The 134,842-nt window shown below is 42.4% G+C and overlaps 1 protein-coding gene across 8 annotated transcripts; it reads right to left on the reverse strand.

Moving 5' to 3' along the window:
• Positions 1-207: 207 nt before the first annotated feature.
• Positions 208-100,109, reverse strand: IKZF2 (IKAROS family zinc finger 2). Of its 8 annotated transcripts, none has more exons than XM_083399967.1 (8): positions 99,837-100,109; positions 96,963-97,011; positions 96,348-96,452; positions 45,714-45,983; positions 36,308-36,475; positions 18,809-18,946; positions 10,775-10,918; positions 208-4,944 (listed from the first exon to the last, which is right to left on the reverse strand). In XM_083399967.1, the coding sequence occupies exons 2-8, from the start codon at positions 96,994-96,996 to the stop codon at positions 4,220-4,222; spliced, it is 1,584 nt and encodes a 527-aa protein (XP_083256093.1). In that variant the 5' UTR covers positions 96,997-97,011; positions 99,837-100,109; the 3' UTR covers positions 208-4,219. The 8 variants fall into 8 exon arrangements, with proteins under 8 accessions (XP_083256093.1, XP_083256094.1, XP_083256095.1 ...); XM_083399968.1 differs by lacking the exon at positions 99,837-100,109 and adding an exon at positions 98,716-98,735; XM_083399969.1 differs by lacking the exon at positions 99,837-100,109 and adding an exon at positions 98,507-98,704 and having other exon boundaries at positions 45,792-45,983.
• Positions 100,110-134,842: the final 34,733 nt, after the last annotated feature.

Consider the following 134,842-nt stretch of genomic DNA (forward strand, 5'->3'; position numbering starts at 1 on the left):
ATATAAGGTCAATGGACTCACAGTTCTGTGGCTAAATCAGCACTGACACAGAGCCAAAGAGAACAAACAGGGAGGTTATAAGGACATATGTAATGCAGAGGTAGGATTCCTGCACCCAGCTCTCTCCAGACCATAGCATTGCTCTTCTGACAGATCTTACATAAAACAAAAGTCTTCTGATATTGCTAAGCCAGGAAGACCAATGTCAAATATACTGTTTTTTCTTCAGCAAATAATTTTGCTTATTGAAAACAGATCAGTACAGAAAGCGATGCCTCTTTACTTCCATCTCTAACGTTAATCAGCAGGAATGACACTTCCCCACCTGCCTCATATAGCCCAGTTTGACAGAGGAGTTCCTGGCAACATATGCCCCAATCCAGGACCTCACACCCTGTCCTTCTGAAACCCTTCAAGGATGCTGATGGACACATTTCTATGGGAAACAAAAAGCATGCTAGAGCTGCCCACCCCCAAAGACCTATTTTGTGATTGGACTTCTTGCTCTCTGAGTTCTTCCAACAATTGTGGAAGTGCACATCATGCGGTGCAATGCAATGGTGGGGCTGATTCGGTGCAGACACAACTTTACTTTCAATAGTCATCTTTGTGAACAGCTTTTTGACAGCTGCCTTCAGGAGCTTTTTAGTGGTATCACTTCGGGGGGGTGGGGGAAATAGTCGTTCAGAATGTGCCCCGCACGACTGAGAGCAAGAAGGAAGAGTGTTAGTGGCAGATAGTCCTTCCTGAGCTCTGCCTGTACCATGATTGCAAATTACAAGGACAAAGGGAGATTATAAAACCATTCGGTTGAAAAAGACAGGGATTGAAATCCAAAGAGGCAACTGAGTGTGTCTCAAGTGTGCACCCGTTGTTTTGTTTTTTCTGAGCGGCGTTTTTTTAGAATATTGCCAACCTGCTTTAGGTCATACAGCATGCTGGCAACCGGGAAGAGTGGAAACAGAAGGAACTGGTTGCTTTTTCCTTGTGAAAAGCCTTTTGCCTGATTGCCAAGCTGCTTGTTGGGTTAAGAATAGTTCAAAGAGCAATTTGGGTGTGGGTGTGTGGATCTATTGTAAAAGTAGATCAGTAAAAAATGAAAATTTGTTTACACCATCACAATATGAAAATAGTAACCTCTTAATTAATTTAAACTCTCATTTAAAACATGCTTAAGGGAGCAATCATAAGTCAAAGTGAGCTGTCAGTCAATAAAAGAGCACCTGGATAATTCAGGGCTTTTACATAGTAATTTTTCATCCTGGAATAAAAGATTAAGTAAAAATTAAGAGGCCAACTATACAAATGTGGTCAGAACTCACCATTTTGCCCTAAGATTTCCTGCCAGGAAACCCTTACATCACATCAATATTACTTCTTGCATTTTAGACGAGTTTATTAATGAAACTTTTAGTAGCTTCTGAATAACAACTGCAGAATACTCTACCCTTGAAACATAGATTGAACCAGCCAAACATGTTTCCTGGAGGAAATCTTAAATCACGCAGTTCCTTTCTGCTATAGCTGCAGACCTGGAAAGGTAAGCAAAGCAACACGACCAAGCCGTCCTACCAGAGAGGCATAGATGATGAGCACATATACTGACAAGAGTCACCCTTTTGGTTTTACTGTAGTCAGATGGCGCATAAACATGTCTAAAAACACATTTCTAAGATCCATAACTACTTCCACTTGCAACCACCATAAGGGACATTTTGGGTTTGAATCAATGCTGCCGTGGAGCCACATACAGCAGACTAAGAGGACAGTTGCCCATCCTCCTTGTACTGAGAGAGGATTCATTCTTCAGATACTTTTAAAAACTGAATGAGTTGACTACCTTGTGTTTATTCTAATAGGCTGAAGAAAAAATATAAAAACAAAAAACTATAAATAGTCTGCTCAAGATTTAAGAAACAACCTTAAAACCTTATCTAATTCAATTGCATGCACCACTTTTAACTACTCTCTTCGTTTAACAAGAAGATGTGCAAACATCTCAACCCAAAGGTTGGGAAAACAACTAAGGATGTAAAAAAAAAAGTGAGGTAGCCACTGTTGTTTTTTTTAAAGCAAAACAGTATCTCTAAGCAAAAAAACCCACAAACCTATTAAAAATAAAAGTTCAGAATCTAGCTCACCTAAGTACAGTCAACGGAGGGCTCATTTACACAACCTCAAGATTTGTAATTTCTTAATTTAGTTTAATTTCTCATTTGCTAATGATCAGGGAATTAACTAGAAACTGAAGTGAGTTGCTAGTCAAGAAATTAATCTCCAGATAAATTGGGGTTCTTGACATAGTTCTATTTTAGCTTGAAATGAATGGTCATTTAAACAATATGAGGGCAGTATCTCTCATTTGCAAATGTGAGCAGAATTTACAACTGGCTGTGAACTCCCAAGTACACAGCAACAAGATGGGAAACGTTTGTGTGTGTGAGAGAGAGACACACTAGAGAGGGAGAGAGAAGAGGGAATTAAGATTGCTTCACACACGATTGTTTTCCTGTATGTTGTAAGAATTCCATTTATCCTTACATATACTGTCATTCATGAAACAAGTATCTATTTTATTATGGCTAGATAGATGGAAACCACACACCATGGGTTTCATATGTCTACTTGTGGCAAAATAGACATTTGTGAATTTTTTACAAAACATGGAAGTGCCCCCCAACCCAAAATTTGTGTAGAAAAAATGCCGTGTGTGAAGCAGTTCTAATATTCTCTGGAAATCTTTGCATATGTAAACTAGAACTGTTGACTGAAACATGAATCAACCGCCACTGCAGTAAGATCAGGTTGGAGGGGCGGGGCTGCTTCCCAGACACCCTGTCCCTGCAGTTGCTGGGACATACCAGGAGTGGGAGGGGGGAGGCAATGGTGGAGCCAATCAGGTTCTCCTGCTGGTGCGTTTGCACCACACTGAGCTTGCCGCCACAACAGCAACAGCAGTGGCAGGAGGTCAGATAAGCAGTGGCACCCCACCAACTGCCACACAGCATTCAGAATGACAGAAGCACCCCCAATCCATGATGCTCTGCTAACTTTAAGTCTAATTTTAGATGGCTGTTGAGTAATTAACACTGCGGAGAATAAAATGAAAAATAGAAACATTTCATCTTTAAAATACATTTCTGATTAGTATGCCCAAGACTGTTAAGCAGCAGAATCTGTTACATAAAACTTGACATTTGCACCTCTAAAACTGCATTCCTAAGCACACTTACTAGGAAGGAAACTCCTGCTGAACTCAGTGGAGCTTACTTCTGAGTAAACATGCATAGATCTCCACTAGGATTTGAAAATATATTTCATTGTACACAGGGCCCAACTAATTAAGTGCCTGGATGAAGCTGGGAAATTAATATTTATGACACAAGAACATCTCAGTAATTCTCTTGCCCTTTGTTTTAAAAGTGCATGTGAGGATGACTAAAATAATATTGTAGGACTTCCAAGTGTCCTGCAGGATGTCTCGTCATAAATATAAAATCAAGCTTCTATTTTATTGTTTCAGTATTAAACCTAAGCATTTCATTTATATTCAAGAAAAGCAACACAGAACCCCAAGGAAAGTAGTTCACTGTAGGAAGTAATGTCTGAGTGAATAATGGTATTTGCTTGTGCTCCTAAATCTAAAGAATTTGGGTTAGCTTTATACTAAACCTCCCCACACCCATGATGGACAATTTTGCAAAATAATATTCCACTCCCAATTCTCAACCCCCAAAATGTATCTACATATTTGAAAGGGCTTTCCTCTGAAATGTGTTTACCTGAAATTGTTTGCCAAAAGCTGACAATTTGCTAAGACGTTAGATCACCTAGTAGAGTTCAGCAGTACCCAAGGTATTACAAAACGTACAGAGAAAAAAACCTGACAGAAATGGACTGCCTTTCGATTTCCACTGAAACAGTTAACACCAGTTTTCAGAGCAAAAGCAACAATAACAACAGAACTACTCTAGTCCCTTGCCTTCCTTATTTCCTTCCTTTCTTCCTTACCACTGGTACCAAGTGAGACTGGGTCCAGTAAGGTTAACAACAAAAATAAAGTTTGTTTTTTTTTAAAAAAGCAACAAAAATAACAACAACAACAACAAAAGGTGTGTCAACGTCTGAGGAAAAGTGGAATTGTAAGTGCAGTATTTCTTCATGTGCAGTGTCTGCGGGTCCCGCCCCCCACCTCAGAGTCCCCTTTGGAAGAGAAGGCCTAGTGGAACGTGTGCTCTCCTCGAACAATGTGTGAGGAGAACTCATAGCGGTCCTGGCTCCGGTAGCCACAAATGTTGCATTCTAATGGGTCCCGATAGCCATGACACCCCATGTGGATGGTGTACATGACATGGTCTAGGAAAAGAACTCGGCAGTGCTCACACTTAAAGGCCCTTATCTGCTCTCCTTCTCCGTTGAAAACTTTGTAGATATCCTTTAAAGAGCCCTTAGATGCTTTCGTGACATCCAAAGCCTTGGAGTCCTCCTTCATGTAAGCCGGGCTTTGCTTCCTTTTGGGATTTAAGGCAGGGTTTTCCTGGTAGGACTGGTGGTCTTCGTGGCTGCTCTCTGAGTCAGAGGAATCCAGGCAACTATTGCTGGGAGAAGCCTCTCTTTCCTGGGGCTGACTCTTTGGTCTGATGAGGGAGATGGGGCCATCCATGTTGTTTTCATTGCTGTCAGTAGTTTCTCTGCTCATTGGTCTTTCTATCCTGTTAGGGTTGTAGACCTGAGCATAAGCTGAACTTATGACGGGGGCTACATCAGCAATTGTGCTTGGCGTGTGCTGCATCAGGGGGTGAAGTGCCTCGGCCCCAAGGTAAGAAATGGCGTTGTTGATCGCTTGGTCCATCATGTGAGTCTGCATCAGCTCAGTATCTCTCTCATAGGGCAAGTTCGTGTCAAAATGTATATCAGGGTAACCATATCTTATGAGCTTCTCACCTACATGAGAAGAACAACAATAGAGAAACAATAAGGAAACAATCTGTTATTAAACATGAAAATGCAGAGATGTTTTGTGCATCCACTTTGTAAAATGTGGCCTCCATAAGAACATTTTTGGTCACTTACAGCACAATCCTGTGCTCAGAAGGAAGTCCTACTGTGTTCAATGGGGCTTATTGTCGGGTTAAGTATGCACATGATTGGCAGCTGAGGCAGGACTCTGAACTAAATTAAATTTATTACATTCTTAAATTTATTAAATTAAATTTATTACACTAAATTAGCAAGAGTGGAATCAAAGTGAAAAAGGAATGGGGAAAATCATCTTATGGATTTTCAGTTTGACACTCTGGCCTGAAGGTTTTCAATCTTTTTGAGTCCACAGCTCCCTTGACCAACTACATTCTTTCTCTGGCACTGCAATGCAGTGGAGCGATGGGACTGTGTGTTTAGGCCCATTTCCAAGGTCACTCTTGGCCTCTCTCATGATAAGAGTGAATTTCTGTAGCAGGGAGCCTTTTGCACATGACTAAGAACCCTGATATTTTAGGGGTTCTCAGCTTCATAGGAAGTATCAATGGACACGAAAGGATTCCTGCTGCATAAGTCCATTCTCATTACAGGAGGGGCTGGGAGATCTACATGGCCTTGGGAATGGTGCTGAATGCATGACCTGGCTGACCCCGTATTGCTTCCTCCCCTTGCTAATGTCTGAATACAGTTTCTGTGGTTTAGAGCTTGTAACTTCAGTCCATAACCAATATAAAGGTTCCACAAAGTGGTTAATGCAAGTCAGGTAATGCACTTCAGTATACTTTGCTCAAAATGTGGATAGGATCAATGTGAGCTAATTCTCACTTCACATTTATATTTCTATGCCTCTTGCCAAACCTGAAGGAAACATACACACGTAAAATACACCATGTATATCTTTAAAATACTCCTAAATAGTGAATGGGAATGCTGGTCCTCTAGCAATGGCAGTTTTGCTCCCCCCCCCCGCCTTTAGCTGGGATGGGGACACACGGAGGGCAATGCAACTACCCCAAGGCAGGGGACATCCAGCAGGAGACATCTGACCAACCTGGGGCAAGGATTGAAGGTCTGCAAGGGCTAGCACTAGAAAGGCCAGTGTGAAGATGCAGATGTTTTCTTTTTAATGTTCAGGCAAGAATACACACCAAAAATGCCTACCTCTTTATTATAATAAATGAAGACCAAGCGACAAACCCTTGCCCTCACCTCCAATATATGAAACTAATATGGATTATAGAAGAAAATGATGACTTTTCTTTCCCTCAAAAATGCCCCTGAACCTATTTGTCTGCACTTTGGCAGGCTTAACATACTCTGGAGAGGTTCCTGTGCCTGAAACCTTTATTCACTTTGGCCAAAAGAGGGAACAGTTATTATAGTCATTTTCCGATTCACCATTACAGTGAAGGGGGAACCCTTTCTGCACATCAGCTTGGAACCTGATACAGACTGAAGCAGGGAGAGCAAAGAGCAACTCAGAAATATATTGGATTAAAAAAAAGAAGACCTCACAAATACAGATACAAGCTGAATCTTGGGTGTCATACACACCCCTACCAAATAATGTTTTGTATCTTCATTCCAGTAGAGATTGCGGAAGGATTGTAACAATGCTCTGAAGTGCCACTGGGAACATGACAAGGGACACATGAATGTTTCCAGTTTGGAATCCGTACTGAAGTACAAGATGTATGGGTAAAATCAGCCTTCAGTCTCTGAAGCAGCTTAAGATAAGCAGGGCCCTGGCAAGTTATAGGATCCACCTACATTTCAGAATAAACTATCATATGAAAACAGCATGCCCATTATGTACGCAAAGGTGTTAAGAGAATTTATTGAAATAATTTTGTTTTCTCAGAAACGTAAGAGATAATGAGCAAGAAATGTGTGCTTAACACATCATCTTGTCCCCCTCCCCCTTTAAATTATGATTCATGATAATGACCTGGGATTATCAACTTTTGAAACAAGCCCTGGCATCTCAGATTGTAACATGGGTAAGATTCTGTGTGCCAAAGTGGTCAGGGTACCAATATGATTCAGAAGCAGTCATTAATAAATTGATGGCTGCTAATCACACACCTCATAAAAACCACAAAATTATTCAAGAAAATAAGTTTTTTTTAAAAACTATGTTATATGCATAAAAGGTAAACTATTTTTTAGTTCATAAATCCAAGCAAGCTCATCAGTCTGAAGAGCATTATTCACTGCAGGTTTTCAAAACCTGATATGTTGCCTAGTTGAGGAATTTTCACTATGATTAAAATGATATACTTTTCTATCGTTTACTGCCATAATAACTGCTCCATTAGCTAAAGTAACTAGCTACTGAGATCCAATTAGCCACATCATATTATGCCATCTGGAAAACCCTGTCCTTCTTCCCATCCCCTTGCTTCCAAGGTGAAGTTGCGCCCATAAATTCACACTGGTGCCCTTCAACAAAGGTAATGTTCCCAAGTGTTTTTAGTCAGAAACATGCTGCCATAGAGGAGCTGCTAAAATGCTATCACAGAAGGATTTTTTTTTATAATAGCTATCACTGTACAGTTGTAATTCTCTAACTGAATGACCCCTGTACAATGGAAAAAGGTAAAAATATTGTATTAGTATGTTGCTAAAACTGACTATTTTTAATACAGCATCAGAAGAAATTTACATGCACACTGTTCCTTGTCTTGTGAAGGTTTTAGGGCTAAACTTATATTATGAAGGTGGGGGAGCAGACATTAGTTTCACTCAGTTTCACTCTGTGACATGAATACTGATTACCAGGTCTTGTTTAGTCTGTTTCAACTTTTTCCTACATTGGAAGCATGACACTTTCCTTCCTTTCTTCTGAAATTTCAACCGTAACACTGAGATTGCTCAGCTCAGAATACCACCTGCAGGTTTCACCGGAGAGTAAAAGGTCAGTCTGCTGACTAGAAGGGCCCGTGCTTCTAGCTGTCTCTGTGCCAGAGTGTGACACCTTTCTCTGAAATTCCAGATCTATTGTATCATCTGCTAGTTGGTGCCCATTGTGCTGGGGTTGGGGGTGGCTGGCTAACCAATCTGAAATCAAATTTCACCTAAGCTGTATGCACCTAGGAGATAAAAGCAAGAAAGGTAACTGTCTCTCAGCTTCATTGCCCCACTTGTTAAAAAGAAATAATGCACCTTTTTTCATGGGTTCTGAACATTAATGTGTTGTTAAGGACTGGTCATGTTGTGCAGATGCCTGATGATCATTTTCCAAAGCAACTACTCTATTCCGAACTTAAAAATGGAAAGTGTAATGCTGGTGGTCAACAAAAGAGGTTTAAAGACTGTCTCAAGGCAAATCTAAAAAAAAATGTAGTATAAACACTGACAACTGGGAAACACTGGCCTGCGAGGGCTCCAGTTGGAGAACAGCCTTTACCAAAGGTGTCATGGGCTTTGAAGACACTTAAACTCAGGACGCAAAGGAGAAACATCCTAAGAGGAAGGCACGCTGGGCAAATCCACACCATGATTAACTCCCGCCCGGAAACCAAGGTCCCCACTGTGGGAGGATGTGTGGATCCAGAATTGGCCTTCATAGTCACTTACGGACTCATTGTTAAAACCGTGTTTATGGAAGACAATCTTACTCGGCTATGAGTGATCGCCAAAGAAGAAGAGAGTATAAATGAATCCTGAAAGACACTTGGCCCTTCTCATAATTACCATGATGCCATTTCGGAATTTGCACACATTTTTTTAAAAAAGAACTAGGCACACTGTTTTACACATGATTATCTATTATGAACCAAATTGTCTACTCCACTGAACATGAAACGAACTTTGACTTGGGTCACTTCCTCTCCATCTACACCAAGTGTTACTGGCTGACCTACAACTCTTGGCGCCTCAATTCCTCAGCCACAAAACAGCCATAATTATGATTTACATTTCACAAGGATAAGGTAAAAACTGTTACTCATACTGAACCTCACACGTAGTTCTTATGCTACCTTGATGGCATGGGAACTTCAGTAGTGCTAATCTGTTGTCTGCCATCAAAACAATATGCAAAGTACAGGGTCACTTTAATCCTTTGGAAAATGTGAGGAGCAGGAGGAGGAGGAATCCCAATATGGATTCTGCCCTCATGGTTCTGGGTTTCTCACATTATGGAACAAATGGTACTGGAAGGAACAGCGTTGCTATGGCTCACATGCCAGGACAGCATAAGCACCCAATGACAGGGTAGGCAAAATGACTACATAAATGCAAGACTAGAGTTTGAACCACGTAACTCAGTCAACAGAACAAATCTTTAAAGACAAGTAAGACAGAGGGATACAAGTGAAGTTCACCTCACAGCCTTTTCTAGTTGAAAATTCTCCTCCCACTGCTCACAAGGCCATCTATTACCAATTGTCCTGTGGGAAGGACTCCCGTCTCCTCTGAACCCACACAGCTAGAGAACTGGGGCTGTGAACATCTAGTGGGGGAAATTCTTTTATACCTCTATTTATTCAGAGCGTGCAATGAGGCTTCATGCAAAAACTGTTAAGTGTGTGATTTTCCCAACATTTACTTGAAGTGCAACGAATATATTCCCCCCAGGAGCTTAAGAGAATCAGGGCACAGGCACAACAACAATTTTTATAAAAATCATATATGCTAACTTGCATATATAGATGTAAGTTCAGCTCTCTGAACAAAGTAAGATGGTGGGTGACTAGGCCTGTAAAGCAAAGTAGCTTCTTCTTAAAAAGTAAAACAAAACAAAATGGGGGGGGGGGACCAGTGGGCTACCCCTAGCAATGCCCCTGCACTCCTAGTCTTTCCCCACTATCTATCCCACTCAGTCCATCCAGCTGGGTTTCTTACCTATTCCCTAACATCTTATATCCTTTCATGTGGCCATATACAAAGACCAGCCATGTCAGTCATCCAGAGGAGTAGCTGGTGTGGTGTTGCCTCCCACAGGGTGGAAGAGTGGGGAGGTCAGCTGCCCTGCCCCCAAACCACTGTGGTAAGCAGCAATGACATGGCTGTCTGGAGGCCAGTGGCAGCTCTGGCCCACTCTGCCGGCCACTCCTGACCATCGATTGTGTCCCTGGAAACTCGAAGATTCTGCTGCACCCACCGTTCTAGGTCTTTTTAATAACAGAAACAAAATGTGTGCGCGCGCACAATTGATTGAGCAGCCTATCCGATATCGCTGATAGCTCTGGAAATATATGAGAAAATGTCATTCTACACTAAGAAGAGGCCAGTTGTAGTTCAGACAGAACTAAAGAAACAGCACTCTTTTAACAGTGTGTATCAGGACGGTGTTGTACCACATAACACTGTTAGGGAAACACTACTAGAAATGGAATATGGGTTTTTAAAATTTTGCCTTTAAGAAACTGCTATCACAGAGTAAGCAAATATCCTCTGTGGAGCTCTTAAGCAATCTGGTATATGTTTTTGTCCCCAGATTATATATATATATATATATATATATATGCTTTCGTAGATTTTCACGGGTACAGGAATGCAGGTTTTGGTGTCCTCGGGTGTCTTCCCGTGTAAAAGTTGGGGTGTCTAGGCGACGTTTATATATGAGAATCTTTGGCTTTCAGCAGTTCCTGGGTTCTATACTGCAGGTCATACTGCATGGCTCTGGCCCCATGGCCTATGCCCTCTCTAGTCCTCAGCCCCCCCCCCCCCCCGGTATGTCTCATTCTGATTGTGCCATCCCTACATTAGAACATTTAAGAGCTTAGGATATAACAATGAACTACCCCCTTTTTTGCTACAAACAACAACATGCTCATCTGACGCTTACCCACAAACTTCTGTGGGGTGGAGCTTTTACGCTTTCCCATGTTGCTTGTCAGCTTCTCTATAACAGCAGGTCTCTCAAAAGGCACCAGAGTAACATTGTTGTCCATCCCAGGATCTTGCTCCTTACCATCTTCCATAGTAGATACTACATAAAACCAAAAAGCCAAATCAGATAGAGCTACCTACACTTCCAGGAGAAATTAAGTAAATAAAAGTGGTCAACATTTTTGAGTCAATGTGTGCCCATAAAAGCACTAGAAAGTTTGGGGGAGTCATTTAATGATGCTCTTGGCCTTTGGTTCTAATAACCTTCTGGGCAAGGGCTCTTTGCAACTGAAGGTGGCTGTGGAGCATGAAGAAACAACTCCACTATTGGGGAAAGGAGATCTGGGATTGGTGAGCTAGGTTAAAAGCTATGGATATGTGAATTGCCTCTACAAGCCACTACATTAGGAGTAGTCAACATGGTGTGCACTCCAAACGTTCCTGAACTCCAGCATGCGGTGGTCAAGGATTGTGGGTGTTGAAGTCCAGCAACATCAGACTGACACCATGTTTATGCACTACATAAATAACATGCCACATGTTTTCCGAAATCCCCCCAATTTATTAATTCTGGTTATGAATCAAAGAAATGATGCTTAAGGTTAAGCAGTGCACATACTAATCACACACAATGAGAAACTGCCATTTTAAAATACTTTTGTATTTATTATCTGAAACGAAGCCAATAAAAAATATTTCTGTCTGTTTGCTATTGCTTATTTATAAAATGGTTCCACGTCCCGCAGCATGTAGCACAGCTCCAAAATGGTTCTATGGTTCCTCTACCCAGTAGTGAGTGGAGCTGACAACCCCAGACTGCCTGAGTATTGAAGGGCCTGGAAAGGTGAAAAATATGAAGCCTAGATGGAGTAATCTAAACAAAGGCATAGTGGGAGAGGGACTGGATATAGTAGGTGGGGGTAGGCCAAGGAAGAAAGAGTGAGGAAGTGAAGGTGTGTAACCTTTTCTTCAGACAGAAAAGAAGGAAGAAGAAAAACATCCCAGGTTTATAGCCCTGCTCTCACAACATATCCAGGGTGAGTGGATGGATGCAGGAGTGAGAGGGACACGATCACATTGGCTGGATCCATCTCTCCCCATCTATGCGCATTCTGTAAATTGCATGCATGGAGTAGACATATGTTCAACTGTACACTGACTCCCTCTTCCTGATGGAAACCTAGACAAGCAAGTTCCCAGTTGCCAGGAGAGATCCCTTGTGTGCAGCTGTATATACAAAGATATCCATCGATCCTTCTTCTGCACATGCTCTCTCAGGCTGGATATGCTGACCATAAGGCCATCAGCATTAAATACTCATATTTCCTGAAAAAGTGATTATGTCAAGAACTTTGAGAAGTATATTTCTTTGCAAAGCAAAACAGCCTAGCCTGCATTACAGAGGTGAAAGCAGGGGCATTTGTGCATTTCTACCAGCCTTTCTGACTGACACCAAGGGTCACTCCCTGAACCAGGACCCTTGAAGAAAACTCCTCTTTGCCTGCTGCATACAGGATTCCTTTATCCTGACATAGTGAGCCCCGTCTTCTGAAGCAAGGGGCTGTTAGCAAACTGGCTACCAAGACAACATGGCGACAGCCCTTCAAGAACCCCACAAAATGGCAGGGGGAGGGAGCACACCACGAAGCTACTGAGATAAGCACACCATTTACATTTAGGTTAACTAAAAGGGCACCCTTTTTAGACAGTTAATATGTTTGGTGTAATGCACAAGAGCGGAGAACAATATACCACAGTGGCCAGCCTCACCTCTGAGTCACGTGCAGACACTAGAAAGCTGACAGTCAGAACAAAACCTGTATGTCTCACGATTTGTCCTGGCATAGGGTCTGTTTTGACAGTTTCCTGAATTGTGTGTAGGTTGGAAGTGGGTCTTACCACCACCACAATTCTGTCCTCCTGGCTTAGTGAATTCAGACTGAACATAGGACATAGGGCTGCACTAAATGCAAATTATTGCAACACTTTCATACTGACTATTCTATAAGATCCAGACAAGATAGTTCAAAGTATGAAACTAGCAAAAATGACTAGAGGAACAAAGCTAAAGACTACAATTGAAAATGCAGAATTCATTCGTCTTTCCCCATGTATTTGGCTAATAATTCTTCCAAATGAAGTCACCACCACCAGAACAACAAAACAGTCCCCTTTACAATGACATTACTACCTTGGAGAAAAAGTTTTATCCAGAAGTTTTATCCATTTACTGGCTCCCTAAAACCATCTGAACTACTTTCAATTTCATATTGCTCTGTTACTTCCAACAGAATATAAGATATAAGATATCCCTGCACAATACGTAACCCATCAAGCTGAGCTTGTCACCAGCCACATTTTGTGGCTTGCCAGATGTTTGCAAGTTTCTGCAGCTCTAGGCCTGCAACAAGCACAGGTGGCTTAGGAAGCCCCTGAAGAGCTGCCAAACAGGGCTGGGCTGCATTCAACTTAGTAGGGCACACATTCATAAAATCCAGGAGTTTAGCCATGCAACTTGCAGCTCCCCAAAATCAGTCCTCTTTAGATGCCCTGCCTCTGATCAGATACTCATAGTATAGTATTCTTTATAAAGGAATAGTTATGATATTTATCTATACAGATGAAGGGTGGAGCAATGGCACTGAATTTTTTTCTCTTAGGCAGAAAAGCAGCTCAACTGTTTAAGCCATTTCAGTCCTCCTGAATTCCAGAGGCTATGGAAGTAAAATAGGAACACTTAGGCTTGAATGACTTGGGAACTTTTTTGTGTGTAAGTGTTTATGAAGCTGGTATAAAGCTATGTTGCTATACGCCCACCCCCCACCCATTGCTTTTGTTCTGTTTGCACTTCTCACAACAACTTGGCACAGAAGAAAAACAGGTTTCCAGGAAAACACTCTGATAAATCACTCTAATTTATATGTCATCCAGAAGCTTTCTTATTTAGTGAAGATTGCGTCTGAGAGAAGCCCCCAACCTTTTCTCTGTGTTCCTTCCTTTTCTGTTCACCTCTAGATAGGCAGAGCTAGTCTTCTCGAGGTGAAAGCAGGCCTTTAGCCTACCAGAAACTCCTGCAGAAGACTCTATACTTCCTCCTTTGCTGCTCTTCTCAGGACTGGAGCTTCCCTCCTCCAAATACACCTGTGTGACGTTGCCTCTCCCTCTCATCCTTCAAATGTCTCATCAAAACCCCTACTTCCTATTGAGACGGCTAAAACTAAGTATGCATATTATTTCCCCAGCTTATCCAACCATTAAAAATGTCCACTTTGCCTCCTTCCCCAACGCCCTAATCCCTCTTTCGTCCCCGTTTTCAGTACCAGCTGGGAAAAGGTAACAACACACTTTGCCACATCTGGGGTTTTAAAAAATGAAATACTAGGCTGCGTGTACATGTGCAGTTTTCACTGGGATCAGAGCTGGGGAGGGAAGAACGAACCTCCCCTCCCTGCATGCTGCAGTTTTGCTAAAACCCATCATTTCCACCCGACTACCCATGGCATTTAATTTTTAATGCCCCAGATGTAGTTGCTAATCAGGTTATCCAAGTACAGTAACATCTTGTTTGGACTATTTTCTCTTCTGAGGACCTTTGTAAATTTTCACCATGTAGAGCTGGAGAAAGGAGCAGCAAGAGAGAGGGAGGCTCAGTTGTAGCACAACAAGCTCTCTGCATTGGTGACACTTCTTCTTGAACTGGGTCTGACGTTGGCTTGGGACTGGCTGTGGAGAAGGATTTGCAGGGAATACTACTTTTGATTAGTTCCTATTATTCATTGCCTACTAATGGCTTTTCATGAACCCCCCAACTCCCACAATTAAAAGGGGAAACTGACAAAAGAGCAGGAATTCAGAAGAGAGCTATAAAAAATTTGAGCCAGGCTTAGCTATGAAACCCAGAAACTATTAATACCACTGAACACCTGTAACTGGTCCAACCCATGTCTGATATTAGAGGGGGGAGAGATTTGATCTTCCACGTTAAACTTTAGAAGTACCTTTTGCTTATGAATACAGGTAGATCACATTTTACACTGATTTCACTGACGTGAGCACAGCTTTATGCTGGAAATTTAGAATAAAAAATAAAAGGGTCAGGAGAACCCACAAAAGAGTGTGTTCTTTCTCTTCCTCTTCCTGGTAAAAGATTCTTGGGGGTGGGAGGGAAATCTCTGGCTCATGGAAACTGTCCAACTGACAATCCATTCCGTTTATCTATTTGTGGGTTGGCTGCCAAGGAACGCCAAATGTTAGAACCTCATTTATTTTGTAAACTTTCTTTTTTTAAATTGCACAGTATGCTCTTGCTGAGACACACAAAGATCGCTCATTTGCCACAGGAGTCCAACTGCCAGTAGAGAAATAAATGGAAGGTTGGAAAGCTCAAATAACAACAATAAAAACCAGAATTCATATTTACTTTCAATATGACTGAGATATGCAGATGATTAAAGTCTGCATCCTTGTTTCCCTCTGGTGGTGTGGGGTTTAAGTCAAGATGAATTTTAACAGGGAGAAATGTAAAGTATTGCACTTGGGCAAAAAAAAATGAGAGGCACAAATACAAGATGGGTGACACCTGGCTTGAGAGCAGTACATGTGAAAAGGATCTAGGAGTCTTGGTTGACCACAAACTTGACATGAGCCAACAGTGTGACGCGGCAGCTAAAAAAGCCAATGCAATTCTGGGCTGCATCAATAGGAGTATAGCATCTAGATCAAGGGAAGTAATAGTGCCACTGTATTCTGCTCTGGTCAGACCTCACCTGGACTACTGTGTCCAGTTCTGGGCACCACAGTTCAAGAAGGACACTGACAAACTGGAACGTGTCCAGAGGAGGGCAACCAAAAAGGTCAAAGGCCTGGAAACAATGCCTTATGAGGAACGGCTAAGGGAGCTGGGCATGTTTAGCCTGGAGGAGGAGGTTAAGGGGTGATATGATAGCCATGTTCAAATATATAAAAGGATGTCACATAGAGGAGGGAGAAAGGTTGTTTTCTGCTGCTCCAGAGAAGCGGACACGGAGCAATGGATCCAAACTACAAGAAAGAAGATTCCACCTAAACATTAGGAAGAACTTCCTGACAGTAAGAGCTGTTCGATAGTGGAATTTGCTGCCAAGGAGTGTGGTGGAGTCTCCTTTGGAGGTCTTTAAGCAGAGGCTTGACAACCATATGTCAGGAGTGCTCTGATGGTGTTTCCTGCTTGGCAGGGGGTTGGACTCAATGGCCCTTGTGGTCTCTTCCAACTCTATGATTCTATGATTCTATGAAAACCAACTCAAAGTTTCTAAGCAATTGTTATGAATTTGTACAGCCTGTGCCTATGCATTCTTAAAAATAAGGCCCGCTATGTTCAACAGGTCTTATTCCCAATGAAGTAAGAGTGCAGAGGTTTTCAGCATTAGGTTTTTAATTTAAATCAACATTTTTACAATGCTCATTTTTACAATGGACATGCAATCAAGCAATGTGTGATGCACATATGTTTGAGGATGCTAGTACATAGCACAACAAGATAATAAAACACAACCAAAGAAAACCACAATGATAGTGACTGAGTCTGTAGTGCTCTGAGCAGCCCTCTTCATAATGTGAGACACAGAGGTTCACTGCTACACTATTTCTTCCCCTGCCCAGGTGTAACCGCAGTCACAGAATATTGAAACAAGACTTTAAATTCAGGATTTAAGTTAGGCATGCCAGCCAATAATTTCTGGGGCCAGAGTGCATTGACTGATGTACCAACACAATGGCCCAAAGCACATGTCTCTTGAGCACATTTCCCCAGGCGAATGCATTAAAAGGGGGCGGGGGGGTGACATGAGGGCTTCTTCAAATAAGAACTAATCATTTTCAATGCTACAAAAACCTAAAATTAACCCTTGAAAATAACTAATAAACTGCCCTGAGGCTGGAGAGGTGGAGAAGTTTCATGGGCACTATCCAATAGCAGCACACGAAAGGTGGACCAGAAACATACATAAACTAACTTCCAGATTTTCCTGCTTTGGGGGCTTTCCAGAGGAATCATAGACTGAATCATTACAAGCCTCCATAAATAAAGCAGTTTGACTAGAAACCATAGAAGAGGAAACATGACTGTGTACTGCAGGAAATTACCATTATTATATGACCTCTGAGTCTCTGAAAAGCTATCATCCAGGTACAACCAGCTCTCACACATCAAAGACTAGAGAGAAGGTCTCTCAGGGCAGATGTGTGATTTCCAGCAGTGCTAAGAGTCTCAGCAACTCTTTTTAGACAAAAATAAAACAAACGAAGAACAAAATCAGACATTCCACAAATATTCAGAGGGCCCCCAGAATCCAGTGAAGCAGTGATGGTGGGTTGTGAATTCTGGCTCCAGAAATCTCTATGGGCAGCACAACAAGCTTATTAATCAAAACTGAAATTGCACTAAAGCCTAGTTGATTTCATTTAACTGTGATAGCCACAGTTCCTGACAGACTTATGGTTCCTGTTCTCTTCATAGTTCTAGAGAAAAAGTTGTTGTGAAGGGGTGACTTTTTCCCATTCTTGTGTTGCCTGATTCAAATTCATTGAAATCCTATTCATTGAAGTGGAATTGATGGAGTGGCTACTGTTGCCCCAAAGCACTGGCTACTGTGGCTCAATTCACACTTAACATTAAACCATGGCTTGGCAATTGGGAGCATTTGTAATGGGCACCTGCGCTTCCCACTCTCTTCCCTCTTGCATGTCTCCTTCACTTGGGTTTGTTGGGGTCTTTCTTTTTGCTGACTAGTTTGCCATGATGCCCATATTGGAAGAATATTAGAACCTTGCCTCCAAGCCACAACTTGAAACCCTAATTTGAAATGTGTTTTCAACCATGGTTTGGAAGAAAGGGGCTAATCACAGTTTGCGGTTTTGGACATCACAGCAAACCATACTTAGCAGAAGACAGTCAGCAGGTCAAGGGGGAAAGGAACTTGCACAGAAGCAGGGAAAAGAGAGCATGTGATCCCTTGTGTGCATTCCCTTTTGCAAAGCCACAGTTTTGTATTATGTCTGAATGGAGTTAGTGGGTGCAGTAGATTTTCTGTCCATGGCTCATTGATCTGAGTCTTCGGAAATGTCCTGCAGAGCCAGAGGGCTCAAAGGAGTTCAGATACACAGGAATTCCAAAAGAAAGATGCCCAAACCATCAGAGTGATCAGGTCTAACGGATTACTAGCACAGGGTACAAACTTACAGCAAAGGTCCAACCCCTCACTCCTCACCCCTGCTCATAGCATTCCATGGGACAGACTTCCATCAGCAGCCCAGGCCTGTTCATCACTATCCAGATCAGCCTCCTATTATGCTTTATGTTCTGCATTGGCACAGCGGGCAGTGCTCACAGTATTAAAAGTTTTGGTGGGGCAACATTTACTAAGATGACACTGATGTAATGGATGGAAATTTGTTCTCAGTATCCAAAAAGCAAGATTAACTATTGTGTAGTTTAACATCTGAAGACACACAGATGACTTGTTACATGCCTCAAAATGTCCCATTCTTTTTATCAATTTGCAGTTGCCCTGGTCTGGCCTTATGTGCACTGTCATGTACAGAGATTCTGTCTGCATTGGCTGCCCAGACATTTCACTTAAATTACATGGAGCAGCTCCATGTGCTTCCTCAGAGATGATGTGTGCCTATGGCTAGTAGCTTGACCAGGATAAATTCATTTATATCGTCCCCTTTGACCTTGTTGGGGTATTCCCCACCCCCAATTGCAGCTAGCTTTCCTTTTCATAGCTACTTACTGCACTAAATTAACAATAAACATAATTCACAACAAGTCTTGGTAATGCTATTTTTTTTAGGCTTGAGTTTATATTTAATGTTTGGATCATCGTGGGTCTATTTAAGTACATGTTCCCAATTCCTTCACTTTTGTGGATTGCTAGGAATAGCACAAAAAGGGGGGAAAGGGAGATGAGTGCTGTCAAAAGTACTCAGGACTGAGGCTTCCACTCACCATGGTGACTCATGACTTGCCCAGCAGCCTCTATACTGACATTCTGAAGGTAGTTGTGACAGCGTTCCTTGTGCTCCTCCAAAGAGCTGCGTTGCTTGTAACTCCGTCCGCAGTAGTTACACTTGTGAGGTTTACCCACTGTGGAAAGAAGAGAGGCTTCATGTTAAATCAGTGTTGCCAGGGCACCTTGCAGTGACAAAAATAGAATAGGAAAACGCCTACAAAAGTTATTCCACCCTCTAACCTTTGCTCATTTCCCTTTTCTCTACCTCACTTCATCACTACCCTACCAGTCATTCACCCACACCATGAATATACAGCAATGAAATGTTACATAAATGTGTAGTACCCACAAAGGCCAACACAGTGTGGTTTAAATACATTTACTTGTAGCCACACATAATTTTTCCTTTGCATCGAAATAACAATGAGGGAAAGATTACAAGACACGTCACAGGGGCTTGAGGAAACTCTTATGACTATACTCTTTTTAAAAGCAGGGCTATGGGATAATATCAGAACATCCTTATGTTTCTAATGGTTTTGCAAAACAAAATGGAGACAGGGACGAGATCCAAGAGCTGTTGATGAAGTGCAACATCAGAAGTTGTTGCATTGCATCTGTACAACTATCAGTTATTACATTGGTGTGGCAGCTTTGAGGGGTGTCTATGTCCTTATGAAAGGGAAGAGAAGCATGTCATTATCTCTATGCCAGTGGCGGAGAGTCTCCAGGCTACGAGACTAATTAGGCCTCTGAATTTGGTCCAGGAGACCATTTTGGGCAAGCCACACTCCCATGCCAGTAACCTGAAGTCATATGAAATCAGATATGGAGATCTCCCACCTAAAGCATGGGAGAAGGACGGTGGGCTGGATGCGACCCTCAGCTTCTCCCCTGATCACACCTCCCATTCATATCCTGAGTGTTTCTGCCTGGCTGGAACGTGTCCCTGAGCTCTGATAATGCCTCCTGCCTGCCTGGAGGGAGGACAGAGAGGGGTGCACGAAATGTGTGTTTACAGTCATTGCTTTGCCCTCTGGACCTGCCCATCATTGGCACCTGCCTCTCAGAAGGGAAGCGTCTGCACCCTTGCCCTCGGGAAGCTATTTGTGTTACAAGCTTTTGTAGTTCTTGCGAATGTTTCTTGGTAAGGAAGAAGCATTCTTTCTCATTCATTCTTAATTTTGGAGGGAGGAGGGCACTGGATGGATGCAGCAGAAATAATATTTCCATTTATGCTAGATAATCACCCTGAAACAGGAAAGCACAAAATGGAATTCACCAAGAACAAATTGGCTTATAAACTGAAGTAAGGAAAACAATGCTTTGTGCTGCTTAAACTCTGAAAGATAAAGAATCTTAGAAAGTACATTCAAGTCCAAGGTCATCACTCGAGAGAAGTGGCAAGAGAGGAAGCCTAGATGGAACTACCTTCGTACTTCTTTTGACATTTTGACATAGAATTCTATGATTCTATGATTCTATGACATTATATTTCAAAGACAAAGTACAAATAAGCTTCCTCTCTCCCTTTTTCCCAAGTCCCGTGGGAGGGGGAGAGGCATCCCTCCCCCTCGCATGAAACTCCAGGTGGGCGGGGGGGGGGGGGTGCTTGATCCCACTCCTATGGAATGTGCAACATGGGCCTAAAAATGCCTTTTAGTTTGGAATGCATTACTTCTGACAAAGCAATCTTTACCAATATATAGAGAAAGGAGTGATTTTTGTAATATGACGTACAGTCTAATCAGTCTAACTTTTAAATTTGATTTATGGACATGGAGGGGGAACCCAGAAGTTCATGCAAATACCTTCAGTTAACGACTGAATTCGTTTCTACTGGTCTGGAAAAAGCTCACTGCCAGATGTAAACTTTATTCAGAACCAACAAAAAGGCTAGAGTGAAATGCCCTCCAGATTACTAGACCATTGGAACTAGACAAATGTTTAACATCTTAATTGTGTACATATACCATCCCCATTCTCAAACTGAGGGCAATTGCTTGAGCATTAATAATAATAATAATAATAATAATAATAATAGTAATAGTAATAATAATAATAATAATAATTTTATTATTTATATGCTGCCCATCTGACTGGGTTGCCCCAGCCCCTCTGGGTGATTTCCAGCAAAATATAAACACATAATAAAGCATCAGACATTAAAAACTTCACTGTTGTCATTTATGCTGCAATAGCTTGTTCTGTATGGCTTCAGAAACACATGTTACTAACTGAAACATTATTGTTCCCATAAAAACTTACACAAGTTTACTAAAATGTTTAATGTTGCAGTGGATGCAGTTGTACTTCAATTGCCTGCAAATCAAAACATAATCTGCAACGTTTTGTTCTGCCACCAGCTGAGGATTTATCTTTGTCAGCAAGCTTTTAATTCTACGGCTGTTTTACAATGACATCAATTTATATCTACTCAGAAGTAAGCCCCATTGAGTTCAACAGTTCTTTCTTCCAGGTAAGTGTTTATAGTACTGTTATTTAGTACATATTTAACTCTGCTCTTTTGGTTCCCTTTTCTGCTTTTAGTTTGATTGTGTGTTTATCTTTTATTTTTGATTTTTAAACATATTTGGATTGCTTTTAATGTTTTATGGACTAGGTCTTGTGAAGGGATCAAATTAGGGAAGCTTATGCATGCAGGCACGTGTGTGTGTGTGTGTGTGTGTGTGTGTGTACTCACACACACTTTTTTAAAAAAGGGCATCTTCAAATTTTCTCCCAAAGGCAGAACAGGAATAAAGATACAGATTTACTAGGGACAGGCACCAGAAATTAGGTACCCTCCCCAGTAAATAGAATGTCTGGGTTTCCGATTTTGATGTCTGTCTTCATCAGACTTTTGTAGAAGTGTCCTTTGCCATTTGAATTACTTTTACTGTTGCATCACAAAACAACAGACACTTAACAATGCCTATAAGATCAGAGGAAAGAGAAGATCAGAACTCAGACTGTGGATTGTTTGTTTTTATGCTTGAAAAGGCTAGAAATCCTAAAAGATATCCTGCCAGTGTGAAGGAACTGTTAGAAGAATTGCTTAGTGAATTTCAGCTTTCAGCGGTGCTTTTGAAAAGTACCTTCCCTTCCTTTGGAGCCAATTCCTGGGGGGAAAGGTTCCTTCACCCCCCCCATAAAATATTCGAGGGCCCCCCTCCAATGTTGATGAACATTGCCATTCAAATGGTGTGGGTGCACCGTGGCAATTATGCAGAGCTGCAGCTGGGGGTGGGGTCTAGCCAGGGCTTCTGCCCCGGGTGAAGCCTCCAGGGGGGCGCCATTGAGGCCCCCAGCCTCCCAGCATGCCTGGGTTTGGGCCAGAGAGAAAGATGAAAAAGTGAAGCTCAGCTGCAAACCCCTGAAGCTGAAGCAGGCCCAACTCCACAGTCACCCAACAAACATACTGTGATTGGTAAATTTAATTATGATCTACTACAACAGCCTGTGGGAAGAGAAGATGGAGAATCATTTAGTCTGGTGATCCAAAATGCTTGCGCTTATGGTACGATCAGAAGAGTGTGACACTCCTATACTTTTTCTGGCATTAGGATGAATGGCTGAAACAGATTCTTTTTAAGCAAATGAAACTTTTCATATTGACTGGCATGTAGCCATTGAATTATTCAGTTTAATTATTGCCTTTAGTTCTGGTGTGTAGCACGTGATATAGGTAAAATACTTATATGAAATTAGTATCAAAACTTACAAATCAATATTCAAATATTGTGAGCCTTAAATATTATACTTAAAATGTTTGAATTAAAACAGCCATTTGTTTGGGTGTATCTAAGTTAACAAACCGTAATTGACTCTGGATGGACGTGTAAGGAAATGGTTGCATATGAAATGAATAGACTCAAGCAGATGTTTGTTATACCTCTTTTCAACTCAAAAGCAGCTCCAATACCACATCCTGAACTGCTCAGAGTGAACTTTAGTTTAGGTGTGAAACTCTGGCCTTCTGTAAGGTTTGCAGGTGCTATGTTATCACCACCATCTTTCTAGGTGACAAGTACAAATTTGCAAACGTATATGTTAGCAGAAAAGCTTAGCAAGCAAGATGGCTATATCTGCTTGTCAAAAAGACAAAGATAAACTGATTTTATTCACCATACTTCCCTCTCCACACTAGCTGCCATGCTCAAGGGAAAAAGGAAAACCATCACTATGTTATCATAGATTTCCACCCAAAATCCAGAATACATTTTATTGTATTGTATCTTTGAAGTGGAAGTTTCCAGTTTTTATTGTTGCTGGGGAGGTAAATCTGAAAAACTCACACTTAACATACTCAAGGTTTAACAGGCAGTTTGATACCAAGCAGGCAAACTTAGGGAGGTATAATGATATATATAATTAACATTTAGAGTAGGGTGCACTCAACAGGGAACTAAAGTCAGTCGTAGCTCCATGGCGAGTATTTGCGTATGATAAACATAATAGCAAACACATCCTTGCCATGTTCACAATTTATGTTTTCGTGTATAAGCTTGAAGCACCTTAAACATACACTTAATTAAATGCAAATGTTGGGTTCTAGAACTTCTGGTCTTTTTTTTTCTTTTGAAGTTAAAAATAGTTTACTTACAAACTCTTCAAAGGTCAGATTCATTTGCTTTTCCACACATCAGTCAGAAAAGTTTCACAGGCTGCAAAACCCACCTTAGTTATAAAGTGGTGAAAGTTCCAAATAGGAATTTAAGAGTGGCTGATGAGAGCCATGCGGTTGAGCTGGAGCAACCAACTCAAACCTCTTCACTGGGGTTATGATAACAAGCATGATTACCCAAAGTAAGGGGAAGTGACATAGCTAAGTCTGGCAGAACAGCTTTCTCTGTGGTATTAGACCTCTCATATGCTAATTAGACTTAAGCATGCTAGGTATATGAGAGTGCTTATCCCACTGTCTGCGTGATGGACCTGTTGCCAGGTGGCAGCTTTTGAACAGTAACAAGAAGGGAGGGCAACACATCACTCTTGAACCCATCTTTTCTCTGTGATCAGAACACAGGAACTTGTCCATTCGCTCTTGCTTATCCTTTGCCAGTAACCATTCTAGAACATCTGATCCTTATAATAAAACCTGACAAAAAACAACCCAATTAACTAAGAAGTTGAAAACAATGATTCAGAATAGGTGGGGATGTCTGCTTGCCCAGTCATGGGGTCGGTGGCTGTTGCAGCCCATTGTGGTGGGCTCTAATCCCTGGGGAGCAAGGCTAGGAGGCCAGCAGTTGGGGAATTCCCAAGCCAGCCGTTGGATTGGCGAAATTTTCCGCCATCTGTTTATTTGAATGGTGGCCAATCTGGCCAGACTGAGTGTGCGTGGCTTGACAATGGACTGAGGTGGAGCAGGCTTCACTCTGGTGTAAAGGCTGGCTGTGGCTAACCCCAAGGACCGCAGTTGGACAAAGAACATCCCTCCCTTCCCACTCTATTCAGAAATGCTGTGGGTTTTGTATGCTAACTTTTTCCTTCCTAGATACTGTGTTTATTGGCTTTGTTGTGGTTCTATAACGGTTGCCATTTTCAGAGCTGGGAAGGAATTTGAGTGCAAACAGATTGGCCCTGCTTGGGGGGTTTGCCTTCCTCATAGGAAAAGTCACAGCTTTGGCAGATAAGGCATTGGGTGGAATCCCTTCCCCACCTCAGAACAATGTGATAACAGGGTACCCGAAGTCTCCATCCAAAGGCCAAGGCATCTGTCCTCCAACCGGGGGGCTGAGAGGGATATACTGTACACCCAATGCCTAAGCCAAATCTAACCTACATCTGGAATCAATAAAGTTGTAGCCTATTTTAAAATCCCAGAACGTTGTCCTGTCCAGTTTGTCCACCTTCATAGGTTTGGCTGTGCTGTCTGCAACAGCACTCGCTATGCAGCAAGGTCAAACTTAGAAAACTCATTTTGGCTAAAATAGTATGATATCTTGGAAGATCTGAACATAATTCCTGTGACAAAACTATGTGAGCTTAGGCAAGTCATTGCTCCTCTATCTGCTAAAGGGGTGTTTTCTTCTTACGGTTCACATCTATGTGATGAAGATAAATTTGTTTAGGTTTGTGAAATTTCTCAGATGATGGTGAATGTTCTGTGAGTCTCAATATTGAAATACACTTTGGTCTTTCCTAAGAATGAAGAGACTCCAAACCCTTGATCATTTTTAGAACAATTAGATGCATGAAAGATCCTGTGGGAGGGAAGAGAGGTTTCTTTGTTACTTGATTCTTTTTTGTTTGTTTGTTTGTTTGTTTGTTTGTTTGCATTAGCGTATCATGACTAAGAAACTTGCTGAAGTTACTCAGTTTTCATTTGCACTGACACTGACCATTCCTAACTGGAGATTTACAGAACACACAAGCAACAAAGGGATGGAATCCTCAGTTAGCATCAGGAATGCTGTCAGAGAAATCAGTTCTCTTTTCTAGATATTTTATATATATCAGCTAGCATATTTTTGCTGCTGTACATTTTGTAAATGAGACTGATTAATAGGACTCTCTCCCACCAGCCAAAATTGTGTAGTTAGTTTCACAGCTAAACACAAAATGGCTGCTGTCACAAGCTTTAATTATCTGTGACTTTCACTAGAACAGGGTATCCCAAACTTGGGTCTCCAGCGGTTTTTGGACAACAACTCCCATCATCTCTAGCAGCTAACAGGACCAGTGGCCTGGGATGGTGGAAAATGTACTCCAAACACAACTGGAGACCCAAGTTTGGGAAACCCTGCTCTAGAACTTTGCTTCATGCACCCATTCACAGGATATTTGGTTCTTACTTATACCTAGTATAGTGAATCTAGTTGGCCTGGCAAAACACCCCAGAATGGGATACCTCATTTTTCATAGGTATCAAGAAAGAACCTAGCAAAAATATAGACAAATAACTTCTTTCTTTATATGGACCCTCCCTTTAAGCTTGATTTGTGAATTAAAACTATTTTTAGTAGAGATAACTTCCAATTGACGTAAGAAATCTGGAGTGGGTCAAGTAAACCCAGATGAGTACTGAGGTCTGCATCAGACATCCCACTGCCAAGGTCAAAAACATTTCTCATACATCTGAAATCAAACAGTTATGCAAACATGGCACAAATTAGAACACTTCTAATTGCAGGATCTTAAAAATGTCTTGCAGGGAGTGGGGAGAAACATATATTGGTATAGTGAAGAACCTTTGGTTGTTTGACAACCAGTTTACAACATGAAATGCAGCAATTCCTGTTCAACATAGTACTGTTCCCAATCCTTCTGGAGAATTTCCTGCCATTCCTTAAAAGATCACAGGTTTGTCTGTGTTGTTTCCATAATTATATACAGTTGTGAAACCCAAAGGCAGAAGGAACTCAGACAGTAAAACCATACAAAGCAAATGGAGAGGGGGAAAATGCAGGTGTGATGAAAACCAGACCAAAGGACACAAAGTATCATGAACGAAAGGATTAGACAGAGGAATTTTAAGACAACAAGAATAGAAGAACGAAGCATTCACGGCTGTTATAGTTACAGTTGAACTATATCCTCAGTTCAACTCAACCCATTTCTTTCAAACCAAAGGTCAGTGGTCTCTGCATGGAAAAAATTTACATTCTCTGAATGTAACTTGTAAGTTGGCTATTAAATAATGTAATGAATAATGTAATGAATGTAATGAAAATAATGTGATGAATGTAAGTTGGCTGTAAATAATCAGCTGGATCTAACTAACATTCGTGAATATGCAGGAGCAGAGGGAACATCAACAAACAAGAAAAGCAGCTATTCTACCTTCAAAAAAGGCTCCTGAAGGACTGAGCAGAAACTACAGGCAAATGTAGTTTCAAATAGGGTGCTCACATATTGTGTTTTACAGCTGCCAGAGGACCTTCTTCCCTGAAGGAGTCCAGTTTAAAGAAAAGATCGGAAGTTGCCCATCTACAGTTAGCACCTAGACAGCTGAGTGAGCAGATACGCACATCACCTGGTCAGTCTTTTCCTCTATGGTGAAATGTACTGCATTTCTATTTAGATTATAGTGACTGAATCTAAATTTCCATATCTTCACACATGTGCAAATCTTACTCCTCTTTTTGACCATTTTGTTTTTAGGTGATTCTGCACAACCAAATAGGCTTGGAAAATGATTAACAAATGAATGAATAATAATGAGAAAAAATAAGTGGACTCTGAGCAGAGCTGGTATCTGGGTGGCCATCCTTGGGCAATGGCCAAGGTTCCAGCACTTGGAGCCCCCTCTTCACTGCCATCACCACTCACCTCACCACAGGGGGGTGGGTGAATGAAGGAATAACGGGTGATGAGGAGCAGCCTCCACTCCTCACCTGTCTTCTCCTTCAGACCCCCATCTTCTTTACCACTGTCTGGAAATCAAAAGTGCTGCATAATGGGGGGCAACAGAGAAGGGGGGGTAAAAAATGTGGACCTGGCACTGAATTTGAGGTTCTCAAAGCCCTTTGTATATGTAATTCCATCTATCTCCCAGCATGGAATTGCAGAAGATGAATAGGCCTGCCTATACACACACACACACAGGTGCTTTTGATTACATCAGCTCTTTAACTTATGTCAGTGTAAAGTTTTTCTCTTAACATCAAAGAACATATGGGCAATTTGCCAAGGGCTTGAGGGCCACAACCTGAAAATAAATCTTCATTTATCTGCAGCAGCCTGCCAAAATGTTTGCTTGAACTTGTATTTTCCTTGAGAGTATAAAACCGTCTTCTTGGTTCTAGACATATGCAACAAGAATGTACTAAATGTGGAAAGTAAGGATGTTACTGAACAAGTCTGAGAAAGCTGCTATAATGAAAGAACTTAAGAGCAAAGGACCATTAGGTTTTATAGCTGTGTAAAAGCAATGTGAGCAGGAGGTCAAGAGTGTTGCTTCATCCTTGAACATAACATGCAGAAAGAGTCTCTGCTGGATTGGGCCAGAGGTCTACCTAATCCCTTTCCAAGAGTGGTCAGCCAGATGCTTCCACATGAGGAGCATAAAGGCAACATCCTTCTTTTGTTGTCTGGCCTCCACAAGTGGCAGTCTGATGGGCCTCCAAACTTAGAGAGTGGGTGCATTTACATCTTATAGCAGGCTTCCTCAGCCTCTGCCCTCCAGATGTTTGTGGCCGGGCCGACAACTCCCATGATCCCTAGCTAGCAGGACCAGTGGTCAGGGATGGTGGGAACTGTGGTCTCAAAACATCTGGAGGGCTGAGGTTGAGGAAGCCTGTCTAATAGCAAAGTCTCTACCATTCCACCCAATATCAGTTCAAGTTTTCCTGTGCTCCCACACACGTAGCCAAGGCACACTACCCACCCATAAATAATCAACCGATTTGGGCTAATCCTGAGGTTTCCAATGGCAGGAAAAACCTTAAGGAAAAAATTCCAGCGGGAGAGGACACCTTTCCAAGACAGCTCAATAATAATAACTCAAAGACAAGAAATGGTGAGCGACTGACACAATGTGTTCAGGCATTCATCTCAAGATATGAAGTGATGAGTGTGCATGCAAAGCCTGCCGCCAACACCCACAGGAAGGCTGGCTGCTCGTCAGATCTTTGTGTGATTAGCGCAAAGGTCTGCAGTGGACTTTAGAGCATATTCAATAGAACACATTTAGGAACTCTTTTTATGATCAGAAACTCTGATAAGTCATGTTTCCATGCACAAGGCGGTTTCTTAAACTTAACCAGGCATTTTCACTAATCATTCAAAGATCTGAAGAGCAGGTAGTTCACCCAAGGACTGGTGGCTCAAGGCCTGCATGTGTCCCTCCTGGTTTAACACTTTGTACAGTCAGTCAAGTTCCAACACACACACACACACACACACACACACACGAGGGAGAGGCAAAAGCAGCTAATAAATATTATTAATAAATCAATAATTTTAATGGACACAAATGAGCACCCCACCAAACCCTAATGGACAGAAAAACAAAAGCCACCGGAGGGGAGGGGAAATGCAATGGAGTGACTAGAACCCTGAATGCAGGCACTCCACACACTGTGACATTTGTTGCAGAGGGAGACCCATTTATGTAGGCAGGACAGGAATCAGAGTGTTAAGCACTTCCTCAAGGGCCTTTTTCCGTGTCCCCCCACCATTTGAAATGAGGCACATAGTAACTGGAGAGAGAACCTTCTCTGTTGTCCCCGCCCCCCATTATGGAATGCTCTCCCCAAGGAGACTCACCTCATGCCTTTCTGGCACCAGGTGAACAAGCTTTTTATTTTTATTTTTAAAGCTGCTTTTTTAAATGCTGGAATCATTTGTATTATCTTAAAAGAAATCGTCTGCTTTTTTATTAATTATGTCTGACATTATTTCTATTTTTAATCTATAAATCTCCCTGGGATCCTTATGACTGAAGAGGAGGGTAACAAACCTTTTTAATAAATAAAATAAATAAAATAAGGAAAGGAGAAAGTAAAACACCAACTATGAAGGAGTGTGCAAGTGGGAGCTCTGTTTATAAATATCCAGAGGACCTTTATTTTATATTTAATGAAATGCACATTTAGGAGGGTGGGGAGTGTTGCACATGAGCAAGCTCTACTTGACATCTTATTTTGATAATCTATTCCTAGAATCTACAAGAACCAGGACCAATGTTTGGCAAGAAGGAACAGGTTTGTGGACAAGCAGGTTTTTCTGACTCACCTGCACGGATCAATTGGAAAAAATAAAAAAGGGTAGCGGGTGGAGATTACAGACAAGGGAGAAATCGCAGGATAAAGTGTGAGTAATGGAGCTGGCACTGAGCCTTGCCACACCACCACTGACTTCTGAGCATGCCAGTCCCACAGGCGTAGCTTTCTGGCAGGATGAAGGGAACAGGAGGAAGTACAGAAATGCTAAGAGTTGTATGCAGCTTACTTGGCGAGCTCTCTTTGGGGAACAATGAAGTGGGCTAGAAGAGGCTTCATCCAGTCACATGTCAATCTTTATGACTGGGGAAGCCAGTGTTTCTCATAGTGCCCAGAATGCTACAGATCATTTAAATGTTAGATTATTCACGTGAAATCCTTCACTCCCCCCGCCCACTGCTTACTCCAGTATCTAAGACTTTAAAATTTAGTATTAGAGGTGAGCTGAAATGTCTCCAAATACTTTTTTCCCTGAAAAATGTCCAGAGTTTTTCGCTCTCTTGCTCCCTTGAAAGAAGGCAAAAGGGAGACAAAAAGTTAGGAAAAAATAAATTAACTGTGCAACTGCCACTAATCCCCACCCCCTATTAATTGCTAGATCAATTTTCCTCCCCCTGGAGAAATGAAGTGAAATGGTCTCTCCAGTTCTTCTGCCCACAAAGAGGGTGGAGAATTTTAAGACATCCTTTGTGCACAGCCCTAATTAGGAAAAATGCCTTCCCTTCTGGTAAATAATAATATAGTGGTACCTCGGGTTACATATGCTTCAGGTTACAGACTCTGCTAACCCAGAAATATTACCTTGGGTTAAGAACTTTGCTTCAGGATGAGAACAGAAATCGTGCAGAGGCAGCAGGAGGCCCCATTAGCTAAAGTGGTGCTTCAGGTTAAGAACAGTTTCAGGTTAAGAACGGACCTCCAGAACGAATTAAGTACTTAACCCGAGGTACCACTGTAAATGATGTGTGTGTGTGTGTGTGTGTGATGTTGAACTCATTTGCAGAGTTTGCCATTGTTGTATCTGTTGGAAGAGAATGCCAGTTTTATGCTGTGCTGAAAATCCATTTTCAATGTTTTAAATCTCCTACATATTCAGTTTATTTGCATGGAGCAAATCCCATACCTTGCAGCTAAAACTAGTATTTCAGGTATCTTAATAGCTGAGGGGCACCCTGTTTTAGAAGGGCAAGCAGAGGAACAACCAGGAGACACATTCAAATGTACCAAACAGCAGTTGGGTTATCCGATTTCTGGTGCACATTCGCTCCAAAAATATTTCATGCTATTTATTTAGTGACAGCTTTAGAAATCAATTCTATCAACTATGACTCACTGAGCTACTGTTATGTAATTAGCATGAACATAAAAAGATACCCTTTGTTCCGACATATAAGGAAGTGTAAGAAAGCTTATACTGAGCCATATGGATATTTATCTTCAGTCTTTATTCCTGCCAGTAAATTTCACAAGAGGGATCAACACAGCCAAAGTTCCTGTAATCATGTGCCCCTTGGTTCCACACATTTTTCTGAGAAACTATACCAACCAGAACACTGCCATATTAGATGTGGCCATAAAAGTGAAACTTGTGTAGCCGTGGCGCTACTGAGAAGGAACATGAACCGATGCGGACTCTGCAGTCATCACCTGAGGCCCTTTTTCTGCACAAGAGTCTTGAATGGTGGCAACATGAGTAAAGGCCTTTTCTGCAGTGGCTCCCCGTTTGTGGAATGCTCTCCCCAGGGAGGTTTGCTGGGCATCACCATTATATATCTTTGGATGCCAGGCAAAAACATTCCTCTTCTCCCAGGCCTTTGGGTAATTTAACAATCTATGGCATTTTAATCTCTCTCTCTCTGTGTGTGTATGTGTGTGTGTGATTGTTTTTGTTTGTTCTTACGTTATGCATTTTTTGTAATTTTCTACTGTAAACAGCCCTGTGATCTTTGGATGAAGGTCAGTATAGAAATTTAATAAATAAATAATCAATATATTTGCTTGGTGACTGTTTTGGGTTGGATGGGGACAGTTTGAGGCAGCAGAGGAAGGTATATTTGTTAGGCTAATATCCCAATGGCTTTTGGCATCGACACCTTGATCCCTGTAAGATTAGCTCTTGAGTTGCAATGTTGCCTTAATTTCCTTGATTTTTAAAACAGGGATGGGGATTTATGGCCCCCTTGAAGGTGTTGTACTACAACTCCCATCACACACACCCCCCAAATACAGATAGTTTGAAAATACAAGTAACAGATTTTTGTATTTTGCCAGACATTTGGTTTATGGGTCTTTATTCTTCTAGTTAACAAATCTGCTGGTTGTTCTGAAGTTTACGGAATTTAGTAAGTGATTTTATCTATCTCTATCTATGCAAACACAAGCCTCAACACACACATATTCATGCTGATTTTAGCCGCATGTAAGCCACCTTGAGCTGCATCTTGTAGGAAATGTGGATATAACTAATAAATAACTAATGAATTTTTACTAAAACAGTTGGAGAATGGAGACTTTTAGCTTGAGTTAGCTGTAAGCAGTTCGAAAGCACATCAAAGTGCAAGTAGATAAATAGGTACCGCTCCAGTGGGAAGGTAAACGGTGTTTCCATGCACTGCTCTGGTTCACCAGAAGTGGCTTAGTCATGCTGGCCACATGACCTGGGAGCTGTATGCTGGCTCCCTCGGCCAATAAAGCGAGATGAGCGCCGCAAACCCAGAGTCGGTCACAACTGGACCTAATGGTCAGGGGTCCCTTTACCTTTACCTTTACATTTGTGTGTGCATGTGTTTGTAATTCATTTTTATAACTTGCTGTTGTTAGCTACCTAGAAGAAAAGGAGGGATGCAAATGTTTTGATTTTTAAAAAAACTTTTGTAAAAATTAAGGCAATGCTTCAGAAGTGGACTTGAGGCCCTTAAAATGCCAACAGCAACGTTAGAACACTAGGAATTCCCAGGATATAACAAAGGGGATGGGAAGAGAGAGACCTCCTGTGACCTTTGGTACTGATAGGAGTATGGCCATCTTGATCACTATGGAGTGAGGGTTAGGGACTAAGTTCATATGATTACCACATAAATATGTTTATGAGTCTCCAAGAAGGTTTCTTTCTCTGTCCTTTTCAGTTTTTTAATTCCTCTCTGCTTTGATGTATGTCACCCTCAAACAACTGCTGTTGCCCAGGCCTCCAATGCTGATTTAGCACTGTAAGGACCGCAGCCCTACATTTAATTATGAAAATATAAATCTTTTATTTTATTACACAGAGAGCAGGGAAACTTATGTGTCTGTGCCTGCAGCCAGAGCAGCATAATTAAGCAAAACCTATGTATGCAAATGACACATCCTGTGTAACCCATTGCATAGTCAATCTCCATTAGCCACCACAGGGCAAGAAGGCTGAGATACAGGGCGGGAAAAGGCCACACTTATCAAACAGAGAAATGGGGAAACGGCCAGAGAGCAGCAATCAAGTTAAAAGCTCTTCCCTAAGACGGGAAGCCTGCAGGATAAAACTTCTTTGCCTTGTGTGTACAATAAAACGTAGGTGTGCGGGGAATGTCAAGCAAAGTTCACAACAGGTCCAGGTTCAAGACCTGATTTTCATTTGGCTCCCGTTAAGGAGCTCAGCTTCTCAGTATCAGTAGCACAGCATAAAGCCATGTTGTTCCATATGAAGGTACCTGTAGCATGCTTCAACATTTGGGCGTTGGTGATTTGTGCTTCAAGAAAGGTTCTAAAAACACTACTGACATGCATGTTTCATTGAAATCAATGGGGTTCACTTCTAAGATTTCTGTTTAGAATCAGTGGGAATGAATTTTAAGAGAAAGAAGCATAAATTTAAATATTTTCTTGGGTTGTGGAGTGGGATGGAAATTCTTGGCTTTCGTTTTGTGCTCTCCAACTGAGAAGTAAAACATTGTATTGAATCTCCACATCTCCTGTAAATCTAATTCTTTTACCATAGTTCCATCTTTACATGCTTAAAGTAACGTCAGTAACTAATACTCCCTTCTCAGAAATTCTGATCTTGGCTTATACTGTGCCCAGTGCTGTGAGAACAAACAAAATAGTGACTCATGATATGGCTACTGATAGGAAGCTTTTTTATGTGCTCAACTTAAAGGACTGACCAAGATTACAATGTGAATGACAGCATACAGTAAATCACCCTAAAATGAGGCAGTCTGACTTAAAATAAGTGAAATCCCTATGGTCCACAAATATGTTTTAATTTAGAAAATAAGGATGCATACTCAGAATCTGTTGACAATAAAAAGTAACTAATCTGTATTCACTAATACTAGAATATATGTTCTAGCTTAAGAAAATAAAAAGTGATTTGCTGAATCAGAGCAAACATTACTTAATCCTGTATTTGTAGCAAGAATAACAGAAGCCACTGGGCACTATGAGATCCACACAAAAATTGGTCAGTGGTTCAATGACAGACCGTTCCCCATCTCACCCCCAAACACTGGATTTGTGTACAAGTTTGTTTGATATTCAGGATAGCCTTCACATGGGGTAAAGACCACCTGGGAGTAACTTAAAGGTAAAGATTGTCAGGTTTACATTTTTTGGTACAGAAAGTATTCGCTTAAAGTGTAGAGATTTTTCCTATTCTAATTAATTCAAGAGGGTTCTGAAAGCCTCTCTGTGTGATACAAGCTGGTGCAAGCTAAAAGTTTCTAGAAGCTTCTATTCTGCCTGGAAACAAGCAGAAGGTTCCTAATAATAGGCCAGAAGAGCTTGGGCTTCACTTTCTGTCTCTCTTTCTTTCTGGCATGGTGGTCTGTACATAGTACTAAGTCTAGTCTTACTGAAGTTTAAATTAAGTCTGATGCAACTGGATTTCTTATGGACTGTGCCAATCCTGAAGAATTTGATTTGTGACTGTTATGCTCATTTACCTTCAGTAATAAACTCTGCTGAATGAAGTTGATTACCTCTGAGTTGTTTTTTTGGGGGAACCCTGCATCATGTTTATGGTTTTACTCTGCTACCAATATGTTGAGGTCTGCTCTGATCAGTATGGAGCAGAATCCATGACAAAGATATCATGAAGAAAGGAATGTAGTGGAATAGTTTCCCATAGTGAGAGAAAATACTACCTATTTTAACACCTATTCAAAATGTTACATGTGGAATCTACCCAAGAAAAACAATTTCTAGAAGGGGTCCTGTGCTGGTCTCTTGAAGCAAACACAGCAGTTTTGCGGCACCGTAAAGACTAACTTATTTATTATAGCTTAAGCTTTCATGGACTAGTCCACTTCATCAAATGCATGAAATGTTATTCTGAGTAGCAGGCACTTTTAAACATGATTGTGGTGAGTTAATTGTAAACAGCAAGATCAGAAGAGAAAGGAATTAGGTAATTATCGCTAGGTGTACCTTTTTGCAAGCAGAAACTGGACCATGGTAATTTGACGTTCAACTTCTGATACAAGAAAATACATTCTCTGTGCCAGTTTAGGATGAAAGTTCAAAATCAAAAGGCAGCAGAGGCCAACTGTTTTGTTATGATGATGTTATCCCCTGTGTACTGGAATATACACCTGCACCTGAGTAGTCTGTTGCTTAGATGATTTATTTCTTCCTGCAAAGCTTCGTAACTTTTTCCTATGATGTAAATACCATGATTTCCTATGATGTTAAAACTTAAAACATTATTTCTATTTTAAAACAAATGTTTCTCATTATCAGTGACAAAGTGATCTAGAAGACAGAGGGTCCAACCTACACTTGCTAGAGGCGCTCCTTAAAGGTATTCTCTATCTTAGCTGTACGAAACAGATCTTTAGGGTTTGGTTTATGACTTTCCACATCTAGTGGGGAATCTTCTGAAGACTTTCCATTTCTTAAAACATAAAGAACACTCACAATATTCTATTTCTAGTTCTTCAACAGTAATTTGAAATACATAGTCCAGTTTCCAACACCTAACAGTTGTGTCTTACATCTTGCATACACATCAATAACCTCACAGTTGTAGGACAGATCAGAAAAACTAGCTTGGGAAGGTTTTGGACCTCTGCGTTTTTCTGATACTTGGGGATTACTGAATCACAGATAATGGTGGGCTTAATACCTGAAGTGCTGAAGTTACAAAAAAAAAAAATTCTGGTTGACATTATCCAGGCCTGGAACCATGGGGTCGGGGGTGGGGCACAGAAAGCTTGTCAAGAGTATCCATAGAAGTCCTTTGGCCTAATGGAATCAATTTTCCTTGGAACCATTAAGCTGACATCATAATTTGGTGGATCCATTATTGTGTCTGTGCAATTTATGTGTGAAGGGCACAGAAATACAGTTTTTGCAGCATTCAAGACTGTGGAAATTTTAGTCACACTCAGAAAACCATATATTGGCTTAATAAGCTGAGGTATGGATAAGCCATTTGCCTGCACGCAGAGTCCCTTCTTGCTCCCTTTGAGCTCTCGCCAAGAAGCAGTGCTTGCTTTTTTGTAACAAATACATAAATGACACCTGTCTGCCTCTAGATCAGTAAGCATATCAGTAGGACAAAGGAGCCACAGGTAAAAGGTGAAAGCCATGCCTTGGCCAGATTCAATCCTTGGCATTGCTGGCCTAAAAGGATTGCAGGCAGTGGATGTGGGCAAGATCCACCCCCAATACATGGGGAACTGCCATTTTAGTAACTCAGCAATCCAGGCCACTGTGAAAGAGAATCCTGACTGAAATCCTGAACAGACACTGTCAGTCAGTATAGATAATAACTCACTATAAGGTAGCTAGTGATGTATGTTCAGTGCTTTTAAAAGCACTGCAGTTAAAGAGCAGGCATTGTAGACTCACCTGAGTGCGTCCTGAGGTGTCCTGTGAGGGCATCCCTTCTCCGGCAAGCATAGCTACAGAAGGGACATTTGAACGGTTTCTCCCCAGAGTGTAATTTGATGTGCCTCAGTAGATTCCCCTTCTGTGTGAAGGAAGCTCCACATTGGTTACAGTGAAAGGGACGTTCACCTGCAGTGGAGAAGACAACGGAGAAAAGGTCTGAGAAACCATGGCCAATAAATATACATGCCCAATCTCCCAATATTCAAACAAGGGTGCTCTCATAAATATAGCATCTCAGACAATGAAATCCAGGAAAGCTTCGAATCTACCCCTCCTGAAATGCTACATAATAGTAGAGAAAAACTTTCAGCAGCAGCAGCAGCAGCAGCAGCAGCAGCAGCAGCAGGCGCACACTTTGGTAATATGGCACCCTGGGTGAGGACCAAATCACACACCCATTTCTTACTTTCACAATAATTCATTTTGGTACTGTTGCTTTTTAACGGATCTTCTCCAAATATAGTGTCAGGAGCTGGACTCAGGAGCAGGTCAGCAATAAAACACCCGGTGTCAGTGAAGCTAACTTTTCATTCAAAGAAACCAAAACAATTCAGGCCTAGTGATCACAGCAACTCTTCCCAGCAGGTCTTGCCCCAATGAGGCAGTTGCAAGGACTGAAGGTCACCACTCTCTAAGGCTCCTCCCCCCTGATCCTTCCCCAGCAACCTGACGCTCCTTCATCTTGTCTCTCTTTGCTCCACTGTCTTCAGTGGGAGACCAAAACACAAAGCGGAATTTTTTAAAAAAGCTTGTTGGGAAAGGAAGGCATTCAGAAGGCACCAAAGAGACTACGGACACTACATCTGTCTAATATTTAACAGGTGGGAATTCCAAGGTTTGGTACCAGAACACTAAAGGCCAGATTCGTAGACTGTGCAGAGCAGACACCCTGATAAAATGGATTGCGCAGGAAGCCCCGCCTGCAGAGCACATGGATCATTTGGGAGTACAAGGGGAGGGAACGTCTTTCAAGCATCCTGACTGCAAGCTGTATAGGGCTTTATATATGTATTCAGACAATGGGCAGAGCCACACCATACATTTAAAGAACTATGAGTGCTCATTTAAAGCATATCAGTTCCCCGAAAGAATCCTGCGAACAGTAGTGTCCCTCTCACAGCTATAAACCACAGTTCCATGATTCTTTGTGCTCGGTCATGTGCTTTAAATGTACGGTGTGGATCTGCCCACTGTCTAAAGCACACATGAGGGATTTCCTGTATTGACTTCATAAATATGGCAATTAAGTTGTTCCATATAACAGTCGTGCTTGCATTATATAGCAGCTGATGTACATTTTTCTCTATAAAGACTACATATTTCTTATGCACAGATAACATGTAAAGTGCAGCCTGCGCATTGCCAAAGAAGTCTCTCTCACACACAACAATGCCACAAGGTATTTGACAAGCAAATAGATGCTGAACTCAGGAACAGAAAGCGGCAACAATAAGGCGGCTTATTGTTGGGTTGATTACATTTAAAGCAGCTCAGTAGCTGGGTAGGCTAACAATGAAGCACCTTCAAGTTTCTGAGCAGTAAAGCCCTGATTATTGTTTAAAAAATGGCAGAATTCAGCTACAATTTTACAAACATACACATATAACTCCATGGGACTTACTTCTGAGTAGACATTGAGCCTAGGATTGAGCTTAGTTCTTAAAAGTTAAAGCTAAATTGTAAATGTAGATCTTAAAAACTTTTAAATTCAACAAATTTGAGAGTCAGTATTCATTATTCTACCTCAGTTGGAACTTTCAGAGTAGCCAGCTTTCCCTCTCATCTGACAGAATGCTTTAATTACTCATGTCAGAGTCATCCCCATCATTTCCCCCTTCTCACATATGTCATCTGCAGAATAGTCATTTAAAACTACCTTAATAGGGAGATTAATGAGCTTAACTGAGCAAGTGGATTAATGCTTTAATATTCTCAGTCAGGTTTCCAACAGTCATACCCTGATAGTGCACATTTGCCTTCAAAGGGAAACCTTTATACCTGCCTAGAAGATCTGAACTGGGAAGCATCATGTTGTGCTGAGCAGACCAGGGAAATCTGAGGTGAGATTCATCTTGACCCTGAGGCCTTCTAAACCCTAAAGCCCATACCAATGTGAGGCTGGGTGGGTGGTTGCTATCATTAGTGGGTGGGGAAGTAAAGACTGCATAGGCTCAGATTCATTTCCTTTTATAGCTGCCTCATATATTCCAAGCCTTGGTACCGGAATACATCCTTTGTCTAAACCCTGGTTCACATCAAGCCCTGCTGACCAGCCTAGCCAGGTTAAACCAGGCCTTTCCTGTGCTGATTTGTTTCATGCCCTGATCAGGCAGTCTGTGCAGCACTCATCCTGAGTACTACCTTCCATATCTTCTGAATCTAGTGAAACTATTTGCCCTTGCTAAAATAATGATCCACCTGAAGTAGTGTTAGAGCAAGTGATGATAATGATAATGATAATGATAATGATAATAATAATTTATTATTTGTACCCCACCCATCTGGCTGGGTTTCCCCAGCCACTCTGGGCGGCTTCCATAGAAACAAAAAATACAGTAAAATATCACATAGCTTTGCATAAACTTTCATAGAATCAGTGTTAGAAATATAAGCTAGGTGCCAATGACACCTTAAGCCTAGGTTTCAGTCGTCGCAACGGAATGTCATTGTGGGGGGTTGAGCTAGATGGCCCTTGGTGTCCTTTCCAATGCTATAATTCTATGCTCCTCGGATCTCAACTACATTGCTTGCCTGCAGCTTGCTCTCACAACAATTTGCCCCCGTATGCAAGAAGGAGAAACACACACAGGGAAAATGGAAATGGCACTAACTATGAACTACGGCAGAAGTTTTTTAACTGTGGTCGCCAAACTGGCGCCCATAAATCTCTTCTATAAGCTCCACAACAAAAGCCGATGAACAAAATCTGAGTCCGGGCTGTAGCACTTCAAGCTACAGCTGTGGCTCACACAGAGTTGAATGCTCGTTAACACACCCACCCAACACCCACAATGTAGAAAACTAGCATGTGAGGGAGAAGGGTCCAGACCAGACTTCTTCAAACCCTAGTTTTCTGTGTGCAGAGACATGTTTTACATGAAACAGTATTCAGTCACATGAGTCCTCATCTGCATATGACACAGTCCTTATGCACAGACCACCTCTGTGAGAACTAGGCCAAAGAGTACCTTAAGTATTCAGTGACAATATTACCTGATTACCTGGCTATTGCAATCATGAAAAATTCTATAAAGTAGGCTGTGCAATGCAAGTCTTTGAGTAACCAAGAAGTTAAGTTGAAAAGTGGCAAATCTGATTTGGTACTCCTGTGAAACAAACTGTAGAACAGCAGTTTTACATGTTGTCTACAGTTTCACATCCTTCTGTAAATAAAACTTCTTTGATGAATGATGGTCCACAGAAAGCTTGCATTTCATGATCAATGATTGTAAAGGCTACGTCAAAGCATTTTGGAAATGATAAATGGATTAAAAGCCCTTTGCTGGGAGTAGTAGTTTTAAAGAGGAAAAGCAAGAAAAGGGGGAAGGAAAGGTCTTGCCAATTTTAGATAGGTTTTTGAGATCATGTTATGTTATACAAGTTTTTCTTATAAGCCTTCTTGTGAATTACCATCATGTGCATCAGTTTCTTAATAGAACAGTGTGTGTGTTTGTGTGTGTGCTGATTTGTCTCACATATGGAGCACAAATCCACTGAACAGAGAATCTTAGGCCTCAGCCCAAATGACCCCTGATTTTTACAATCCCACTTGGGAAATGGGGAGGAATCCCAGACCTTAGATGTTTCCAAAGCTCACAATCAGGAAATCAGTTTAGAATTTGTGAAACATTCCTAAATTACAGTCAAAACCCAGAAATAATATTTATAGCGTCCTAAAGATTAAAATGTGTTGTGTTATAACCTTCCCTCGGCCACAACTTCATTATGCACAATTCAGGTGTTGCACCTAGACAATAAGGCCAAATTAAGACCAATTTACAGATTCAAATGAATCAAAAAGGTAATCTTTTCAGAAATTACCATTATGGGTTGCACTGGAGGCTCAGGGTCACTGTGAGTTTGCATGTTCTCAAAACAACACAAACAAACAAACAAACAAACAACAACAACCCCACACCACCTACAGAAAACAACGAGCTGAATCTTTCTTCCTAACATTTCAGTTCACTATTCAGAAAGAGGGATTTACCCCTATGGGACAGAATTCAAACATGCAATCTCCTCCTGGCCCCAACCTGTGGGCTGAACTAGTACAGTCCAGAAGAAGCATTATCACTTGATTTGGTTTATGGTATAAGGTGATCAAAGTATAAGATTGTTTTTTGTACCTACATATGTACCTACATATAGGGATGTGGGTGGCGCTGTGGGTAAAAGCCTCAGCGCCTAGGGCTTGCCGATCGAAAGGTCGGCAGTTCGAATCCCCGTGCCGGGGTGCGCTCCCGTTGCTCGGTCCCAGCGCCTGCCAACCTAACAGTTCGAAAGCATTCCCGGGTGCAAGTAGATAAATAGGGACCGCTTACTAGTGGGAAGGTAAACGGCGTTTCCGTGTGCGGCTCTGGCTTACCAGAGCAGCGATGTCACACTGGCCACGTGACCCGGAAGTGTCTCCAGACAGCGCTGGCCCCAGGCCTCTTGAGTGAGATGGGCGCACAACCCTAGAGTCTGTCAAGACTGGCCCGTAGGGGCAGGGGTACCTTTACCTTTACCTTATGTACCTAAAGCCTTATAAAATGAAGAGCAAGGTGGAAGGTTCAAAAAGCTAACTAGGAGTGTACACGAGTCTTTTCAGGAGCCTCCTTTCTCATAACTATTCCTCATCTTCATGAGTAGCATTCATGAGAATGTAGTTTCAAGATCCAGTAGTGCAGCATCATGACATATGACTATACGGCTTGTCCCTGGCTCAGGGGATATTTCAGGCTCCTGCTCAACCTTAAGCTTTAATTTTTTTACTTTTTTTTAAAAAAAATCAAGGATTAAATAACTTCCTGTATGTTAGGCTATCTGCTTTTATGGCATGCCTGTTCTGTAATTACTCTCTGCCCCTAGTGGCTCCCACCTCACAAAATCTCTGGCTAAGAGCCAGGAACTGCCACTCCTGCTGTAAGTCCCCCTACAACAGGAGTAGGGAAGTTCTGGTCCTCCAGATATTGTCGGACTTCAGCTCCCATCAGCCCCAGCCAGCACGGCCAGCACGGCCAGAAATGGCGATGATGTGAATGGTAGTCCTCTGATATCTGGAGGGCCACTGGTTTAGTTCCTGCTTTAGTTCCCTCATCTACACAACCATCAAAGGCACAGGAGACCTGTCCTCTTTGCGTTTGCCCCTCTCCCCTGTGTACAGTAGGGTTAGAAGTTACAGTCTGAAATTTAGCCTGTTCCCAAGGCCTTTTTTAGATGGAGGAGTGAAATCTTAGGCTGAAGGACCTGAATGAGGGTGAAGGGGTACAAGCTTCTGCTATTCATTACACACACATGGCCCTCACGCCTCCAGAATGAGACCCTAAACACATTCAGGTGTTTTCCGCCACCAGGAACAATTATCTGCATCAGCCCACCTGGCCCCTCAGCAGTTTTCCTCCCCCAGATGCTCCAGGCACCACTCCTTCCCCTCCCATGCTCCATTCTCTGCCCCCCTGAATCTGAGCATCAGACGACTGGGAGCTTCAAACATCTACACAGTTCTGAGTCTGCTGGGCAATGCTTTTAGTAGTGAGCTTCCTTTTTAAAAAGAATGAAATACTATGCTTGGATACGCACCAACACGTATCTATTTAGACAAACTATTTTGTAGGGTTTGGCAGCCAAGTTTTGTGGTATGGAACAGTTTCACAAAAGGCCAAGAAGTAATTCATGGTGCACATTAATATCATTCCCAAAAAGGCTAGCCAGCTAATTATACTTCCCAGTCACAATTACTGCTTACTTATCTGCTTACTATGCGCCTCTTACATCACAAGAACTGTATCCAGCAGATGAGGTAGGGTTTTTTTATTTATTTTTAAAATAAAGTTAAGCTGTTCCTCCCCTCCGCACCTTTCAGTTTTTATTCTCATGCTGTTTGATGCAGCACAAGCTTACAGGGTTAGCAGTATGTTTTTTGGTGCTTATTTGCAAGGAGATTTTAATGCATCAAAATAGCATATCCAGTGTTTTAGAAGATTCAAAGCATTTGAATTATTTCAGGCCAGGTCAAAAGAGGTGGTAAAATGGGCTGTACCACTTCAAACTGTGGGGTGGGGTGAATACCATTTCTGAATGTTCCACTAGGTAGAGTTACTCCCTACAAGTAAGAAATGGAGTAGACTGAGTAGAAACAATTGTACGTACTGGTTTTTAATTGTGCAGTGTTTTTTCTTATAGGGGTCGTTTTTTTAAGGAATCACAATTGCTTTTTGAAGTCGTACAAGTCTATTCTACCTCCTGACAACTCCATCACCACATTCTATGTCATGCGTAGACTCTGCCTGAGCGATCCTTACAACTGTCCTATTAGAGGTAACAACATGATTATCCCACGTTGGAGATTCAGCTTTACCTTTTATAGGTACCATTTCTACCGGAAAACCTCCCCCCCTCCCCCACAAAAAAGGAAACTTCCATATAATAAAATAGCTAAGCAACATCTGGGGTCAGCCAAAGTAGAGAACAAAGCTACACACAGAAAGAGAAGTCATTTCTATATGCTTGAGAACATCTGAATAGCCAATGCATCACTGCCTTTTTTCAGAGAGGGAACAAGCACTATTCCTCAATATAGGAACTCTAATGGCTCTAACAAAAGGACAGTGTCTTATGTAATCTCTTTCTCTTTCTTTTTTGGGTCACAATGCTATGGGGCGGAGGGGGGAGGGGGAGAGACTCTGCAGTGCCTAAAGTGTAAAATGTCCAAATTGTCTCTATATTTACTGCCACTGTAATAAATCAAATAATAATAATACCTGTGATTTACCTCCATGTTCTTTTCAGGGTCAGGCACTTTACACTCCCACTCTATGCATGCACACACACACACACACACACACATATGCCCCTTAAACATAGGAAATTGCCCTATACTGAGTCAGACCATTGGTAATTCTAGCCTAGCGTTACCTTTCTGAAAGGCAACAGCTCTCCATGCTCTCAGGCAGAGTTTTCCGCTAGCTCTGCTTCCTGAAATGTCAAGAATTGAATCTTTCTGCATGCAAAGTATGAGCCCTAATACTGAGAGGTGGGTCTTCCTCGCTTGCACCAGTCACACCCTAGTTGCACCTTGTTGAAGACAATGAGTTTTTAACAGGATTTTCCCAACTTGTTTTTTCTCATGTCCCTCCTATTATCACCCCCAACCTTTTTCGTTTTTGTAATTGTTCTTCTTCCTTGCCTCCTGCTCCCCTTTGCTAATTATTTTTGAATCCTATATGTAGTCATGCCTCAGGCTATATCATGTAGATTTATGAACAGGTTTTTTTTCAGATGCTGAGTGCTGCCAGGTCATATCACAAGTTAGGTGCCAAGGAGCTCAGGGCAGTGCATATGCCACCCCACCAACACTCAAGAGCCTGGTTTTGTCTTCTAGCTACTCAGTTAAGGAGAGACAGGCAGGAGCCCACTTTCCAAGACCCTCCTGCTTCTGTTTGGGTGCAGGACTTTGAACAATATGAAAGTTGTTGCTTCTTATTAAACAAGCAAAGTATTTGTTTTTAATGCATAAAAAAGGGAGGGGAGCCTCCCAAGGATGTCATAATCATCTATTTCTATTCAGCATATCTGAACCCTTCTGCCCTACCTTAGAAATCAGTTTTTCCAGCTTTGGATTTACCGTTAGACAAATGTTATTGTGAAATTCATACTGGGAATATGTCGACTTTGGGGGCAGACTGAACACCCACACTGTCCAACCTATGTTTTATACTGCAGTGCCCGCAGAGCTCAAAACGAAGGTTGCAGTTCTGAGTGCATCTACCAGTATGTAAATTCCACCAACACTAATAGAACACACTTCCATAGAAGTACGTATGTTTTGGATTAAACCCAGTTACAGAACTCTCGCTCAGCAGACACACCTAAACACAACTGAAACCCAGCAACCTGGTTGCTTTCATCAATAGCAGCGGGCATTTAGAAGGGGGCTCTCTTGGGAGTTCAACAGCCCTTGGTGATTCAGGAGTGGCATTTGCTGTGGCAGCCCCTAAGCTGTGGAATTCTTTCCCCAAAGAAGCACATCTGGCACCTTCATCATACAGCTTTCATATATGCTGAAGACACACCTCTTTACCCTGGCCTTTGACACCAGTGAGAGGTATTTCATGACCGACCTTATTCCTTAGGGCTCCACACTTAATAGTCACATTATTCATTGCATTTTCTCCTCGCTTACTGCAGCAAATGTCTCAAGGTGACGTACAATTACAAAAGCATACATAATACAAAATTTTAAATACAGCAGAAATATAAAATAATACTATTGACTTAAAGTGCTCATCCTTCAATAAAACAAAAAGGACAGATCCTACCCTACCCTACTAAAAGATGAGCAGCAATCCTGGCTAGGCTAGCCTAAATAAGAGCCAAGTGCCTGGGTGAACAGGAATGTCTTCGCTGGCCCCTAGAAGCTGATATTGATGGTGCCGGACATGTTTATGTGATCTAGGAAGCAGGCATGGCCCTGCTACTTCCCTGGAAGTTTGGGGAGGGGGTGAGCTTACGAAAGGCTTTAGTCAAACAAAATGGGAAAAACAACAGAGGCAAGCAGGTGCTCTCTGGCCAATGTACAATTTTCGTTTTTAGTAGGCTTTTCACAAATATGAATTGTTGAGTCCAACATAATTTCAAGCCATCCACTGGGTTCTCCAGTGTATTCAGACACCTCCAAACATGGAAACTAATAGTTGGTATCATGGCTGATAGCTACTGAAAGACTTAGCCAATATGAAGGCCAGTCACTTTGCCATGTGAGAGATGTCCTGATTTTAGCAAAGACTCTTACTTACACTTTGGTGTGAGCTAAATGACTTGAGAAACAGGAGGTGAGGGCTTTGTAAAGCTACTGAAAAAAGGGAGGTCAACTTTTAAAGAGCTGGCTTAGGATGTCCCTTCACAGTGAAGGACACTTGGCAGGGGAAATTTTCTCTCTCAAATGCATTCATTACCGTGAAGTAGGTAAGTCTAGAAATCTGTGCTATTAACATTCTCCCCAATTAGTCAACAGACTGACATATTTTGAAAGGATTTTTGAATATATTCCTTACTGCACTTGATTATCATTGGTGAATCAAGAAATGCAAGAGAACAGATGTCAGGTAATATCAACATCAGATGCCAAAGGCAGTCATCACGTTTTCTTTCAGCTGCTTACCAGTGTGACTCCTTTTATGTACCATAAGCACATTGGGCCCAATGCAAACCATGCCACAGACGTCACATTTCAGTTTACCATTCGGAAGCCGGATTCCTCCCTCGCCTGACAGCTCCTGAATTTTTCTGTTCTCCACCATCTCGTGGTTCTCAGTAAGGGGCTCTTCCAAGCTGCTCCCTTCATTATGACCCCTGATCCCATCTTCCCGCCTCAGGGGCTTCCTGTCAGAATCCTCATCATCACTTTGCATTTCTAGCTTTATGGAATTTGCTGCGAATAAATAAATAGCACATTAAGAAAATAAACTTTTGTTTCATTAGCGACTGTAATAAAGAGCAACAATACTGCTGTGTTAGTTTTAAATACTAATTTCAAAAAGGTTCACAGGACATCTTCCATTTCCTGCAACCTTTGTTTAACTTGAAAGTTTGCTGATCTGCTATAATGGCCCAACCAATCAGGAAACAGAAATACAAATCAGCAAATGTGGAACACATTGTGTGCATAGTCATGTAAGCAAGTCAAGAACTGACACAGCAGGCCCCCAAGAAGCAGTTGTTGCTATATAATGTTAATACTCATTGTTAGCTATTATTATTCTGAGATGAAGGGCAGAATGGAAATGTAATAAATACACAAATAAAAAAAGAATTTCAGCACCATCTGTGTACATATTGCTTAACAAAGAACAATGCTGATAAGTCTCTATCCAATAGTAGTCAAAGTTATGGTCAGCAAGATGGTCAAGGCATGTCAAGGCTCTGAATTCAGAATTACAAGACCCCTCTGCTCTAGTGTTTGAATTGGCCAACTAGACACAGGAGCTAGACAGGACCAGCAAGCGCTCTCCCACCCATTGGTATCTCCTGCCCCAGTGCTGTGCTGCCTGGGACAGTAATTGTGTGAAGCCTCCCCTTGACCACATAGGAAGCTGCCTTATATGGGGCCAGATCATTGGTCCAGCTAGTCCCAAAGTATCTACTCTGGCTAGCAGTGGCCAATAGATGACAGAGGCATGACTACAAGGTTTCAGACAGAAAAGCCGTTCTGAACTTCTTTTAAGTGAAGGGAGCTGAAGCTGGAACCTGCTGCACCCAAAGCACATGGCGGCCCCTCCCATCGGAAATATGTAGCATCACTCAAAGCTGAACTCTCTTCCTGTACTGGACTTGAACTATTAGAGAAGCTTCCCCAGCCCAACCCCAGCTGCCCCAATAAATAAAAACAAGATGCAGGTGTAGGAGAGGGGCTGTTGGACTCTTAAAGCCTTTTGCACCAAAAGTGTTTTTGCCTAAAAGTTCATTATTTATTTAACTAACTAACTAAGAAAAGATTACCTAACTAAGCAAAGAATTGTGTGCCTAGTGAGAAGGCAAGCAAAGGCATATTTTTCTTGGGAACATACATCTGTATTTTGCTCCCAAGATTGTTCCCAAACTTTTTGTTATTTAAGAAATGAGGTTGGGGTGGGGGCATCTGACTCCTTAAATAACAAAAGGTTTGATTTTCAGAAGAGGAAGCCCTGCTGACAACGGAGCTGACATGAAAAATGTATTAGCAGCAGCATCTTGACTTCACCTGTGATATTAAGCGCTCCCTTCTGAACCCTGGCGAGAATCCAGTTGGATCCGCTTGTAAAAACCAGCAAAACAAAAGATTGCCAGTAAGCTTTGAAGTACAGCCTTTCACACACGCAGATTGTTTGAACGCAGTGCATTGTAAGACTCCCACACGCTTGAGGAATAAAAACTGCCAGGTCTCATGCTCCACTGCAAATCACCTTGGTCACTAAGCAAAGTTGTGCACACAGTTTTAAAAATGTCCATCCTCCCCTTTCTCAGTCCTTACCATTGTCAGGAACCTGCCATTAGAGCTTGTTGCTGTGTGAAGATTTCCTCTCCATCTGGGACTAAGAGAAGAATTGCAGGTCTCCAAGGAGGGAAATGCTGCTACAGCAGGGATCTCCTCAGCTCTTGACAAGTAGCCCTGCTGCTTAGGGAATTCCCTCTGCCTCAGCATTACTTCATACACACACAGGCACACACACAGAGAAAGAGAGAGAGACGAGGGTCTTATTTATTTGAGGAACAGCTACTAAGCACTTTGGGGGTCATCTGGTGGCGATGGGGGAGATTTTAGCATCTTCTGAATCACTGGGAAGTCACTGTGCTCAACTGTGGCTGGATCAAGACCAGAGTTATAGTCTTTACATTCAGGATACAATTCTATCAATGCTTACCTGGAAGTAAGCTCCGTTGAACTCAATGGGATTTACTTCCTAAACATGTGAATTTTGTTGCACTCATTATTATCTGGTTGACCCTGTTTGGTTGAAGAAGAGGAAGGAGGAGGAGGTGTGAGCCTGTGACTAACCCAAGGCCACACAATGGCCTGGTTCACACCTAGTGGGACTGGGTGAACATGCAGCTGAAGGAGAGGCGCTGCCGGTGGTCCTTTCTGCTGCCGCTTTGCTTGAGCAAAGCCACAGTTTGTCTTAAGAGTGTTGTCCAACCCACACCATGCATTTAAAGTATATGACTTCCCCCAAAGCATCCCAGGAACTGTAGTTAAGGGTGCTGAGAATGGTAGCTTTGTGAGAGGTAACCACAGTTCCCAGGATTATTTGGGGAAGCAAAGTGCTTTACATGTATAATGTGCATGCAGCCCCCGCCCCACGCTTGTTTTTAATGATGAGCTGTAACAAAGAACAAACCTTGGCTTAAGTCATGGTTCAGAGTTTGGCTTGGCTTGGCTTAGCTTGGGGCAGCAGCAAGAATGAGCAGGGGATAAGTAAAGGGGCTGGAAGTTTCTCGCCAGGGGCCCAGACCTTTCTTATCTGTAAGTTTTGGAAGATATGGCCGGCCTTTTCCCACCTAGTCTGGGGGGCCATTACTGACTCAAAACTACAAAAGCTGAGGCTGCTGAACAGACTCTTGGGCTGGGCTGGGTATAGGGGGTCGCTGTTACTGATACTTTTTGTATTTTTATATCTTATGATTTATGTGGAAATGTTTCGATTTTGTTGTGCACTTTTTGTTGTGTTTTATTTATTGTTTATGACATTTTTTGTTATTATGTGAATCTTGTCATGAGCAAGCTTTTCACTATGGAAAGGCTGCAGACAAATAAAAGTATGATGCTGCATTTGTGCTGCCTCACTCAACTACATTTTGGGTTAGAGTGTTGTGTGAACAACCAGGTGAAACATTCATGATGCTAAACAGGGTATCAAGGTCACGTTTTTAATTTTCATTCATCCCATAACAGAATTCAGGCACTTATTCAGAGAAGTAAGTGCTGCTCCTGAGTCTAATGTAAATGAAAAACAGAATTTACCAATAACATAAAAGTTCAGTCTAAAACTCAGGACAACTCGCTCTCAGTGGCTGCATGTAGATGTTAAAAGCCACTACAAACATGACTGAACCTCATAACCATAGAGCACGCATAGGCAAACTCGGCCCTCCAGCTGTTTTGGGACTACAACTCCCATCATCCCTAGCTAACAGGACCGGTGGTCAGGGATGAAGGGAGTTGTAGTCCCAAAACATCTGGAGGGCCGAGTTCGCCTATGCCTGGACATCCAGTCTGATCCCTTGCTAGAGGTACTTTACAGAAACCCACAGTACAAATCTCATGAGGGAGGAGCTCTCAAACTCTCTACCCCCAGGACATCTGGCCATTACTGAGGCCCACCAGTCACAAATGGGTGATGTAGGGCAGCCACAGAGCCAGTCACAAAATGGTGGCAGGTGGCAGCAGAGTGTGACATAACTGGTCCATCTATGCATTTCTCTTCCCTATAACAGCTTTTCCCTCTTATCACCTTCCTTTCTATTCCTTGCCTAGCTATCTATTTTAACAATAAATATTAACCTTTTATCTTACTTTCTAATTTCCTCCAACACCACCCTTGCTTCCACTCCCCCCAAAACTTATCTGTCTCCTGGCCACCTCTACTCAGCATGCAAGGGATTTCTGGTGCTGGCTTTCTTCCCGCCAAAATGCTATGGCACGGCTAGCGGGTGGTGTGGGCAAGTGGAGGCTGCACTGGGCAGGCTGTGGCACTGAGGCCCACCTGACAGTGGCCCCTGCTTGGCAGCCATAGCATTTGGGCTGAGAAGCACTGCCATCAAATAAAACAGCAATTATCCAATACTATCCATTGTGATTGGTCCATCAGTTAGGAGTAGAACTGCCAACATCCTATCCGTAGCCACTCTTCCCATCCCATAAGTATCTAATTATCAGTTGCATCAAAAAACAAAAACACTAAAAAGTTGCCTAAAATTACTAACACCTCATGAGAAGAGAAGACTCCCTGGAAAAGATCCTGATGTTGGGAAAGTTTGAGGACACAAGGAGAAGAGGATGACAGAGGACAAGATGGTGGGACAGTGTTCTCTGAGCAAACTGCGGGAGGCAGTGGAAGACAGAAGTGCCTGGCGTGCTCTGGTCCAGGGGGTCACAAAGAGCCGGACACGACTAAACGACTAAACAACAACAACAAAATTACTAACAGGGAAATGATAGGGTTAGTCTTTCCAATATTTGGTTCGTGTTAAAGACCCCACTCTCAGACTCTTTTTGTGGTTTCCTCCATTTTCCTATTCAGTTATGTGCTTGCTGGCTCTTTAACAAATAACCTGTGATCTGGGGCCTGCAAAAGTTAGTAAACTCTGCCTTCTTTTGAATTAAATTAATGACAGCAGTGAGAAAATCTGACTGCGTCATCCTATGGAAAAAACAAGGAATTTAATTCAGAGACTGGGAATGGCAGCAATGGGGAGATGAGGCCATCATTTTCTGGCTAATGAAATCATTGATGGAGACAAGCAAAGAGCCATACTTCTCAGTGTATGTGGCAGGAAAACATATTCCCCTTTGAGAAGTTTATTGCAGCCACAATAGCCAGGGGATAAAAGTTTGGCAGAGGTGCAAAAGTTCTTGTCTGAAAACTGTTGTCCAAAGCCAAGTACAATTGTGGAATGCTTCAAATTCCATTGCAGAAAGAGAATAGGCCTGATTTCAATAAACTCACTGAACACTGTTCTTTTGGGAATGTTCTGGAGGACATATTAAGAGGCAGATTTGTTTGTGGAGCTGGTAGTATTAAAACCCAGAACCAATTACTGACAGATAGGGATCTGATTTGAGACAAAGCTGTAAAGGTGGTAACTGCCAAGGAGACAGCTGTGGGGGGGAAATGACAGGATTTACACCTAGACCAGGGGTGGCCAACTCCAAAGAGACTGCGATCTACTCACAGAATTAAAAACTGGCAGTGATCTACCCCCTTTTTTGAGGTTCAGGTCAAGTTGTTGCATTTTTTCAGGGAGGAAGTAAAATGTTGGGGTTTTTTTTAGGGGAGCCACAGTTGTTCAGCTTCTTTTGGGGAAGCCAATGATCTACCAGTGATCTACTGCAGACGTCCAGTGATCTACTAGCAGATCATGAACTACCTGTTGGACATGCCTGACCTACCTCATACACTCCAACATTTCTCCAATGAAAATAGGGATGTCTAATTTATTATTACGAATACAGAATATAGAATCTATAGAATATAGAAACCCAAACGGAACTCAGATAAATGCGAAGGCCACAACAGACATTTAGAGACCTAAGATGTATTTCATTGTTGCCGTACTCCCATCATCCCTGACCACTGGCCATTCTAGTTGGGCTAATGGGAACTATAGTAACAATAGAGAGCCTCACAGGTTCCCCTTCCCAAAGCACAGCAGAATGGCTGAGCACTCTGAACCTAGTTAATTGGAACCATCCAAAAACACTTGCAGTCAGAAGGTCCTCAAAATAAACAAGGAGTGGCATTATCTAGTGAGAGAATGAAATTAAGTCATATGAATACTGTAGTCTAAAGTTGGACTCTTTTGTTCTAACCCAATTTAGTGAGAAATTAAAATGTAATCCTACGTTTTCTCATTGCTACATTCTTCCCTATTAATTCACAACCTAAACTGTCTTTCCAGTAAGCAGCAGATCATCTTTTCCCCTTCTCAGTTCCACGTTTGTTCTTCAGTGAACGGACTATGATATGGAGCTTAGAAAAAGTGTGTAAACTCCACCTCTTCCAAAGCAAGGAATTTCACAGTTAGACTTGTCCTGCCAAGCTCCAGATGATGCTCATCTCTGCCCCCAGAGCCAATAAACGAATCTCTATTCCAAATCCCAGTCTGAATGCAGATTGGAACAGGTCTAGAATTTAAATTTCATCCACAAACCCTCTAAGCTACTTCAGCACGCCCAATGCAATCACACTTCCTAAACATGAGATATTTGAAATTGGGCTGCAGTTGTTGAAATCAAACAGATTAGATAAAGTCTTTTTAAAAAAAATCAAGCATACATAGCCAACTCTTCAAGACCACTGACATTTCTTTGTGAAATGTTACATACAATCAGTAGGGAAAGCGTGGTTGCTTCCTGAAGACATGGACAGATTACAATGCATCTATACTTCCACTAAATAAATATTGAAGAAATCTTGAGGTTCTTCCCTCAGGGACTATTAATACCATTACAAGCTGGCCAGGGTGGATGTAGTGGGAAACAGGGACAACACTCCAAATCAGGCATCCCCAACCTTCGGCCCTCCAGATGTTTTGGACTACAGTTCCCATCATCCCTGACCACTGGTCCTGTTAGCTAGGGATCATGGCCGAAACATCTTTAGGGCTGCAGGCTGGGGATGCCTGCTCCAAATCAATGTAGTGGCAGCTCATTTTCTTTTTAATTTAGAATAAAATCACACCACAACCTCTGGATTAGTCAATTAAAAAGTAAAATGTTTGTTCAATGAAACTGTTTTTTAATCCATTGACAACCTTAGCATACCGTATTTTTTGCTCTATAAGACGCACCCGACCATAAGACGCACCTAGTTTTTAGAGAAGGAAAACAAGAAAGCAACACAAAGCCTCTTGAGCGAAGAGGGAGGAGCGCTCCGGCTGCGCTCAAGAGGCTTTGTGTGGCTATCCCTGAAGCCAGAAGAGCAAGAGGGATCGCTGTGCACCTGCGCAGCCTGCATTCACTCCATAAGATGCACGCACCCCTTACTTTTTAGGAGGAAAAAAGTGTGTCTTATGGAGCAAAAAATATGGCAAATACAGTGGCACCTCATGTTACATACTTAATACGTTCTGGAGGTCCGTTCGTAACCGGAAACCACTCGTAACGGGAGGCGCGCTTTTGCTAATGGCGCCTCCTGCTGCTGCCGCGCCGCCAAAGCAAAACTTCCGCTCGCATCCTGGGGCAAAGTTCGCATCAAGGGGCATCTACTTCCGGGTTAGCGGAGCTTGTAACCCGAAGCATTCGTAAGGGGTACAGTACATAACATGAGATACCACTGTATAAAAAGTTAACACAATAATAAGCAAAACTAGCTGGAAAGTGCCTGGGTTTTTCTTCACAACAGTTGTTGCAGCTGCAGTCACAGAAAGTGCTCTGCTGTTGTTATTTGTGGTGTTCCACCAACATATCCATCATGGTGATGATATAACTGGCCTCCTGCATAGCACTGAATCTGATAGGCTAGGATAGTCAATATGGTGCCCCCCAGAAGTTCTTGGACTCCAACATGGCCAATGGTCATAGTCAAGCACCATCTGAACAACGCCATGTTGGATAGTCCTGATATAGGACTACACTTAAGCTTCCCAAACCGTATGGGAATCTTGTCAATTTTTGACACTGATCTACTGGAGGCAGATAAAGGTCCCCACCCTAAGATTTCACTGTAAAGTAGAATTCCATTGTGTGCGGCCAGCACAACTAATCCTGCAAAAGTGTTCCTGAGGTGAATGTGTACCTACAGTGACACAGCAAATCAAAAGGGTACTCAAAAGCCACAGTTTTCAAATCTGAGTCAGATCATTAAGATCATGCAGTTGAGTTGGGGGGGGGCACAAACACCTAATTCAGTGCACACATATTTCTTTCCAGCGAAGGAGATCCACACGCATAAACACCCTTTCCCACCCAGTCACGTGTATCACCTGACTAAACAGATGTGGGCAGATCCGATGCCCATCTAAGCCTTCTTCAGGGTGCACATCCAAATTACAGCGCCCGCTATGCACACTGCCCTGTTTTCACCTGGATTGATAAAAGCATATTTAAATGCACATTTCCATTCTGGTGCAGCTAATTGTCTTGCCAAACATGTAAATAGAGTTGGATTGGGGCAATCAATTACGTGATCCAGCAGATTTTCCATGACCCTTTTGCCTTTCTGTCTCTGTCTTTTGGGAACTTAAATGTGACCATTTCTTTGCCAGCCTGTCCCCAGACTGGGGTTTAGCAGCAGGCCAATAGTCAACCCACTTGCTCTTTATATGGTCACAATAACCCCCAGACAGGATCGAGCCATTTTGAACTTGGATTACTGTAAGAGGCACAAAAAGTGTTCCAAGAGGGAGAGTGTGAAGGGAAGCGGATACAGGGATCAGCAGCAGAATACGGAAACGTAGAGTAGCAACATTTCGAGAGCAGTTGTTGCAGTAAGAGTTGCAGAACATTAAGTGGGTTGTTACACATTTCACACTCATCTGGGATCATCTTACAAAATCTTCAGATGAAAACCTTACAGTTTTCTGTTTTCTCCTGCTTTTGAGCCAAGACCACTTCAGAGGGCTGGACTAGGCCTTACATGCACCAGCTATCACACATTGAAAATATGGAAATAAATTGTCATTTTATTTTATTTATTTATGCCCGTAACTTTCAGGCTTCCTTGCTATGGCAGTTTTCTGTCTGTAGTAACAGATGGCAATGCAAAAAATATAAAATAGTTCAGAATGCAAACTTTTCTTCAGTTCCATGTGTGTCATAGTCCTTAGCATAAATAAATGGCATTGTGGTATCTCATTAAATCTATACATCTGTGTAGCAACTTGCAATTTCTCGATATTTTCTGACATAATGTTCAAACCAACAGCTTTTGCTCACATGTTTCTTTTCTCACAATGGCATCTTTAAGCCACAAGAAAGGCAAACAAAAGCAAAGCCATACCGTAAATATTTCTGAATTGCTCATACAGAGTATTTGTCATTCATCTTCTCGGCTTTTCTTTAAAGATAATATGCCTAGCTGCAATTATGTCTTCACTAATCCAAATGTTTAGCTGAAGAAATCTTTACTTAAAAACAACAACACCAAACCAACCAACACACGCACAAACACACTTATGTACATAACATCCAGAACAAAATTCTAAAGCTGTTCTGCCTTATTGGCAGCCCTTAAAATAATTCAGAGTTTCCACATTTCAGACAAATCAACTGCTTTTGGAATATTTTTTGTGGAAATGTAGCATACAAATAAAGGGATGGCGAGGACTTTCAATATTATCTCCACAATTAAAAAAAGTAAAGCAACTCAGAGTACAACCCAACCCAAACTTTTATATTCAATGGAAGAGATAAATTCAGTCAGGGTTGTGGCCTGGTCCTTAAAGCACTCAGGCACAGGCCTACAAAACAAATTACAAACTTGCAGCAGGAGAATAAAAGAGCCCTCGTCTCCCTCCAGCACATGGAATGAGTTGAATATTTCTTTGGATCGTGGCCACGGCAAGCCATTTCATGACTCTTGCACAACATGAAAATCAACCCAAAGTGACTCAGCAACATGACCTACTAACCCCCCAAGATATCTTGTTATCACCAGAAAGTACAGGATGGGTGCTCCAGGTGCTCCAGGGCCAACAATTAGTACAAGAAATTCCAAATATGGGATCATATGAGAGATAAGACTTGTCTTACTTCCTGCTGAATGAAAGTCTATTCTACACCATTTGCTTTACTGAACTGGAACCTTTCCATAAATGTGTGTCATATGGGATATAATCTGCTGTCACTGAGAACAGGACCATTAGAGTAGGAAAACCCCAAATGGAAATAGCCTTGAGAAGGCAAAGTTCCACAAGGAGCAGTTCATAAAAGAAGCGATTCTTATGCATTTCATCTCCCTTTTTGCTTAATTTTCAGATTAACACAGCAAACTGCCTTCCTTCTAGCACTTCCTTCAGTCTTCAGGGTCGTTGGTTTGTTTGCATTTCGTACCTCATACCCAAGACTCAACAGCGACAACAGTTTAGAAACTAAGTAAATACTCTTCCAAAACACCAGAATAAAAAAGCTCCGTGAAATGAGAGTGTGCAAGAGAAGCGTGGTTCGTTAGCAGAGCAAGAGATGAGCCAGAGATGAGGCAGTCTAGACAACCGTTGCAGGTTGCAGCCAGTCCTTGGCAAAATGCCTATGACTCACTGAGGCTTGATCAGCCCCAAAGAGTTAACATAGGGCTTGTGGACTACTCATCTTAAAGCTCTGGTGATCAACTATCCTATAAGAGCCTGGGCTGGCATGCAACTGTTTTACTCAGAGTACACCCACTGAAATTAATGAACCTGAGCACATTAGAGCCATTAATTTCAGCAGGTCTGCTCTGAGGAAAAATTAGTTGAATACCACTTCTCAGCTGTGGGGTGCTGCTACCCTTACAATGTATGAGATTTAAAATAAGGTCTTGAATGCTATGTGAACACAAGCATAACTGCTCAACATATTTCTCTGCTATTTTTTATATTCTATTTTACAGGCCACTCCTTACTGAAAAGTAAGCCCTACTGAGTTCAAAAGGACTTACTGTCAGGTAAGTGTGCACATAGCATTGCATCCTAGATTGATTCATATATATTTATACTACCAAAAAAATAAAAAAATAGTGGAGCCTTGAAGAGATGTCTCAGGCAAGAGAATTTGTGGGAGAGATATATGGCATTACTTACTGTTTTACCAGAAATATGTATAAATTATTCTGCCGGACCAGGGAATGATGCTATAAAAGCACTGCAGAAGCTGCATGTACTGTGAGAGAGAGCAGAGCCAAGTCCTTTTTCTTGGCATTAATTGATTGAGCTAAAACCAGAAGAGGACAGCATTCCACCCAGGGGTGGGGCACGGCAGGGGGACTTGTCTGGGATGCAGGCATTACATTACATTTCTTTGCATGAGAAATTGAAAGCGCTTGGGTATCATAGCATTTTATCAAGATTATTCTTGTATGCAGCATTTTCTAGGTACACATTTTAAAATTTAAATTTCTGAAATTTGACCTCTAAAAATATTTCAGATATGTACTAGTGTGAAAACATGGAACAATTATTCTGTTTTATTAATTCAGTTTATGCAATCTATGGGTCAATGGTTCAACTGTTTTTTGAATGTTAAAGTGTGTTGAGAAAGGCGGTTCTCAAGGTAAAATAAGTCTTGACTGAATGTTCCCCGCTGCACTTGTAACATTTGGGCAGAGTGGCGGGGGGGGGGGGGAGGAGTAACGAAGACAATTACACTAAGGGATAAGATTCCTTTCTTTCATTCTCTTTCTGAGTGACTAATTCCCTGAGTGGAGGACTGTTGAAAGATATGACATCCCAAACAAATCATTCATATTAACATTTCTACATTCCCAACATTTGCATTTTCGCAAAATAAATAAAGAGCTGCCATGAGGGCACAAGAAAAGACATAGCTAATTAAAGTGTTAGTAAAGCTGTGCAGAAGGATGTGGCGAAAGGGCAGAAGGGTGTGACACGTCACTTGCACTTGAATGCTGAAACTTTTAGCCAACAGTTCTCTCTCTCTCTCTCTCTCACACACACACACACACACATAATGCAATTCCGTTACCATTAGCAATAAAAACTTGTTTCATTATAAACAAAACCAAGAGATTCTTAAGTGCTCACATTCTATGCCAAAAAAATACTGGATTGTTGGCAAATGGGTATATTTGCATGCAAAGTATCACAAGCGTTGAATGGACCATGAGATCATCCAGTAGGGTCCTTGGCACCTAATTGGCAACACACAAAAATTCCTTCAGGGGTGAGTTTGTCGTTCTCCTCTCCTTTGACTTTGCTGCTCTTCTCTGGTACCACTATTCTTTCTTTCTTTCTTTGATTTCACACATTCAGCACTTTTATGAAAGGAAATGGGGTCACATTATCTCACCATAATCAAATGAACCAAGATCAAGAAATTCCCCTAACGTAATGTCTTCAACAGGAAACTACTTTTCTATTAATCTGTAATAAGAAGTTCAGTTAGATCATTGGTTCAATCTATTCTGGAAGCAATTATTTAATCTTAGGCTTTTCCCCAGCCCTGCTAGGAAGCCCTACCAAAACCTGTCTTTGAACTGAGGATGCCAGGGACCAACCAGGGTCCTTCTGTGGGTGCTGCTGTGCCACTGAGCTACTAACCCCTCCAAATATGGTGCATCTGTTTCAGCCTACTTAAAATAACATAGAAATGGAATAATGCCCAAATTCTATTACATTCTTTTCTAATCTCATTGCCCTTGGCAGATCAGAATTTGGTCTAGCAGATGAAAGGGTTATTTTTCAGGAATGTAGTCATTTAGGAGCTGATACCAGGAAAAATGTCACTAGGAAACAGAATACTCAATTGCCTGAGGTGGTGTGCAAATAATTTCTTTGAATTTCTTTGACATTTTCCTGGTTGAAACCAGTTTGCCTGGGGATGGGCTGGTTGAACTGCTGCTCACTCCTGCTTTCCCGGCTTTCCAGATGCTGGTATGATTTTCTCTTAACTCCCTGCTGCAACTGGGATTAACCAGCAAAATCCAGGCAACACACAGAAACTCCCCCCGCCTTGTTCCCTATAATCAGCACGGCAAGAGGAACAAAGGACCTCTTGTTTTCAAATGATACCAGAATTCCATGACTCCCAGTATGTTTCTAAAAAAAACCAACACCCCATGGGAGCAGTCCAAAAGAGCAGCAGATACGTACTTTTTTCAAGATTCTATCCTAACTCATTTCTGCACTAAAAAAGTGCAAATTCCTTCATTAGAAATTCTAGATCTTATAGAATGAAATTATCTGAGACAGATAAAATTTTATGAATCTTCTGATAAAAATGTGTGTTTTTTAAAAAGTTCCTTTTTAAAAAAAAAAAACCTCAAACACAAACAAAATAGAGACTTTTGGAATAAGGCTAAGTCACTTGAGACGTTCATTCAAAAGTCTACTTAATATTTGGTACTCCAGCGGTAGTTTTTTTGTCTTTGTTGTTTTTGCTTCCCCCTGAAAAAGGGCTAAGAAATAAGTTTTTAGAGAAACAAAAGCAAACCCTGGAGGCTTGGTGGGCTGGGCATGTGTTGGAGCTGCACAGGAGCTTCCCAAGTTTGGATTCTGTATTGCGTTATAGGCACACTAGTGGCCATACTCCTTCCTAGTCCCGGCCTTCTATTTCTTCTAAAACTGGGACTCAAGTAGTCTAAACAAATAAATGTAAAGCTTTCTTGATTTATTTTATTCTATTTTTAGTGCTGAGGCCATCAGAGGGAGAGGAAGTGGCCGTCAGGCCAGCTCCACGGCGTGTGGAGACAGCTCCAGCGAAGAGGACCCTGCTTCTCTCTAGCTACCACCTGCCATGACTGGGGAAGACGAGGCAGCAACTCTTCCACCACTGCACTTTGATCCAGCTCCATGAGCTCCAATTCCTTTTGCTCCACCAAGATGAACACTGTGGCAGCTCATGTAGAGTCTGATATGTGGCTGGTTGGGGGGCTGCGAAATTCACAAGTTGTGCAGGCCTGTTCAGTACAATATGGAAAACACTCACCCCCCTTCTGCCTTGGTTAATGGCCTCAGGCATTATTTAAGTTTTAATTATAACTGTAGTTCTTGAGAGTCATTTGCCAACATTGAGGTTTTGCCCCCGCAGCAAGACATGCATTCCTATCCTAAATTATTGACACTGAAATGACACCAAGAGTTCGGGATTATGAGCAGTGTGATAGGCAACAATAAGAAAATACACATAATGATCATGATCACCAGAACCATATGCACCAGATGGGTACAAGCCCATGAGATTTTACTAGTTGCAGTAGCTCTCAGATCAAAGCCACTTCTTATACTCAAGAGACTATAGCTTACTTGCAAAAGCAGGAGTAAAAACCTGTGTGTGTGTGTGTGTGTGTGTGTTTGAGAGAGAGAGAAAGAGGTGTGTGTGTGTGTGTGTGTGTGTGTGTGTGTGTGTGTGTTAGAGAGAGAGAGAGAGAGAGAGAGAGAGAGAGAGAGATGTATTACTGGCTCCTTTGGATCAGAAACAGTAATCTCAACTGCTCAATATTGCAATTTAATAAATTAATAGATAATAGGAAGGAATAAGTCCTATGATCAGAAATCACTATGGTATCAGAAAACAACATTTTCCGCTTAGGGAAAAATTGACCACAGTGCATTGTTTTACTTTGTTGTCAAGACAAACGCAACATTATGTTTCCAGATCCTGCATGTTTAAAGATGCAGCAAGGCAGAAACCCGCAATCACGAGTCACTGCTAAATATCTTGTGTTTCTTATGAACACGTTACAGCTATTATTATTATTATTATTATTATTATTACTATTATTACTATTATTATTTACATTAATATAAATCCAAATAACCAATACTATCTACAATGGGAGGGGAGAAGGTATGCAGAAATGGCAAGATCTTCACTGGTCTTTTAAAAGGAGCACAGAATTATAGAACTGTAGATTTGGAATGGTCCCCAAGGGTCTTTTAGTCCAAACCTTTGCAATGACTCTGGAGAGCTTCTTTCAGAAATAAGAAACAGAGGCTATCATCATCATTCTAGTAGATGATGATAGCCTTGCAGGATGGTTTCTGAACTAGAGGAGTCCGTATGGGAGAAGGAATCCCCACAAATGGTACTGATGGAGCCACCACCAAGAATGTTCCCATAGTTTTAGAAAAAGCCATTAGAAAGCGATAGCTCAACATGAAAGCCCACTGACTGGTGGTGGTTGTTTTTAAAGAAAAATATTACTGTATTGTACCTTTGCATGGTGCATCCAGTTGTGCTGAGAACCACATCTGTTAGTTTCAGCAATACTGAAGCATAATGTTTTCATACACCATTCACAGGGCCCAAATAACTCTCAGTTATTGACAGTAGGCCAAGCAACCGGGGGAAAACAGTGGTGCCTGTGGCCTTTCTGGATGGTATCTGGTTGGCCACTGAGATCACGATGGTAGACTAGATGGGCCTTTGGTCTCATCTAGCAGGGCTCCTTATATCCTTATAGCCCTGTTAGCCCAGTCTAATGCAAACAGACCTGCAGTCTTGACTCACCAAGCTGCACGCAGCCACTACCACCAGCAGCTTTCTACTGTGGCCTGCCATGGAGAGGTCCGCCTTCCCCAAGGAGGCATCAAACGCAAGCAGCTGAGTCTATGGCAAAGTGTCACGCTTGGCTTGGCTATCTGTGTCCAGCTTTGGATGCCACACTTTTGTACATCTGAATTGGAATTAAGGTGACAATGATAATCATTCCAGTACTCAGAATAAATTCTTTCTCCTTCTGTTTAACAAGCTTGTTAGAGCTTAGTTGACATTGGCTATTTAATGAACATTTGTCCTGATTTGCTTGTGGGGAGATTAGACAACTGCTTCAAGCAAATGTGTAATCTCACACTTTCCAGTGCATTTCCCCATTACTTTTCTAAATAAATAAATAAATAAATAAATAAATAAATAAATGCAAGCCAATCTGTTGAGGGAAAAGGATTGTTTGACAAGAGCTCTAAATCAGTTTCAATTACAGTGTCTGAATTTGTCAGGATATGACTGAATCCCACCTGAAAACAGTGACGATCTGGAAATGACCTGAGATTGCTTAAACATAACTGTGTGTTTTTGGGTGGTGGGAATCAAGTGCTCAATAAATCTTCTTTCGCTGCCTGGCTGGCACTGCAAAAGTAGGGAAAGTTGGTCAGGCCCTGTCAGGCACAGTAAGGTGCTGTGTTTGGGTGCTCATTCCATTTGGTGGTCACAAATCACGAAACTCAGCAATAGTACTCACGAGGACCACTTGGGAGCGGGGGGAAGGCACACTCAAATACTGTTGTAATCTTATGCTGATCTTTTAAAAAGTAATACCAATCAGCTCAGGGATGGGCAGGCAGGGGGCTAGAAGAAGGGCTTTAAGTGCTCCCGGTCCACAGTCCTCAAGCTACAAACGCAATTTTGAAAATTGAAAAGTCAGCCCTAAGAATGCCAGATGCTTCTCCGCTGTGGTGAAAACAAGGCCTTTTGTTTTCTCTCATTCCATTGGGAGGACTGTCTAGAGGGAAACAACAGAGAAGAGAGAGAGAGAAAGAGATGCACACACATTTTAAAAGCCTTTCTAGGAAAGCTCTACTACAGTTTCATCTCTTTCCAAACAAACGCGGCAGCAATGATAGTTGTTTATAACATTATAATTATTAAGAGGGGTGAACAATGAGATGTCTGTGGGGAGGCTTTGTGGGTAACGAAGCCCCAGCCTATTAAGATTAGATATACTGTATTTTTCCATGTATAAGACGCCCCCATGTTTGTGGTCTCCAAACTGAGAAAATGGGGGAAGATTGTATCCGTGTATAAGACGACCCACAATTTTGAACATAATATTTAAATATAAAAACCTAGTCTTATACACAGAAAAGTACGGTACTCAGTATCAACACACTCTACAAAACCTTGTAAAAACAATGACTTATTTTAAGACCAATCAAAAAATTGCAAGATAGAGTGTAAATTTTCAGACTCACTGGTATTCTGCTTCAGAATGAATGCTAAGAGGGTGGTAATGTTGGGGTGGGACAATGGGCACACTGGAATGCCTTGTTGGTAGAATGGGGAAAACATTTCAGCAGTTAATCGTGTTATCCCATCCTTCTTTATTCAGACGTCAATCTCAATGCATTCAGTGGAGCTTACTCCCAGGTAAATGCACAGGATTGTAGCCCTAATTAGGCTGAACTGTGTCTCCTGCAAAAAAACAAAATCTCAGAAGCAAGCTGGAACCAAGAAGCTGTATCTTCTCTCACTTTGAAAATATAAAGACTACTTGCTCAAAATTATCACTGGAACCAAGTGGAACTTCTGGGTCCTGCATAAGACATAAAGAAATGCAGGCCACGCCCCGTTTACACGTGGTCATTTTACTACTTGTTTATTTATTTCTATTTTATAAAATTACTGATATGGCGCCTTTTGGAGGATAGGTTGGAAGAAGTACTTGTTCACTTAACAAGATCCACTGAAAAACGTCTATGCATAGCTCTCTGCTTTTCACGTTAATGTGCAAAACGTGTTCCTTTCCAACTGAATTGGTAGTTAATTAGCATGAACTTCTATCAATTAATTGCTATTCTTCACAGGCAGCAGTGATTGGTTTTGAGAAACGGGCGGTGCAGGGCTGAGTGCTGCCCCCAGGCTATGCAATCTAGACATTCTCCTAATCCTAATTCCTCAAAGATGTTTAAGGGGAGGAGTTGTTACTAACCAGTATGGAGCCATTGCTCTTGCCACGCTCAGAAGTTCTCTCTAGTTCAGTATTTCTGCACATTTAACAGGGCAGTAGCCAAGTTCCAAATTCCACATCACAGGTCTCCTCACATGTAACAAGGATGGGATTTAAAGGGAAATTTGGCCTCTCTGCTAACACTTCGCAGCATAACATTAAAATTAGTTCACAATTAAAATGAGGGAAATTCACTGTTCCATGCATGCCACAAATGGAAACAGGTGAATTGAGGATAGATTGATCTGACAGTTTGCATAACACAAGGACTGGCTGCTTTCATCCAGCAACTCCAATCAATTTCCACTGTCAGCAAGATATAACATTTTAATCTGTCTCACTAATGTTCTTTAAGTGCAGCTCCTTGGCTGAAGGTAACTGTCAGTCACTTTTATTTCACAGCGGATGATAAATTCATGTATCACCCAGATCTCCCCATGGGCCTTCCTGGCTTTCTTATGGCAATGACTAGTGATCAATCAAGTTCCACTAAGATTTATATTCAACACTTTGCTTGAAACAGTTTACAATGCTGCACTTCGCTTTTCACCATTCCAAGTCTTTATTGTCATTTTTTGTGAGGGGGGAGGATTTGGCCACGAGCCAATAAAACATGATAGTTTCCAAGTGTAGTAACATTGTTAGAGAAAATAATTTAAGAGTTTGTTCACACAATGTGTTGTACTGAGAAACCAAATCCTTTGAATGAATTCACACAAGTAATTTTCATCACTTGATGGCCGTAACAGTAAGTGATGACAGAGCTTTCACATGATCTCACTAACAGATGGCATATAAAAAACACCCCACGTCACTTTTCAACAAAGCCAGTTAGAATCATAGAATCATAGAGTTTGACGGGATCCCAAAGATCATCTAGTCCAACCGTCTGCAATGCAGGAAATCTCCCATCCAATTTGAAACCATACTGGACCCTGCTTAGCTTTGCAAATGTGCCAGCAGTTTTATTGCCACACCACTTTACATGCAGTTTGCAAATTTAATGCTCATGGCCCATGGGAATGTGGGAAAGCAGCTCCCTGCTGCCAATAACTCTCCCTGTACAAGAATTATCAAGAACTATCAGGTTGGATCACAGCTCGGGCTGATATAATAATATTGCCAAGAGGGAAGTCACTCTCATGGCCCTACAAAAAAATTCCAGTCTACATTGCCCTATAATTCAAGGAGCTTGGAGCAAAATATAATTTTTAACTGAATGACTGGGAAAGATAGTTCAGTATCAGATTCTATACTGTTTAAAATAAGGTATATTTATTAGATTCAATAACACGTTATCCTAGCATGACAAGAAACTGAAGGAACACAGAACTGGCATAGGCTTTACATCATCTACAATACAGCCCCCGCTGTATAGAGAGCAAAAGATATTCAGATTTTATATGTTCACATTTCAAACACTTAGCTCTATGGCTGTTAGTACATGATAATCCAGTACATAAATGACCTTTGTGTTGAAATTGCCTCCAGAAAGCAATTTCTATGTCCGTACTCCCCTTCCATCAATCTGTGGGGCAGGGAGCACATGAAGTGTTAAGAAGATTGTCTCACGCTCAGTCCTGGTGGATGAAACATTACAAAACACCATGGGTTGGATCCAGACTCTTCCCCACCCACCCCAGCCAGCAAGAGCATCCCATCCGCGGAGCTCTGTCACCCTCTGTTCACAGGAGGCAAAACTGGCTCCCCAGCCAGCCCCTTTGACCATTTTCAAAGCAGGAATAAAGGGCTAATGCCAGAAGTGGCGAATGAAGCCTGTGGATGAATAGAGACTGATCTGACAAATCCATGGAGAAGCTTATGATAACATCCTTGATATAACATTTCTGAGCTGAAAACCCACAGCATTTTCATCCATTTAGGCAACTATTCAACTATGTGATTTAGTTTCTACAAGCTCATTGACCTTTTTTTTGTGAAAGCAGCAGCAAAGATATAGTTAAGCCTGAGCATCGAAAGCAAGCTGTTGAGCAGAGGCAAAGCTGCACAAGTCCAGCCCAGCCCTGATTCCCTTCTACACTATCCCAGATCTCTGAAGTCTCACAGGCCTGAGGCCAAAAGTGTCCTCTTACTCTCATTGTGAAAGGGGGGAAAGTGTTTTTCCCACCCTCCTCGCTGGTTTACATCCATCCCTGAGTGCAATCTTCCTGTTTTTCCACATTTTCTAGCAGCCTCAAATCATCCCAAGGGCATATCCGCAAGGATCTCGTAAGAATGATGCTTTCTCAGTTTACAGTTCATCCTTATAATGATGTACTTATCTCATTAAAAGCTCAGTTAAATGATACACATAGCATTTCATTCAAAAAGGTGCCTTTAAACATCCCTTTCCCCCACTTGAATAAATTGCACCATGAAATAGGTCAAAACTTATGCTGAGTGTGGGATAATGGCCTTCAAGGTTTCCTAGTTATAGACAGTTCATTTTATACTGAAAGAAGAAGACTCAATTGTGAAACAATGAAATAAATGTGGCATACCTAAATAGGATTCCTACAAGTCAAGGGACACATAATAGTGAAGGGGCACATGGGACCTGTGACAAAATATTTTGCAGTGTGAAAGGCCTGCTCAGGTTTTCAGCCATCTCCATTCTGTTCTCTCACCCACCCATTCCAGTTCTCCATTTCCAGGGGTGCTTTCGAATTGCTAGGTTGGCAGGCGCTGGGACCAAACAGTGGGAGCGCACCCCGCCGCGGGGATTCGAACCGCCAACCTTTCGATCGGCAAGCCCTAGGCACTGAGGCTTTAACCCACAGCGCCACCCGCGTCCCATCTTGCATTCATAACCAACTGCTTATTAATGCAAGCAATATGGACAGTCTGGGGAGGCTTTTAGCACTTGAAACACACATGAAACAAGAAACTCAACAATGGAACATTGCAGACTGTGGTGAAAGCCCAAGAATACCTTTTAAATATATTGTATAGACTTTAGCTACGTTTCCTTTCTGCTTGATTAAGTATTCCATATCACTTGAAAGTTTGTAGCTTCCTACCCACAGCACAAAGTAGGGTACAGTGGTACCTCAGGTTACATACGCTTCAGGTTACATACGCTTCAGGTTAGAGACTCCGCTAACCCAGAAATAGTACCTCGGGTTAAGAACTTTGCTTCAGGATAAGAACAGAAATTGTGCTCCGACGGCGTGGCAGCAACAGGAGGCCCCATTAGCTAAAGTGGTGCTGCATGTTCTGAATCTTACATGAACATTTAGATTATTTAAGGAGATGGTAACAATCAGTGTTCAAAAAATTGAACTGAGTTCTGTTCTGAGTTTTAAATAATGTAGTTTTCAAAAAAAAGAAAAGATATATTTGTGCAAAGAACTGAAGGCACTGACAAGTGTCTAGTAGGTTTTAGTATGAGTGTGAGCACATGTGCTTGCACTGCACACATTTGGCTATGAGAACAATATATATTTTTATAGGTCCGAAGCAGAATTGATGTAAACATTCATTTTCAGAAGGCCCTCTGCATGTTCTGAATCTTACTTGCACTGAGGAGGGACTCGGACTACGGCTCCACTTCAACTAGTTCTGTTGTCTCCACTTTGTAAAAAGGAATGGCAAGAAAAGCTTAACATGCCTTATTCATGTTAAAGTGTGCATGCACATGAAAGCTCATACCAATAACTAACTTAGTTGGTCTCTAAGGTGCTACTGGAAGGAATTTTGTTTGTTTGTTTTGTTTTGTTTCGACTACAGCAGACCAACACAGCTACCTACCTGTAACTCAAAATATCACGTTCTGTATTACCAGAGACATAAATAGTGGAATTGTTATTGTTGTTGTTTATTATTGTTATTAAAATTGGGCAGGTGTTTGCATATCTAAGTTGATCTATGCTGTGAAATTGTACAATTTAAAAACACAAGAATAGAGAATGTATGTAATAGCCCATTCAGCTGATGGACTTCTAGCATCTGTTTTTCTGTTATTGTAAATAATTGGAATTTCAACTTAGTCCTGCTTACTCATAAGTTAAAGGCACATGGAGGGAAAATAATATTTCAATCAGCCCTGAGTGACTTGACTTTTTGAGGTAAATGCCTTTGCTATGTTTTCCTCAGAGGACCAATGATATAAAATAATTAGTATGGTGGTACCTCAGGTTAAGTACTTAATTCGTTCCAGAGGTCCGTTCTTAACCTGAAACTGTTCTTAACCTGAAGCACCACTTTAGCTAATGGGACCTCCTGCTGTTGCCGCGCTGCGACAGCGAGATTTCTGTTCTCATCCTGAAGCCAAGTTCCTAACCCGAGGTACTATTTCTGGGTTAGTGGAGTCTGTAACCTGAAGCGTATGTAACCTGAAGCGTATGTAACCCGAGGTACCACTGTATAGTCTAGCATTGTGTTCTCATATTTGACAACCAGAAGCCTATGAGAAGTCACTAGTTTCTTAGTGTGGTCATTTCTGCTGTCAGCGTTGTTCTTTAGTATAAAATTTTTCCCTCTCACAGACATTGGGCCATAGGTCTGTTGTTGAATACTGGAAGCCCTCTAATCTAAAACAGCTACTCACCAGGACCAACAGGCCACACAAGCACACAGACCTGCAGCAAATCCGATACCAACTCAGGTCCTACTCAAGCAACACTATTATAGGACTTGACCATAACATCAATTCGCTCATATGCCAATATACCAGCCTTCCCAAAACTGGTCGGGGAAGTTAATATCTCTCTCACCCACCAGCAATGTCCTGCTTTTAGGAGGCCTAAAGGGTGGGACAGAAAGAAATAATGTTGTAGTGACAGCCCCCATGCAAGATCTGGTTATTCTACTCTTGCTCATGTAAAAAGTCAGCCCAGAATGCTTTTGAGAATGTTCTCAGATATTTGGGTGTCCCAGAGTTGGCTCTGGATCCATAGAAATGAGCAGTGGAGATTATTTGGCTGAAAGGGAGCCCAGTGTGCCAAGGTTACAAAATGGGGACAGACGTCTCCAACAAGAGACGACAGCCATAACTTGGCTTTGTCTTATATCTAATTTTCCTGGATTTCCAACCTGCCCAACTCATGGAACGACTACAGATGTACTGTGTTTGGCATCAACAGCTTATGCCGTTGAGATAGTTTGCACAGATAAACTACTGAGGCTGGTAGCAAAACCGCAGACTATACAGAATCAAAGAATTGTAGCGTTTGAAGGGTCCCTGAGGGTCATCTAGTTCAACCCTCTGCAAAGCAGGAATTTCAACTAGATCATACATGATGGATGGCTGCTTTGCTATGCATAAGGGGGACTACTGTTAGCAACTAGAATTGGTTAAAAACTAGCATATGTTATCTTTAGCTATTCTTCAAAAATAAGGTTGCATTTTCTTCATTATCCCATACTATTTTGCTTTCAGGTTCCCACTCCGCTGTACATCTCAAACAAACAAACAAACAAACAAACAAACAAACATGGCAGTTTTATTTTATTTTGTTTCCAATGCATGCAATTCATGCTGACTTAAATCACCTCAAGGAGCAGCAAAAGGGGAAGATTATTTCTGGGCTTCCTATTCTTCTTTCTCCCATACTAAAAACTCACAGTTCTTTTACTTTGAAAGAAAGCTTATTATGGAAAAGAGGAGCAATATAAGCTTCTGTATTGTGGCCACTTCAATTTTGCCAAGTTATTTTATTCAGCAGGCCTATTGTGAGGACAAATGGAAGATTCCTTGGATAGAGAGCACAAACCCTTTGGCTTTCACCAGCTTTATTTCTGGCCTTAAGGCTTACAACATCTCAAACTCACTAATATTATTAATGCAATACAGGGTGCGTGTGGGGGTAATACATAATGGAATAACCCTCATGAACCCCAGCAGCTCTCTCACTCTTCTCTCCCCTGTAAGGGGAGGGGAGTTTCTGCTAAATTTCATCTCCTGGAGCAGCCTTTTTCGTTTTGAGCAATTTCACAGGTCTCCTGATTTGTGTACTTGTGAGGTGGGGACGACGACACACAATTAATTTCACAATTCGCGCACTATGGTACGCTTGTATTTTCCTATGAAGCAGTGATCTCCACATAGGAAAAAGTAATGTGTGAATCAGCCCACAGTGTTAATCACTGTTTCCTGCTCTGACTAAGTCAAATGCCCTCTATTATGAGATTTCCCCTTGACTTTTGGCTAAGTGGCACAGGATGGTTTTACCAAGGCATAGAAAAACATTTTTAAAAACAAGGGGGGGACCCCCCTCTCTAGTTGCCTCCTCCTTTACTTCTGACATGAAAGGCATCATCAGTTGCACAGACAGGCTCTCTGGGTAGATACAGTCATATACTGTATATTTCTTTGTAAACAAAATTAACGCAGAGCTTTGCAAATGCCATTCTAACTTTCTTGGATAGGAAACATTGCAACTACAGCCCATGTGTCAGGGTGCTGTCGGCAGGTTCAAAAAGTGAGAAAGAGAAACACCAAGCTTTTTCAGTTCTGTTTATTAATACAATTGACAGAATCCAAGATGAACCGTAATGCTTAACGTTGAAGCTCCACCTTAGTGAAACTCCACCTCCCCTTCCCCACTACTTCCCTATTCATTAGACTCCTCCTCCTGCCTCTGATTGTGGCTGTTATGTGACAGTTGCCTCTGAGCTCTCTGTTCTGCTATGCTCAGCGAACACCTGGTTTGGGCGGAGGGTACGGGTTCTAGGATGCTCTCCAGCAACAGCATCTCATCCAACTGCTGCTCAGGCTCTGCCTGCTAAATGCTATCCAATTTCTCCTCCTCTCCCGTTATTTCCCAGCTTTTGCCCTCATCTCCCTCTGCCTGTGCCAAACCATTCCTGGAGGTCTATGCTATCTGCCCCTTCCTCCTCCCTGGGTGACGCCTGGGGTGGCGGTCTCTACCATTCTTCCTCATCTACCCAGTCCCTGACATCATGTCTTGATTACTGAACAAATGAACTTGTTTGAGAGCAGGGGGGTCTGGTGGGGCTGACTAAAGACAGGCTGCGGTTGGTGGGGCAGCGTCCACTACTTTCTCGCCTAAGCTGCTCAACAGCAATATTGGAATAAGGTCCTAAATCATAGGAGTGTTGTGAGGTAAAGCAGATAAGGGGTTGTTGTGAGGACTAACAAGTTAGCATGTGAAAAGAACTCTATGAAAGATGGGTGGGAAGGCGAAGGAATCTGTTGGTGAACTATTGATCGATTTATAGCAGTTCACCAAGAACCACATAAGGAGAGCCTTCCGGGATCAAGTCAAAGGTCCATCTGGTCCAGCATCCTATGCTCATAGTGGGAAGCACACAATCAGGACCCGGGCACAAGAGCCCTCTCCCCTCCAGGGGTTTCCAGCAGCTGTTGTACAGAAGCCTGCTGCTTCTGACAGTGGAAGTAGAACATAGCTACCAAGGTTAAGAGCTACTAACTACAGTGTGAAGTTTACCCAGCATCAATTAACACAGATTAGTTAAGAAATTCTGAGGGTACTCCCTTGGTTTCTACCAGACCACCAAGACACAGGGTGGACCACAGAGGTTCTTTTAAATGAAATAAAAGTGGAGCAAGGGAGACTGAAGTTAGCCAGTATATCTCCCATAAATTGCTGAGCTAGATAGATAGTCTCTTATGTGTGGGGAAGCAGTTCATATAGGTTTAGTAATCAACAAGGACGTTAGCTGGAAGACCAGTTTGGGGCACAGGAAAAGGCTGGTGTGCCCAGTTCCTTCCCTTGTCCTCCTCTTCTCTTGCTGCTTTGTGCCTGGCTGAATCCAACAGTTCTTGGGGACCCAGCTCACCATTAGCAGTGGCAGCAGCAATTGTGCTGGCAGGCTGGCTACCCTTCTGCATCCTCCTCATTGCACTAGACCTATCGCCATCCCATTTTGGAGAAAATTCTAGGGCACAGAAAGATGTTCTTTTGCCAAAGGATTCTGTGCAAGATTGATAGAACTGGGGACATTTTTGCTATGACCTTTCCTTTCAAAGGATCCTCATAGAGGCTAACTTCAGTTATAACCACTTTAATTATATAGAATCTAGACCCAATTCCCTTGTTGTTCTCCCAGGCTACAAATGCCTAAATTCTCAACCATTCTTATCTGCCATATTTTCACCTGCTGCACTTTACTTTTCAAATGCCCCATGCTCCTAGGGCCTAAATGAGAATCTATTTGCGATGTTACATTACTGGCATAGGAAAGTTTACACTTTTATAGCACCGAATTTATACATTCCTGGCATCTAAAACGATTCTGTATCCTCTGGCCTTTCCTAGCAACCTCTAACATATACTTTTTAAAAAATGTGTGTGCGCTCTCTCTCCCCCCCCCCCTCTCAAAAAAGTACCCCCCTACCCATTTCGGGTTGCTTGGCAACAATGTCATAAAACAATGAAGCTATAAGCATGTGAAATATATTCTATTTATTCAAGGCTGAAAAATACTTTTTAACTTTCTAGCTGGCACAAGCACATGTCACAACACCCAAGCTTTTCACTTGCTTTGTATTTATTTTATATTTATTTTGAAAACCCGTGCCTTACAAGTTTAGGCTACCAGAATGTGTCGAAATAAAACAATATACTATCAAAAATTTACACAGTGTATTGTAACAGAAATCTTATGAGACTTTTTTTTTTTAAGCTTCTTTACCGTTAGATCATATTTTTCTTGGTTTGCATAACAGCTTATAAAACCCACCGATCTTTCAGGCTTACGTTGATTCCAATAGCCAGTGCAAATTAAAGCACTGGGAAAACAAACAAGCCAGAGATATAATAAAATCATGTGCAAAGTTAAACATCAGTCTTGAAACTTTTTGACACTTAACGATACATTTTCAAAAACAGTCCTGCACGGGAGTTACATCCACAAATCCCATTACTTGTAACAGGATTAGTGACTGAAACTTTGAAAACATCCCAAGAGTTTTAGAGTTAATGCGCACATTTACCAGTCTTCTTCTAAACCCCACTGCTCATTCATATGAGCCAAAACACAGAGACTTAACTTGTAACACAGAACACACACACACACACACACACACACACACGCAGGACAACATCCCACTAGGTAGTTGTCTTTCTTTTTTTAACCGTCTGCCTCATTGAAGAAGATGCTGCAGTGGTTGCCTGGATGACAAGTGAATCACCACTGAAACTTCAAATTCTTTTTAAAAATATATATTTTATTAAGGCTTTTCATATACAATGCAATAAACCAAACAAGCTGATCTAAACAGAAAGAGAAAGAAGAACGCAGGGTCCTCTCTCGCAGGTAACTCTTGTCTCACACAGAGAGTTGAACCCCACCCCCAGCTCTCACCTGGCAGTTTCCCTTTCTTCTCCCAACCTCCCACCCAGGGAGATCTTCCCTTCCTCTCCCACAAGGTCCTTTGCCAAACAACCATCACTTTAATCTGCTTACAATCCCCTCCCTGACCCAGAGCAGAGGTCCACTGCATTTCATCACCCACTGCATCCACTCTCCTGCTCTGGCAGCCCCCCGTCTACAGTGGTACCTTGGTTTAAGAACAACTTAGTCTATAGATTCAGGTAGGTAGCCATGTTGGTCTGACGCAGTCGAAATAAATAAAAAAATTGTCCAGTAGCACCTTAGAGACCACACGAAAGCTTATACCCAGAACAAACTCAGTTGGTCTCTAAGGTGCTACTGGACATTTTTTATTATTATTTCAGCTTAGTTTATAAACAACTTGGATTAATAATGCTGCAAACCCGGAAGTAGGTGTTTTGGTTTGTGAACTTTGCCTTGGAAGCAGAACAAGTTCCGCTTCCTGTTGAGTGTTTTCCATTTGTAAATTGAGTCCCCCGCTGCTATGGGAAAGCATGTCTTTCTTTAAGAACGCTTTGGTTTAAGGAACAGACTTCCGGAATGAATTAAGTTCGTAAACCAAGGTACCACTGTATATCATTTTCCAAGTGTCCACTTCAGTCTCAGCTTCGTCTAGTTCATTTTTGTCTGCCATTTTATGCAGCTCAGCTCTGAGTTCTTTTAACTGCTCATCCAGAAACTTCGAATGCAATGCTCAAAGTAAGAGGAGGAAATAAGTAAATGTGCAAGTAAACAACCACAATTGATAAGCCCACATTTGGAGGATTTGTCTATTCATTTAGCCAGCCAGGAGCTGCTGGTAAGCATGTAGAATAATGTTATGAGCATTATGAGCATAGAAAGAAGGGGGGAAATGCAGGGAAAGAAAGAATTCAAAATGTCAAAATCTACAACCTCTACATCTTGGAGCTTTTGGGGGAGACTGGGGAAGGTGAGATCAAATGCTGAAACATGGTTTGCAATGTCAAGTCTCAGGCTCATGCGGGCCCATCTCCCGCTCCCTCCTGCCCTTGTGAACCACGGTTAGTAACTTCCGGTCTTAGTCAAACGAGTCTGCCGATTCATCCGTACTATTCATCCAAACTATCCTTTGTTGTTGTTGAATATATAGGTGTGGAGAGCAGCAGACATGTTCCCCCCCACACACCCCTTTTATCATCACAACTACCTTCTGAGGTATATTAGGCTGACAGATACCCACACTCCTGTTCCAAGGCCACCCAGTGAGCCACATCCCAGAGGGGGCATTTGAATCCAGGTCTCTGCAGTCTAATACTCTTACATCACACTAAATTATGCGTTGCCCTTGCCTTGAGTACTGCAATTGATCCTGGTTTGTAGGAAAGCACAAACCATACATTGGCCATTGGGACAAACTGCAAAGTATGGTTTGCTAAGAATCTAAAGTTGTTAACGGCAGCATGTAAGGAGAGTGCAAGCAAGACACATTAAATTTGGCATTAAGGGTGGATTTTAACCATAAGGGCTACCCAAAAAAAAATCAGTTAAAAATTAGAACCAACCTTCTGCATAACCATCCATTTACAAAAAAATAAAAAGTAAATCGAAAAATAAAGAAAATGATAGCTAGGCTGCCACAGAAGAGGCTTTTAAATCTAGTTTTGTGGGACAGGTTGTGTTGCATAAGTTATTTATTGTATTTATTTCATAAAAAATTATACACTGCTAAACAACAGCAACAACATCTCAAAGCAGTTTACAAAAGATAAGAGAGTAAAGCCAATAAAAAATTACAACCCTGCTTTAAAACATACAAAGTTAAAATACTAAAATTACCTCAACTGTCTAAGCATCTGGTAGGTCTATCTAAACAGGAATGTTTTTAGCAGGTGCTGAAAAGAGGACAGTGAAGGCACCTGCCTGATCTCAATAGGCAGGGAATTCCAAAGTGCAGGCGCTGCCGCACTAAATGATCAAATTCTTACGAAGAAGAGCAGGTATTATGTGGCCCCTGAAGTAGTGCCAATTCTGCAGATCAAGGTGGTCAGAGTGGGCACACGAGGGATAAAGTGACCTCATAGGTAAACTGGTCCTGAGTTGTTAAGAGCTTTATATGCTAATAGTAACACTTCAAACTTGGCCTGGTAGAAAATCAACAACTGGTGCAGATCTCCAAGCACAGGTGTTCTACGCTGACAAGGCCTGCACTGATTGCAACTTCTGGATCAAGCACAAGGGAAGCTCTGGGTCATGTCTCCCTGCTTCATAATCAGACTGGCACTAACAAAACATCCATGACTGTTTAAGGACCATTGCTATTCACTTCACGCTTATTTTGTAGGTTTGCGATTAATTGTTGAAGGGCATTTTGAGATGTGGGAGGGAAATGAAGAATTAAACACAGAGGCACAAATGCTGATACAACAATCTTTAAAACTAGTAGCCTAGAATAAGATGCCCCTTAAGATCTGTAGCTTTCAGCTGACGTGCCCCCCTATTATATGGTGGTTTAATTAGTTGTTTCCATTCTTAGAACCATTCTTGGTTTGGTTAAAGGAACACACTAATCAGCAGCTGAAAACTAAACTGATTATTTCAGAAATTTTAGCTGCTGCATAAACCAGAGCAAAGCAGACGTATGAATGTGCGCATGGGATGAGCGGTCAGAATATTTAAGGAGGGAGGAATAAGCCCACCATATGGCTGGTTTTTTTTCTTTCCCCCCATTTTTTAATCCAGGTCACAGGGACACAGAAAGCTGCCTTTAGGCAGGAGTCTCTCCCAGCCCTACTGAGAAAGGCCAAGGATTGAACCTGGGACCTTCTGCATGCAAAGCAGGCACTTTACCACTGAGCAACAGGTCTGGTCCTTCCCAGATGGGGCTGGACCAACTTCCAGGGCCCCACGTAGCATGGCCAGTGGTCAGGAGTCATGGGAGTTGCAGCCCAAGGCACCAGGCTGAGGCCACTGGGCATCTAGACTGTTTACATGTACACATGGGGTGCTGTTCCAAGGGGTTTCCTTGTTAATCAGAGACCATATGAGTTCTGTGCATCCGTTTCATGTGGAAATTAACATGTTGGGGGAGAAGATCAGGATTGTTCTTGCTGGCCCTGTGCTCAAACCTGCCTGTGTTCAAGGTGCCATTTGCACAGGGGGCTCCATGCATACCCCATACCCCCCCATTGCGACAGGTGTGAATCACAGTCCAAATGTGCCAATGGAAACTTGAACACATGGACGTTTGATCAGTGGCATCGTTCTGACCCCTCTTCCTATCTACCCCAAATGAATGCATGCACAGAACTTGAGTTTGAGATCAAGCGTCTCTCGATTCATTTCAGAGTGCCCAGTTAGCTGCCCAATACAAACATTCCTCTGCACAGTGGCAAGAGATAAAGAAACAGTTACCTGTTGTTTCATGGGAAATTATCTAGAAAACTGAATAATGTTCTGATATATACAGCCACAGGACTACAAAAAGGCTCTGGGAGTTGTGCATGGAAACCTTGACAGGTATAAAAACCTTCACCAGTGGCAGTACAGGAATCCTGGAAAAATTACAGATGGCTTAGAAATTGGCCAACTTTACCAATATCTGCTCTGTTTTACCCAATTCCTTACTCTGCTCTTATCCATAGGGCAACATGCTCCCTGCTGAGTCAGCACTGCAATGGGCAAATGGAATTATAGAAAGCAATCTTGAGAATCACAGAGATATTTTTCTATGGGCATATTCATCATCATCATCATCATCATCATCCCACCTTTTCCCCAGACTCAAAGCAGCTTACAGATAATATTTTAAAAGCTCCAAACAGTGCAACTGAGATATAAATCACTTTGAACACCTGAAATGTGTTACATAAATGTCAAATATTATTATTCCTTCTATTATGGGTCTGAGCTCTAAGCTGCTGGTGCAAGCATCTTACAGAGAGTTCACTGTGTAATTGCTAAAATGAAAGCAAACTTGACACTGGAAATTAAGAATGCCTGGTGTGCTCTGGGGGCTTTATTCTTGTTTTTTTAAAAATATTGACTGAATGTGATATGCTTTAATAAAAGCTCATCTGAAAATATTTTTCAAACTTCTCTAAAAAAATCATTTTGCCTCTAGTTCATCGCACTGCATTGATCAATAGATCTCTGATGAATTACAGTAGCACCAGTAATTATTCTTGGCTACTGTGAACCCTGAGAAGAGAAGACTCCCTGGAAAAGACCCTGATGTTGGGAAAGATGGAGGGCACAAGGAGAAGGGAATGACAGAGGATGAGATGGTGGGACAGTGTTCTCAAAGCTACCAGCATGAGTTTGACCAAACTGCGGGAGGCAGTGGAAGACAGGAGTGCCTGGCGTGCTCTGGTCCATGGGGTCACGAAGAGTCGGACACAACTAAACGACTAAACAACAACAACACTGTGAACCCTGTTGGGATTTGCTGTGCTAGAGCAGGACATCAAGGTGGCAAATCAAGGAGTAGGAAGGGGGTGGGTACGATTCGGGAGAAACCCTAGTGGAGGGAGAACTTGCAATCCCAGTCTCTCAGAGCTGGGGAATCCATGGCCCCTCCGAAGTTGGGCAAGTCCCAACTTAGCCCCAGCCATCATGGTCAATGGTCTGGGATGGTGAGGGTTTTGGTCCAGCACAACGGGAAGGCTACAGGTTCTTCATCCCTCTTCTAGAACAATCGCTGCAGAAATACAAGGCTGAAAACTAGAAACTAAATAGGTTAAGTTCAGCTGACCATTCTTGTATTCATCACTTCTCTGACAAAGTCCAAGACACTGACTTAGAAGAAAGGGGGGGGGCCCTTGGTGTTCATACACAAGCAGGAAAACAAACTGCATTTCAGGGTAGGGTGATTATTGATTTCTTAATGGATTACTACTGGACAAAATTTACACTCCCGCCAAAAGCATCAATCTTGGGATAATAATTACAAACCTCTCTCAGCGCACTGAGCATCCTGAGGGAAGGGGGGGAAATCTTATTACTATCTGCCGGGAAATGGCTGTGTTTCTATTTCTCCTGTCCCAACCACATTACAGCAACACATCTAAAATATATGCTATTATTATAGGTAAAAAGCTGAAACACATATCTTTGCAAGAAGGTTGCATAAGGAAGGTATCCGGTTGAAAATTTTAGAAGGGTGATCATGTGAACTCATAATTACCCATTAAACAGGGCAAGCATGTCTTTGCCATCTAGTGACACCCACCGCAAGAGATGCTTCTAGGGTTTTTTGCTTAAAAAAGAAGAAGAAAAGTTACAGCCAGGCTTTAACTCTGGTTTCCAGTATCTTCACTCACCTCAACTGTTCTCATATAAGACAGCAAGCACAGAAAAATGTAACACATGTATGATAACAGTTAACACATTTTAATTATGGTCTATACAATCAAGGCATTTAAAGGGCATTTAACCATTAAAATTAGGGGTGTCAACCAATTATGTCAGGTGAGAAAAAGGCACTTTTCTTCTTTTCTCATAATACAGAACTGAGTCGTGCTTAGCCAATGAAATTAACCAGGAGGAGATTCAAGGCAGAAAAAGAAATTAGTTTGTCACACTATGCATAATTAACTTTTGGAATTTTCTGTCACACACAATGGTGATGGCCACTTGCTTAGATTGTTCTGTACTGAGAATAGACAAATTCATGGTGAATACATGGTAACTAAATTAAACCTCCAGATTCAGAGGTAGTCTATCTCTGAATTCCAAATCTGGTGGGCAAAACACTTTTGAGTTCTAGCCTTGCTCTTCTTTCCTTGTGGGCTTTCAAGAAATATATGGCAGGCAAGTGTGGGAAACAACATTTAGAAGATTAATATTCCATTTTTCAATCAAATGATCCCCAAGGTAGTTTTACAATAGACTGTAACAACACACACACACACACACACACACACACACATGCAGACAACAAAAGGCCCTAGCTTTGGATAGGACCAAAGTGTGCTTCCCTTTAGGTCCAGAGAAGATGGTGTTGAGATTAGATGCCTTCACCTGAATCAATAGGGCTATACATTTAAACTCCATTCACTACCTAGTTTTAAACTGAATAAATTATTGTGCTTTTGTTCTGCAAAACCTCAGGAAAGGTCCCTTTTGTGGATGCTGCAGGATGGGGACTGTTTATCTTCATCATCAGAACATTTACAATTAATGGTCCTTATTACAGTACTAAGGACCAAGGATTACAGTTTCAAATTAACAACAACAAAAACCCTCAAGGTTCAATTGTATAGTTCAAGATTCAGATGTAAAAAAAAGTATCTTTCCTGACTAGTGCAGAACCAAATTCAGGACAGGAGGCAGTTTTGCAAAATACTACAATCAATGGGAGCTCCTTTTGTTAATTTTTCAAGGATGGTTAAAAAGCGCTTACATTTTCTGAGAATATCTGATCCCAATACAGGAACCTGTGGCCAAATTCTCATGAGCTTTGTAAAGAAATGAAATCTTTATGATGTACTTTATCTGCATTTTGATGTCATGATTTAAGTTGTAACCTGCCCTGGAATCAGAAAACAATGAAGAGCAGGTTCAAAATATCTTCAGTAACTAAACTATGCACTGGAACAATTTGTATGTTTTATTTCTTTGCTCTCTCATGAACTTGACTTATACAAGTGGTCTTTACACTCCTAAGTACAATTATGTGAAGACTGCAAGTTTGCCTCTGCAATCAGGGGTGTTTGGTTGCAGAACATCTCCTTCACCTTCCACACAGAAGGTCACCTGTGGCTTCTGCTTGCTTTTTGTGCGTGACAAAAGTCATTTTTTCTAATAGCAATCACACATTCTTGACAATCCCTAACTCTAAATGTAACTTCAGAGTCAAAACACACTTCTGTAAATCCCATGGAATATTGCAAAAATTCACACTGCACCATGGCAGAAGGCTAGGCGTGGGGTACTTTTAAAAGGAATAAATTTTCCACAACGAAAGGGGAAATAGGAAGAGCCAGAAATTCTAGCAAGTTAAATTCTATTCAAGTCAGATGGAGAAGGAGCTGGAAGAGAAGAATGAACAATAAAAAGTCTAAGTACCTCAGAAACAAGAAGTCCACAAGAAAGAGATAATTAGATGGTGAAGAAGTTTAAAGCACAATAGAGGAAGGATAATAGTTATCCTCACTGTTTTACTTCTTTTATCACTGCAGAATATGTGCAAGTAATCACTCAAAATGTTAAAGATTAGCACATGATGGATCCAAACAAGTAGGTTAGTAGTGACTTTCAAGAGAGAATATAGACCAGGCGGTGCTTAATTTCCAGAAAAAAGCAATACTGAGGCTCAAGTCACTCTGGAACCTCTTTCCGCTGATCCCCAGTGTGTGAGTCTTCCCTGTTGTTACTCAGCCATGAGAGAAATTGCCTAACTCTGACAGTCATATCTCAGCTCTCTGTACTCAGTGGGGCTTATTTCTGAGTAGACATGTTCTAGATTGTGCTGTTAGTTGACTGCACTGCTCATTTTCTCAAATTCTCAGCATTATTCAGTAACTTTTTACTTGACTTGACTTGTGTCTCCTTACAAAATGGCAGGAAATAAAGTACCAAGAGCCCCTGGGACCCTACAAAAAGCAGAAAGACATTATTTGAACTATCAACCAATAGGCACCTTGCTATAACAGCTCATTTACAGCTGGAAATATATCACATTATCCCAGCTCTACCTACTCTGTAACACCGAGCAAGCTGTCAAAGATAGCGTTACAAAATAGTTATTGTAAGAGATCCCCTTAAGCAGTAAAATTAATTTGACCTATTTTATTACTGAATTATTACTCCCACACAAATTCTGTTCAGTAGATATTTATCAGTGTTGACATTAGTATTCCAGTTAGGCAATCTCCACAGCAGGCAGTCTTCCTTATCAAAGGTGTACTGAGGAAATCTGATGTAAACGCCCCGACACCAGACTAATCACAATTGGGATGAACATACATGCCCTGCGACCCAGATACCACATGCATCATAAATTATACAACCAATACACAAAATATAAAAATGTATATTTTAAAATTGCTCAGTGCATGACTGATTACAAATTTATGTCAGCATTAAAACTTTTGCAGAAACTGACAGTCTTGATGCAGTAATAGCAGAAGAAATGTGGGAAATGAGACGCATATAAGGAGAAAGCACTATGATTACAGAGGGCCTCATGAAGAAGTTCTGCTTTGTTCTACACCCATCCAAAGTTCTATTTTGTGACCATCAAGCCATTCTACAGCAACTACTTGCATATTCCTAAATATACAAAACAAAGTTAAATCCAGATGAAAACAGACACATGACACTGAGAGAAAAATCCAATATGTGCAGAAACATAAACATCATATGGTGCTTTAAATTGTGTGTGTGTGTGTATATATATGTAAGTTTGTGTCCTCCATAGGAAAGATCATATTGCTTGGGTTTTTCAGATTAAAAATTTCAACAGAAACGAGTGACCTCATGGGCCACTTTGACATGGGGGATGCATGCCCTCCTGCCAATCTCCTGATGTCACGATGATATCAGGTGACCCAACTTCAAATCAAAGTTTAGGGCTTCAGGTAGTGTCCAGGAGACCAAGAGCCACCATAACTGCACTCCTTGCCTCCCAGAAAGACCATCATGGCGGAGGGAGCCCCCCCCCCCGGCTCTTTCCATTGGCCAGTAATGGAGCAGCTATTCCAACCTTGCTTTTCTCTTTCTTCCCTACTGATGCTTCCTTTACACCCTGTCTCTTGGATTCTGAGCCCGTAGCCAAGGACCAGCTATCTTTTAACAACTATAGAGAAATTTCTGTACACATATTTCTATACATGTTCTGATAACATGTTATCAATTGTCCTTACTGTTTTAAAAATGTTTGTAAATTTTATTTTAGTTGTATTGTTTTACTGCTTGGGTTTTTTTGAGGCGCTGGGCTCATTTGGACAGAAAGGCAGTGCAGATATTTAATTAGTTTCACACGTGTTCATTCATACATCTGTTCCATATTGTTCCACATCAGCCTGTGGTTTTTCAATGGACAAAAAATTATGTTATTCATTTTATTTTTACAAAGTACATATTTTGTATGCATTGTTACCTAAAATACGCATTCTAGTGCTTTTGAGCAGAGAACTGAATCACAAAATTCAGAGAAGTGCAAAAACTAAAGGATAAATCTGTTCTGGTCCATGTTTCAGCCTGAAAATATAAACCAGGTCAATTTAACAGCAATAGCTCCAAGGATAAGATAGATCCAACCTCCAGTCCTTTCAGTGTCAATCTGATGGCACCAGAGCTCATATTCCATCCCCTGAGCCCTAGCGGGACTCCTCTGCTACCAGACTCCAACAACCGGATCACAGATTCATTGGGAGATCTGGAACAGTGTAAGGAGCCTTCCCAACAGGTTGAAACCCTTTTACGAGCCAGATGCAGCACTCAGGAAGTGAAGTTTCTATCTAGATTATCTTAGCCCAGGCTATAAAGCTCTGGCAGATTCCCCAAGGTATTGCTGAGACAACTTGTATTTTTCTACGTCAGCTGCAGGACCACTAACTTGGTCCTGAGCCAGTATCATAGTCCTTATCCAAGATCCCAACCTGCCCTGCCCTGCAGAGAAATATACAGTGGTACCTCGGGTTACGAACTTAATTCGTTCAGGAGGTCCGTTCTTAACCTGAAACTGTCTTAACCTGAAGCACCACTTTAGCAAATGGGGTCTCCCGCTGCCGCCGCGCCGCCAGCATGAAATTTCTGTTCTCATCCTGAGGTAAAGTTCTTAACCTGAGGTACTACTTCCGGATTAGCGAGTCTGTAACCCAAAGTACCACTGTACATGAAATTATGTCTCCAAGCTTATGCTTTAAAGCCAGGATGTTGCAGGGAAAACTACTAGAAGTTTGCAAAACCAAACTTGCGTCTCTAGCTGAAGGGAAACACCAGGATCGGGAGAGGGGAGGAGCACCTGGGCGTGGGAAGAATTTTGCAACAGCAAAACACGTGTCTGCTCTAAGCTTAAGGAAGATGCCAAAATGGAGAGAGGTCAGTGAAAGGGCTCCATTATGGCTGACAGCTGTGATTTAAAAAGTTAGAGACTGTTTCATTTTGGAAAAGATGACTTATTATAGGTGCCCAGCACATAAGCTCCTGTACCTATTTGTCTGTAATTTGGCAAGAGTCATCTACTTTGCAAGGGCTAGCATGTAGGCAATTTTATCCACTTCAAGCAAAGGTGTGCAAGGGGGAGTTATAGTTATATTTTGACTTTCCAATACAGAAAGGGGAAAAACTGAGCAGATTCCAGCAAATATAATAGCTGCCCTTGTTGGAAAACCATTGCAGATACCCATTTTAAATTTGTCAGGATTCATGCTATCAGAATGTCTGAAAATTTTATCCAGTTCTGCCCCCAAACAATAAATTTAGAGACTTTTCCTTTTTAAAATAAAAAACCAGAATTTAAAAAGGTCCAGTACAAAAGCCCAGACCATATTTGCCAGTAATTTGGCAGGTTTTAACCACCATGATTGCAAATTCGCCAATTTCTGTTGAAAGGAAAAGGGTTATAGACGTCTTTTGATTTCCCAGTAGTGAAGGCGGGGAGAGGAAATTTGGGGAGATGAGTCAAATAGAGCAACCTACGAAGCACCTTGCACTGAGGCAAGTTGTTTTACAAAGCGCTGAATCTGGATCTAAACGGAATCTTGTGGTTGGTGAACACCCCTCCTAATGACATCTTTCACAACCGCACTATAATTTTTATTTTTGCAACTATGTCTGATCATATCTCCACCCCCCACCCCAATAAATGGAAGATTGTTGCAGAGGTCTGAGTATCTTTCTTAGGTAGCCCTTCGGTTGGAGGGACATTCTCAGTGTAGCACTTCTACTGGAGGAACCAGACCATAAGGCTTTTCCCACTGGGAACATTCCATCCTTTCCATTTCAAACATTGCATCTGTATAGTTGTACATGCACTGTGAAAGTTAGGCATGGGCACCCAACTGGAGCACATTAACGCTTGCCGATCAGAAGATCAACATACGAATCCCCGCAACAGGGTGAGCTCCCGTTGCTCGGTCCCTGCTCCTGCCAACCTAGCAGTTCGAAAGCACATCAAAGTGCAAGTAGATAAATAGGTACTGCTCAGGCGGGAAGGTAAACGGCTTTTTTGTGTGCTGCTCTGGTTCACCAGAAGCGGCTTAGTCATGCTGGCCACATGACCCGGAAGCTGTCTGCGGACAAACGTCGGCTCCCTCGGCCAGTAAAGCGAGATGAATGCACAACCCCAGAGTCATCCATGACTGGACTTAACTGTCAGGGGTCCCTTTACCCTCTACCTTTTACTATCACTTTGATACTTGTTCACCCCATTTTGTTGGCACTTTATCTTTTTTTCTTTTCATTTTTTAATAATTTGAAGCTGAGAGCATCTCACGATATCATTCAAGCACAGTAGTACATACCCATGTTGTTGTTGTTTTAAAGTGGCAAACCCCAACTGCCGCTGTATAGACTTCTGCCATTTTAATCATTTATATGGAGGCTCCGCCTTGCCCCTTTTCCAGGGCTTTGATGGACAACCGCTATGTAGAAGTAGATTTATAGCCCAATTCTATTTATGTCTACTCAGAAGTCCAATATTTTTAATATTTTAAATGAGACTTAGGCTGCAATCCCAAGCATAGCATACTTACTAGGATGCAAACCCTTATTAAATGCAGTTAACTACAGTTGTGCAGTGCAACCATATGCATGTCTACTCAGAAGTAACCCTACGGATTTCAGTGAGACCTCACTTCCTGGCAGTGCTGACTCCAGAGGAAGGCAAGGTTGGACATTCAAGACAGGTCGAGGCATCACTATTTCTGCCTTGCATAGAGCATGCAATAAGAACAGAGGCAGTCCATGGGAATTCTGTTTTCATGTTCTTCCAGGTTAGATCTCACTTAAGAGTACTGTGCCTGAACTCCCCTGCCCCCCAGTGAAATCCTGGGGCCAACACCACTCCCATGAGCTTAGGAGTTTTAAGTTCATGTTTAACGAACAGAAGTACAGTTATCCACAGAGCAAGTCATGTTTGCAGCATGGTTTAAGAGGCGTTTCCTCCTTTTTTTACATGAAGACAGGATATAGCAGGGCAGGTGGTGAGACTAACAAAGATATAGCGCTAAGAAGAAAAACTGTGTTAATGTCTCACACCAGATGTAACTGACCTGTAGAAAACTCTATGAACTGAAAACAGAGATACTATACAGTGGTACCTCAGGTTACGTACTTAATTCGTTCTGAAGGTCCATACTTAACCTGAAATTGTTCTTAACCTGAAGTATGTAGTTTTGTCATCCATGAAAATAGTTCAATAAAAACTTTTTTTTTAAGAAGAAAAAAACCTGTTTTAATATTGTTACTAGATTTCCCACTGTAATCAGGACTGCATGCTCAATGGGAGAACCTGAAAGCAGCATGCCCTAGTGAGAAAGAGGCAAGCGTTTATTTGTGTGTGCGCGCGCGTGCATACTATATAATTTCACATCTATTACTAGTAAGCTGTATTTAACAAGCATTACACCCAGTAATGAAATTTGACAAACTTATGGTGTGAGGGAAGAAATAGTCTCAAACAAGTTTTACAACAATGCTGTACAATTACAGTATGCAAATTAAGTGGAATCATGTCATATGCCAATTGGATGAGTCATGTCTGGTGTAAGGATCCTCCAAGGAAGGCATTGCAGATAACTGTATGTTAACTAAATGAGACGCCTTGCCCTTTGGAGACCAATGGGGGCGGCAGGAAATGAATTTAGTAAAGCCATTTTGTAAAAATCAACAGCATGCAGGTTTCTCGCAAGCACCAAAGTCTTACAGGCTGGAAAAAGAGGAGGGAATGTTAGAGGTCTCTCTCATGAACACACACATATCACAGAACACCTGAGTGCCAAAAATAAACAAGGTACTGAAATGGCACCAACCACAAGGGTTATAGTGAATGTGTGCAGCATCGGCACTGGTGTGGACAGAACATAGCAGTACAGTGGTACCTCGGGTTACATACGCTTCAGGTTACAGACTCTGCTAACCCAGAAATAGTGCTTCATGTTAAGAACAGAAATTGTGCTCCGGTGGCGCGGCAGCAGCAGGAGGCCCCATTAGCTAAAGTGGTGCTTCAGGTTAAGAACAGCTTCAGGTTAAGAACGGACCTCCGGAACGAATTAAGTACTTAACCCGAGGTACCACTGTATTTGTGCATTTTTAAAGGGCAAGAATCCAAATATTGGAGAAAATTCACTTATCGCTTAGAGTACTGACTGGGTAGAGCTAGGAGCCACCCATTGGGAAGAAGTCCAAGCTTGAGGTGGTTGATGTCTGTTTATTCACACGCTGAGACAATGAAGAGGCTACATTTCACAACAACACGGTGCCTGCAGGCGAAGAGGGCCAAATAATGCCCCCAGCCTTGCTATATTTCTTTGCTTCAGGAACTCCCCCCATCCCATAGCATGGCTCACTTCTGGTCTAAGGGCAGGTGTGTGAGAAACAAAGATGGCTGCCTAAGGTGCCAAAGGAAGCTGTTTAAAAAGCTGAATGAACAGCAAGCTAGCTGGTATTCCTCCAGGTGATTGAAGAGGGTGTGGGAGAAACTGACAGGATGACTGTTATGCACACATGCGGGAGGAGAGGGTGTGACAGGTTGTGCTTTATTACAAAGCAATCTTCCCCAAAAAGCCATTAATGTGAATATAATAGTTCTGCCGCAGATTAACCAATGATTCAACTCCACCCTCATTGTAACCTTCAGCAAGAGTGGTCTAACAACTACGTAACTGGCACGTACAGAAGTCTTCCGAGGGCTCTGTATACTTTGCATACTCACAGGAACACCACCCAAGAATGGAACCTCTTCCCTTCGGCAGGGAAGGCCCAGAGCTCAGAGGTAGAGCCCGGAAGGTGGTTTGCATGCAAAAAGCCCACACTCCAGTTGCAGGATCTCAGGTGCCACAGCTGGGAAGGACTGAGACCTTGGAGACCTGCTACCAGTTGCTACTGTGCTGTTTTGGACCATGGCCTAGCTCAGTTTAAAGAAATGTTAAATTTCAGCATTTTTCTTTTTTTAAAAAGTAGAGGGAGCCCCAAACCTTTATTCTTTGTTTCTGCAGGAGAATTGATGGAAAGTATGTAAGGATTATCTCATGGAAGTTGATAGCCAATGGCCAGATTATAGCAACCACACAGAAGCATCTCCAAAACGCTCCATGTGCCGGCTGACTCCAAAAGGCAAGCAGTTCCAGCACAGGGACTCACAATGCAAAATAAGGTCATTTTCACCACACTCCTGCAAAACAGTGGAGAGCCACTGCATGTCTTTTGCCATATGGAGAAAGCCACCAGACACAGCAATGTAGCATCTGTAAAACAACCTGCTGGCTCTCAGAAGTTAGAAAGTAGATAGATGGTGGTCCAGAATGGCACTTTAATTCACAATTCTACATCCTCCCCCCGCCCTACCAAGTATTTCCTCTTCTCTGTTTTGAAAACCCTGCACTGGAAACCTCAAACTACTGTTAAATTGCACCGATTTTTCCCCTGGAACAGCATTATTCTGAGTTTCAACCATTTAGATTGGAGGCACCACTACAGTTCTGCCAGAGGTGTTGCCTGATGGGAGGTAAGACCTGAATGGTTCTCAGTTATTGCAAGTGCCTTTCCCCTGTGGACGTGAAGGCTACCTGCAGAGCTGGAGTCAGGGCCCTGTGTACTCTGCAGGTGTGGGTGAGCGAAACTATGGTTTAGCATGAATGAGCAAGCACTCTGGCACCAGGAGCAAAAATCACAGCCGCTTCCTTCCACCAAAGCTCCAGCTACCAGGAGCAAAGCTATGATTTGGCTCAGGCTTGCATGTGAATGAAGTGTGGCAGTTGCACTGGGCTATCATTTGTTTTCCCATTAAAGAATGTCACTGGGAAGATGCTACAGCCTCATGTTGTGTCACTGATAGAAGAACAAGGAAAATGGCAAGTCAGCTGGACTGCGGGTTGCAGTTTTGCTGCTTCAAGGGGTGACAGAGCTTCTAGATTTGAAGAACAAAATTTTAAAACCACTGCCACCACATAGACTTAAGCTACATCTTCCCCCACCCACCCTCCAACGGTTTTGGGGTTTTTCAGTCTTCCGTCCTCCAACCCCCACTCCTTTGCTTTCCGTGCCATTATTTTTTTTTCAGAAATCAGAACTGAACACTTCAGCTCAGTTCTAGAAAAAAACATTTTGATATATAGATAAATATATCTATATAGATAGATAGATAGATAGATAGGTAGATATATAGATATATATATAGATTTTGTCCAAATTGATCAGAACAACCTTGCAAAATACTTATTCCATTATAGATATTTTATAGTTCATACAAAATCTAACAGTACCCTGGCATTTCAATCAACATTATCCAATATGTTTTGCAATAAAATAGAGGATTCATAGTACACATGCAAACATAGCTTATAACTAATTAAAGTTTGCAAACAGACATTTACAACCAATTAAAGTTGTCAATATTAAACAAAGTGCCAAATAAAATAGGAAAGATGGGCAATAGATTGGAAAAAATGGATCATGGCTCTTAAGACCCACAGTACGCACCAAATAAAAACAGCTTTGTTGTATTATTGTGCAGTTAACTAATGGCCGGGAAAGGATTTACATATTTAATTATTTTTCCAAAGTTGGAATGGATGAAGTCTTTTTAAAGCCAGCATGTTCCAAAAAGGCAGAACCCCAGATGAAAACAGATGAAATGGCATTAGTTGAGGCCACTGAAGCAGAAAGCTTGTGTCTGGACTGTACCACTTTAGATGACAGGTGGAAGCTCACATGACTACACTCTCTTCCATTCCAAAACATTCCCTGCACATGGGGAAATAGTATGTTAAGGGGCACGAAGTTTTCTATGCACTGGGGATTTTGATGTGGAGGACCATTCAGTCATGTGACTCTCCACCTGCAGTTTGAAGTGGTACAGCCCAGATCCAGGCTCAGCCCCTCAATGAGATCCAGGCCAAGGCACCAAGAGGGGAACTGGTACACCTGATAACTGCTACAGCAAAGCAAAGAGCATCAACTGACCCAAAATCACCAAGACAAGTCACAAGCTACACTAGTCACAAACTAATCTGACCTGGGAAAACATTCTTTCCCATAATACAATACAGTCATCATTTACAACATGAGGGAGGGTGAACAATCTTCTCTAAGCTTAAGAAACATTGCTCCAAACCTCCTACTGTCCACTCTCAACAGCAGTGTTAGAAACTCAGATATACGAGCTAGGCACCAAATGGCTCCTTAAACCAAGGCTGCAGTTGCCAAAACAGAATGGAGCCACTGCAACCCAGTGCCTCTGACATCCATCCCACAGAGTCCGTCCAAAAGGAGACCATGGTATTGAGAGCCACAGAGTGACTGAGCAGAAGTAACAGGGTCACACTCCCCCGTCTCTCTCCCAATGAAGGTCATCCATCAAGGCGCCCATGGCTAATTCAGTTCCAAAACCTGATCGGAATACAGGTGGATCAGTCTCATTCAGGAATACCTGCCACTGTGTCACAACCCTCCTCTCCACCATCCTGCCAGTTTAGTTGCTTCGAAGGGTGATGTTCCAGACATGTACATCTATCTGTGGATTTGCGTGTAAAGTACCATATTGGATACCACAAAGAGGAGGAAATGTTAGAGGTCTCTCTCATGAACACACACATATCACAGAACACCTGAGTGCCAAAAATAAACAAGGTACTGAAATGGCACCAACCACAAGGGTTATAGTGAATGTGTGCAGCATCGGCACTGGTGTGGACAGAACATAGCATCACACAAACAGTGCCCTCCTGTTACACCAGCATTGCACAGCAGCTCAGTCAATATGGTGAATCTTCTACAGTGCACCACTGCCAGTCTTAATGGATGCATGAATGGCAGAAAGCGAGGGACTACTACCATTCAGAGTTTTAATAATGCCTACTCCCTTTACTTGGAGTGTGTTACAGCCTTACACCCACTTCCTGAAGTTACTTTAAAAGGCAGTCTCCTTGTGGCTACTTTCTGGGCACAAATTCTGAAGGGAATTGGAATCAGCATTCACTGGTCCTAGACCCCAAATTGTTTCTTCTCACAATTTTATCAGGAATTAACACCAACCTCCCTCTGCAAAATTACCTTTGGTATTTTTCCTTTTAGTTGCAACTAGACTGACAGTAACACAGGGATAGAAGCATGTTTCTGTTGTTACCATGAACAGCTGGGAAGCTTTGTTCCTAGTCGCTTCTGAAAAATTGACCCATCATCTTAAGGTTCTGAAGGGGACTGCTAAACTAATGGAATTTGCTGCCACTTAAAGGCTATGGACAAGCAACATATGAAGCCACTTATACCTGTGAAGTATGACTTCATTTGGCAACCAATGACATATGACTTTGTTTGTCTGGTCGGCCCAAACCATGCCCTGCTACACCCGACCCGGATTAACAAGACAACGTCCCTCCGTTTCGTTCATTGCCTTATGACTCCCTCGCTGCTTTATTCTCACCATTCCAGTGACTGGTGTTTTTTTCCCCTTAAGTACTGGTGTTTTTTCCCCCTTAAGTACATTCAGAGTTATTGTATTGCAACTTACTACATTCAGAGTTATTGTATTGCAACTTACTACTGCCGTTGTCCTTTCTACGTCTTAATAATAAAAGTTTAAAAAGGCAGCCTAGAATTCTCTTAAATAGATAAATCACATGGGTGAGCACCTGAGTCTCACCCATGTCTCACCCGCCCTTCCCCTTGGGTACAGGGCAAAAGGCATACTTTTGGGATAGCAGTATGGGTCTAGGGCAGGCATAGGCAAACTCGGCCCTCCAGATGTTTTGAGCCTACAATTCTCATCATCCCTGGTCCTGCTAGGGATGATGGGAGTTGTAGTCCCAAAACATCTGGAGGGCTGAGTTTGCCTATGCCTGGTCTAGGGCAAGGAGAGGTCAGTTACAGAGTTACAGTTACAGAGGCAGGCTAGGCAGCTGCCTAGGACACCTGCCATGCAAACAGGAGAGTGCCAAATCTTCATGTAGAGCACGGCTGGTTCCCCTCGGAAGCAGGGAATGTGCCCCAAAACCCTTTTGCAACATCACAGTGGCTCACACTGCCAAGAGGGCTTGAAGCTGGATAAAAGTGCCTATTCACTAAATTTGTTTCTCAGCACTCACTTATAAAACTTTCAAGATGGTATTCAAATTGATCATCCACCAAAGAATACACAGTGTTTTTCTCTTTCTCTCTCGGAGACACATATTGCACAGTATATATAATATTGTTAGTTAGTAGACACAATCTCATGTTGCAAATATCACTGCTCTCTTGGCTTGATCTATAATCTATGTATGCTATATGTAATTATAGATGTGGTAATGAAAAGATGAAACTGACATCTACGCAACATGTGCCAAAAATATTTGACCTGCAACCTTTTGGAAGCAAACCTGAAATCATTAGTAGTTTAGCCAAGTCTTACTCACCTGGAATTGCCACAGGCTAATAAATATGAAGGGAAAAAACCCTCTCTCCCAAGCATGTAATTTTACTAGAGTTGGGTGAGAGTGGCTTGTTTCGAAAGCAGTTGTTTCTCTCCTCTGTCTGGTACATACACTGTTTACGGTACACAAAAAAGCCAAGAAAATTGCCTGTTATGGGCTTCTTCCTTGTTTCAACTGGATACAAATACAGCCAGACTGAGGCAAGGGGTGCAGTCCTAAATTGATCTGTTCAGGAAAGCCACAGTGGAAAAGCTTCTATTATTCTTTGGAGGAACAAGTCCCAGAAGAGTAACAGAATCAATACTGTTGATTTCGGGGTGGGGGTGGGCATTAGATAAGGAAAAACAGCTCTATATAGCATTTAGTCTTCTATTAAAGTTAAAAAGTTAAGCTCTCAGTCCCACACACATTAGTGCGGGACCCAAGTAGGGCTCCCAGACTCTGAACTTTCCTTTTTCCCCCAAAGGAAGTCTCCAGCCCTCCTGGAAAGAAAGTCATGAAGCAAAATGTGCAGGAACCTTCCTAAGTGATTTCTGTGAAATGAGCAAGCCAGGCTGCTCCCGGGGTGATGGATGAGTGATTTGTTTGGACACCAGCCAATAGGAATCTCTGGATTCCTCAAGAGTTGCTGTATTCCCCTCTCCTTGATGCACTTATTTTCTCATATGGAAATATGATCATGGGCAAAGCTTCATCATGACTGTTATGCCAACACCCCCACCATGGCAGCCATTTTGTGACTGGTGCCCCCAGAACTCTCTCAAAATTCAAATCCACCCCAACCGTTCAATCCAAAATGTTTGGCAACTCTTGTATTAATGCAACATACCAGCATGAGACAGCCTTTCAGCACAGGACTAAGTTGCCAACACAGGTCAGAAATGCAACAAGCACAAAGACGTTTCTGTTGCCTTCAAGTGCATGAAATGCTGCATAGGAAACAGCCCAAATCCATAAGCCCATCCATACCAGGTGAGCCTAATGATCCAAATATGAATGCCTGAGAAAGTTTTAACCCCACCACTATTGCCTGTTGCCTAGGTCCAGATTCCAGAAACTAGGGCTGGGCAAATATACATATATAGAATCCAAAACCAGTTTGAAGTCCATATCATGATCTCAATTTCATAATGTTTGGCCTGATGATGATGATGATGATGTGTGTGTGTGTGTTATGCAAAAATCTTGATGCAAGAAAAACCGTGAAGGCAGCCAGTGCCTCCACATAGTTCCATCCTTATTTCAGACATTGTGATTAATCAATATATTGTGATATTTAGCTGGATATATATCACAATGTTGAAAACCACATATCGTCCAGTCCTGCCAGCAACACAATGTATCAGAATGTATCGTTGTATCGATGTATCATGCATCAAAATGCACTCAGCAAGCATCCTGTCTTCTAGTATCTTGATAGTTTTACATGTCATTATATTTTGTTTTAAACATATTTTGGGAGAAAGTAGGATACAATTTCAAACAATTCATTTCTTTGTTGAGAAAACAAAAATAGCAGCAGCAAAGAAGCCAGTTGAAGGACTCTCTGGAGGTTTCTGTGGAGACCTTGCTTCAGATGGAACAGATTTTTAGGGATCTGACAGGCATACACAAGCCCTGCCACCTAGATTCACAGAATTGTAGAGTTGGAAGGGGCTCTGAGGATCATCTAGTCCAACCCCCTGCAATGCAGGAATATGCAGCTGTCCCACATGGAGATCGAACTGCAACCTTGGTGTTATCAGCACCACACTCTAACCAGCTGAGCTATCCAGGGCATCTTCTCCAAAGAAAATGCAGAAGATCTATTGAAATAACAATGGGAGAAAGAAAGTACCTACAGTAAACCCTGCAGAGAACCCCAGTCACAACTTGGTTGCAATTACATTTCTACTGAACAGGAACAGAGCACGTGTCCTGCAGATGTGAGGTCCCAGTTCAATTCCCAACACCCTCCAGGTAACAGAGCTGGAAAACCCCCTGGCCAGAGGATGTGGAGAGCTGTTGCCAGAAGACAAGACTGATCTAGATGGATCAACAATCTCACAACAAGGAAGCTCTTCTTTTCATAGAACCTACCAAAAATAAGTAACAAAGTCCATAGGTTCAAACAAAATTTTTTTTTGCAAAATATACAGGAACTGTTCTGTCACCGCTGCTTAAAAACTTGACTCAAAATGTATTTCAATGTACCAAGCACCTCATCTAAAGATTTTTCATAAAATAAATGACAGATTTAATTAAAACCACATACGAAGCCCTGCCCACACATTTTGGGGCTATCCACTCCCACAGAGAACTGGTGTACTGGGCACGTGTGCACACAGACACACACCAATACACACTCTCACACACACAAATATGCTTCTTTCATCAGAACACCAATCCATGGATACAAATTGCTGTTGATAAACCTGAAGAAGTTACAAGTGCTCAGAGCTTTAGAAACTGGTGGCCCTTTCTATCTCCTCATCACAGGAGGCCACAGGGTTCTGTCTTGGGCCCAGTCTTATTCAACATCTTTATCAACGACTTGGATGATGGACTCAAGGGCATCCTTATCAAATTTGCAGATGACACCAAACTTGGAGGGAGGGGTGGCTAACACCCCAGGGGACAGGATCACACTTCAAAACGACCTTGACAGATTAGAGAACTGGGCCAAAACAAACAAGATGAATTTTAACAGGGAGAAATGTAAAGTATTACACTTGCGCAAAAAAATGAGAGGCACAAATACAAGATGGGTGACACCTGGCTTGAGAGCAGTACATGTGAAAAGGATCTAGGAGTCTTGGTTGACCACAAACTTGACATGAGCCAACAGTGTGACGCGGCAGCTAAAAAAGCCAATGCAATTCTGGGCTGCATCAATAGGAGTATAGCATCTAGATCAAGGGAAGTAATAGTGCCACTGTATTCTGCTCTGGTTAGACCTCACCTGGAGTACTGTGTCCAGTTCTGGGCACCACAGTTCAAGAAGGACACTGACAAACTGGAACGTGTCCAGAGGAGGGCAACCAAAATGGTCAAAGGCCTGGAAACGATGCCTTATGAGGAACGGCTAAGGGAGCTGGGCATGTTTAGCCTGGAGAAGAGGAGGTTAAGGGGTGATATGATAGCCATGTTCAAATATATAAAAGGATGTCACATAGAGGAGAGAGGAAGGTTGTTTTCTGCTGCTCCAGAGAAGCGGACACGGAGCAATGGATCCAAACTACAAGAAAGAAGATTCCACCTAAACGTTAGGAAGAACTTCCTGACAGTAAGAGCTGTTTGACAGTGGAATTTGCTGCCAAGGAGTGTAGTGGAGTCTCCTTCTTTGGAGGTCTTTAAGCAGAGGCTTGACAACCATATGTCAGGAGTGCTCTGATGGTGTTTCCTGCTTGGCAGGGGGTTGGACTCGATGGCCCTTGTGGTCTCTTCCAGCTCTATGATTCTATGATTCTAGGTATTCTCCACTTCAATGGCCCCTCCTGAACTCCATCCCCTTGGCCTTTCCCCTGCCGCATAAACTGAGCCCCTGGTGCCAATGGTAGTGAAAATGCAGACGTGGGAATTCAAAAGATATGTGGTGCTGCTGTGCACACAGCACCCTCTGCATGTTCCACACTGTCAACGGGATCCCTGGTGCAGGTGGCTGGGGCACCTGGGATCAGTGGAAAATTCTAGTGAAGGTCTCAGAATAAACTGCTTTGAGGTTCAAACCCCAAGTCCTCTGTATTCAGGCAAAAGCCCTGCTGCTTGGCAACAGAATTGGGTCTGTATTCACAGGCCAAGTCAGAGGCACAAAGATCTACCCCCCCCCCCGCCATCCACCATCCTGGAACAGCCATCTATTTTAAATCTAGACAAAATTATGCATTGTACTTGCTGGTTTGGGTTAACAGGGTAGCACAGGGTAACAGTTGAATTTAGATGATAACATTCTATGAAAGAGCAACTGCCCGATTTCAATATGTTCATTTTCACCCAACAATTAAAAGTGTACTCTTCTCTTCTGCATGCCTACTCAGAAGCTAGTCTCACTGAGTTCAGTGAAGCTTACTCTCAAGTAAGTGTTCACTGAACTGCAGCCTAATTTGGGCAAGCATTCCTGTTGACATAATAAAACAGGAGTTTTCTTTCTCATCATTGATAAAAAAAGAAAGAAAAAAAATGAAGGAAGTGAGCAGTAAAGTTTCATAGCTCAATAAAATGCATATCTGAACTCCAATTCCACAGGTTTGGAAATGTCTAAATGTCTGAATTATGAGAAGCTACCATATAAAGTTCAGTTCAGAGTACTAGCAATCGTATTCTTTTGCAACGTATATATAATAATTGGATATTTCATAGTAACTCTCAATTTAAAAGGCTCATAAAACCTGTGTTTTACTCATAACCTCCCGGAGGACAGGAGAAAAGCCTGAGTGTAACTCCTTCCTCTCAGCCAGGGGTGATATGAAGATCATACTTTATTATTGCAACAAGTTCATTCTTAAAGCTTCACCTTCCTAGCAGAGCATTATTTGCAAAAAATAAAAATCCACTTTGCAGGAATCCCCAAGCAAATGCACAGTAAGAGTGGGCAGATGGAAAACAAAGTTGTAAATTCAAGTTTCTCAGTTTTAGAGGTCCATTAAGACATTCCAATCAACATCAAAAGCAACCCACAATCCTTAAAAAAATAAAATCATCTCATGCAATTACATCCAGTGGATATTTAATACTCTAAAGGTATGGAGTGTTCGCAAACTTAAAGCAGTCTTGAAACACCTTATTTCCCTCAAAGAATTATGGGCACTGCTGTTTATCCCTCAGAGAATTACAATTCCCAGCAGCTCTTAATAAACTACAGCGCCCAGAATTCTTTGAGGGCAGAGGGAAATGTGCTTCCAATGTGCTTTAAAGGCATAGTGTGTATGAAGCAAGAGTCTAAGTTAAAAAGTTTAAAGTGGTTCAACAATTAGAAAGCTATTACAAATAATACCAATTCAGAGGCAGTGAGAGGAAGACAGAACAGCCACAGAGAATAGGGTTGGGGGTTTGTCAAGCCTTCAGTCATTCAGCTCACTGAATATAGCTTTAGAATATTCTTGGCTCTTTGTCTTCATTTTGCCTTTGCTTTGGAATAATGCCTAAATACTGTTTCGATCACAAAAGAAACTAGCAAAGCCTCGGTTTTTCCTACCTGGTCAGAAAAGTACTAGCCCCCCCCCCCCCCCAGATAACTGAGACTGGCAATCAAGCTCAGATTTAGACAAGACATTAGCATGAACTACAACAAATCCGTCCTGTCCTCTCTTCTTGCATTTGCAAACTACGTAGATCGAACAAGATTGATAAACCTGCTAGGCAAAAGCTGTATGAAAGGTGACTTACTGCTTGTCATGTGACTTGGTGAGGTATGCTGCCCATTGGGTGTGCTTGAGGTGAGGTCAATTGCCATATTGGAGTGATCCCTTTCGGGCGAAAGTTCATTGTCACCTATTCCATAGAAGAAAACCTTCTATCAGCTTCACAGAGGAAAATTGACATTTGTGTTCAAGTAAGAACATGTGCTTGCGAAGGGGAGGGGAGATTATATTTGAAAGCTCAGTTCCCAGCATGATTAGATTCTTCCACAGCTTAGGAAGGGTCATTTTCTGCGGCAAAATATATTAGCTGCTGCTCTGGGACAGATATCACTCTGTACGCACACACCTTTTCATGTCATACTCAGTTACTTGACTTTGAATAGTATGTATAATTTTAAAAGCAGAATATGTCATCCCACAGGGAAGCATTAAAAACATACAGAGTGCAAACATGAAAAAGTTACAGTCCACCCTGTTTCCCTTCAATATATGCAGTTACACTGAAGTGCCCAATACTGTATTTAGTATTAAGAGTCACTCAACCCATGCTGTCTTAAAACAATGAATTCAATAAGAAGACAAAGAACATTGTGGCCCCCAAGCAGCAAAAGGCACGAAAGAAAATAAAAGCAATACTTACATGGCATGTATCCATCAGTAGCCTCTGCTTCCATAGTCAAAGTGCAGTGCTGCAAGGCAAAAAGTACACTGTCAAAGTTGCCCTCGCTCTGTCAGTTATTAAACATCTGGGCTCCTAAGCCATTTGCCCATTTTCTCCTGCTGCTGCTGTTATCGATTTAATCAGTGTTTGAGCAGCACAAGTGTCTCTGCCTAGGATCTTCCTGCAGGCATCCAAGTGTTGAGGCAGGTAGAAAACTTTAAATGCCAGAAACAACCCTGTGCAGAAGAAAGAAAGTGGGAGGGAAACAGACACACACCTGAATCACCGTTTCCCTGTTACTAAAGAAGTCCTGTTTGTGTCGGGTGTATTTCAACGAAGATGCCAATGCTTTATCAGTAAACAGCCTCCTATTCTTCAGTCCACAGTGTACTTGCTAGTAAGTCTGACTGAACTCAGGGGGCTTAACTGCCAAGTGAGAACTTTGGGATATTGAGCTGAACGTCTTGTGGGATGCCGGCACCGCAAGGTTTCTTGCACCGCAGTTGTTCCGTGGTGTCCTCGGCTTCAGAACAAGTAGGTGAGTCCATACTTTTTAAAAGCAGAGTTGCAGCAACTATTTTACCCAGGGTCCAGTTCATTCTGACTTATCTATTCTAGCCAACCCTGGAGCCCCTTCCAAAATACTTTCAGACCACATGCTCTATACTGTAGTAATCTCAAAAAGTTTCTTGAAGCACTTTACTAGCAGAGAACAAGCTATTACTTTCCAGAAACCTAAGTCACTGTATTAGATGACTCCCACTAGCTCAAGACTTGATTAAAAATAAAATGAAATGAAAAGGTTGGTCATCATCACCATATCATTTTAAGAGGAAACTTTAAAATGAAGGGGTGTGTGGAAATAATGGCAAAAGAAGAGTTTCAATTTTTCCTCTCAGTCCCCAGCTCCCTTTTGCCTTTAGTTTCAAAACTCTTGCTACACCAAGCAGTTAAATTATTCACAATGAGCCATTTCTGTATTGATCGCCAAGTATATTTAGACCCAGCTCCTGGAATTTCTCCATTACTTACTGGAAAACAGGCAGCTTCATTTCTTGTCTCCTAAACCACTTCCCTTCACCTCATCCCCCTCTTTTTTTTAAATAAATAAATAAGATATACACTTTTCTCTGCCTTCTTCCCCCACTCTGCAAACTGCAGATCAAATTCCTAAGACACTCAGTATACATAACGCTTACATTTCAACAGGCGAAGCTGCCATCCAACTGATGCTTGCCTACATGGCTTTAATAATAATGATAATAAATATAACACACGAGCTCTAAATGCTTGAGCAGAAGAGCCGTGCCCTCCTGCCTCTTCAAAATTACATTATCTTCCCTTTCCTGCAGGTAACACACTCGGCAACAAGGGGGGGGAGGAGTTGTCTGAAAACAACAAGCTTTTGGTGGGGTGGTGAGATACTATCCCAGGCAATGAGATGGGAAGAAAGGAAAGGAAATACACAGGGTGGGGGAGGAGAGAGAGAAAAAGTTCTATGATTAAAATAAAAGTTTGTTCACCATTTCTGGCTTCTGGTGGCAGCTTCTAACCCCTCCTCCCTGCCAAGAGCGAAGAGACAGAGGGGATTGTGGTGCACTGGAGGTATAGGCAAGATGGGGAAGCGTTTTGAAATAATCCAGCCCCTTCTCCTCCTCCTCCTCTTCTTCTTCTTCCCCCTCCCTCTCGCCTCCCCGCCTCCAGAGTTCAAGGGAAGAGGAAGAAAACTTACAGGTAGGTCACATTCAGAGCAAATGGATCGGTGGGGAAACAAAGCACAAGGCAGGAGAAAGGAGCGTCTCTCTCTCTCCCTCTCTGTCTTCCCCACCCACCTTTTTCCTCCCCCTTCCCCAGGATGGTCTTGTTGGAATGGCACGTACTTTCAGGAAAGATGAAGAACAAAAAGGAGAGAGAGAGAGAGAGGTCAGCCAAAGCGACAAGCAATGCGATTAACTAGACGAGAGAAAACTTGATCCACCGGTTCCTTAAGAATCGGGGGGGGGGGAATCTTGGAGGAAAAGAAAGGGGGTGCTTGGAAGGCGTGGATCAGGGAGCTTTAAAAGGGAAAGGGAACCAAGCAGCAAGAAACCAAGGCCAGCTTCACAAGTACTGCTTTTTGGCCCTGGGCGAAATAAAGAGATCTTAATTTCATCTCTCTCTCTCTCTCTCTCTCTCTCTCTCTCTCTCTCTCTCTCTGTGCTCCTTCCCGAGTCCATAGCAGAACCTGTCAAAGTAATTTAAGCCCTGCGTTTTCAAATGCAATGTGTGCCATGCCATAAAAACCCTGCGTTTGCGTTCAGAGAAATCTTTAATCGTGGGTTTCCTTGCATGCATCTTGCATGGGAGACTGTTGCAAACTGCAACGGTGACAAGCCCCTGTCAGTTTCAAAGAATGAGGGCGGGGGGGGAAGGACCGACTAATCAATTGAGCACCCAAGAAAGCAGATTCCTTGCTTTAAAAAAACACCAAAAAACCCTGACTTATGCTTTGATAGATATTGCCTTTTTGGTCTCTTGAATCGCTCGATCTACACTGAAGAAGAATGTTTTGAAAAATCATCCTCATACAGTCCTCTTCGCCTTCCTGCACCATTATAAATATTTGCGGGGGGGGGGGGGGCGGGTAAAAACAGCAACAAGTCATTTGACTCCCGGGGCTCCGGAGATGCTCCATTATTACGCGTTGCTCTGACAGACCTTCCTCCCCTTTCCGGCCCGCTCCCCCTCGCCTTTGCCAAACACAGAGACACACAAACACACACAAGATGCACGCAAGACAGAGGTCGCATTTTGCAGAGCTGCTCTTGCCCCCCCCCCCTCCAATCAAAATAAGCGCCCCCAGCAAAGATTTACCTCAGCAGCAGAGCATGTTGCAAATCAGTTCCATCACCCTTGTTTGTTTGTTTTGTTAATGAGCTTCTTTAAGCCCCCTTCCCCCCTCCCTCCCTTTCTTTCCTTTCCTTTTCTCCTCTCCTCCTGCGCGCAACGCTCCTGTGTTTGCGCGCCGCAGTTGGTTATGGAAACTAAGGCAGTGGATCTGTAGCTAAGGGTAATCCTGCATGGTGTTTTTTTTTTACTTCCTCCATCTTCGGAGAGCAGGGTTAGCCTGGGACAGCTGGTCAAACCCCGAGAAACCGATCCCGGGAACTCGGGCGCGCACAGGCGCACACATCCTCCCGGCGCCCATCTCTCGCCAGGCGCGGCCAGGGAGGAGGAGGAGGCGGAGGGAGCGCCAGGTCTGGCGGGCGCGTCGCCGGGGCTCCGCGGAGCCGCTCAGCACACTCGGCAATCGATTGCAGGACAAGCGCTCAGCTGCTGCTGCTGCTGCTGCTCCCGCCGCGCGCCCGCGCCTCGGCCGAGCTGCCTCTCCGGCGCCCAGAGGTGCCTCCGGAGCCGGGCGCGCCGGGAAGAGAGCGGCCTCCAGCTCGCTCGCTCTTTCCCCACCCTCCGTCCCTCCAGGAGGAAAGCGAGGGCAGCCCGGCGAAGGGATAAAAGTTGGCGGGTGTTTGGCTTCCTTCCCGCTTAGCGGGGCTGCGGAGACAGGTGCCTCCTATTTTGGAGCAAGGTTTTCTCCCCTCCTCCAGCTGATTCTAGGCAGTAAACAAAGAAAGAAAAAGAAGCAAATTGCGTGCGTGTTTGTTGGTTGTGTGTGTTGCATGGAAAACTCAGCAAAGTCCTTGGGCTTTTTAAAAGCATCTCATGATGGGGGGGGGGGGGGAGTGTTTTTATTTTTTTATTTTATCCATTTATATCCCACCTTTGCCTCCAAGGAGTTCAAGTTGGTATACAGAGTTTTTCACCTCCTCATTTAATCCCCACAACAACCCTGAGAGGTGGGTTGGGCTGAAAGGCAGTGGTGACTGGCAAGGTAGCCCAGTGAGTTTCACAGCAGAGCAGGGAGTCAGGCCCCGGCCTCCCAGCTTCCGAGTCCAGCGCTCCAACCACTGCACTGTGCTGCCCAATCTCAGAGGCACCTCCTTTTAGTACTTCTGCTGTTCGAGTGGTAACTGGCAATAAAAATGGGGAAAAGACCCTAGGGTGCATCTGTGGTTGCTGTGCATCAGTCATCAGAGCATGTCTCCTCAGAAATCAGCCCCTTTGTGTTAAATTGGGCTTACTCCTGGGGAAATGTGCATAGGATTTCAGCAGCTGCCTTTGCTGGGAAACAGGAATTCTCATTAGGCCTAAAACATTTAATTGAGTATATTGGTTAGATTAATCAATTTTAATTTGTTAGATTAATTTGGCCTCCAGTTCTTTATTGAAAAATACTATTAATCCAAGTATTTTTAAAAATTGCAGAGGGCAAGCACCAGTTTTAAAAAGCTTTCTTCCATTTATCTCACTTAGGAGATTATGCCTCTTCTTATTTATTATTATTTATTACAATTATATCCTGTTTACAAGTCCTTCCAAGGCAGCTGACAAGAAACATTAAAGTGAATTTTTAAAAATACACAATCAACAGTACACTAGAGAGTGTTGAACTATGACTTGGGAGACCAGGATTCAAGTCCCCACTCTGCCAGGACGCTCCCTGTGTGCTCCTGGGTCAGTCAGTGCCTCAGCCTAACTTAGCAGAGTAAGGAGAAGATCCATGTGTAGGAGCAACTTCTTCTAAGTTTGTACGTCCTATGACATGTAAATCATTTTAAAACAAATTATGTTACTTCAGAACTATTGATCCCCCAACTCAGGATTTGGATCAGCTAAGATAACTGTAATTGGGTGGTAAAGGTACCCCTGACCATTAGGTCCAGTCACGGACGACTCTGGGGTTGCGGTGCTCATCTCGCTTTATTGGCCAAGGGAGCCGGCGTTTGTCCGGGTCATGTGGCCAGCATGACTGAGCTGCTTCTGGCAAACCAGAGCAGAGCACGAAAATGCTGTTTACCTTCCCGCTGGAGCGGTACCTATTTATCTACTTGCACTTTGACGTGCTCTTGAACTGCTAGGTGGGCAGGAGCAGGGACCGAGCAATGGGAGCTCACCCCGTCGCAGGGATTCGAACCGCCGACCTTCTGATCGGCAAGTCCTAGGCTCTGTGGTTTAACCCACAGCGCCACCTGCATTTTGTGATAGGCCATCACAAAACTTGCCTTGGACACAGGTCTAGAAAAAGAAAACTAGAGGCCTTCCTCGCAGGACTGATGCCAAAGCCACAATCCTAAATATTCTTATTTGGATGTCCTTCTGAAGTCAAGGGGACTTACTTTAAATTAAGTATAATTAGGCTCAGGATGCAAATGAGATGAGTAAATTAATGCAACTACTTAGAATATTTGAAATGAGATAGAATATGAATATAAATACATAAAAAGCGCACACATACAGTGCTTTTTAAAACCGAAATGCTCTCAGAAATTGTTCTGGAAATTCTCATTTGTGAACGTCAATGTCAAATATTATCCAGGTATTTTCTGAGTGCTCTCTTGTTTATTAAACTTTTGACGTGCAAGTATACCTCATTTCAATATTTGATATTTGAGTGTTGATACTTGGTAGTATTTGATAGCTGACATGCAACAACATTAAATATTTGACATTAATGGTGGATCATACATCATCATGGCTTTCAGGCTTTCTATCATCACATAGCACTTTCTCCACAGACGTGTCTGTCAAGGAACACCTATGCATTTTTTGAATGCTGCTCTATGTTCTTTTGTTTTTGTTTTTCTAAAAAAAACTGTCTGCAAGTAGGAAACCAGTGAGGAAGGTACTAATTGTGCTAATTGTGCTAGAACCTTTCAACTCTCACCTGAAACTGGCACCATCCACTGCACTACTTTATAACATATTCTGCCACAGATGTAGATCTGGCCTTAACTGGGTCAAGGTGTTGCCTGAAGCTCATAGGAAGCCCATATGCTTCCTATGACTATTGACTTCCTATGACTATTCCTATGACTTCCTATGACTATTAACTGCAGGTGGTTTCTCCACACAAGTTGCACAGCTGAAGTTCCATAAAAAAGCAACTATACCAAAAAGAATTATTGTGAAAATAAGAAATACTTAAGGGGGCACCAAAGTTTGTCTTCATTTGGGGTGCCATATTACTACCCCTGGTCACATCATCCCTAAACTGTTGGCCATGCTGGCTGAAGTTGATGGTAGCTGAAGTTCAATAGCATTTGGATTTCATTACAGGCGCTCCTCCCTGCTCCAAACTTCCTTCAGTCCACCTTCTGCAGCAGTTTGGGTGCTGAAAGTGGGCTGGATGTATTCCCACAGTGGCTGCACTTTATTCTCTGTACTAGACAATGTAAAACTATATAGGCCTTAATAATCTGTACATTAATCTCTCCCACCCCCACATTATATACTCCTTATAAAGTATTCCATTTTTATGTTTATATGCAGCAGTATCAATAAAAATACCTATAAAGACAATAATGAGCCTCCTTAATATTTGCTGAGCCTGTCTTATTAATTTTTAAGTTGATGCTATACAATGCGATAATTGTTTTCTATTACTATAAATCATTATTTTCATTGAAACCGTTGGCAGTTTGGAAATGTATGTATTTCATTTAGATAGACAGATATACAGAGAGAGAAACTAGTATCGAAAGGTTATTTTTATCTTTCCAATCACCACATTTTTGTCTTAAGAGAGAAGAAAGTTTCCTATAATTGTATGGGAATTTCCCACAGCATACAAGAGAATGAGGAAGCCCTGGTACGTACAGAGTTCTCTGCACATGATCAGTCAATATGAGCAGACTGTTTGAAAAGTTACCGGTAATCATCAAAAATCCACTTATTGCAGGGTATTCTGCTTAACTGCAAAAAAGTGCTGCATTTTAATAAAACGTGCTGTTAATTTTTATACTTCACAGTGACCAGGAGCCAAGCTTTCCTGGGGAAATAATAAAAGTTGTGTTGATGTTATGTTGCATTTGATTTTTGCAATAATGGATATTCTTATTTTTAATCGGCCATGAGGGACAAGAGTCTCAGGAGCCCACACAGTCAGCCGCATGAATCCAAGTGCCTTGTCCATGTCCACACCAACCAAAATTCATCCAAAAACCAGTACTGGACTCTATACACCTCTTGAGATTATGCTGTAAGAGCAGAATCAAGGTACCTGTGGGTGCAAGTGATGTTATCCTCAAAATGTCCCAGAAGGACACCGTTGGTTCAACCTCCTCCTTCAGGCCCCATATACCTGAAAAAGCTCCACCGGATGACACAGCGAGGAGACCACGGAAACAGCAGCTGTCATTGAGAAGGCTCGATAATGACCACTCACTAGTTTTCGTCCACTTGTGTTCAAGCCATTTCTCAGCTCCTTTCATTGCCCTCAGCTCTGGTTAATAAATAAATAAATTATTAAATAGCTATTAAAAATACTGAACCACAACCTTTTAAATCTGCATTTTAATTTTCATAGTGAAGCATTGGATTCATTTAGTGTGACACTAGATGGAGGAGTGGTTCATATCTTTTGTTATGAGCCTGCATATTTGTTATGAGCTTGCATATTAAACTTGCTCTTACTACTTCATAGATTATAAGGCTGGAAAAGTTATGTCATCACCAGGCCTTTAAAGAACTTCTGCAGAAAACCACTCACCTGTAGTACAATGGAAGACCACTGTTGGAAGTATTTAAGGCTGTACTGTACTGCCTATATGATAATCTGAGTTTTGTCACTTGGCATAACTATTGGAGCTGTAAGCATTGAAGCGGATCCCACCGCTACCACCAAAATGTGGCAAACCCCCCTCCATAGACCCTCCATACACTATAACCACCATGGATTATCTTACGGTTTTTGCATGATGTAAAACTTTGGAACTTGGAGACTCCGAAAGGTGAACAAATAAGGATTTATTTTGCAGAACTAAGTTGGTATAACAAAATGATTTGTCAGGAGATAAAGTTCTTTTAGGAAACAGTTAACTAATAATTAAAGGGACCCAGGTGGCGCTGTGGGTAAAAGCCTCAGCGCCTAGGACTTGCCGATCGAAAGGTCGGCGGTTCGAATCCCTGCGGCGGGGTGCGCTCCCGTCGCTCGGTCCCTGCTCCTGCCAACCTAGCAGTTCGAAAGCACTCCCCGGGTGCAAGTAGATAAATAGGGACCGCTTACCAGCGGGAAGGTAAACACCGTTTCCGTGTGCTGCGCTGGGTCGCCAGATGCAGCTTGTCACGCTGGCCACGTGACCCGGAAGTGTCTGCGGACAGCGCCTCTTGAGTGAGATGAGCGCGCAACCCTAGAGTCTGGCAAGACTGGCCCGTACGGGCAGGGGTACCTTTACCTTTACCTAACTAATAATATTTACAGAAACTTGTGGATGTTACAGGCTTCTAAGAAGGTAGTAAACACGCAGCTTCTGTTTAAACTTCAGTTGCTTATTTAGTTATTACTCTTCAGTTAGATCAAAAGTTCCCAAACCTATTTGGCCTACTGCCCCTTAAAAAAAATTTACTCTCTGAAGAAGCACAGGCAGGCTCAGAAAGGCAGGGGAGCATTTCCTCACCAGAAGAGGAGGCAATTAATCCTATGAGCCCAAGGAGTAGACATATGGGAAAGGTATTTGACAGGAAACAAACCCAGAAACGTAAGAGCCATAGGTTCAGGATATTCTGTAGAAGCAGGAAGAACTCCTCAGAAGGGTCAACTGAATTGTAGGGTACGGAAGCTCCAATAGAGCATCTGAGGCTGATTGTTTGTTTTGCAATAAATATTCAAGCTAATTAAAAAAAAAAAATTTACTCATAGCCCCCGTGGGCTAGGTGGACTAGGCCCCAGGATTAAAAACCCATGGGGAGGACTGGAGTGAAGGCTGCCGGCTCAGTCTGATCTGCCAAATGGGCAGGCAAGCTGCAATCCACTTCCTGGGTGAAGCCAAAAAGGGTTTCCCCGAGCCCAGGAAACCCCTCGCCTCCAGCCAGATCCAGGGGAGGCCTTGTCACCGTCCTGGCAGTAAGCGCTATTACGCAACAGGCGAAACATGCATGGATGTTTTTTTCAAAATTTTCTTCTCTCTTTATGCTTCTACTGCCCCCCTATTTTTATTCCCAGAAAACCACAGGAAAGAAAGTAAATCAGTTTTTGTTTTCCCCAAATCAACATTAAAGGTACCTAAGACAAAAAAACAAAAACCGCTGGACCCATTTGTCTGTAACAAAAACTGCTGGATCCATTAGCGGTAAGTGAATACTTTAGCCACCCCAAAACTGTGAAAGCCACTACAACTCTCCTTCTGAAATGTGGCAGGAAAAGAGCTACCATGGTTTAAATTTTCATTCTTTCCTTCCAAAAAAGAAAAAAAGAAAAAAAGTAATGGCTGCCTTTCGGGGGGGTGGGGTGGAGATGAAAGGTGGCCAGCACAAAGAACTCTGGATCTATTTGTCTGTAATTTGGCAGGCTCTATTCACTCATGAAGGGCTACTATGTCTGCAAACATCAGGCAATCCTGTCTAATAATTAATTTTAAGAAACAATAAACATTTCTATATTTTTTCCTATATTGAATGGGTGAAGGAAGCATGGAGTGGAGCAGGAGCAAATCCTTAGGACATTTCATAGAATCATAGAATCATAGAGAGTTGGAAGAGACCACAAGGGCCATCGAGTCCAACCCCCTGCCAAGCAGGAAACACCATCAGAGCACTCCTGACATATGGTTGTCAAGCCTCTGCTTAAAGACCTCCAAAGAAGGAGACTCCACCACACTCCTTGGCAGCAAATTCCACTGTCGAACAGCTCTTACTGTCAGGAAGTTCTTCCTAATGTTTAGGTGGAATCTTCTTTCTTGTAGTTTGGATCCATTGCTCCGTGTCCGCTTCTCTGGAGCAGCAGAAAACAACCTTTCTCCCTCCTCTATGTGACATCCTTTTATATATTTGAACATGGCTATCATATCACCCCTTAACCTCCTCTTCTCCAGGCTAAACATGCCCAGCTCCCTTAGCCGATCCTCATAAGGCATCGTTTCTAGGCCTTTGACCATTTTGGTTGCCCTCCTCTGGACACGTTCCAGTTTGTCAGTGTCCTTCTTGAACTGTGGTGCCCAGAACTGGACACAGTACTCCAGGTGAGGTCTGACCAGAGCAGAATACAGTGGCACTATTACTTCCCTTGATCTAGATGCTATACTCCTATTGATGCTCCATTTGTTCATGTTAAGTTGTGGGTGAACATATCAGATGACACAGCGATTCTTCAAGCAGCTCTTGTTTATTCACAGGCCAGGACAGACCTGAACTGAAGGGTTCAGTCAGTCTGCTTATATAGAGCTCCAGTACAACGTTACTGTAACAACTTTCTAAAACTATCCAATCACTAAATGTCACATTCGATCCCTTATTTGCATAACTGTCTACAGTATCCCCCTGCTGGCCCAGGGTGAGAACTTCAGTACATAACAGTTCACAATGCATTCAGTTGTGTTTAAAGAAGCCACGCTGGAGGCTGGATTCCCTGCACAAGTTGTCCTCACTCAGGGCACCCTGTTACCAAAGTCTGCCCCAAAAGAAGTCTTGGCAACAACTCTTTGTAAAGAAAATCACTTTCTGTAGGGAACAGAATGAAATGTGGATGATTAACACCTTCCCCTGTTTTGGCCCTGCAGATGGCACCCAGTTCAAGTAAGCCAGAAGGCGGCATGAGCTGCTGGTAGTTACCGTATTTTTTGCTCTATGAGACTCACTTTTCCCCTCCTAAAAAGGGGAAATGTGTGTGCGTCTTATGGAGCGAATGCAGGCTGCACAGCTATCCCAGAAGCCAGAACAGCAAGAGGGATTGCTGCTTTCACTGCACAGCGATCCCTCTTGCTGTTCTGGCTTCTGAGATTCAGAATATTTTTTTTCTTGTTTTCCTCCTCCAAAAACTAGGTGCGTCTTGTGGTCTGGTGCGTCTTATAGAGCGAAAAATACGGAAACTGGCATAAGGATATTCGCAGTTTATTTTGATTGTTAGTCTTTTTCAGATTTGCCATTTCAGGGTGAAAGCAATTTATGATTTGTGTTTTCTCTACTTTCTCATATCCATTGCTGATATTTGGTTTACAACAATGCTTTTGCCCAAGGAATTGCACATTTTTGCCACTAAGGAAATAAAGTAATGCTAAGATTAAAAAGTAATCTAGATTTTTTTAGTTCTTAGTGGGACAGTGTTATTCTATGATAGATTTGCTTAAATAAATTTCAGATATTGCAGCTATATCAGAATTATCATTAGAATTGCATTGTGGAGCTTAAAATTCTCAATTTGCAAAAGGTTTTCAACTAGAGACATATCCTTTACAGCTGTTTGCACTTTCTGAATGTAAGTGGCTATCCTATCTGATCCAGACACACCGTCTTCTCCTGTTGCATGGGAACAATATTACTGAAATCACATTAGGCAACATGGTATGCGCTGCCGATGGCTATCCACCATGTATTGATTTTGGTATTTGAAAGCTTAGCTATGATTCTCAACATATAAAAAAACCCTCTTGTCGTAGAGCGTTTCTGCTAAAAATTGCTTTTATGTTAAAAAATAAGATTCACTCTGTAACAATGTTCTGGGATTTCCAAGACCTGTCTTACACAATCATGAAATTATTATTAGAATACAAATGTTCCAAGCATGATATCCAATCACCCATTGTTTTATTTTTATTTTATTTTTATTTTATTTATTTCCAAAACAGCTTTCTGGTCTTAGTGGTTCCGTTGATATATTTTGTTCATATCCTTGTAACCCAGACTTCTGCATGGTGTTTTTAGAGGCCCCTTCCTCCCTCAGTCTGTTTATCCCCTCTGCTGATTTCTGATGTTGCAAATTATACTGGTTGTCACAACTGACAACCTTTATAGCTGGGCATGACTTGCCCCTGACTTCACCAGCATGATGGTTCAAGCAGGAATATTGTTGACAAACTATGACTCCCCCCCCCCAAAGCTTTAGAACCTGAAGAAATTTTATTTAATAAAAAGTTAAGAAATAAAATACATACATAAATAAAATGGTAAATTAAGAAGTTGGAAAGCCATCACATATTTTTAAATATTGCTGTACAATTGTAGAACCCAGTCACTATACATGGCCAACACTGAATTGCTTGAATAACTTACGTATCTCCCCAGCCCACTCCCTCCATCGTATTTGGCCCTGTGGGGAATGTGTCTCTAGCCATATCATCCTGTTGTAAGTTTTCTCAATCTTTTCATACACCAGAAATGTCCAAGATATTTCTTAACCTGACCTGAAAAGAAACATTTCCAGTTGGAATCCCAGAATTCACCAACCAAAATCATGTTGGCAGAAAGGGGTCATAGGAAGATAGGAAGCAGCCCTATAGTAAGACTATTTGATTAGTGTTATGATTCTCCACATTGACCAGCACGCTCTCTCCAGAGATTCAGGCAGGAGTCCCTCCCAGCTTTACCTGAGGATGCCAGGGGTTGCGCGTTGGACCTTTTGCAACCCTGCCAACTAGTTTTATGTATCATAGTTTTATGTATCAGCCTGTGTAGAGATGGCGGGGGAGTAGGGCAGGATGGGCCCATTAAAGTCTGGTCCATGACAGCTTTCAGAGGGGATGGAACAAATCTGTCTGGTCCCATTCCCAGGTGGATTTTTAAGGGAATTAAGGAAAAAAAACACCCTGCCTAAAAATGTCCATTCAAAAAGATATATGTAAAAACAACTTAAGAAGTAGTCTGAGGGTAGCACACTGCTTCCAGCCACCAACACAAATTTCCCTTTAAACCAATTGCACATTCAGTGTTTCCAAGGGGGCAGACATCTTTTCGCCCCGAACAATTCCCCTTGGGAATAACAGAATGTCACCAAGAATCATTTACCATAGTTTGCTTTCTATCACCTTGTGAAATCAGTCATTGCAGGCCACCCCAATCTCTGCCAAGTAGTTCCATGAGATTCCATGGGTTCCCGGCGCTCACCCAAGGTCATGTTTCCATTGTGAATTCAGGGCACGGAGGAGGCTGTGGCTTTTTATGCTACACCTTGCCATGCTCCCCGGTCTCTCCATTGTAGCCTCCCCTGTCCCCTGCCCCAAGCAACCCGCATGTCCCCTCTGAGCACAGTCTGCCCCTTCCCTGCTACCTGTCTGCCCAAGGATTCCTCTCTCACGGGGGCCATCAACACTTTTTGTAATGTTAATGCTTCTATTCCTTTCCTGGCTTGGAAATGAAGCTTAGCCTGCATTTTTCCACTGGCCTGGAATCTTCCCTTCAATACTCCAAATAATACCTAGATCCCGACATTTATTAATTTCTGGGGGGGGGGGTGTCTTCCTGCCCCCCAACCTTATAACAGGATTTTCCTATGTTAAATGTTGGGAAGTTATGCTAGTGTGCACATCAACAAGACAAGTATGGTTAAGACACACAGATATTCAGGGGGCGGGATTTTAAAGTACCGTAAACATAAAGACTGCTTAAAAATGATCTGGAACAGGGAAGATTTGGTTCTCTTGGATGTGCTGCTGCATAGATCTCTTTCAAAATTCTATAATTTTCTATAGTGAAAGTGATTGGGCAAATTCCAGTTGACATTAAACACTTTTATGTTCCATTGATTTCACTGGGAGTGATTTAAAATGTACTCAAATTTCCCATTGGTGGGAAATGTGCTGAACTTTGAGTGAATTGTGTACGGTTTGTTGCTTTGCCTTGATAACTGAAGTTAGAAGACCCTTGTTTTCCTTTGTGTCCAGACATAGATCAAGTTCAACAAAAACTCTGAGCCATTTACTTATTTAATTTTTTAAAAAAGATTTATATATTTCTTTTCACATAGAATCATAGAATTGCAGAGTTGGAAGGGACTCCAGGGGTCATCTAGTCCAACCCCTGCAATGCAGGAAACTTTTTGTCCGATGGCATAGCAAAGTGGTGTACAACAAAGTTAAACACTATTAAAGCAATATCATAAATTCAATTAAAGCAGTTTGAAATATACAAAAAAAATCACACAGTGCAGAAGTGATCTGTTTATTAATGATCAGTAATCCACAAATGCTTGGGTGAACAGAAATATTAGAAGATTTTCAGCAGAAATACGATACTGAAAGTGCCTGCTGGATCCTCAAGCGGAGACTGTTCCACAGTCCAGGGCAGCTTCTGAGAAGGTTCTTTTTCCTGGGTGATTCCTGATGGCCCAAGCCGGCTGTGGCATCTGCAGCTTCATATGGAATGGCTATCCTGACCAATGCTCGTTTCATGAGCATTAGATTCTGTATATAAAAAAGCAAATAAACAGAGGATGTTGGTTCCAAAAAAAAAAAAGGGGGGGGGGAGGGTGACAGCAACACAGAAATCTTGTAGTCCTCTTCTCTGCATCAGAAACAAGCCACTTGAGGATGTATTATTTCAGAGCACTATTTTGCAAAAAAAAAAAAAAAAACCCAAAACATTTACAAGCTCAGCCTTCTTATCACCGTGTTGTTAAATTTTGAGGGTTGTTTAAAATATTCTTTCTGCTTGCTGAGTACAGAAAAAAAATCTAACTACTATGGCAGCTTGTTCTGTGACAATTTGTCAGGACGGCTAACAGCTATCCACCCCTATTCAGCTAATGGAACAATGATGTTCAGACTGTTTAGTAAAGTTTCCTCACGTTCTTTTTTCAGTTAACTTCAAAGGGCCAAGATGTTTCTTTCTGTGACATTAAATGCAGTTAGAGGAAGGCTTCCCCCCTGAAGCACTATTGCAACAAATATTATGGACAAACTTTGTAGATATTAGATTTTATTCTCCCTCTGACACTATAGATAATGAAGTTTTATCAACTCCCTTTTATTACAGCTATCTAAAAATGTATCATGTAATAGAATCGTAAACATTTAATGAAACTCAGTGCTGCACTGAATTTTAAAAATGAAATTTTTAGGATAGACAAGTAGATTACCAGGGTGTGTTTTTATATATCTAAAAAGTGCTGCTGAAGTAACTCTTTCGATACTAAACCAAGCCCACACACAAACCTATTAGAAGTGATGCGCTGTGATTTATTTCAAAGTGTCTCTTTTTTGTCAATTGCTGCTTAAAGGGCCAGGTCTAGAGGAGTGAAAATGCAGAAGCTGAGCTCTGCCATCTTTTCAGAACAGAACTCACTTCAACAGATTTAACAAGTGTTTCCAAATACATTTCCGGTTCATTTTCCTGTACCTAACATTCAGGCGGAGTCAGATCTTACTCTAACAAGGCAGCTGTCGGAGGGATCCTCTGCCTAGCAGCTTTGGCTGAACAGGATCACATATCATCTTCTGGTCAGTGTTGTCAAATCATTGCAGCCTGTTATTTTCTCTGTTGTTCTATGTTTTTCAGTTATGATTTATTGATATATAGTGTTATGAGTTTAGTAGAGGGGTAGGCTGTATGCCTCAGCCCCTTTCTAATTCCTGGATCCAGCACGGATTCAGTTCCTGGAATAGCTAGGCTAGCTTCCTGGTGAGGTATTGGTCCTCCAAGTATGGGCCATTAAGGTAACAAAGGAAGTGTCTCTGTGCCAGACAGAAAAAGGGTGGGCCCCCCTCCCTCAACTCACCGCTGGTTAGAAAGGCATAAGCCAGTGTAAATAAACCATATTTCCTAAAGACACCACAGTCTCCGCTGTCCCTCAGTCCAAGGAAACCAAACCCTGGGTAAGTGCCTGGAACCCCTGGAATCTTGCACTGCTTGGAGACTGGGCTGGTGTGCAACAATATAAGGACTTGTTTGTCAAGTGTGGACAAACAAAGATTATGGGGGCTTTTCAGGGCGTTTATGCCTTTAATTTCCGGCCACTGCTGCTTCCTCTTCCTCTTCTTATCATTATCATGATGGGAGGAGGATTAATAAGGAATACCTTCTTCATTGCCCCTTGAATAGGTAAAGGTAAAGGGACCCCTGACCATTAGGTCCAGTCATGGCCGACTCTGGGGTTGTGTGCTCATATCGCTTTACTGGCCAAGGGAGCCGGTGCACAGCTTTCGGGTCATGTGGCCAGCATGACTAAGCTGCTTCTGGCGAACCAGAGCAGTGCACAGAAACGCCGTTTACCTTCCCGCTGGAGCGGTACCTATTTATCTACTTGCACTTTGACGTGCTTTCGAACTGCTAGGTTGGCAGGAGCAGGGACCAAGCAATGGGAGCTCACCCCGTTGCGGGGATTCGAACCGCCGACCTTCTGATCGGCAAGCCCAGCTCTGTGGTTTAACCCATAGCGCCACCTGCGTCCCTTATCCCAGTTCTAAGACAGCTTAATTAATAATTCTCTAATTCATAAATATATTTTGCAGTGCAATCCTAATCAGAAGAGGGTGTTATTGAGTTTCATGGGACTTTCTCCCAGGTAAGTGAACCCAGAATTAAATGTTTGCAAAGACTTTTACATGCTTCCAATCCATGACTGGTGCAATGGATGGCTTTAAGCCATTAGAATTCTGATTCAAATTTCACTTTATGTCTCTCCCATACACTAACCCATTCTCACAAGGACTTGCCATGACTGATAGATAAAAAGTTCTAAGGCCATAGCTTAATTTATTATTACACTACTTAATGTCAAAATAGGATTCCAAGCGGAGATTTCTAACTCTGTTCAACTGTGTCTTCAGACAATAGTGTGTAAGTATTTCTGTTGCCAATCTGTATTTGAGCCATTGTCCTAATTGTCAGTATGAACCAGATTACATAAAGATTTTCTCCCACCTAGTAAGCAAAAATGTGGTTCCAGTGAATTAAACTCTGGCTTTATACAAGCTGCACAGTTATTTAATGATTACACTTCGCTGTAATATTATCAGAAATTTTAAAGAGTGCATGATTTTAACAGACGTCTCTGCCATCTGTGCTTCTCCAATTAGAAATGCAAACAAATAAGTATTTTACAGTAACATCAGTTAAATGTAACACATGTGATGTATCCTTTCTCCCTTTAAGAAACAAATCAAGCAAAAAGTCTTTCCCCCGTCTTCTTTTTTGAAAAGATGAATGTGAAAAAAAGTTGTTTCTATGGCACAAAAGCATCTGCTGCAAAGATCATTTACACTGTTTCACAAATAAAGGGAACATATATTCACTCCACAAGGGATACGCACATGACCTGAAGGTGCTGCTGTGCAATGCCAGGTCCATTATTCATAAGACCACTGCCATCCATGACTTGATCATGGATGGAGGACTTGACCTGGCATGTGTAACAGAGACTTGGTTGGATGAAGCAGATGGGCCTGTCCTTGCCGCTGCTTGTCCACCAGGTTTCTCTTACGCACAGCAACCCAGGTCATGTGGGCGGGGAGGGGGGGATTGCAGTGATTTTTAGGAAGTCATTAGTTTGCACCAGGTGTCCTATTGGGAAGACCCAGTTCTCTGAGTGCATGTTCTGGAAGTTGGGCAATAGGGGCAGTACAGGATTCCTTTTGGTGTACCGACCTCCCCGCTGCACCAAGGATTCCCTGCCCGAGCTGCTTCAGGTTGTGGCAGATGTTCTCCTGGAGACACCTAGCTTGGTTGTCCTAGGGGATTTAAACATCCATGCCGACACGACCTTACAAGGGGCTGCTCGGGACTTTGTGGAAAGCATGGCCTCCATGGGGCTGTCCCTGAATAAGTCTGGCCCAACCCATAGCCGCGGACATGCCTTGGACCTGGTGTTTACCTCTATGGATGTTGGTGATCTGACACTAAGTAAAAGCGAAACGAAAGAAGTGCCATGGTCAGATCACTTCCTGGTGCAACTGGACGTCTCCGTGAGCCTTCCCCTTGCAGGGAGGTGGGACCGATTCGGATGGTCCGCCCCCGCCACTTAATGGATCCAAATGGTTTCCAGAGAGTGGTAGGGGATGCTTTATCCCATGTTGATGGCCTTTCAGCCGATTCCCTGGTGGCCCGCTGGAATGTGGAGTTAACCAGGGCTATTGACTGTTTGGCTCCGAAGCGCCCTCTCCGATTGCATGGAGCCCGGACAGCCCCGTGGTTTAACACGGATCTGAGGGCAATGAAACAATCGTTGAGACGGCTAGAGCGCCGGTGGCGGATAACTCATTCCGAATCTGACCAGACACAGGTTAGAGCTCAACGTCGAGCCTACCAAGTGGCGATAGCGACGGCGAAGAAGACTTTCTTCACCGCCTCTATTGCATCTGCAGAAAACAGCAGCAGGAGACTTTTTCAGGTGGTTCACAATTTAGCCACCTGCTACATCGGGGCCCAGTACGGGCCACATGATCTCCTGCAATGATTTTGCAAAGTTTTTTTGCAGATAAAATCGCTCAGATTCGGGAAGAGCTCCACCGTGGGAGCAGGGCAGGGGCGGGAGAGTGCTAGAGTCCTGTCTAGTTAAGTTGCATGGGATCAATTCCAATCTGTTACCTCCGAGGATGTGGACAGGCTGCTTGGACGAGTGAAACCAACCACCTGTCTCCTTGATCCTTGCCCATCCTGGCTTATAAAAGCTAGCCGGGAAGGACTGGGCGATGGGCTTCATGGGGTGGTGAATGCTTCCCTCCGTGAGGGAGCCTTCCCAGACCCGCTGAAAGAGGCGGTTATTAAACCGCTTCTTAATAAACCATCTTTAGATGCGGCCACGATGGCCAACTATCGCCCAGTCTCAAATCTTCCATTCTTGGGCAAGGTGATTGAGCGAGTGGTTGCTGAACAACTCCAGGCACGCCTGGAAGAAGCGGACCATTTGGATTCCTTCCAGTCGGGATTCAGTCCTCATCATGGGAGTGAAACTGCCTTGGTCGCACTGGTTGATGATCTCTGGCGGGCTAGGGACAAAGGTGAGAGCTGTTTCCTAGTTCTGCTGGATCTCTCAGCGGCGTTTGATACCATCGACCATAACATCCTTCTGAACCGTCTTGAGGGGCTGGGAGCTGGGGGCACTGTCATATACCAGATAGAGCTGGTAAACTGATGCCCTGGATACAGATTTGACCTGCGCCTCCATGTACAGCTGTGAGTCCAAAATGACTCCTAGGCTGCGCATCTGGTCCTTTAGGGTTCCGCTCCTTCCTCCTGGGCCGTGTCCAGAAAGTGGGGGGGGGGATAAGTGTTCAGACCCCTGGGCTCTCACTTGTGGGGTGCCTCAGGGTTCTGTCCTCTCCCCCATGCTTTTCAACATCTACATGCAGCCGCTGGGAGAGATCATAAGGAGGTTTGGGCTGGGTGTTCATCAGTATGCGGATGATACCCAGCTCTACCTCTCTTTCAAATAAGAACCAGTGAAGGCGGTGAAGGTCCTGTGTGAGTGTCTGGAGGCGGTTGGAGGATGGATGGCGGCTAACAGATTGAGGTTGAATCCTGACAAGACAGAAGTACTGTTTTTGGGGGACAGGAGGCGGGCAGGTGTGGAGGACTCCCTGGTCCTGAATGGGGTAACTGTGCCCTAAAGGACCAGATGCGCAGCCTAGGAGTCATTTTGGACTCACAGCTGTCCATGGAGGCGCAGGTCAAATCTGTATCCAGGGCATCAGTTTACCAGCTCTATCTGGTATGTAGGCTGAGACCCTATCTGCCTGCAGACTGTCTCGCCAGAGTGGTGCATGCTCTGGTTATCTCCCACTTGGACTACTGCAATGCGCTCTACGTGGGGCTACCTTTGAAGGTGACCTGGAAACTACAACTAATCCAGAACGCGGCAGCTAGACTGGTGACTGGGGGCGGCCGCCAAGACCATATAACACCGGTCTTGAAAGACCTACATTGGCTTCCAGTACGTTTCCGAGCACAATTCAAAGTGTTGGTGCTGACCTTTAAAGCCCTAAACGGCCTTGGTCCAGTATACCTGAAGGAGCGTCTCCACCCCCATTGTTCTACCCGGACACTGAGGTCCATCTCCGAGGGCCTTCTGGTGGTTCCCTCACTGCGAGAAGCCAAGTTACAGGGAACCAGGCAGAGGGCCTTCTTGGTAGTGGCACCTGCCCTGTGGAATGCCCTCCCACCAGATGTCAAAGAGAACAACAACTACCAGACTTCTAGAAGACATCTGAAGGCAGCCCTGTTTAGGGAAGCTTTTAATGTTTGATGTATTACAGTATTTTAATATTTCTTTGGAAGCTGCCCAGAGTGGCTGGGGAAGCCCAGCCAGATGGGCGGGGTATAAATAATAAATTATTATTAATATTATTACTCAATTATGATGACAGTTACAGGTAGGTAGCCATGTTGGTCTGCTGTAGTTGAAACAAAATAAAAAAAATTCCTTCTAGTAGCACCTTAGAGACCAACTAAGTTTGTTATTGGTATGAGTTTTCGTGTATCTGAATAAGTGTGCATGCACACGAAAGCTCATACCAATAACAAACTGTGCTGGTCTCTAAGGTGCTACTGGAAGGATTTTTTTTAAATTATGATGATATTTTACATATTCCTGTTTTCTTTTTCCTGTTGTCATTTCCCCCCACATGAAATGCCCAAATAAAGAACCAGCAAATTCATTTGTTAACCATTCACCCAGAAATGGTCAACTTTTGAGCATGAGGTTGAGGTCTCCTCTATAGTTGTGGAGCAGGAAGGGGAGGATCCAAAGCTCCATGCAAGTCAGTTCTGCACTCCCCCTCCAAGGGGTCTTTGGGCTGCTGTTTTTTCAAGAGTAGCCCCCTATGTCACATGGCAATTTCCACATTTTAAATGGAGGGGTTTTATTGATATGCCATTGGGGCTGCTGTTCCGTGGAGGAAAAGTATGAAACCGCACTGGGCACAGCCAAGCCCTTAGTGTCCACATAGTAGTTCCGTAGATCTTGGCCAGGGAATTTCGGTGGGTACAACTTACCAGTGGTTTTTTGCTGGGGGACGCGGGGGACGCATACCCCTAAACATTTTGTGAATCTTTGTAGTTTTGTCCATTTATTGTATTTATTTTTCCCAATTTGAACAATAAAATGGTGATTTTCTTGAGTCAAAATGAGAGTACCCCTAAACATTTTTTTTAGAAAGAAAAGCACTGCAACTTACTATGACAGTGCGCTGAAATGGTTTGGGAAGGATTCCCTTGTGAAATTGCAGTACAGTGGTACCTCGGGTTAAGTACTGGTAATTTGTTCCGGAGGTCCGTTCTTAACCTGAAACTGTTCTTAACCTGAAGCACCACTTTAGTTAATGGGGCCTCCCGCTGCTGCTGTGCCGCCAGAGCACGATTTCTGTTCTCATCCTGAAGCAAAGTTCTTAACCCGAGGTTAGCAGAGTCTGTAACCTGAAGCGCCTGTAACCTGAAGCGTATGTAACCCAGTTACAACTGTATGTAATACTGTATGTAATACAGTAATACTGTTGGCGGTACCACTTAAGGTCTTGGGGCTGGATCATGACAGGTGCTTGTGGCCAGGGCCGTCTTACCTATAGGTGCCCGGGGTGCGAGGTACCCAGGCGCCGGGCTCTCAGGGGCGCCAGGCCAAGAGTCCAGGGCCTGAGAGTTGAGTCTGGGGTAGAGCCTGCCTCTTGGGGGAAGAGTGCTGCAGTGGGCTCTTCTGCTGCAGGCGGCTCTGCGCCCCATGTTTGGGGGCAACCCAGCCAGCGAGACACTGAGGCGGCTGGCCGGCTCTGCCCTCCTGTGCGCCTTGGACTGGGCAACTTGGGGGGGTGCACCGGGCGGATCTTTGCACCCCGGCGCTGCATATGCTTAAGACAGCCCTTCTTGTGGCTGCACTCTCAGGTGGTGAGCCACTGCCGACACGGGCTGTGCGTCCTCAACTTGACCAGGCTGGGCAGTTATGCAATGCCAAACATGAGGAGTTGTGGTACCAAAGGAAAGGGGAAAAGAGGGTGTTTGTTTGCAAATAATAATTTATATCCATAACTATAGACACAAATTTAGAAATAATTGCTATAATTTAAATAGATATACAATAGATTTCAGTTGACGTGTGCCTGCTGGTGAGGGCAATTTCCAAGGCTCCTCTGCTCCTTTTTAAGGTTCCTTAAGTTTTTTATTTTAAAAAAATAATTTTTATTAATTTTCTTTTCTCAATATCATTGCTAAACATACATTTTCCAATTTCCCCTCTCCCTCAACTACCACTTCTATTTTATTATATCAGAGAATACATTCTGCTGTTTATATACAATACTATGTTATCACATTGTTGTACTTCTTGTTCTCTGTAAATAAAATTGTAAAATGTTTATTTAAATCCTGCCAGCGAGACCATTTCTTTATGTTGTTTCTGCAAATATATTGTAAAGGGTTCCCATTCTTTTTCAAAGTCACTATTGTCCTTTTCACGGAGTTTGTCCATTAACTTTGCTAACTCTGCATAGTTCATCAACGTTTCTTGCCATTGTGCTTTTGATGATACTTCTCTGGTCTTCCAATTTTGAGCTATTAAGATTCTTGCCGCTGTTGTAGCATATGGATCCTTAACTTTAAACCAGACTGGGGTCAAATAGAAGACTACCTTCTGTAATGATGGTCCCCCTGGCTCTCAGGTCCTGTCACACGTCCTTCGTGTGCCCCACACATCCTTCCAATTTGATGCATTATGATGGTCCTTCCGACACCCAGACACCAAAATTAGACTCCCTTCAGGGGCAAATGAACCATTTTTAGGGAGTCTTAAGGATAAATGTATGTTTATTTATATTTATATTCTCTCCCTTCAATATCCATGCCTTATTCCCCAGCAGCTTGCATTTTGAATATTGTAACATTATACAACCATATGTCAGTTTACATAATGGCGAAGCCATTTTTTGTTTTTTTTTAAAACCTATTTCCCAAGTGTCATTACATAACATTAAGTGCTCAAAGGAGGTTTGGATAGGTAGCTTTTAGCTCCCTTAGGGTTCCTGGTTCTGGGCCTTGTTGTTACCCGCCTTTGACTAATGGACAAATGGTTAGTTTCTCTGCAAAGACATAAGCAATAAGCATTGTAACATAATGTAGGGGGCCAGGGAGCCAAGTGAAATAAGATTTAATTTGAAAACACAAATGCTCACATTCTCCTAACAATTGTGTGGCTGCATTAGAAATCTACCGTATATCTCAGTGTCCGGGCTGAATGATGGGGGTGGAGACGCTCCTTCAGGTATACAGGACCGAGGCAGTTTTGTTCTCTTGGTTTTGGTAAGACTCAAACATTGTTAGTTTCTCTGGAGTGAGGCAAGTTATTTTTATCCACCAAAGAACTACAGCCACACAATTAGGGATGTGAAGAATTTGAGCCACACACTTTAACAGCAGGGCTTGCCTATCAGAAGGTTGGCAGTTTGAATCCCCGCTACGGGGTGAGCTCCCCTTGCTCGGTCCCAGCTCCTGCCAACCTAGCAGTTCGAAAGCACACCCCAAATTGCAAGTAGATAAATAGGTGCCACTCCGGCAGGAAGGTAAATGGCATTTCCATGCGCTGCTCTGGTTCGCCAGAAGTGGCTTAGTCATGCTGGTCACATGAGCTGCAAAAAACTGTCTGCAGACAAATGCTGGCTCCCTCGGCCAGTAAAGAGAGATGAGCACCGCAACCCCAGAGTCGTCCATGACTGGCTATATAAACATGGGGAGAAACATGAGCTTGTTTCAATATGAATATGTTATGAAAGAATAGCTTGTGGGTTTGCAGACCTATTTCCCCCCCCCCCATGAACGTGCTTCTCAGTAACACCAATAATTTAGATGGTAGCACAGCAAGATAACACTATGAAGGCCTTGCTAGCCGGAATACTATGTATATATATATTACTTAAATCACTTCTATTTGGTTGTCTATACTTTCCCCCATATTAATAATGCTCTCCCTTGTGGAGTAATTGGACTTACGTTATGGAAGCATATACACACATTTAAAATTCATTACTCAACAGCAGAGATTGTCCCTGAGCTTTGCTAATGAAGAAATAATTCAGTTTGATAGTCATCTTCATTTCAGCCTTACCTTCGGAGGTTAAATTAGTAAAGTACGTGCCTCTCTTTAGTTAATTACACTGTGCTCATATATGAGCTCTACTTCAATTAATTGCTTTTATTTGTAGACATGGTGGAAGGATGCGCACACTGCAAGCCTACGGTGAAATTAAGCTGCATACCTGTGCATTGCATCTTAGAGCCACAACAAAAACTCTGCTGGATCAGACCAAAGCCCCTTCTGGTCCAGCACTCTGTTCTCACAGTGATCAATCAGATGCATTAGCATGACCTGAGAACTATGGCCCTCTCCCAAGGGGTACACAAGGAAAGACAGACTGTCTCTAATAGGGGAGGAAGAACAGAGGCATCAGGGTTGGTAACCATGAAGAACAGGGATAATTGGCATGGTATCGATGTGGCACAGTATCACCGTGTTCCACAGTTTATTCAGTATACGCTAGGAATAACTTTGCAACAAAGAACTAGTATCTGCATTCAGTTCCCCACCTCTTCCCTCCTGATCACTTTTCCTTTCGTATCATGCAAGTCTGAGCACAGGCCCAGATTATAAGCCTGAGTGCAGGAACTGTCCAGTTACTGGTCGTTCTGGAAGTCTTTTTTGGACTAAAAGGTGGGTTTGGGGGGGAAGGGGGGGTACCATAAATAAATAAATATGCATTTTTGAAATACCTTTTCTAATTTGATGTAGCTCTATGTCCGTGCCCATCAAGTGTGCTTGTGATCAGTTTGGGCATACTGGGAATTAAGATTGTGCTGACTTTCCATGGGAGCTATCAGGCAGAGGTCAGTGCTCCATCACATGGGTCACCAGGTGCCCCACATTCAGCTGCTCCTTCGGACTGCATACACCAGATGTAAGTTCACACCCAGCACACAAATTACCCCATCCCATAAACTATAAGCAACTCTTGCCTTTTTCACTATTGGGCCATTTATCAAAACTGATACTATGGCCCCCAAATTCCAGCCTCTTGTTTCACTCAACCTGTTCCACTTGTCAGGATACTTTCGCTCTCACGCATTCCATTCCATGCCCAACCCAGTTTTTTTAAAAAATACTACACCGCCTTTAAACTTTGAAGTTTATGGACATTATCTTTATCATTAGCACATGAAATAATGTTTCTGTGCTTCAAATCAAGCTGTACACAAAACAAATCCACACTGGAAATCACGTTGTTATGAGAACTGTTGGCAACTCTCTGTTTACTGTCCTGCTGGCACTCCTTGTCTCAATACTTGTTAAAGCTTTAGCAGGTTCCTGTTTGGGATGCATTTTTGTCTTCAGTGTGTTCTTTCAAGTTGCTAGTCTAGTGCATCATGACTTTTTAGTGCCTTTGGAGTCCCTGTCTGGGGAAAAGGTGGGGTAAAAATAAAGATGATGATGATGATGATGATATAATATGGGGTCATGCATGGAGAACTGTTTTTCTGCTTGCTGTGTGTTGAGTTTCTGACACCCTTTTCTGCTTCTGGTCCCCTTCAAAGGGCACATGTTGCCTTTCAGGCAAAGGGTGGAGATGTCACACAGGTGTGAGAGGCAGACCTGTGTTTAGAAGCTGTGAATCCTTCCTCTTGCTTTTTTACACACTTTTTTTTTACACACTGCCAACACAGGGAATGCTATCTGATGATGTAAGCTCTTGTAACTTAACATACAGATTTTTTTTTACTCCCATAATAGTCACCTTGCTGATGCTTATTTATGATATGATAAGGTAAAAATACACAAAGAATTTTTAAATCATTGCATAAAAAGAAGAAGAAGAATATATGGAGTATGGAGCAGATATCAAGATCTCTTGGAAAGGACAACACCTTTATGGTTATCACCTATTGAAGCCAGCACCCCAAAGAAAATAAATATGATGGAGAAGTGGGGTAAACATAAAGATATAGAGATGGTCTGGAAGATGGTCAACTGGTGCAAAATGCTGGGATGTTGGTGGAAGCCAGGCAGTTGGAGCATCCTTTCCAACGTGAAGTGGTCCAAAACTGGGACACCATCTTCCAGGGCGGCATTCTTGCGCAAGTCATATGACCTGTGTGAGATTGCAGCCCCTCAAAAAGTGATTTTTCTGGGCACAGAAAATGTGCATTTTTGGTGCAGTGCCCAAAAATGTGTGTTTTAGGGCACCATGACCGAAGAAAGCACAGCCTGAAATTTGGGCTGTTTAACTCTCACGAGGTGTCCCATTTTTTCCAGGGCAGTTGACGTTGGCGAATGCAATACCTATATTGTACTAGTTTCATTGGTTGCTAGTGCATTTTTGGGCCTAAGTTAAAGTGCTTCAGTCAATATCGTAGTACTCCACAGTTTGTTTTATTTTGGTGTTGTGTGGTTTGGTTTGTACTTGCTATTGCAAAACAGTAATATACATATTTTTAGAAGTGGGGGAGGAAAGAAAGATAAACACCAGGAGGACAAAGGCTCACACCAACCAATGGCCATACACTCTGAGCTGGGAGTAAGTCCCATTGAACTGAATGAGACATATCAGATGGTGCTCTGTGAGGAAGGTTAGTAATTTATTAAAATTTAATCATTGTGGGTCATTGGAAATGCATGGTACTTGCTTGCCCCAATCCAGCCCCACCTCGTGAGTTCATGCTGGTGTTTTAAATTAGTGTGTGTCAGTTCACTGCCGTACAAAAGGCCTCCCTTAATTTCCTAGTCACAAGAATTACTGGTACCTGAAAATGTATTGGTAGCCACTAGTAGTTCATAAAGGCATTTAAGAATTTCTATCAAGTAAAACTCCTTATTGCATTTTGTGTGTGTGTGTGTGTGTGTGTGTGTGTGTGTCTGTTTTATGCTGTTGTTAAATACTGGGGCTTCCTAAATACAAGAATATGCCAAGTGACATTGAACAAGGAATATTATCAGTATTTTTAATTAATTGTTGGCACCTGCCAACATTTTCAAGGACTGAGATAAAATAATATAGAATCTATACCTTCCTCCCTCCCTCCCTCCTGATGTCTCCTTGTTCTGTAGTAGTTCAAGCAATCTAAAAGACTAGTAGAAAAAAAATATTATAGCAAAATGTCATCAGATATGACAGAAAGTTCCAGGTCATGTTAAATATTGAAGATAAAGCTACTATCATCTGTTAGTTATTGGATTTGAGAGCCAAGTATTTTTATTATGCACTAGATGAGGAATACTTTATAAATCACAATAACTTTTGACATGCAATAACATCCAGCCTTATTAATATAAACTGCAAGGATTTTTTAAAAAAAATGTTGGCAGTAAAACCAGCCTTTTCAGAAATCCTTGGCATTCATTCATACCCTGCAGGTTTGCACATCACCTTTAAGTGCTAAAGATGTTCATTACGTCATACACTGAAGAAATTTTTTTGCAATGGAGGTTCGCATTGCAATGAAATTTCCATTACTACTCTGTGTGTAGTAAGAGAGGCTAGCAAGTGTGTGTTTTCTAAGAGAGGCTAGCAAGTCCACAGTGACAAAGCCCGACTGAACATGCCAACTGACACTTGGGAAAGACACAGCCACTGAATTCACAAGATAGCCTTGGTACATCATGTGATCACTCTCTTAAGACAAGACTTATGCGGTGATTAAACCAGGTGTGTACAGTTTTGACATGTGGCTGGAGGAGGCTACACCAAGAGTCCAGGAGCCATGACTGACTGCTGGTTTGGACCCAAGCTTGCAGAAGCTGTGAGAGGGGCAATAAGAGACACTCTTGGGGTATCATGTTCTGTAGCCCCTCCACTTTAGGACTCCAGGTGTAAATATGTGTGCCTTGGTTTTCCCAACCCCAACACAACCCTGGCTGAGCGCCTGGAGCCCCCTGGGGTCTTGCTACAGTACGGCCGTGTTTAGGAGTGGTGTTCAACATGGTTCTGCTTTCCTGTGGATCACATCAGACAAGTTCTAACATTACTTTCTTGACATGGAATTCTCTTTCTTTCTTTCTTTCTATCTATCTGCCTGTCTTCTTTTCTGGTTCAGAGAATGCACAGTCCTGTAACAGTCCACTGAAAAGAATCTGGAAAACATCTCAAGGAATGATGAAGGGAGTATTCAGCAGCATATCTCAGAAGGGAACAACAAGAGAAACGCTGAAAGGGAGGCTAATCTGGGAGAAATCTGGGAGGCTGTACTTTAGAATATTGGAATGTTATGGCAATTTTTAAAAGCTTGAAAGAGATTTTCTGTCTTTCCCCCTCCTTAGGTATATCGTATTTATGCAGCTAATGATTTGTTGTTCAAATATATTCAGGTGTTATGCTTCCTTTTAGATTTAAATGAGAAGTGTAATGAATATTCCCCCACAAAAAAAAAAAAAAATGCATGTCAAATTGTTTCTATTTCACAAACACTCAAAACCTCAACTGTGAAAGTTCCATTTGCATGTGATAATTTCCACAACACTAAATCCGAGCAATTTATTTCCACTATGGCTTCAGCTGAAATTAAGGCTGATGTTTCTTGCACATAAAAAGCCCGGCTAGATTGATCATACTAAAGGTCCATTTAGTCCAGTGTCTTGTTTCCAACCGTGCTTCTGGGAAGCCCAGGGACAGGGCGTGAAATCAACAACCCCTGTCTGCAGCCCCGCAGCTGGCATTCCAACTATGTTGCTCCTGAAGGTGGAGGTTCCATTTAGTTATCATGTCTAATAGCCGTTGATATATTAGGCTTGATTTATGCCGCGGTTGCCCAATTCAAGTGGTCCTCTTCTAGACCATGAGATGTAGGTGAAAAGTGTGTTTTGCCAAATGATGCTGAGGACCATAAATTAACCATCAGATTGCACCCCCTCTCCTTCCTTCTCTCTCCCTGGCACAATGGGTCCGTGTGCCTGGCTGTTAACCAGAAGCTTGGAGGTTTGAGCCCACCCAGGGACAGCTGTGGGCAGGATTCCTGCACTGCAGGGAGTAGAACTAGATGACCCTTGGGGGGATCCCTTCCAAATCCACCATTCTAAGATTCTATGGTTTTCTAATTCCGCTTCCCACTCCATTTTCTGTTTAGATGTCATCGGATTCAATAGCAGCAGCCCTTGCCCTCCAAACCAGAATGAGAAGGCCACTTCATTCAGACCATGTGTTCTGGTCGTAGTTTAGAGGACAATCACTCAGCAGAAGGTAGAGATGAGTGAATCTGTCAGTTTTGGCTTACTACGTTTCTTGTTTCTGACTTAAATTCAGTTTGGCATCAGTTTATTTTCCACTAACATGTGCATTTTTAATGCACATCTCACCCCAGCACACAAATTTTGGTACACTTTACTTGGCTTGAAAGTGGCGCTGCAAAATTCAGAAAAACATAGATTCTGGTGTCCTACAGCTATGTTTCAGCTCACATATTTTTTGGAACACTCCAAAATTGCTAGATTTGCCTTTAAATGCAAACAGAATTGAATTTCTCCCTAGGAAACCTCCTAAATATTAAGAGCAGTAGAGGGGTCCTCTTGGTAGTTAAACCTTCCTCAGAAGTTTGGGTGGCCTGAGAGAGGGCATTTTCTGTGGCAGCCCCCAAGTTATAGGGTTCCTTCCTTTCAAAGGATCACCTGGCTTCTTCACTATATAGCTTTCAGCAAATGCTGAAGCCACACCTCTCCGTGGCGCAATGAGTCAGTGTCCCAGGCTGCTAAAAAGAGGATTGGTTGTTCCAGCCCACCCAGCGAAGGCTATGGGCAGGATTCTTGCATTGCAGGGGGTTGGACTAGATGATCCTCAGGATCCCTTCCAACTCTACAGTTCTATGATTCTATACCCTGACTTTTGACACCTGAGATGTGTGTTTTCAGGGCCTGTGACTAGAATCTATTTTTAATCTGGTTTTTTGTTTTTACTCTCAATTTTAAATCATGGGACCTGCTCATGATGGGTGGATAAAACAACAACAAAGTAAGCTGCAAGAAAATTTGAATAGTGATACTCATTTTAAGAACTTTGGGAGAGGTGTGGGTTTTTGTTTTTGTTTTAAAAAACTGATCTTTTGCTTTGTAGTGGAAAAGGATGTCTTGAGACAAACTGTTATTTAGATGGTATTTCCCATCCTCATCTCTTTAGCCAGAGATAACAGGGATTGAACCTGGAACTTTTTACATGCAAACCATTGTATGGCTGGTTGATTTGTTTTTGCCACCTAGTGGCTAAAGAGTTTAACGAACTAAGGGCTTTCCACACTTACCTTTTAGAGTGGTATAGTTGCTGTTTGCTCTGATGTTTGTAAGAGTGAATTTGGAGCTGACCATCTGCATTTGGGGTCACATGCTGCTGTTATTAGAAAATGAATGTGGTTTTCCCCTTCCAGACTAATGGTGGCTTGTGCCTGAATTGAGAAAAGTTCCATGGCTGTCATGTTGACCCTTGCATATCCTCATACTCCTCCAGACAGTAAAAGTAACAGCTATGAGCATGTGCATGGGGATAGCTCTTTCATGCTGTTGCTTTTGTGCATTTGTTTATGGTATATAATGCCTGGTATTATAACCTTGTGGGATTAGAAGAGGTGGCATGTGCCTCTACACCTCGTCCCAGAACTCTTGTCGTGATCTGCCTTAGTCTCTTCAGAACATCCCAAACTGAAAGCTTACCTTGGTCAGATGTCTCCTAAATCATGCCCACCAGCCCCACTGCCTTCAAAGAGACATCAGGAGAATGCTGAAACTCAGGCATCCCCAGCCTTTGGCCCTCCAGATGTTTTGGACTACAATTCCCACCATCCCTGACCACTGGTCCACCAGTGATTATACCACTGTAAAGGCCCGTGTGGAAAGCCCCTGGGACTGAGCATGATCCTAGAGAGTTATTATTGCCTCCCTAAGAAAAACGCCAGAATGTCACTAAATATTGACTACGTGGGCATTGTTAGGGGGTGGTCTAGGGGACCGGAGACCCAGTGCTCTGTGCTAGACAACAGATTTCCTGGCTCTTCCCTTAAAAAAACAAAACTCACGCAACTTCTTTTTCCTACTTTGCTTACAGGACAGCTGAACCAGGGACCACACAGCTTGTGTTGCCACTTGAGGCAAAACAGAAATTGCCCTGTCACTGCCATCACTTACCCTGCAACATCTGCCACTCAGACAGGGGGCAACAGCCCCGGCTGGTCTCAAATGAGCCAATTTCCACCTAGATCCTGTCAAAATCATGCAAGATATCACACTCTTGGTGAGATCTTGCCGGAAATACCAACAATCTCACCCAAAATCAGAGCAAATGCCAGGACCGCTTCTCTGGAGATGGCAGAGGCAGCAGATGGCATTAGGCAACACCCAATGGCTGTGCCGGTCCTGAGCTGCGTGCATGACCAGTACAGTGCTGGTGAGACCCCTAGCCACCCACCATTTCATTTGCCCAGAGGCACTCTGCATATGTCTGCCAATGTCTGATGTGGGTCTTGTCTCAAGTACTAAACAATAACCCAACTTGGCCAGAATGAATGGTTAGAAGTTGCCCTATTCCTGGTGTGATCATCCCTATTTAAAAGTATGTTCTCTGCTCCTGAGTTTTGGGACTTTCTCTGCAAGATATTAAGCCTTCAGTTATAAGGGCCTAAACATGGGGTGTCTGGAAAAAAGGGCAGTGAGCGCAGATCTGGGTTTTCATCAGAACGTATATTGGGATATGTGCCAATGCGCTGGAAGACAGCATACCACTGGGAAAGATTTGAATCTTTGTGGATTTGCACCTAGTTGAACAGTTCCTTCCCTTAAACAGTAGATGTCACCGTTGTCATTCCAATAAGAGAAAGAAAAGTTAAAAGCAGCTTGTATATGATACCCTGTGAATCTGTTTTGACGCAGAAAATGTTGAATGATAACATGGACATTTTTTAAACAGTCCAAAGTTCACAGTGTACTGTTAACAACAGTTTGGCCAGTATTTCCCACTCTCAACGAATTTGTAGCCAAGATAAACGGCATTTAAAAAATCACCACATTGACAAGGTATACTGTAGATATTGCTTACTGTTTCAACATTAAAGGCTAGTATTCAACTAACTTTTACTCAGCATGGACACATTTAAATTAATGGACATAATTTAATCATGTTCATTAATTTGAGCAGGTCTAACACTGAGTAAAACCTAGCTGAGTACCTCCCAAAGTCCCCCACCCAGCCTTTTACAGTCTTCTCAAACGCAGTGCTTTTTTCTTAAAAAAAATGTTTAGGGGTACTCTCATTTTCCTACTCATATTGAAATGAGGCCAAACTTAGATTCACAAAATGTTTAGGGGTATGCATACCCCTGTGTTCCCCCAGAAAAAAACACTGCTCAAACCATTTGTGGATATAATTTATTTTAGTGCAAGCAACATGGGGCAGATGCGAAAAGGGTAATATAGACAAACTGTCATCCACTAAACAAGGCTTTATGTGAGTGTGGTCCTGAAAATTGAATTCATGAGGCAAGCACTAAATAAATAGGAAAGCCTGGAATGCTTGACTAATTTATAGCTGAGCCGTGAAAGCCGATTAATAACTGAGCCACAGCCTTTTATCAGAATGCTTAAGATATTCACTTTGTACACAGCACAATCCAGCACATCAGGGCCGGCCCAAGACATTTTGGCACCTGAACCACAAAAGGGCATTCCCCTCCTGCCAGGAAAGAAGGCGTGAGTGAAGAAGTACATCAGGAACAAGGTGGGGGGTGAAATCAACCTTACCTGGTGGTTGAAGTGGGAATCAAAGGCTGCCACAGAGTCGGTGAGGGTATACTCATTAATCAAGCTATTAACATAACCTAAGACAACAAGAGTTTCCGATCAGTGCAAATTAGGAAAGGGGATGACTACAGGGCTACAATAACCAGTGCTATTTTTCTAGAAAGAGAGATGGCGGAACTCACCATGAATCCACCCTTGTTCTCTTATAATGACAACGGCACCCACCTGAGAGGTTCCAGAACTGAGTTCCAGCAATTTCTGGCTGAAAAAAGCCCTGTCAAGATCCTGCTTCTTGTGGCACTTTGCAGTAATTTTATGTAAGGATGAATGAACCTGTCAGTTTTGGTTTCTGTGGTCCTCATTTTTCCTATCTCAAATTCAGTTCAGCCCTTGTCACGCGCCTCATGGTGCCACCAGGCTCAGACATAGAGCGGCAGGCAGAGACAAGCAGGGAGGGGGAGCAGGAGGATGAAATGGTGGGGGGCTGAGACCAAGCAACAGTGTCTGGAGGAGGCAGGTACTTCTCTTTCTCAGGATATGGCTGCTCCAGATGGGGAGCAGGACTCCCACCTCCCTCCCTCCCCAGGGAAGCTTCAATGGGGCGTCAACCAACTGCTGCAGGTAGAAGAAATGGATTAAGAAGGGGCGGGTCAGCCCCATCCCCCCCCTAATACAGTGCACATCTGGAACTTGACATTTTCACAAGGCACAGGAGTCTTGCCAATGAGCTCACATGGTGGGTGGGCGGGCTAGCCTATTGGGACAACTCTGTTGCTTCTGTGCAGTTCTGACCTCCTTGCCTAAATCTTGGATGCCTTAAACTTGGATTGCTGCTTCTAGCTGAGATAGTTCCAACTTCCCTGTCAGCTAACCTGAGCATTAAGGCTGCTGTGACCCACTACCTGTTGCAGAACCTGCACTTTTAATCAATAAAGATATTTTCCGTCCTCTCAAGGAAGAGCCTGTGTCACCATAGTCTGAGTGGGAGCAGGGACACAGTTCCTCAATTGTGGGGTTGTTGTTTTCTTTAAAAAAGAAGTCCTTGTGAAAATTCATCAACATTTTAGTGTGCCTATGTACTAAAACACACAATTTTACAAGCAATCTTCCCTTAACGTTATGCATTTTGTTTATTTTCACTAAATATTTACACTTTGTGCACACTTTTTGGTAGAAGAACTGTATCTCAAAATGTAGAGAAGTGTGAATTTTGAAAGCTAGTTCTTTTTCCGTTCACATAATTTTAATGGTCCACGTATGAGGACTTTGCTATCAGTCCCAGGGATCACGTGTCATAAATATCATGGTATGTCCTCTGCCCCATTGTGACTGTATCTTACCTTCAGTTCAATGAGAAACAGGACCTGCTTCACTGATGAATTTTTCCATATACATTCATAAAGCTTAGCTATCTTGCCTGGTCATGAGTATTAATGTTAGGATATCACACACTGGCATCACATCTGTATGTGTACAGCAAAATAAATAAACTATATTCCACAGAAAGGAGTGATTTGTATGCATGCATACAATAACAAACTTAGTTGGTCTCTAAGGTGCTATGGAAAGATTTTCACAAGATTCAGTTTTCACTGTGAAAGATGCTGTTTCAGGAGTGCCAAATTGTTCACGCAAAAAGCCCTCTACTTCCTGCATTTCACATCTTTTTTCAAGATTGCCCACTGCCATTATTCTTTGTCTGCTGCTCTGTTGTATTCTGCTAACTCTAAGTGTTTATGATGTTTGTCCTGGGCAACCCCTAGTAGTTGAGGAGGGAAAGGAAAGAGACGGGGGGGGGGGCTGTACTCTGAGCATGTGACTGTTATGAATCATTTGAATCTATTTCTTATGGATAAAGGCATAAATATAAAATGCTGCTTGGGCACAATTGCTTTTACTGAAAAGACTTCTTCACTTCATTATTTCAACCAATTGGGGCTCACTCAGTGATATGATCATGTAGCCAAATGTGATTCACGACAAGATGCCTTGATAGCATTGTCTTCACCATATAATCCCTGACTACCTTGGGAAGTATGGTGAAGAAGCCCTTTAAAGTTATAGGCATGGAGCAAGTACATTCCTTGCATCGCCTCCATCTTCAACACAGGCTAGAAAGAAACACGTCCTCTTGCCTGCAGTTGGGGCACCGTCTTGCTGCGCTGGTTTCCTTGGCAGCAGGATTGCACCCCCTCTTCTGCCAGCACTTGCTGCCTTACAGATTGGCGCGTATTTTTTCACAAAGAGTTGTCTAAATGGCAGGAAAGGGGATTGTTTCACAGGTGGAAAAAATTACTATACGCACAAACACCCATTTCAGTTCATCATTAATGGACATGTATTCCCTGCAGAGATTATTTCTGATAAGAAAGGCAGACAGCTACATGGATTGCAGAAACCTTCACTCATGGCATTTGCAGGGAAATGTAAATGACCCCTTGTCCCTTGAACATCAATGTGTGAATTGATTGTTTATTGCCCTTATTAGTTCTGTTATTCACTAGTTTACCTCACAGCCCTTTGCTGGTGTAGATGCCAAAAGTTGAAACTGCCTGAAGATTATTGGTGGCTTGCTGATGCTACCCTGTTAAACTAAAGGGTTAAAGAACTGCCTAAGGATGATTCATTGTTACATCTAATGTTTTAGGTTCACTTCTTATTAAACAGTCCCCAAGCCAGAAATAAACAATTGCTCTTCCTTTAACTAGTTTAAATTGCTGCTTTCTACTCTCTCAGATCTATGTATTGGAAAGAAATGTCTAATAAGGCTTGCATTTTGTTGACAATGTCCAATAAAATGTTGCTGATTCTTTAATGGTAACTTTGTAAATTTTCATCAAGAAGCAAGAGGAAAGAAGCAGTGGGGTGGGGGTGGGGGGGTGCCTGGATTGCAAGACATCTAGAAATTTACCTGACACCTTTCTAACTAGTAATGCTTTAAAAAGGAATTTGAGACTCAATCCCAGACATATCACATCAGCATCAGAGTGGCACTGCACCAGGTGTTAGAATCAGGCTAGGAATCAGTTTAAATCTAAGTACTCCAGCTGGAATAATTTGTGCATTGGATTGAATATAAGGCATATTAAAAGAAGGTAGCTGAACAAATACAATAGGCACCTGGTACCAATCTATTGCTATTACTTCAGTATAGAAATTGAATATAGATAAAGAATCTGTAGCTGCTAGGAGTCCAGTTGAAATCTAAGAAGCAATTTGCTTGTAACATCCAATTGATTATAATTCATGTGGGTGGGTGGAACCATGCGGGGGCTGGCATTGCTAATGAAAGCTGCAGCGTGGCATATTGATACTGTAGGCTTAAATGTCAACTGCAGCTTTGAGATTTTTTTAAAAAACCCATACTGCTTGTTTAAACAGTGGGATGAGAAACGGAAGATATTAAATTTGAACTTAGTGTTGCCTTCTAAACTTGGTCATAGTTCTTCTACTAGTATAGCACTTTTGCACATTGCACACATTTTGGCATGTAGGGCGGGTGGTAGCTTTGCATGCACAGGAAATTGTGGGGACCAGACCTGTGCTGTGAAGACTGCTGTCCCTGCACTGTGAATGGGTGGTATAGTCTGCGCTCTGGGAGTGTGTTTGGACTGCATTATCGGCTGCCAACCATTGTTTGCTCCCCCACAGTCTGAAATAATGTGTACTGTACACTGGTTGTTTGTTGTTCAGTATCCAATGTTTTTTTGTTTTCTCTTCCAAATGGTTGGTCTTGTGATTTACTTTTTAAAAGTTTGCATTTACATGATACATTGGCATCATTTTATGTATGACTTGTAACAACAGGTTGTTGACTTATGAGTGGACCCCATTGTACCACAACATGGTGCTGAAGAGAAGCAATGAGAAACCAATGAGTCTACTATTTTGTATGGGACTAAACCTATTCAGAATTAGTTTCCCACAATTTGCTTTATTCACCCATTTAACAATAACAGAGTAAGGCTTTACACACAACTCTAATTTGTCAGTTGAACAACAATACTGTAAATCAAATTAAAAACCCCTAAGGTGAATTTCACACCTGGTCTTTAAGGGTTTGAAATATTGTAACATTTGTAACAATATTGTAACATTTGTTGAAGCAGCATCATTACATCAGAAGCAGCAACATTCATCTGAGTTGCTTGTGGTCCCAGGAAAGCTGTTCTCCAGAAAAGTGCAAATCCAAGTCTGGCAGCCACTCTTAAAAGGTGCAGTCTCTAAATTGTTGACTAGTTAGAGTTGTGTGTGTCTGTGTGCATTAAAATAAATAAATAACTACATTTAGGATTTCCAGTGATGTGTCCCTGCCTTGAGGACAGCCTTGTCTGTACTCTTTAATATAAACCACAAAGGTATTCCATATTGCATATCCAATGTTAATGATTTTTCCTTTGCCAATTTCAATTTGAAAGTCAGCTTCTCGGCCACTGCAATATGCCAGGTGTGTTTTGTCCAGTTCCCCACTGTTCAATGGTCAGCCTGCTTCCAATTCTTTGCCATTTCCACTTAGGCAACTGCTAACATGAAACCAATGAATTATCTGTGTAACTCTCCCACCCCTCAGTTTCTTCCTCCCAAATGTTTAACAATGTCAACACTGGTGATGTAACAGTAGACTGCTTTCTTATTTTTCCCATTTAAAAAAGTCTCACGGTACATTATCACATATCATCATCATCATCATTATTATAGCTGAAACCATTACAAAAGATAAAATACATAAAACAGAGAAAAACAGAATATGAATATATAAAGTGCTTTGTTCACATCATCTGCAGCAGTCGTCACTCCCTGCACTTCTAACATGGGCCACTCTGAGAGGTACCACAGTTATGAACCCATTTTAAGGAATTCTCTCAGTTGACCACTGATAAATAACAAAATGGTAGTTGATTTCAAATTCTGTTCCTGGGACCAGGAGAAATCTGCCCACCCAGATCCTCCTCCCTTGCTATTCTCAAAGTGCTGGAGGAAAGTGTTGCTGTCTCATCACAGTCTGTTTTTAATGAAAGGGTCGGTGCTGTGCTGTTTTTACTGCAATTATCTGCATGGTTTTAATAGATCTTTATATCTGTATAGTTTTAATTCTATTAATATTTAATTTAAAAAAATGTTATCCCACCCCAGTGTTTTTAAATCTCTCCTTAATTTTACCTGTAAGCTGCCTCAAGGCCCTGTCAGGGAAAAAGGTGGGGATAAATTCTTCTGAAACACAGCCATGTCAGGACTCTTGGGCTGGGCTATTGTTGAAGGTGTGTTATTGGGTTTTGTTGTTGTTGCTGCCATGGATATTCATTTCTTTTGTACCTTTTTTTTTTTATCTTATATAGACCCAATCAGGACCGGATTGAGGTTTGATGAAGCCTCAGCTCCTCAATGT

Source organism: Podarcis tiliguerta (assembly GCF_965153285.1).
Source record: "Podarcis tiliguerta genome assembly, chromosome: 1".
Taxonomy (NCBI): Eukaryota; Metazoa; Chordata; class Lepidosauria; order Squamata; family Lacertidae; genus Podarcis; species Podarcis tiliguerta.

Bases quoted from the DNA above. Each gene is read 5' to 3' on its own strand.
- IKZF2 (XM_083399966.1), bottom strand. The intron at 18,947-36,307 runs GTGAGTCTACAA...TTCTTTCCACAG, and splicing joins ACACCTCAGGACGCACTCAG to TGGGTAAACCTCACAAGTGT. The intron at 4,945-10,774 runs GTAAGCGTCAGA...CTTCTCATGTAG, and splicing joins CACCCCACAGAAGTTTGTGG to GTGAGAAGCTCATAAGATAT.